Source organism: Oncorhynchus mykiss, chromosome 8, assembly GCF_057628025.1.
Source record: "Oncorhynchus mykiss isolate SJ-2025 chromosome 8, ASM5762802v1, whole genome shotgun sequence".
Taxonomy (NCBI): domain Eukaryota; kingdom Metazoa; phylum Chordata; class Actinopteri; order Salmoniformes; family Salmonidae; genus Oncorhynchus; species Oncorhynchus mykiss.
This window is the reverse complement of record NC_143029.1, coordinates 38,311,685-38,455,863: the sequence shown is the minus strand read 5'-3', so window position 1 is coordinate 38,455,863 and position 144,179 is coordinate 38,311,685. Positions and strand designations below refer to the sequence as shown.

Here is a 144,179-nt window from a genome sequence, read left to right as displayed (position 1 = left end):
CCAATGCCTCGCAAAGAAGGGCACCTATTGGTAGATGGGTAAAAAAAAAAGCTAACATTGAATATCCCTTTGAGCGTGGTGATGTTATTAAAACAATTGCAGAGTTTAATGGCTGTTATAGGAGAAAACTGAAGATGGATCAACAACATTATAGTTACTCCACAATACTAACCTAATTGACAGAGTGAAAAGAAGGAAGCCTGTACAGAATGAAATATTCCAAAACATGCATCCTGTTAGCAACAAGGCACTAAAGTAATCCTGCAAAAAATGTGGCAAAGCAATTCATTTTTTTGTCCTAAATACAAAGTTTTATGTTTGGGGCAAATCCAATACAACACATTACTGAGTACCACTCCTCATATTCTCAAGCACCCTGGTGGCTGCATCACCAGCATGCTTGTCATCATTAAGGATTGGGGAGTTCTTCAAGACAAAAAAAATAATGGAATTGAGCTAAGTAAGCACAGGCAAAATCGTAGAAAACCTGGTTCAGTCTGCTTAACACCAGACAATGAGAAATTAATTCAGCTTTCAGCAGGACAAGAACCTAAAACAGGCCAAATCTACAGTGGAGTTGCTTACCAAGAAGACAGTGAATATTCCTGCTTGGAAATCTATGGCAAGACCTGAAAATGGTTGTCTAGCAACCAATTTTATAGCGTTTTAAGAATTTTGAAAAGAATAATGGGCAAATGTTGCTCTTAGAGACTTACCCAGAAAGACTGACAGCAGTAATAGCTGCCAAAGGTGCTTATACAAAGTATTGACTCAGAGATGTGGATAGTTATGTAAATGAGATATTTCTGTATAATTTTTCAATAAATTTGCTAAACATTTTTTAAATATGTTTTCACTTTGTCATTATTTGGAATTGAATGTAGATGGGTGAGAAAAATATATTTAATCCATTTTGAATTCAGTCTGTAACACAACAAAATGTGGAATGAGTCAATGGGTATGAAAACTTTCTGAAGGCACTGTATCTCTAGCAGCTGATCTCTCATCAGCAGTAGCAATTTTAACATTATTGTGAACATGTGAATGGGGAAAGCTGATCTGAGAGTAGCGCAGCCTTTCTATCGATCTTGTCGATACACATGCTCCAATGTTGCACTTGTGAAAGTTCTCCCTACTTGGTGTTTTGGTCAAAAGCATGAGTTATTCGGTCGTTATAGCAACAATGCATTGCTTAAACACTCATAAGCTTAATCTCCATCGCTATCGGAAAACCGGGACCAGTTCAGTTGTATGGTTCAGTATAATAATCCAAAAGGAAAGAAGTCCACAGAACAAAACCACAACAGGACTTGTAAATAACCTTCCAAGCTTTGGTCTTTAGTAGCATTAGGCCCTAAATGATTGATACAGTGGCTTGCGAAAGTATTCACCCACCTTGAATTATATTACAAAATATCTTTATTTATAAAAAATTACAAAATATCTTTATTGTGAAACAAACAAGAAAAAGACAAAAAATCTTTCAACTTGAGCGTGAATAACTATTCACCCCCCTAAAGTCAATACTTTGTCGGGCCACCTTTTGCAGCAATTACAGCTGCAAGTCTCTTGAGTTATGTCTCTATAAGCTTGGCACATCGAGCCACTGGCATTTTTGCCCATTCTTCAAGGCAAAACTGCTCTAGCTTCTTCAAGTTGGTGTGCAGCAATCTTTAAGTCATAGCACAGATTCTCAATTGGATTGAGGTCTGGGCTTTGACTAGGCCATTCCAAGACATTTAAATGTTTCCCCTTAAACCACTCAAGTGTTGCTTGAGCAGTATGCTTAGGGTCATTGTCCTGCTGGAAGGTGAACCTCCGTCCCAGTCTCAAATCTCCAGAAGACTGAAACAGGTTTCCCTCAAGACTTTCCCTGTATTTAGCGCCATCCATCATTCCATCAATTCTGACCAGTTTCCCAGTTTCTGCTGATGAAAAACATCCTCACAGCATGATGCTGCCAACACCATAATTCATTGTGGGGATGGTGTACTCAGGGTGAAGGGTCCCAGTTACACAATAAATGTTTGTTTTGTTTGATAAAGTCCCTCTTTATATCCCAAGAACTCAGTTTTGTTGGCGCGTTTTGTTCAGTAATCCACTGGCTCAAAGGCAGTCAAAACATGCAGATGAATACATCCTAATAGTACCGGTAAAGTTCGTCTAAACATGTCAAACAATGTTTATAATTAATCCTCAGGTTGTGAATTGTCTAAATAATCGATAATATTTCAACCGGACAATAACGTATTCAATAGAAAGGAAAAACAACAAAGGGCACGCACTCGGTCATGCGCCCAAACGAGCACTGCATGATTCTACAGTCCACTGACAGAAAGGTCTCATTCGTCTTCATTTTTCAGAAAACAAGCCTGAAACAATGTCTAAAGACTATTGACATCTAGTGGAAGCCATAGGAACTTCAATATGGATCCCAACCTATTAGATACTCTATAGGTATTCAATTGAAAATACCCACATTAAAAACATCCCACTTCCTGGATGGATTTTCCTCAGGTTTTTGCCTGCCATATCAGTTCTGTTATATTCACAGACATTATTTTAACAGTTTCGGTAACTCTAAAGTGTTTTCTATCCATATCTACGAATTATATGCATATCCTAGTTTCTGAGCCTGAGTGACAGGCAGTTTACTTTGGGCACCCTTCTCATCCAGATGTCGAAATACTGCCCCCAAGCTATACAAAGTTTTAAACAATTTAAAGGCAATGCTACCAAATACTAATTGAGTGTATGCAAACTTCTGACCTACTGGGAATGTGATGAAAGAAATAAAAGCTGAAATAAATAATTCTCTCTACTATTTTTCTGACATTCTTAAAATAAAGTGGTGATCCTAACTGACCTAAGACATGGAATTTTTACTAGGATTAAATGTCAGGAGTTTTGAAAAACAGAGTTTACACCTTAGCCAAATACATTTAATCTTCCGACTTCAACTGTATATACTGAGATCATGTGACAGATCATGTGACACTCAGATTGCACACAGGTGGACTTTAACTAATTATGTGACTTGTGAAGGTAATTGGTTGCACCAGATCATATTTAGGGGCTTCATAGCAAACGGGTTGAAAACATACATACACGCACTACTTTTCCATGTTTTTTCTTTGTTGAATATTTTTGAGAAAGACAAATTAAAAGTGTCCACACATTTCCAGGATGTGTCAGTGCAGGTCTCTTTCCGAGGGCAGTCCTCTCAGTAGCTGTTAATTCTGTGAGTACAGGTCATCAGCACCAGTACATTACAACAATGGAAATAGATGGAGACCCACGGATTGGAACACAACTCATCTTGCCCATTTGCATGGTTCGGTGCTCTCTGTGATTATGTCATTATCAAAGACCTCTATGTGCATGTCTATGTGCAAGTGGGCAGGCTGACAGGTGGGGAAACAAACCTATTTACATCCAAGCAGTTCCAGTGTTCTCTTTTTCTCTCTCTGTCTGTCTGTCTGTCTGTCTGTCTCACGCTCTCACATTTTCTAGTACTGTCTGTGCCTCAGGATGACCCTCCAGCCCCAGCCCACCTCCTGGACACCTCCAGCCCCACTGCCCAGTGACCCTGCTGGGCTGCAGGTGGAAGGAGCCCCCTGGGCCAGATTTCCTTCATGTGATGGAGGGGTAGACAAAAAGAAGGAAAAGGAGTCAATGACAACCTCTTCCCTCCTTCCTCCTGTATCCCCTCCACCCATATAACGAGCGAGGGATAGCAGATGTAACAAGACCTCATTAGGTAGGCAGGACTTAAGACAACATGGCTGAGAGGAGAGAGCAGCGACCTCTGACACCAGCATGTATCCATCATGTTCCTCTTCAAGACAGACCACCTGTACAACCTCCCGCTGTCACCTGTGTGTGTGTACGTGTGTGTGTGCGCGCGTCTGTCTTATTTTAACAACAATATTTACATTAGACTTGATAATAAAACTGGCTGTAATGAATGTGAATAAGAATAACCTATTAATGCTATCACCACAGTCTCAAGCCTTCTGGAGTGTCAGAGCTTTTCTGAAACATTATCTCAGTAATTCCGGGCACTGTTGAGGAAAGGTGTGAGGAGTCATAATGTGTCTCATTCTATGCTAATTTCTGTGTTTTACACAGCAATCAGGTGACAGATGATGATTGCACGACGTGAGAGGTGTGTGTCTGTGTGAGACACCATTAGTGACATCCCAGGTCCTCTTCAGGAATACAATGGTTGGTGAAATTGCTAATGGAAAAGACTAATGTGAGACACAATTCACACAAACACACACACACACACACACACACATACCTCCTCAGCTACTCACTCAGGCTCAGAAGAGGACGGTAACTAGGAAATGTATTACTTATGCACAAAAATACTAAAGCAGCTACAGCAGTATACAGCTGCTTGTGAGAGTGGTCGTGTGGGGTGGAACCTGCAGTCTTAAACCACTGAATATTCCATCCATCTCAGTAAGCAATGCAGGGATCTCATTTCACATTCTGTGATAGCTTTGCCTCATTATTAGCTGAAGAACCCTTGGGGGGCAGGATATAAGTCTAAATCCTGCTATGCCCTCAGACGAATAATCAAACAGGCAAAGTGTAAATACAGGACTAAAATTGAATCCTACTACACCGGCTCTGACGCTTGTAAGATGTGGCAGTGCTTGCAAACTATTGCAGACCACAAAGGGAAACCCAGCCATGAGCTGCCCAGTGACACAAGCCTACCAGACGAGCTAAATGCTCTTTGAGGCAAGCAACACTGAAGCACCAGCTGTTCCAGATGATTGTGGGATCACGCTCTCCGTAGCCAATGTGAGCAAGACCTTTAAACAGGTCAACATCCACAAGGCCGCAGGGCTAGACAGATTACCAGGATGTGTACTCAGAGTATTCGTGGACCAAATGGCAAGTGTCTTCACTGACATTTTCAACCTCTCCCTGTCCGAGTCTAAGACCTACATGTTTCAAGCAGACCATCATTGTCCCTGTGCCAAAGAAAGTGAAGGTAACCTGCCTAAATCACTACAATCCAATTCACATACCTCCCCAACAGATCCCAATTACCTTCAGAAGTCACATAATTAGTTAAATAAATTACACCTGGGTGCAATCTAAGTGTCACATGATCTGTCACATGATCTCATTGTATATATACACCTGTTCTGAAAGGCCCTAGAGTCTGCAACACATCTAAGCAAGCGGTGAATAGTTATGCACGCTCAAATTTTCTTATTTTTTTTCTTATTTCTTGTTAGTTTCAAAATAAAAAATATTTTGCATCTTCAAAGTGGTAGGCATGTTGTGTAAATCAAATGATACAACCCCTCAAAAAATATATTTGAATTCCAGGTTTTAATGCAACAAAATAGGAAAAATGCCAAGGGGGTGAATTATTTCACAAGTCACTGTATGTGAGAATACTGTTCATTGATTACAGCTCAGAATTAAACACAATAGTACCCAGAAAGCAAAGCTTAGGACCCTGGTACTTAACACCTCCTTCTGCAACTGGATCCTGGACTTCCTGACTGGCCGCCTCCAGGTTAGGCAACAACACATTTGCCATGCTGATCCTCACCACTGAGACCCCTCAGGGGTGCGTGCTTAGTCCTCTCCTGTACTCCAACACCATCGTTAAGTTTGCTGACGAAACAACAGTGGTAGGCCTGATCACCAACAATGATGAGACAGCCTATAGGGAGGAGGTCAGAGACTTGTCAGTGTGGTGCCAGGACAATAAGCTCTCCCTCAATGTGAGCAAGACAAAGCAGGGCCAAACACGACCCCATTCACATGTATTTATTTAATTTATTTTTTATTTCACCTTTATTTAATCAGGTAGGCTAGTTGAGAACAAGTTCTCATTTGCAACTGCGACATGGCCAAGATAAAACAAAGCAGTGCAACACAAACAACAACACAGAGTTACACATGGAAATAACAAACATACAGTCAATAATACAATAGAAAAAGTCTATACACAGTGTGTGCAAATGAGGTAGGATAAGGGAGGTACGGCAATAAATAGGCCATAGAAATAATTACAATTTAGCAATTAAACACTGGAGTGATAGATGTGCAGAAGATGAATGTGCAAGTAGAGATATTGGGGTGAAAAGGAGCAAAAAATAATAATAATAACAGTATGGGGATGAGGTAGTTGGATGGGCTATTTACAGATGGGCTATGTACAGGTGCAGTAGTCTGTGAGCTGCTCTGACAGCTGGTGCTTAAAGCTAGTGAGGGATATATGAGTCTCCAGCTTCAGTGATTTTTGCAGTTCGTTCCAGGCATTGGCAGCAGAGAACTGGAAGGAAAGGCAGCCAAATTAGAAATTGGGTTTTGGGGTGACCAGTGAAATATACCTGCTGGAGAGTGTGCTACAGGTGGGTGCTTCTATGGTGACCAGTGAGCTGCGACAAGAAAGGGCTTTACCTAGCAAAGACTAATGGAGCCAGTGAGTTTAACGGCAAATATGAAGTGAGGGCATACAAGTCGCAGTGGTGGGTTGTATATGGGGATTTGGTGACAAAACATTTGGCACTGTGGTAGACTATATCCAATTTACTGAGTAGAGTGTTGGAGACTATTTTGAAAATTACATCGGTGAAGTCAAGAATCGGTAGGATAGTCCGTTTTACGAGGGTATGTTTGGCAGCATGAGTGAAGGATGCTATGTAGCGATATAGGAAGCCGATTCTCGATTGGAGATGCTTAATGTGAGTCTGGAAGGAGAGTTTACAGTCTAACCACCAGGTATTTGTGGTTGTCCACGTATTCTAAGTCAGAGCCGTCCAGAGTAGTGTCATGACGTTGCCCTCTTTGGGTACAGCAAGCCCCATCCCCCTCTCCCTGCCTCCCCCTTGCCTCCTTCAACTAGGCTGCTGTGGTAAAAGATAGGTCGTAAATTCCTGAGGAGAAGACCTTGCCTCATGGCCACACAGTATAGAGATAGAGTGAAGTTTCATAGAGAACAAAGGAATTTCTTCCACCTCACAGAACTTGAGGTCCGAACAACCTTTACGTTCCGGAGAAGGTAAAAAAGATCGGTGAAGAATCCATCTACAAACTGGTCCGTTTGTTACAACTTGGGGAAGCTCATGGGAGACGGTGCGGCCACATTACCATAACGCTGTTTATATAATAGCTTCAGATATGAGGTTTACATCTAATTGCTGTATAAGAAAAATTAGTGAGTATGATACTGTTTGTAAAATTGTGTCATGTGATTTTGGACTGTTTAATGAAGGAAACTCCAATTCCCTTTTGAGTTGAACTAAATCAGAGGACCGCCCATGAGCCCAGTTAGGGTCAGGCATCCTGGGACAGACCCTTTTCTGCAATTCCGAATAAAACCCAACTTTGAGAAATTCTCAGTAGACCATGTTTCTCTCAATCACGGGAGGACGAAGGTTGCAGACCATTGCTGAATCTTTTAACCATACCACGTGGTTAAACTCTTAGACTATCAATACCGACAGAATAAGAACAAGTCTTTGATATTAATTACTAGTCTGCAGCTAGGAATTCAGTATCATTGAACGCGAAGAACGACAACCGCCGAAACATCTATTCTATAACGAAACGAATGAATGTCACTCTGTACGACCCATCCTAACCACAGAGAGAGAGAGAGAGAGGACGGAAACTCTCCAACAGAAACTAACTTTTCAACAGCGATCAAGACGTCACACTGAGCGTAAATGTATATATTAATTTCAATTGTTCCCGAATGAGTGAGCGTTCATGTGCAAATGATTAGCATTTCAATTGTTATAATTATCACTCTGTAGTGACTTCTCAGCTGACTCCCCCTTTTGTCATTAATTCATTAATCAGAAGACTATTTGATCAGATATAAAATATCTGAAAAGTTATTTTAGGAAATTATAACTTTAATCTGAATATTTTCCTTGGTGCCCCGACTTCCTAGTTAATTACAGTTACAGTGCCTTGCGAAAGTATTCGGCCCCCTTGAACTTTGCGACCTTTTGCCACATTTCAGGCTTCAAACATAAAGATATAAAACTGTATTTTTTTGTGAAGAATCAACAACAAGTGGGACACAATCATGAAGTGGAACGACATTTCTTGGATATTTCAAAGTTTTTTAACAAATCAAAAACTGAAAAATTGGGCGTGCAAAATTATTCAGCCCCCTTAAGTTAACACTTTGTAGCGCCACCTTTTGCTGCGATTACAGCTGTAAGTCGCTTGGGGTATGTCTCTATCAGTTTTGCACATCGAGAGACTGAATTTTTTTCCCATTCCTCCTTGCAAAACAGCTCGAGCTCAGTGAGGTTGGATGGAGAGCATTTGTGAACAGCAGTTTTCAGTTCTTTCCACAGATTCTCGATTGGATTCAGGTCTGGACTTTGACTTGGCCATTCTAACACCTGGATATGTTTATTTTTGAACCATTCCATTGTAGATTTTGCTTTATGTTTTGGATCATTGTCTTGTTGGAAGACAAATCTCCGTCCCAGTCTCAGGTCTTTTGCAGACTCCATCAGGTTTCCTTCCAGAATGGTCCTGTATTTGGCTCCATCCATCTTCCCATCAATTTTAACCATCTTCCCTGTCCCTGCTGAAGAAAAGCAGGCCCAAACCATGATGCTGCCACCACCATGTTTGACAGTGGGGATGGTGTGTTCAGCTGTGTTGCTTTTACGCCAAACATAACGTTTTGCATTGTTGCCAAAAAGTTCAATTTTGGTTTCATCTGACCAGAGCACCTTCTTCCACATGTTTGGTGTGTCTCCCAGGTAGCTTGTGGCAAACTTTAAACGACACTTTTGATGGATATCTTTAAGAAATGGCTTTCTTCTTGCCACTCTTCCATAAAGGCCAGATTTGTGCAATATACGACTGATTGTTGTCCTATGGACAGAGTCTCCCACCTCAGCTGTAGATCTCTGCAGTTCATCCAGAGTGATCATGGGCCTCTTGGCTGCATCTCTGATCAGTCTTCTCCTTGTATGAGCTGAAAGTTTAGAGGGACGGCCAGGTCTTGGTAGATTTGCAGTGGTCTGATACTCCTTCCATTTCAATATTATCGCTTGCACAGTGCTCCTTGGGATGTTTAAAGCTTGGGAAATCTTTTTGTATCCAAATCCGGCTTTAAACTTCTTCACAACAGTATCTCGGACCTGCCTGGTGTTTTCCTTGTTCTTCATGATGCTCTCTGCGCTTTTAACGGACCTCTGAGACTATCACAGTGCAGGTGCATTTATACGGAGACTTGATTACACACAGGTGGATTGTATTTATCATCATTAGTCATTTAGGTCAACATTGGATCATTCAGAGATCCTCACTGAACTTCTGGAGAGAGTTTGCTGCACTGAAAGTAAAGGGGCTGAATAATTTTGCACGCCCAATTTTTCAGTTTTTGATTTGTTAAAAAAGTTTGAAATATCCAATAATTGTCGTTCCACTTCATGATTGTGTCCCACTTGTTGTTGATTCTTCACAAAAAAATACAGTTTTATATCTTTATGTTTGAAGCCTGAAATGTGGCAAAAGGTCGCAAAGTTCAAGGGGGCCGAATACTTTCGCAAGGCACTGTATGTGGACATCTACAAATACGTAGGTGTCTGGTTAGACTGTAAACTCTCCTTTCAGACTCACATTAATTAAGCATCTCCAATCCCAAATTAAATATAGAATCGGCTTCCTATTTCACAACAAAGCATCCTTCACTAATGCTGCCAAACATACCATCGTAAAAATGGACTATCCTACCTGTCCTTAACTTCGGTGATGTAATTTACAAAATAGCCTAAAACACTACTCAGCAAATTGGATGCAGTCTATCACAGTGCCATTAGTTTTGTCACCAAAGCCCTATATACCACCCATTATTGTGCCCTGTATGCTCTCCTTGGCTGGCCCTCGCCTCATATTCGTTGCCAGACCCACTGGCTCCAGGTCATCTACAAGTTCATGCTAGGTAAAGCTCCGCCTTATCTCAGTTCACTGGTCACGATGGCAACACCCACCCGTAGCACGAGCTCCAGCAGGTGTATCTCACTGACCATCCCTAAAGCCAACACCTCATTTGGCCGCCTTTCCTTCCAGTTCTCTGCTGCCTGTGACTGGAACGAATTGCAAAAATCGCTGAAGTTGGAGACCTTTATCTCCCTCGCCAACTTTAAACATCTGCTATCTGTGCAGCTAACCGATCACTGCAGCTGTACATAGTCTATCGGTAAATAGCCCACCCAATTCACCTACCTCATCCCCATACTGTTTTTATTTATTTACTTTTCTGCTCTTTTGCACACCAGTATCTCTACCTGCACATGACCATTTGATCATTTATCACTCCAGTGTTAATCTGCTAAATTGTAATTATTCGCCTACCTCCTCATGCCTTTTGCACACAATGTATATAGACTCTTTTTCTTTTTTCTACTATGTTATTGACTTGTTTATTGTTTACTCCATGTGTAACTTTGTGTTGTTGTCTGTTCACACTGCTATGCTTTATCTTGGCCAGGTCACAGTTGTAAATGATAACTTGTTCTCAACTAGCCTACCTGGTTAAATAAAGGTGAAATAAAATAAAATAAATAAAAAATGTTTACTCAATTACTGTTTTGCTTATTTTCTAATATGTATTCTCACTTTCTATGGGTGTATTTCTATAAATCGGTTATTATACTTAAATCTCACTGACCCCCTCCCGTTAGTCCTAGACTAACGTAACTTATTTTACTTTATTTCGCCTTCTATATCACGTTTTCAGGCTACTGTACTTCAACCAGTTTTACTTTTAGGTCGTACTGTTAGATACTGTACTTCGAAATGTCTTAATTAGATCTGTGACCGAGTGCCGTCAACACTAACATAGATACTTTTGTCTTAAATTTTCTCTACATTAGATTATTTGGACGGTATACCCGATACAAATCTTACTTACTGTTAGTTTTACAGTTAAAATCCTCCCTCACATTTATCTTGACCAATCCTTTATTTTTTGTAAGTTTAGAATTGAACCCCAAACTAATGAATAAAGATCACCGATCTTATCTTGCGGCTGGGAATTCAATGTTGGTTGAATTTCGTCACCGCTTTCTGTCGTGTACCAGTTTGCCACAAGCCTGAAATGGAACCTCAATTTCCAGAGGCCAGGTCTTTAACTTAGATCTCTGATCTCTGATCCGTCCGTACACGGTTTTCGGCGCTCCCATGGGACGTCAGAAAACAGGTGTTGAAAATCCGTCTCGAAGGACCAAGTTGTCAAGAGAATTTTCTATCCCAATGATAAAAACTGACAAACAATAGCTCTGGCCAATTTTCGAGGTTTGTAAGACCATGGGTATAATAATAATTAGTCAAAGACTAATTAAAAGTTTATTCAGAGAACGTTCTGGCGTGAATAGTACAAAGCAATTCATTTTATATTGACTTCTCATGCCCACACATTCACACAACCATACGCACACACATACACACAACCATACGCACACACTATCTGTCTAACTACCCTGCCGACAGAGATTAGTGGCCTTGTCCTTGAGACGTACTCCCCGTTCTCTCCCAAATCTCTAGTCAGGTCGGCACCAAGCTCAGACAGTCTGTGTTTAAAATACCATAAACACATATTACCCTAATTCTTACTAGGACAACACATTTATTGATTATGATTTTATACATTCTAATCAATTCCATACAATATATGTTTCAGGGCAGAATATTCTAATCATTCAATTAACAGACAATTCTCACCTATCAGAGCTTCTTCTGTTGGCACCCCAATATGTCCCATAAACATCACAAATGGTCCTTTTGTTCAATAAATTCCGTCGTTATATCTCCAAAATGTCAATTTATTTGGCGCGTTTGATTCTGAAAAACACAGGTTCCAACTCGCCCGACATGACTACACATTATCTAATAAGTTACCTGTAAACTTTGTCCAAACATTTCAAACAATATTCCTAATCCAACTTTAGGTTATTTTTTTACGTAAATAATTGATACAATTTAAGACGGGATAAACTGCGTTTAATAGCGGGAAAAAAAACAAAGTGAAGCGAGCTTTCAGGTCGCGCGCCCCAACCACAACAGTACAGTTGGCTATTCACCCAGATAGGAAATGGCTACTTCATCATTACTCAAAGGAAAAACATCAAGCAATTTCTAAAGACTTTTGACATCTAGTGGAAGCAATAGGAACTGCAACCTAGTGCCTTAGAAATCTAGATCCACATAGAAAACAATTGAAAACACTGTCACCTCAAAAAAAGAAATCCTGGATAGTTTGTCCTCGGGGTTTCACCTGCAAGATAAGTTATGTTATACTCACAGACATTATTCAAACAGTTTTAGAAACCTCAGAGTGTTGTCTATCCAAATATACTAATAATATGCATATCCTAGCTTCTGGGCTTGAGTAGCAGGCAGTTTACTTTGAGCATGCTTTTCATCCGGATGTGAAAATACAGCCCCCTAGCCTAGAGAGGTTGAAACTATTTTCAAAAGACACATACAGTACCATTTTGAAAAGACAAATGTTGCTCAGTCTTGCAGGTGTCCAGTCCAGCAGGCAAATCGATGAGGGCTATACTACAAAGTAGCATCAATGAGTTAGCCACCTAACTTTGATAAATAACCAGAAATAACTATTTATTTTCTGGTTCATGAAGAAAGCTAAACATAGATATGTGTTTTAGGTTGTTCAGTTAACCTCTCTGCGCATGGAACACGGTAGTGGGCTGAAATTCCACAACATACGGTGATCACTACATAAATAGTCATATTAAACATTCATGAAAATACAAGTGTATCGAAAGCCTAGAATCTTGCTAATCCAACTGCGTTGTCAGATTTAAAAAAGGATTTACTGCGAAAGAATACGATGCGATTATCTGAGCATAGAGCTCCATAAAAAACAACTATTTCAACCAGCACAGGCGTAACAAAATCACAAACTGCATTAAAATAAATAGTTTACCTTTGACAATATTTGTCTGTTTGCAATCTCAATGCTCATTGTTTCACAATGAATGATCTTCTGTTTGATAAAATACATTTTTATAGCCTAACACAAAACATTTTGTGAACCGTTTGTGTCATGAATTCCGTCTCATTCCATTTTCGACGACACATTCGAGGTAAATACCCACACAAAACATGACTTTTCCAGTCATGTTTGGTTTCATTGCAATCAACTGGTTTGTTTGTAACACAACCAAACATGATGGGCCATTTCGCAGGAGGTATTGACTGAAAGAAACCGATTTGAAGACAACAAGTAATGACATCACTGTGCACCAATGATATGACCACTGTTTCGTTGATTGACTGTATTTTAACCCAATGACCACTGATCGTCTTGAAATCTAGCTGGGTAGATAGCCAATGAGCTGAGGTAAGCGGCAATATGCAATGGTTATGTGTTGGAAGACCAACCCATGTAGTACACTCCGGCGTAGAGAGTCATTCGCTTTTGAAGTTTCATACCGGAAGGAGCAAAGCATTTTACGCACAGCGTTGTTTTGGTAAACGCGCAGATTCAGCTGTTTGTATATCAATCAGTATGGCGACTAAGTCGGGGAAAGCTAAATCTAAGTCTAGATATACAGATGTACACACAATTTTAGAATAAATTGATCGGGAAAGTGAGACAGAGATTGTTGTAGGACGATTCAGTTAGCGATTCCCAAGTGGAGGAATATTTTTTGAATGGAGAGGACATCGTTTTGGACTGGTAAGTTCTTCTCATGCTAATGCCCTTGTTTGAAATTAATAATATAAAATATTATTTGTGATTTTTTTTAATTTTAGAAGCAATATATAAAAATGTAATTAAACGAAATGTGAGATGCGTGTGTCTGCCGTCCCACCCCAACCCACATGAAATAGCCTATTTGAGCTTGTTGAGGGGAGGGCAGGCCCACAACAATGGCCAAAGTGAAATGGAGACAGTAGCTACAGCTGGTCTGCTGTAATATAATAAAGACAGTAGATCTAGCTGAAATGTCATAATATAAAACAGACAGTAGATCTAGCAGGTCTATAATAATATATTCAACCTTATGTTCCCTGTACTCTATATACAGTATATATATGTTTATTATACCTGTTGATACAGGGCTCATATGTGAAACTATTCTAACTGAACATTTTCTTTCACAGTGACACTGACTCCGAATGGGAGCCCCCAGTGCCAAGGTGTCCATCCCCCACTGAAGCTGGTCATCCAGCTCCTGCCACAAGTGGTGTTCATCTGCCCAAATTAATTTCTGCAGGCATGGATGTGCCTCAGGGCCAAAAGGGCACAGCATGGAGGCGTCGCTGTGTCCTTTGCAAAATTAAGTCCCCCATCACCTGCACCACATGCTTGGTGACCCTCTGCTTTACAGCAGAAAGAGACTGCTATGGCACCTGGCATCAGCAGCACAATATTGTGTAGAGCTTTGGCAAAGTGGGTGGGGTTATATCCTTCCTGTTTGGCCCTGTCCGAGGGTCTCATTGGATGGGGCCACAGTGTCTCCTGACCCCTCCTGTCTCAGCCTCCAGTATTTATGCTGCAGTAGTTTATGTGTTGGGGGGCTACGGTCAGTTTGTTATATCTGGAGTACTTCTTCTGTCTTATCCGGTGTCCTGTGTGGATTTAACCTGTCTACGATACTGGTTCCCAGTTGGGAATCAACCCTCCCACGTTCAGCTGAAACGGTGGCGCATGGAAAGCAAAAATATTCTTAAAAATATTTAACCTCCACACATTAACAAGTCCAATAGCTCAAATGAAAGATAAACACCTTGTTCATCTAGCCAGCAAGTCAGATTTCTAAAATGTTTTACGGCGAAAACATAGCACATATATATGTAAAACCACCACCAGACACAGCTCATTTGAATAGCCAAAACATGCAATCAACAAACGCAGGATTAAAAAATAAATCGCTCACTAACCTTTTGAAAATCTTCATCAGATGACAGTAATATGACATGTTACACAGTACATATTATTATTTTTTCAATAATATGCCATTTATATCCATAAATGTCCATTTACAGTGAGTTCACGTTCAGAAATTACTCAAAAATGCCCGCAGGAAATCTATGTAGCGCGGCAAGATAACGTAAATAGACATCATAAACTTTGACTAAATATACATGTTCTACATATAGTTAGAAAGATACACTGCTTCTTTATGCAACCGCTGTGTTAGATTTATTTTTAACGTTACAGAAATCGCACACTATTCCATATGCTGAGACAGCGCTCAGTTCCAAGCTACATTTCTACGTAATGTTGGAGTCAACAGAAACACAGATTTAAGCATAAATATTCCCTTACCTTCGATGGTCTTCGTTCAGAATGTTCTGAAAGGCTTCATACTTACCCAATACATCGTTTGGTTTCAAGTCTTGCGTCTTTGTATTAGCTACTGCTAATAACATCAGCTGAAATGCACCCAAAACGTCCTCTGGTCCGGAAAAGTTGCGCATCAAAACTTAAAAATGACATATTATATGTCGACTAAACAGGTCAAACTAAGTGCAGAAGCAAGCTTTATGATGTTTTAGACAAGCAAAAACAAACTTCAATTCAATCGGCCATCGTCTGCCCTTCTCTTGAGTGCTGGAACAAAGGAATGGCTGGGACCAATTCGCGCCCATACGCACAGCCTATTCTCTCGTGGCACGCACTAATTTCACTCCCATAGGGTCAATTCTCGCGGGATTTGAACGATTCAAAGCTCTACTGAAAGAGGACATCTAGCGGAAGAGATAGAAAGTGTCCCAGAATCATAACTGGTTGGGAAGGGTGGGGGCCATGACGTCAAAGTTGCTCCAACTTTCATGGCCACAGAAACTAGTTTGGAAGAATGCCTGCCCTGTGAGTTCTGCTATACTTACAGACATAATTCCAACGGTTTTAGAATCTTTAGAGTGTTTTCTATCCAATAATAATTTATTGCAATTTATTAGCAATTTTTGACAGATTTTTTTTCCAGTTTACTAGGGGTACCCAATCTCTCCAAAGGGGGCGTATGTCTGCCATATCCTTAACAGGTTTTAAGTATGCTCTCTCTAATTCTCTCTTTCTCTCTCGGAGGACCTGAGCCCTAGGACTACCTGGCATGATGACTCCTTGCTGTCCCCAGTCCACCTGGCCTTGCTGCTGTTCCAGTTTCAACTGTTCTGCCTGCGGCTATGGAACCCTAAACTGTTCATATTTACTCTTGAGGTGCTGTCCTGTTGCATCCTCTACAACTACTGTGATTACTATTATTTGACCCTGCTGGTCATCTATGAACGTTTGAAAATCTCGGCCATGTTCTGTTATAATCTCCACCCGGAACAGCCAGAAGTGGACTGGCCACCCCTCATAGCCTGGTTCCTCTCTAGGTTTCTTCCTAGGTTTTGGCCTTTCTAGGGAGTTTTTCCTAGCCACCGTGCTTCTACACCTGCATTGCTTGCTGTTTGGGGTTTTAGGCTGGGTTTCTGTACAGCACTTTGAGATATTAGCTGATGTACGAAGGGCTATATAAATACATTTGATTTGATAGAGGACTGAGGGTCTTCCAAATATTGAAAGTGTGTAAATAGTTACCTATGTTATTTTGTAAATGTATATATTTTTTGTCCATATTTTTTTCTCAATTTTTATTGGGGGGTGGGGGGGGTGTTAGAATACCATTTTGGCATTTTGTATATAGTTATTTGTTTCAAAATGTATACCTTCACCAATTTGGCCACTTGGGTACATTTGGGCTATTTGTGTGGGACACCTGGGTGACTTCATGATAAATGTCATGTAGCACACTCATTTTGGAAGTTATCATTCTGAAGCTTTGCACAAGTACTGTTGCCCTCTTATATTTTTCACTGAAATTGTCCCCATCATCCTATCTGAATGTGTTTTTTTCTTGATCATTTTAAAGATGATGATACAACAATAAAAAGAAAAAACATGTTTTTTTTCATTGTATTATCTACACCAGATCTATTGTGTTATATTCTCCTACATTCAATTCAGATTTACCCAAACTTCAGTGTTTTCTTTCAAATGGAACCAAGAATATGCATATCCTTGCTTCTGGGCCAGAGCTACAGGCAGTTAGATTTGGGTATGTCTTCAGGCAGAAATTGAAAAAAGTAGGGGGGTAGCTCTAAGAGGTTTTAATGTTAGTTTTTTACTAGTACCATCTTTAAATACACCCTGAAGTATGAGCAAAACACAGACGCCATCATAAAAAAAAACATACCAGCCATTACTTCCTCAGGAAACTGAACTCATTCAGTGTACACAAATCAATATGGCACATTTTTTATAGTTCTTTCATCGAGAGCGTTCTCTGTTTCTCCTTTGTGTGCTGGTTCACATCCCTCTGCTAAGAACAGGAACTGCCTCCAAGCCATTGTGAACACCTGTGCTAAGACCACCAGGGTACCTCTCGGAAGTCTGGCCTCATTCTTTGAGCAGCAGGCCAGGAGGAAGGTCTATGACATCCTGGGTTGCAGCACCCATGTCCTTAACCTGCAGTTCCAACTGCTTCCCCTTGGATGATGCCTGCACTGTCTCAAGTGCCACACCAATAGGCACAGTGCACAGGAGGTTGGTGGCACCTTAACTTGGTTGAACGGGCTCGTGGTATTGGCTGGAGTGGAATAAGTGGAATGGTATAAAATATACCAACCACATGGTTTCCATGTGTTTGACGCCATTCCATTGATCTCTGTTACAGCCATTATTATGAACCGTCCTTCCCTGAGCATCCTCGTTTGTGCTTGAGGCCATCCAACTGGGTAACAGGACAATTAAGGAAGGCCTAGGGACTATCCTTTAAATAGTTTAGCCCTGCCACATTTTAAGAACTGTGGCTACCAAGGAATGTTTGTTTCTTAAATTTCACTATGTACATTTAGCTAATGGCTTCATAAGTGTTTATTTTTTATACTGCCTGTCTGTTTGTCCACACACACACACACACACACACACGCACACGCACACGCACACACACACACTCTTTCCGTTGTCTTTCTTTTCTACCCCTTTAGACGAGCACCCAGGTCCCTACACTGGAAGACCCAGTCAAGGTGAACGTGGTGTGGGCCGTGCATCCTTCCCATAACTCCACCTCCCTTTCTCCCTCCATCCATTCTTCTTTCTTTCCATCCCTCCCTCCCTGGCCCCTCCAGGCCCCTGGCCCCTGGCATTCTCTCCCACACAGGAGGTTAGGGAAGCAGAGACACACAGCCAGAGTGACAGGCAGGTCAGCTGGGGGCCACTGGTGCGTGTGTGATGTGTGTTCCACTGGGCACCAGATGGCCCCTTGTGTCTCTCTCTGCTCCTCCCTCCAAAGGGTGCCTGGTAGCCCTTGGGCCGGGGCCTAGGGGTCAGAGAGCATTTACCCAGTGACCAGGCTCTTCGGATGCGGGAGGAGAGACAAAGCCCTGGCTCCTTCAGTAGGCTCCAGGGAACTGTGCAGCTCTCTTCCAGCCAAGGTTAGAGAGCCCCAGACAGGAGTATGATACTCCTCCCCTCTGGCCGCCCATTAGGAGCATCCAGCCTGTGAGCTCACACACACACACACACACACACACGCACACACACACACACACACACACACACACACACACACACACACACACACAGCCAACTGAGCAACAAGTCTTCAGGGCTCCAGATGACCACTGTTTTGACAGCCAAGGAGAAGAGATTGTCATTGAATAGACTAGTGATACCTGTGTGGTTATGAGCTTTGGGGGGGGGGGGGGGGGGGATACTGGACACAAACACACATGTCTCACAGCAAGGTCGATTGTCATCACAATGGATTAATGTCTGAGGAGCTGCAGGGAAAAGACAGCGGAGCTTGCTACACTTACCGCTCTGTCAGAGCAAGTCCGGAAGAGAGAGAGAAAATGGAAAAGAGAGCGAGAAAGACGGGGGAATGCACAGCACAGGACATGGGTGACTAACTAAACCCACTCATACAGTAAGCCTCCGTTTTACATGACGATAATACACATGTGAGTAAATTCAAAATGTTTATACATACTAAACTGTTTCTCTCCTTTCCTCCATGTATTTCTCATTCCATCTAGGAACGAGAACCTTGGCTGATCTTTACAAAAATCAGTGAGAGCAAGGGAATGCAAAGCCAGGTAGGGAACAGAGGAGCCACACAGTATTCTCAGCCCAGGTGTGATGTCTAACGTCAGACTCAGAACACAGCATAGCTTCCCTTTTCTCAATAGCTAACTAAAGGAGCTATAGGAGTTCCCTCTCCCTTGGTCAATTGTTTAAGAAAAGTATGATCTCTTCTCCTCTCTTAGGGCCAGGAGGAACCTTCTCTGTTCTCCTGTCTCTTCTCCACTTCCCCAAAAGTAACCGAGAGCCATGTTTCAAGGGGGAAATGATTAAGGAGGAAGTGAGAAGATGAGGTTTGGAGAGTCTGGAGATTCTCACGCTTCAGGTAGAAACTTCTACCTATTCTGATTGGCACAGTTGACGTTGGGTTTTGAGAACTTTAGCTCTGAATATAAATGGGGAAGCGACAGCCAAAAAAGAGGAATCTAAGGCATATTTTTAAGTGAATCAGGCGATACAAATTGTGACAATGCACATACTGTATTATCAACAGACAGAATGACAGTGAGGTAGATAGAATGAAAGGGAGTGAGTGAGATTGAAACAGAGAATGAAAAAGAGAGTAAGACGGAGTGAGTGAAAGTAAGATGAAGAGAAAGAAAGTGTTAAAGAGAGAGAGAGAGGTTGAAGAGAGTCAGAGAGAGAGACCAGTTATATGGACTTCAGACTCCCACAGGCATAGAATCACAACCAGACTCACCGACAGACTGACAGACAGAGACTGAAAGAGGCAGATACTCACAGGCAGAGACTCACAGGCAGAGACTCACAGACACACAGAGACTGAAAGAGACTCGCAGGCAAGAGACTCACAGGCAAGAGACTCACAGGCAAGGGACTCACAGACACACCGACAGACTCACAGACAGAGCATGAATCCCCCTGCTGGAACCTCATGGCTACTACACCTATCACAAGCTGCCCAATGAACAGTGCACAAACAGAACCAAACTAACCAGAAAGACATGTAGATTATACATGCTTTGACAATTAGTCATATATCTGGAGCTACATTTATTCAGAATCTAGACGTAGTCACCCCACCACATCAAAAGAATACCATATCTTCATATTTCCCAAATTAAAAGAAGTACAGCCAACACTCAATTCCATCTGGAATGAATGACCCCTATAAGAATGGTTCTATCTGACCTACAAAGTCCCCAACCTCTGCCTGCTTATCCCTCCCTCATCTGTCTTTAGTGCATCAACTCCTGCTGACCTCTGACCTCTGTGTTCCCATCTCCATTAGAGGGCTTTAATACATTGATGGTGCTTCTGCTGCTCTGGCCTTCCTGGGGCTTAGGCTACTGTGCATTTTGAATATTGTGTGTGGAGAGAGATGGTGCTTTGCTTTCAGACTTATTGTACTGCCATACATTGTGTTTGGACACAAGGATTGGGGGGGGGGGGGGGATTGGGGTGGGAGAGAGGGAGACAAGTAAAACACACACACACTTAAAAGTATATACATCTGTCATTTTTGTTTCTCGGGCAACGCATATGTTAACTATGTGCCCCCTGTCGTCTGGTGTTCGAGTACAGTATCGTGTGCAGTGTCGCAAATAAACATGCACACAGACACCCACAACCACCTAAAGGCATTAAGTTGCAAGGTGGTCCGGTGGAGTCTTGAGCATAACAGCAGTGTGTTTAGTCAGCCTTTAAACAATATGCCAGGCCACAGGAGAGGTCAGTCACACCAGCGCAATGCATGCTGGCGCAACACCGCCCTCCAAAGGACACTATGGGAACTACATCCAGCTTGTCCGCAAATGTATATTTTCTTCTGTCATTTTAAGCCTTTCAAAATATGTAAAAACAATGGATGACAGTAGTCATCTTTCATCAATAGTCACAAAAAAATGTTGGTCTTCTGTGCATCTGTTACTAAGTTTAATTCTGCGATAAGTGTGGGTTCAAATCTTGTTCATGTTATAAAGACATCAATGAAAGACAACTCTCAAGGCTCTTAGTGTGTGTAGATTGCCTTTTAACAGGCTAATAATAACTAAACATCTTTTAAATTAGCATGCCCTTGCAAAGCTTGACATTCAGATTAATTTGCCAGTGGCACATCAGGCCAGTGCCAACTGAAAGCTACTGGCCCGAATGAAAAGAATACTGGTCTAGGAAAACCTATATCCAATAATGACCTACAATCTATACACAAATAACTACATTTTAACTTGACAATATAATATTTACATTGGAGGGATAAAATGAAACAAAACAATCCATCTCAAAAATAGTGTTTTTGTTTCGAACAGTCAAGCTACAGTTGTAAGGCCCTGTAAAATCTGTTTTATCTTTGGGTAAATTCAGTTTTCACAAATACATTCTTTCCAATTTCCTCATTTTCCTCGTATTTCAGGTTTTCACTCTCAAAAAAATCCCACTTTTTGTAGAAAAACAACCATGCTTAAACCATGCCAGGAGACCACATTTGAGGCCTGGGAACAATAAAATAAAAAACATTTGGAGGGTGCAGTTATCCTTTAATTTAATTTAACCTAGCAAGAGACCAAGCTACATGTGATGGCAGAGTTTGCAAAACAAATGTCCCGCAATTGATACAAATCATCATCGTATAATTTTGCCAGGTAGGCCTACTTTGCAGTCAACATATAATTGGGAAGGCTTTTTGGGAAAGCCTTAATTAATGTTAATAGAAATTGATGATTGATTTGAATGGATGATTGAATTGCACCTCGCAAAGTTTCAACCAAGACTTCGGACCAAACTTTTTCAATACCTGGTCTACATGTAACAGTATAACTTTAGACCGTCCCCTCGCCCATACCCGGGCGCGAACCAGGGACCCTCTGCACACATCAACAACAGTCACCCACGAAGCATCGTTACTCATCGCTCCACAAAAGCCGCGGGGAACCACTACTTCAAGGTCTCAGAGCAAGTGACGTCACCGATTGAAACGCTATTTAGCGCGCACCACCGCTAACTAGCTAGCTATTTCACATCCGTTACATACATACCCATTGTTGCATACCCTTTGCTGTTTCAATAAATCTTGATAAACTAAAAAAAACGAATTATGAACCAAAAACAAACATGACCAGCAAAAAAAAACATTTCACTGGCACCTTAGCGACCAATTCAATATTGGTGTCACACTGCCAAGTCAAAGGGTTGCTAATGCGCTGACCCTCTCTCTCTCTCTCTCTCTCCACTCAGCTCACCTCTAGAACACCCCCCTTTTCCTTACTTCTTCCTCTCTTCCCTTTTAACAGAGGTTTTCCAGCAGTGCACGGCCCCAGTGATTACTCCTGTTTAGCTGCTAACGGCTAGTACTATCATTAGGACTAATGGTGTCATTAGCTAGCAGGGGCTATTAGCCTGAGCCTGGGCTAGCCAGACTGATGCACTACACTAGCCTGGGCTGGTGATGGCCATTTAGAACAATAATTACACACAGAGACACAGGGAGACAAACAGCCGCTCAGCTAATTAGACAAGTGGCTGTAATGAGGTGCAGAGAGATGATGGGACTGGAAACGGAAAAGGTGGGAAATATTTTCTAGCCTGGGTCGGTGTAAAACAAAGAGGGAATTCCCAAACTATTGGTATCGGTTCGAACTGAGAGACGGTCCTATCTCTTTGAACACATCTAGTAGAACTACCATAGAGTCTAAGCTTTGAACGATGGTAAGTTGCTGGTTGAAGATATCCCTCTAGTTGTGTGGGGGCTGTGCTTTGGCAAAGTGGGTGGGGTTATATCCTTCCTGTTTGGCCCTGTCCGGGGGTATCATCGGATGGGGCCACAGTGTCTCCTGGCCCCTCTTGTCTCGGCCTTCAGTATTTATTTTTAGTTATTTATTTATTTCACCACTATTTAACCAGGTAGGCAAGTTGAGAACAAGTTCTCATTTACAATTGCGACCTGGCCAAGATAAAGCAAAGCAGTTCGACACATACAATGACACAGAGTTACACATGGAGTAAAACAAACATAGAGTCAATAATACAGTATAAACAAGTCTATATACGATGTGAGCAAATGAGGTGAGATAAGGGAGGTAAAGGCAAAAAAAGGCCATGGTGGCAAAGTAAATACAATATAGCAAGTAAAACACTGGAATGGTAGATTTGCAATGGAAGAATGTGCAAAGTAGAAATAAAAATAATGGGGTGCAAAGGAGCAAAATAAATTAATTAATTAAATACAGTAGGGAAAGAGGTAGTTGTTTGGGCTAAATTATAGGTGGGCTATGTACAGGTGAAGTAATCTGTGAGCTGCTCTGACAGTTGGTGCTTAAAGCTAGTGAGGGAGATAAGTGTTTCCAGTTTCAGAGATTTTTGTAGTTCGTTCCAGTCATTGGCAGCAGAGAACTGGAAGGAGAGGCGGCCAAAGAAAGAATTGGTTTTGGGGGTGACTAGAGAGATATACCTGCTGGAGCGTGTGCTACAGGTGGGAGATGCTATGGTGACCAGCGAGCTGAGATAAGGGGGACTTTACCTAGCAGGGTCTTGTAGATGACATGGAGCCAGTGGGTTTGGCGACGAGTATGAAGCGAGGGCCAGCCAACGAGAGCGTACAGGTCGCAATGGTGGGTAGTATATGGGGCTTTGGTGACAAAACTTTGTGATAGACTGCACCCAATTTGTTGAGTAGGGTATTGGAGGCTATTTTGTAAATTACATCGCCAAAGTCGAGGATTGGTAGGATGGTCAGTTTTACAAGAGTATGTTTGGCAGCATGAGTGAAGGATGCTTTGTTGCGAAATAGGCAGCCAATTCTAGATTTAACTTTGGATTGGAGATGTTTGATATGGGTCTGGAAGGAGAGTTTACAGTCTAACCAGACACCTAAGTATTTGTAGTTGTCCACTTATTCTAAGTCAGAGCCGTCCAGAGTAGTGATGTTGGACAGGCGGGTAGGTGCAGGTAGCGATCGGTTGAAGAGCATGCATTTAGTTTTACTTGTATTTAAGAGCAATTAGAGGCCACGGAAGGAGAGTTGTATGGCATTGAAGCTTGCCTGGAGGGTTGTTAACACAGTGTCCAAAAAAGGGCCGGAAGTATACAGAATGGTGTCGTCTGCGTAGAGGTGGATCAGAGACTCACCAGCAGCAAGAGCGACCTCATTGATGTATACAGAGAAGAGAGTCGGTCCAAGAATTGAACCCTGTGGCACCCCCATAGAGACTGCCAGAGGTCCGGACAGCAGACCCTCCGATTTGACACACTGAACTCTATCAGAGAAGTAGTTGGTGAACCAGGCGAGGCAATAATTTGAGAAACAAAGGCTGTCGAGTCTGCCGATGAGGATGTGGTGATTGACAGAGTCGAAAGCCTTGGCCAGATCAATGAAAACGGCTGCACAGTAATGTTTCTTATCGATGGCGGTTAAGATATCGTTTAGGACCTTGAGCGTGGCTGAGGTGCACCCATGACCAGCTCTGAAACCAGATTGCATAGCAGAGAAGGTATGGTGAGATTCGAAATGGTCGGTAATCTGTTTGTTGACTTGGCTTTCGAAGACCTTAGAAAGGCATGGTAGGATAGATATAGGTCTGTAGCAGTCTGGGTCAAGAGTGTCCCCCCCCTTTGAAGAGGGGGATGACCACAGCTGCTTTCCAATCTTTGGGAATCTCAGACGACACGAAAGAGAGGTTGAACAGGCTAGTAATAGGGGTGGCAACAATTTCTGCAGATAATTTTAGAAAGAAAGGGTCCAGATTGTCTAGCCCAGCTGATTTGTAGGGGTCCAGATTTTGCAGCTCTTTCAGAACATCAGCTGAACGGATTTGTGAGAAGGAGAAATGGGGAAGGCTTGGGCGAGTTGCTGTGGGGGGTGCAGTGCTGTTGACCGGGGTAGGAGTAGCCAGGTGGAAAGTATGGCCAGCCGTAGAAAAATGCTTATTGAAATTCTCAATTATGGTGGATTTATCAGTGGTGACAGTGTTTCCTATCTTCAGTGCAGTGGGCAGCTGGGAGGAGGTGTTCTTATTCTCCATGGACGTTACAGTGTCCCAGAACTTTTTTGAGTTAGTGTTGCAGGATGCAAATTTCTGATTGAAAAAGCTAGCCTTGGCTTTTCTAACTGCCTGTGTATAATGGTTTCTAGCTTCCCTGAACAGCTGCATATCACGGGGGCTGTTCGATGCTAATGCAGAACGCCATAGGATGTTTTTGTGTTGGTTTTAAGGGCAGTCAGGTCTGGAGAGAACCAAGGGCTATATCTGTTCCTGGTTCTAAATTTCTTGAATGGGGTATATTTATTTAAGATGGTTAGGAAGGCATTTAAAAAAAATATCCAGGCATCCTCTACTGACGGGATGAGATCAATATCCTTCCAGGATACCCCGGCCAGGTCGATTAGAAAGGCCTGCTCGCTGAAGTGTTTCAGGGAGCGTTTTACAGTGATGAGTGGAGGTTGTTTGACCACTGACCCATTACGGATGCATGCAATGAGGCAGTGATCGCTGAGATCTTGGTTGAAGACAGCAGAGGTGTATTTAGAGGGCAAGTTGGTTGGGATGATATCTATGAGCGTGCCCGTGTTTAAGGCTTTGGGGAGGTACCTGGTAGGTTCATTGATAATTTGTGTGAGATTGAGGGCATCAAGTTTAGATTGTAGGATGGCTGGGGTGTTAAGCATGTTCCAGTTTAGGTCGCCTAGCAGCACGAGCTCTGAAGATAGATGGGGGGCAATCAGTTCACATATGGTGTCCAGAGCACAGCTGGGGGCAGAGGGTGGTCTATAGCAGGTGGCAACGGTGAGAGACTTGTTTTTAGAGAGGTGGATTTTTAAAAGTAGAAGTTCAAATTGTTTGGGTACAGACCTGGATAGTAGGACAGAACTCTGCAGGCTATCTTTGCAGTAGATTGCAACACCGCCCCCTTTGGCAGTTCTATCTTGTCTGAAAATGTTGTAGTTTGGAATTAAAATTTCAGAATTTTTGGTGATCTTCCTAAGCCAGGATTCAGACACAGCTAGAACATCCGGGTTGGCAGAGTGTGCTAAAGCAGTGAATAGAACAAACTTAGGGAGGAGGCTTCTAATGTTAACATGCATGAAACCAAGGCTATTACGGTTACAGAAGTCGTCAAAAGAGAGCGCTTGGGGAATAGGAGTGGAGCTAGGCACTGCAGGGCCTGGATTCACCTCTACATCGCCAGAGGAACAGAGGAGGAGTAGAATAAGGGTGCGGCTAAAAGCAATAAGAATTGGTCGTCTAGAACGTCTGGAACAGAGAGTAAAAGGAGGTTTCTGGGGGCGATAAAATAGCATCAAGGTATAATGTACAGACAAAGGTATGGTAGGATGTGAATACAGTGGAGGTTAACCTAGGTATTGAGTGATGAAGAGAGAGATATTGTCTCTAGAAACATCATTGAAACCAGGAGATGTCATTGCATGTGTGTGTGGTGGAACTAATAGGTTGGATAAGGTATAGTGAGCAGGACTAAAGGCTCTACAGTGAAATAAGCCAATAAACACTAACCAGAACAGCAATGGACAAGGCATATTGACATTAAGGAGAGGCATGCTTAGTCGAGTGATCAAAAGGGTCCGGTGAGTGGAGAGGTTGGTTGGGGGTCACGGCGATTTAGACAGCTAGCCAGGCCATCGGTAGCAAGCTAGCATAGGATGGAGGTCTGTTATTAGCCACCTCTTGCGTTCCGTCAATTGATTAGTGGGGTTCCGTGTGGTAGAGGGGATTAATCCAAATCACACAACAACAACAAAAATAAAAACAATAGATATAGTTATAGAGGCCCAAGAAGAAAAAAATAAAATAATAATAATACAAATAAATAGATAAATTGTCTGATTGTCTATTCAGATAGCAGCCGATAAGACAGCTAACGGTTAGCAGGCCGCAGATGGGCGTTCAGGTAACGTCGCGACGGAGGAGCCAGCCGGATAACTCCTTCGGGTAGATAACGTCGGCAGTCCAGTTGTGAAGGCCCGATGGGGCAGTAAAACGGGTCCGGATAGGTGACTGCAGCCCAGGAGTGATTGATGGAACACTTCAGCTGGCTAGCTCCGGAATAATTGATGTTTGCTCCGGAATCGACGAAAGCCGATAGTCACACGGATAGCAGCTAGCTAGCTGTGAGATCCAGGTATGAATGTCCAGAGTTAGCGGTTGAAATCCAGGGACATGGAGAGAAAAATTGGTCTGGTATGTTCCGTTCCGAGCCGCGCTGCGCTGCGCCGTACAAAACTGCCGATAGATTTTCGAGCTAAAGGATAGCTGATGACCACAAACCGTGGTTAGCTGAATACTAACGATTTGCCAGTAAAGAAGCTAACTAGCTTCTGAACTAGCTTCTGAACTAGCTTCTGATTAGCTTCTGGATTAGCTTCTGGCTAGCTCCTGGCTAGCTTCTGGCTAGTTTCTGGCTAGCTTCTTGGAGTTTCTGGCTAGCTTCTTGGAGGATTACAGATTTGAGGTAAATAATACTTTTTTTATAAATATAAATTGGTGAGGCGGGTTGCAGGAGAGTGTTTTGAAGATGAGTTTATGGAAAATTTAAAAAAATGTATGTGAAAAAAGTTGTAAAAAAAAAAGTTGTAAATATTTATATATATACGGGACACGACAAGACGAGGACAAAAGACGTCTGAACTGCTATGCCATCTTGCTGCAGTAGTTTATGTGTCGGGGGACTAGGGTCAGTTTGTTATATCTGGACTACTTCTCCTGTCTTATCCGGTGTCCTGTGTGAATTTAAGTATGCTCTCTCTAATTCTCTCTTTCTCTCTTTCTTTCTCTCTCTTGGAGGACCTGAGCCCTAGGACCATGCCTCAGGACTACCTGGCATGATGACTCCTTGCTGTCCTCAGTCCACCTGGCCGTGCTGCTGCTCCAGTTTCAACTGTTCTGCCTGCTGCTACGGAACCCTGACCTGTTCACCGGACGTGCTACCTGTCCCAGACCTGCTGTTTTCAACTCTCTAGAGACAGCAGGAGCGGTAGAGTGGCTCTTAACGATCGGCTATGAAAAGCCAACTGACATTTACTCCTGAGGTGCTGACTTGCTGCACCCTCGACAACTACTGTGATTATTATTATTTGACCATGCTGGTCATTTATGAACATTTGAACATCTTGGGCATGTTCTGTTATAATCTCCACCCGGCACAGCAGAAGAGGACTGGCCACCCCTCATAGCCTGGTTCCTCTCTAGGTTTCTTCCTAGGTTTTGGTCTTTCTAGGGAGTTTTTCCTAGCCACCGTGCTTCTACACCTGCATTGCTTGCTGTTTGGGGTTTTAGGCTGGGTTTCTGTACAGCACTTTGAGGTATCAGCTGATGTACGAAGGGCTATATAAATACATTTGATTTGGTGTCAAGTAGTGACCCAATCAGTTCTTTAAAATGGATTTTCAACTGTTCTGAGCTGCCCTTCATAATGTTATTGAATACCACATGAACTATGATATACTCAATTTCCTGATGCTGGTTTAAAATGTTTGGGAGCAGCTTATTGATGTCCTGTACTCTTGCTCCTGGCTAGCACAAAGTTTTTGACATTCCTCACTGTTGAACTGCCCAATACAACGGCCGGAGAAGGGAATTGAGAAAAAAATTACAGCAGGCCAGATTTACTAAATGAACTGGTGTCATTCAAACGCAAACGCTATGTAAATGGCTTTGCTTCTGAGTGTGCGCGCCTGTCACAAACGTATAGGTGGCAGGGAAGTCAGGCGCAGGAGAATAAACTTGGTAAATGGAGTAATTTAATAAAACAAAACATAACTCCAAAACCATAAATACAAATGAAACAAATTGGTTACGAGGACCTGTCGCGCACCAAATACAAACAACACGAAACTGAAACAAGAAACAATCTCTGATAAAGACATGATGGGAAACAGAGGGTTAAATACACAACAGGTAATGAATGGGATTGAAACCAGCTGTGTAGGAAGACAAAACCAGGAAGACAAAACCAATGGAAAATGGAAAATGGATCAATGATGGCTAGAAGACTGGTGACGTCGACCGCCGAGCACCACCCGATCAAGGAGAGGCATCGACTTCGGTAGAAGTCGTGACAGTACACCCCCTTTGATGCGCGGCTCCAGCAGCACGCCAACACCGGCCTCGGGGACGACCCGGAGGGCGAGGTGCAGGGCAATCCGGACAGAGACGGTGCAGCATAGAAGGGTCCAACACGTCCTCCTCTGGAACACAGCATCTCTCCTCCGTGCCGTACTGCTCCCAGTCCACGAGGTACTGAAGGCCCCTCGCCCGACGTCTCGAATCCAGGATGGATCGAACGGAGTACGCCGGGACCATCCCAACAGAACACAGAGGGTGTTCTTTAATGGAAGCCTGTCTAACATAATCCTGGTAGAATCAGGAATTCCCTGGGGCAGCTGTCCAGCCCCTTACTTTTTTCAATCTTTACTAATGACATGCCACTGCCATTAAGTAAAGCCAGTGTGTCTATGTATGCGGATGACTGAAATGATTGCAACACTTAACAAAGAGCTGCAGTTAGTATCAGCGTGGGTGGTAAGGAATAAGTTAGTCCTAAATATTTCAGAAACTAAAAGAATTGCATTTAGGACAAATCATTCAATAAACCCTAAACCTCAACTAAATATTGTAATGAATAATCTGGAAATTGAGCAAGTTGAGGTGACTAAACTGCTTGGAGTAACCCTGGGTTGTAATCTGTCATGGTCAAAACATATTGATTGATACAACAGTAGTTAAGATGGGGAGAAGTCTGTCCATAATAAAGCACTGTTCTGTCTTCTTATCAGCACTGTCAACAAGAATAACAATTATAGCACATTCCTCGGTGCGGTGGGTAATGATGGTGGTGCTGCAATTTCTCTCACTCACTGCTTGAAACAACCTAGAATGAGAACGAAACAGTCAGTGGGGGCAGGGGAAGTGACTCTTGTTCCAGCAGCGGAGGCCTTTTCTAAATAAAAGTCCCTCAACAAATCTAGAAGTCTTGCGCTTGTATTACACCTCTGGGGGGAGGTGGGCATTTCCCCCTGTCCACCCCAGCCTCCTAAACCCTTGTCATTGCATCTTTCGCAAGTGATACAATTGTGGGGAGAATCTTCTCATGTGAGTAACTGCTATTAGTCCTTTCTCTCTCTTTCACGCACGCATGCATGCATGCATGCATGCACGCACACACGCACGCACGCACACACACACACACACACACACACACACACACACACACACACACACACACACACACACACACACATACATACATACCCTTTGAGTGGAAAATAAGGAGGCCCAGGTGTTAGCACAGCTAATGAAGCGCTGCGCCACCGGGTATTCAGAATAATGACCTGTGACATAAACCAATCTCTATCAAACATCTGTTTACAACAAGGGCAGGGAGGAAATGGGATGGAGCGACATGGAGGGAGGGAGAGATTGTAGGGTAGGTGTGAGTGGGTATACATAGAAATGGAGAGGAGACAAGGAGAGAGAGAATACATAGGAAATATGAAGTTAGTGACAGAGGCAAAGGGAAGGAGTGCGTAGTGCACCCTCAGCATACTGCAGCAACAGAAACCGTGTCCTCTGAGAAGATGAACTTCCTCAATGCCCATTTGGGGGCACTAGTGAGGGAGGAATGATGGCACGCTTGGTCCTCCCACACTCACTGCTCTTCCTCAGACTCTGGTGAGGAGGCAGGGAGGGAAAAGGCCAGGGTTGAGGGGAAAAGTTAGAGAGGAGATGAGTGATGTTGTAGGGATGAGGGACAAAAGTTGAAAGGATGTGTATGTGAGAGAGAAACCATGTTTGTGTGTGTGTGTGTGTCGTCTGTGTCTGTGCCGTGATGTTCGTTGGCATCTGGCACACGTCTTGCCATAGAACAGGAGAGCTGACAGGGATACGCACAACATTACACTCAAAGCACATGGTGGCTTTCACACACACACATACACACCACTACAGTCTAGATACATAGGACTGACGCACACAAGAGTAAGACTAGTAGTTCACCATATAGTTACTTTCAAAATGAAGGCCTCCTGGGTTCTCATGTCCATAATCAGAAGAACCTGAGGGGGGAAACAAACAATAGAATACCCATTTAAAAATACAAAGCATAAACATTTCAGTCTCCCTCAATCTCCTCTCTTCCCTTCTTCCTTCCCTGCCTTTCCTCCCTCACTCTTAAATATTTTCCGTTGAACCTGCCTGGACCCCCTCCCTTCCTCTCTCCTTTCCTGACATCTTCATATATTTTCTCTTTCACTTCTCCTCCTCTCTCTGACATCTCCATTTCTCTCCTGCTCATCCCGTCAGGGGCGAGCTGGAGCATATGTGGCGGTTTGTGTGTTATTCTCGCTGTGACACTGGCTGGGCCCAAACAGGTGCACGCTAAATAGATATGAATGGAGTTGTGAGTAAACAGAGTGAAAGTGCTAGCCAGGGCGCTAATATAATTAACACACATCAGGGATGAGCGGAGAAAAGAGGGGAGGGGGGAGGAAACGCAGGGGTGACCAGCTCTTTCTATCTATCCAATTAAAAGTGAGCGAAGGAGAATGAGAGATGTTGTAGGGAGAAAGAGATAAATCTTGTCTTCTGTATGCCGTTGTGTTCGTTAGTTTAGAAACAATGACTTTCGTTATCTTTTGTTAGACACATTTTTTATTTTTTTATTTTATTTTACATTTTTTCCCCCTTTTCTCCCCAATTTTATGGTATCCAATTGTTAGTAATTACTATCTTGTCTCATTGTGCGTCGCCCCACAGACCACCCGGTCGTGGCCAGCTGCGACAGAGCCTGGGCGCAAACCCAGTCTCTGGTGGCAAAGCTAGAGCTGCGATGCAGTGCCATAGACCACTGCGCCACCCGGGAGGCCTCGTTAGTTGCATTTTGATTTGCACAGAGGAATGGAGAAAATGTCCTACTGTCATTTAGTAGTGTTGCTGAGTTGTGCGTAAACATAGTATGGATTTAGTTTTGTGTAGAACTACAACACTGTAGCACATGTTGTGTGTTGTAATGTGTCAATATTATTTGTGTGTTGGTTGTGTTCATAGAGCTGTGGCACTGGCCCGTGTTGAGCTCCATTGATTCTGTGTTGTGTAATGTCTGCTCTGCCAGCCAAGTCATTTCATGCTCCAGTGCTGGAGTCACTTTGCCAACAGCTGTTTGAGAGGACCAGTAATCTAAACTGACCTTGTGGCACCCCTAACAACACACACACTTCCTTCACTGACACACAGACACACTGCATTTCAACGGTTAGTATTACACACTGGCTTACATTCCCCTTCTCGTTGCCTTGAATCTAGCTGAATTTAAAGACCTGGATACAGTAGGTGAAAACAGGTAACACAAAAGTCTTTCTAGGAGATGAGATGAGTACAGGAAACCACAGGGTACATCTCAATAGTCTAAAGTGGCTTCCTTTCATTGACTTCTCGACTTCATCTGCACCGAGCTAAAAGAAACTCTCTTTGACTGATCTTTAACTCCTTCCTCCCCAGACTGACCTTATCAATGACCCTGTAGGCCCTGAGCTCCCCGGCTGGACTCTGCTGACCCCCTCTGCTGATGGGGGTGGAGCACTGTACCCCCAGGGCCTGAGATAGATGGACGTTTACAAAATATTTATTTTATATAACCTTTATGTAGCCAGGCAAGTCATTGAGAAGAAATGTATTTTACAATAATGACTATCAGGGTGCATCAGTAGCCAAAGAGATTGTCTATAGCCACTTACCGCTGCCTGTGTTGACCTTCGAACCATGTTTCTTCTCAGATGTTGATTGGATATCTGCTCAGCACGCATCAGATACTCAGCCATCCTTCTCTTCACCGCCTCCCGCGTTGTAGAGCTGGGCTCGCTTGGAGAGGGAGATTAGTCGCTCCAGCCCTGACACCCAACTTCTCAGATTCTTCTGAAATTATTTCTGTAGTTAGAAACAGGTACGATTGGCTTTCCTGAAACAGTATTTTGTTGAAATGTAATTGTATCTTGGAGATATTAAGCTAATTGTTTGCACCCAAATTGGCCATTTTAATTTATAGGATTCAGGCCACATTCTATAAATATAATACCCAACATCTGATGTGGACCAGACGTCCTCCTACCAATGAGTAAGACATGAGGAATACAAATTATAATAATCAAAAGCCACCCACGGACCCCCACACCCAATGCCAATCCCACCCCAACGACGGACACCCACACCCAATGCCAATCCCACCCCAACAACAGACCCCCACACCCAGTGCCAATCCCACCCCACCCACAGACCCCCACACCCAATGCCAATCCCACCCCAACGACGGACACCCACACCCAATGCCAATCCCACCCCAACAACAGACCCCCACACCCAGTGCCAATCCCACCCCACCCACAGACCCCCAAACCCAATGCCAATCCCACCCCACCGACGGACACCCACACCCAATGCCAATCCCACCCCACCGACGGACACCCACACCCAATGCCAATCCCACCCCAACAACAGACCCTCACACCCAGTGCCAATCCCACCCCACCCACAGACCCCCAAACCCAGTGCCAATCCCACCCCACCCACGGACCCCCACACTCAATGCCAATCCCACCCCAACAACGGACCCCCACACCCAATGCCAATCCCACCCCAACAACGGACCCCCACACCCAATGACAATCCCACCCCACCCACGGACCCCCACACCCAATGCCAATCCCACCCCAATAACCAGTAAACAGTATCAGTTCTCTATGTTTGACAAGTAGCATGAACCTGCAGCTTGGAGTATTGCTTCTCCACTCCTTGTAATGTATTCCCTGTGAATCTGGTGATGGATTTTTTTCCCATTACAGAGAAATTTGTAATGGAAGTTGCTTTCATTATTTAGTGTGAAAGTAGCAGGTTTTGACCACTGTCAAATGCTGTTGAAGTAATATGGCTACAGGTTCACCTGCCTCACCTAAACCCGATTCTGGTAGGAAGCTGCTATAGACCAACAAGTGCTAACAGTCAGTATCTGGATAATATGTGTGAAATACTTGGTAATGTATGTGATATCAACTGGGAGGTATATTTTCTGGGTGACCACATATTGACTGGCTTTCATCAAGCTGGCCACTCAAGAAAAAACTTCAACATCACTGTTAACAGTGGCTGCATCCTGGTTCAGCTTATCAGCCAACCTACAAGGGTATTTACAAACAGTACAGGAATAAAATCATCCACTTGTATTGACCACATCCTTACTAATGCTGCAGAAATCTGCTCTAAAGCAGTATCCAAATCCATCGGATGTAGTGATCACAATATAGTTGCCATACCTAGGAAAAACAGTTTCAAAGGCTGGGCCAAATATAGTGTATAAGCGGTCATACAACAAGTGTTGTAGTGATTCCTGTTTTCAAGATGAAAATAATATTTGCTGTTCAGTGGTGTGTAATAAGGAGCAACCAAATGCTGCACTTGACACATTTTTGAAATTGCTTATTCCAGTTACTTATTCCAGTTACTTCAGGAGGCTGAATACATTTGGCTTGGCACCTAAAACCCTTACAATATTTTACAGATGCACATTTGAGGGCATCCTGTCAGACAGTATCACTGCCTGGTAAGGCAACTGCACATCCCGCATCACCGGGGGCAAACTACTTGCCCTCCAGGACACCTACAGCACCCGATGTCACAGGAAGGCCAAAAACATAATCGACGACAACAACCAACCGAGCCACTGCCTGTTCACCCCGCTATTATCTAGAAGGCTTGGTCTGAACAGCTGCATCAAAGCTGGGACAGAGAGACTGAAAAAAAGCTTCTATCTCGAGACCATCAGACTGTTAATTAGCCACCACTAGCACATTAGAGGCAGCTGCCTTCATACATAGACTTGAAATCACTGGCTACTTTAACAAATGGAACGCTAGTCACTTTAATTATATTTACATATCTTGCATTACTCATCTCATATGTATATATTGTATTCTATACTATCTACTGTATCTTAGTCTATGCCGCTCTGACATTGCTTATCCACATATTTACACTACCGTTCAAAAGTTTGGGGTCACTTAGAAATGTCTTTGTTTTTGAAAGAAAAGAATAACATCAAATCGATCAGAAATACAGTGTAGACATTGTTAATGTTGTAAATTACTATTGTAGCTGGAAACGGCTGATTTGTGATTTAATATCTACATCGGTATACAGAGAGAGGCCCATTATCGGCAACCATCACTCCTGTGTTCCAATGGTACGTTATGTTAGCTAATCCAAGTTTATAATTTTAAAAGGCTAGTTGATCATTAGAAAACGCTTAAAGAAGCAATACAACTGTCCTTCTTTAGACTAGTTGAGTATCTGGAGCATCAGCATTTGTGGGTTCGATTACAGGCTCAAAATGGCCAGAAACGAATAACTTTCTTCTGAAACTCATCAGTCCATTCTTGTTCTGAGAAATTAAGGCTATTCCATGCGAGAAACTGCCAAGAAACTGAAGATCTCGTACTACGCTGTGTACTACTCCCTTCACAGAACAGCGCAAACAGTCTCAAACCAGAATAGAAAGAGGAGTGGAAGTTAGTCATTAAGATAGTGTCACGCCCTGACCTTAGTTATCTTTGTTTTCTTTATTATTTTGGTTAGGTCAGGGTGTGACGAGGGTGGTTTGTTTAGTTTTGTATTGTCTAGGGGTTTTTCTATGTCTAGGTGTTTATGTGTCTATGGTTACCTAGATTGGTTCTCAATCAGAGGCAGCTGTTTATCGTTGTCTCTGAATGGGGACCATATTTAGGTAGCCATATTCCTTGGGTAGTTTGTGGGTTCTTATTCTATGTTTAGTTGCCTGTTTGCACGAGCCATATTAGCGGCATGGTTCGGTTTTGTTGTTTTTTGGATAGTTTGTTCAGTGTTTGTTATTTCATTAGGGAGTGGGTATGAGAAAATAACTTTTTCAATGGGAATGCTATTTTTTCCACAATTTTTATTGAGATAAACGGTACCATATTGTAAATGTATCTATTAAAAGGATGCTGTTTAGTGGCAACCCAATTGTCTGCCTTTTTTGTACTGAGGTTTACCAAACGGGCAACTGAGATAAAAGGCAGTGGTGCTGTCGGCTGGTGAGTGATGCCAAATAATAAGAGTAAGAGAGGGCAGGTTTAAGAAGCATTGCTCTGATTTATAACCACATGACCCTGTGGAGACAGTCAAATAAAACTGCACATAGCGATCATTATATCTGCAGCCGAGACGTTTTTGGGCCACCAAGACTTAAAGGTAGAACTTTGAGGACTACTGTCGCCTAGAAATGTCCCGCCATCACAGGATCCTTCTGAGCCTGGGTAGGGACCTGATTAAAACAGATCAGCTGGCTGATTTAGCTTAATTAACATGTTGTTGCTGACAGTTTGTATGGAATTTGTCATTTGTTTTTTAGATTGATTTTTTTTTCCTACTTTTTGGATCCTTATCCACCTGTACAGTAAGTGGCAGGATATGCACATATAATTGGTGCGAACTACTTTATTTCAAAGAACTACCTTGTGATTGTGGCTACTGCTAGGAAAGTTTGAAGTAACGTCACAGTCAATCAACCTCATTCTAAATCAAAACAATACAGAAATGGCATATGCTCAAGACGACAAGCTTTACATGGCAAAAGTGGACATGCATCTTTGCAAGAAATGCCAAGAAACCATTGCAAAGGATTCGCTGCGAATGGCTGTCATGGTGCAGGTAATGTGGAGCATCTCTTTCATTCCGCGAAAACTGCAGAAATGTAACTGTATAAAACCCTTATATACGGTTATTATGTTGATTCTGCGCTAAACAGCCCATTATTGATATGTTGTGGATTTCCTTTACGAATAAAGACTGTTTTGTCGATAAGCCCTCAGTAGCTTTTAAATGGCTTCTGAACGATTTCATGTGAAAGCACGTTGATTCCTTAATGCATGTAGCGGCACTTTCCTTGCTGACGTTATTTACTTTACCGAAAATCACTCAATTAGTATTTCTTCAGATTGCCATCAATTGTGAAGTGATCTTGATGCATTAATTTGCTTTCCTATAGGCCCTTCCAAGGAATTTGACGTCAGGTGCCATTGTCACCTTGACCCATTTACAAATTAGCTAAGGGAGAATGTATTATACATTATTCTTTGTCATATTGACTTTTTAGTTAACCTATACAATTCCTGAGACTTGTGTGAATTGTGGCAAGAATTTTACATGGGCCAATGTTTACACTTCACAAGTGTAACGAGAAGCTAAAATTGCAAGTGTATGTTGCAGAGCTTCAAGTTCCTTGGTGTCCACATCACCAACAAATTCAAATGGTCCAAACACACCAAGACAGTCGTGAAGAGGGCACAACAAAGCCTATTCACCCTCAGGAAACTAAAAAGATTTGGCATGGGTCCTCAGATCCTCAAAAGGTTCTACAGCTGCAACAAAGAGAGCATTACTGGTTGCATTACTGCCTGGTATGGCAATTGCTCGACCTACGACCGCAAGGCACTACAGAGGGTAATGCGAACAGTCCAGTACATCACTGGGGCTAAGCTGCCTGCCATCCAGGACCTCTACACCAGGCGGTGTCAGAGGAAGGCCCTAAAAATTGTCAAAGACCCCAGTCACCCCAGTCACTCTACTACCGCATGGCAACAGTTTTTACCCCCAAGCCATAAGGCTACCCGGACTATTTGCATTGCCCCCCCAACCCCTCTAAAATGCTGCTGCTACTCTCTGTTTATCATATGCATAGTCACTTTAACTATACATTCATGTACATACTACCTCAATTAGCTTGACTAACCGGTGCCCCCGCACATTGGCTAACCGGACTATCTGCATTGTGTCCCGCCACCCGCCAACCCCTCTTTTATGCTACTGCTACTCTCTGTTCATCATATATGCATAGTTACTTTAACCATATCTACATGTACATACTACCTCAATCAGCCTGACTAACCGGTGCCTGTATATAGCCTCGCTACTGTTATTTTTTTAGGAAGAAGGCCATCGAGACTGGGGGAGCCACAGGAGGTCAGGCTTTAACTTCTAACCGTTAACCTTTCCCCCAGCATGAAGTCATCTGTGTATCCCTGTGACGCAATTGAAAAGGCACACCCAAAAAAAGTGAATGCTCATTGACTGGAAGTCAAAGGTCAAATAACACGTTGGCTTCCCTCTTCCTCACGGGAAAAGTTGACGCAAAGGGTGGGGCAAAAGGAGAGAAGACTCTGAATGACTTTGCAGTGGAGTATGCCAAGTTCAACAGCAGCACATGCAAAGAGTGTGAGGAAAAAATGGAAAAGTTTAGAAGCCATTATTTACATCTGTTCATTATCTGATATACACCTGGCTGCAAAATGAAGTTGCCCTACATCTATTCTAAAACATCTGTTCAATGTGAAAAAAGGTTTAAGAATAAAGAGATTGTTAATTTCCATAAATGCATGAATCCTACATAAACCCAAATTAACACTATCATAACAGCCCTAACACCTCTGTGCTCCAGGACTAAATCCGTGTGTTTAACAAGACCGTGGACCCAGAGAAGCCCCAGCTTGGGTTGATACACCGCTGGTACCATACGGCCTGCTTCGTGGGTCTTCAAAGCAGAGTACAGCGCTGCCCAGCTCAAAGGCTTCAACACACTCAGGGGAAGACAAGGAGCTCAAGATGAGGCTGCCTGCCATTAAATCTGAAGGGTAAGGCTTTGTTTAGTGATGTAATTAAAGATGGAGACTATTGTCTACGAACTTTAACTTTACTGGAATGTACATAATTCAGGAGCGGTGTCCCTGATATTCTAGCAATGCATACATGTTTCACGTAAAGAGAGCAAGGGTTGAGGGAATAGGGTATGTTCTTCCTAAACAACTGAGGGAGCAGAACTTTTCAGTCAGAAACATGTAAGAAACGAAATGGTTGAAATTATGTTGAAGCTTCAGCACGGACAGCGCAATGAACACTTGCTGTGGTGCCCTTTTGCTGCAGCAAGGAGGAGAGGGACAACGTGTGCCAGTCACACAGGCAATTGCTTTCTTTTTTTTCTTTACACAGCTTGGCATCGGGCTCCCTCGAGTCATTTGTCTTAATTGTTTAATAAAACATTGCGCTTAAAGCATCAGACAAGCTCAGTGCATATAGTTGATTTTATTAAAACACATAGGGTGTTTTGGAAGGACAGACAACTTTTTTTTTTCAGGGACAGCCCTTATTTCCAAATTTGACATCTTTGATCTCCTAGAGGAGATGGAAGGAGTCTGGCGTGCGTGTCGTCTCAGAGGACTTCCCTCACAGACATCAAGTCATCTGGCAAGGCTATGCAGGAGCTGGTCTCCCTGAACACCATCTACACCTGGAGGACAGAGGTCAAACTAGAGACCCATGCTACAGTAGTAGCCTCCAAGTCTGGAGCCATGGCTGCCAAGAGCACTAGGAAGGTAAGGAATCGGATGTAGCATTGATGAGTCATTTAACTGATTGGTATGGTAGAGTGTTATGTTGTTACAGGCTGCTATGGTAGAGTATATAGTAGTTGGGGTCAATTCTACTTTTTTCTATTTTTGCAGGTGGTAGCAAGGCCAGTAAAGAAGATGAAACTGACTGAAAGGAGGGGCAGCAGTGGACCCAGATTCTGGTCTAGAGAACAGTGCTCACGTCCTGGAGCAAAACGACAAGATCTTTAGCGCTATGCTGGGTCTGGTGGACATCGTCAGGGGAACCAACTACAAACTGCAGCTGCTGGAGGACGATGTTCAGAAACGGGTGCCACTTTCTCTCTTCCTCTCATCACTCTCTTTATCCTCCCCATTCACCACTCGTCTCCCCCTTTCCCTTGGCTACTCACTACTTTCCGTGAATTTATCTTCCTCTTCTGCCTTTGTCCTTTTCCGTTTCCCCTCATCTCACCCTTCTCTCTTTCCTCTCCCTCGGTCTCCTGGCTTCTGTCCCTCCTCACCTTCTCTCTTTCTCCTCTGTGTGTAGGTACTGGGTGCTCCTGGGGCAGAGTGGGCACCACCATCGGGGGGCAATACGCTGGATAAGTTCCATGAGAAGAACTCTACCATGGACAACTTCCTTGGTGTGTATGAAGAGAAGACAAGCAACACCTGGGGTTCTTCCCACTTCACCAAGTACCCCAACAAATTCTACCCTCTGGCAATCGACTATGGACAGGTACAGCTAGAACTTGCAGACACTGCTCAAGCTATGAAATCAGCTACAAGGATTGTTTGTGTTCATATTTAAGAAACATGTTGTGCATTTGACTTGACAGGACTACTTTTTAATAAGAAATGTTTGTGGACTACCATGACTGGCCCATCCTCATTGGTTGTTTCCTCCACCAGCATGAGAAGGCAGAAATTCCTTAGCATCCCCCCCCCCCCCCCCTTGTTGTTTTTTTAAACTATATTGTGTGTCTTCTGTGGTGTCTCGCTTCCGCCCTCTCATATCTTCAGAATCGTTAGGGAGGGAGAGTACCAGGGGTACTGCCCTTTCAAGGATCTGCCCAATCGTCAGCTACTGTTCTCGTGCCACCAACTATGCTGGTATCCTGTCTCGGGGTCTGCGCATCGCCCTGCCAGAGGCCCCCGTGGTAAGTGTCCACCTCACGTTACAGTGCTGTCTAATGCATGGGATGCATAGCCCAAGTTCCTTTGTTTGTTTTTTTAATTAGAAGGTCTATTGCATGTTGTTTTTTGTGCAGTCCATATTTATCAATATTTGACAACAGCTCCAGCTCAAATTCAGCTTTACTACATTGTGACATTTTGAAAAATGCTCACAATGTTTTGACACTTTCCAGATGGATTACATGTTTGGCAAAGGTGTGTACTTTGCAGACATAGTGTCCAAGTTCGCCAACTACTGCCACACCGCCCAGTACAACCCTACTGGCCTCATTCTACTGAGAAAAGTTGCCCTCTGAAACATATGCGTGACAGCTCAGGTTCTTAGAATGCTGTTAATATTCCATATTCTCTGCAGTCAACAACTATTGTCATTGATTATATATATTTTTTTGTACAGGCATGAACGTAAGAAGGCCCCGCACATCACAAAACTACCCAAGGGTAAACCAAGTGTGAAAGGTATGGCTTGATTTGAGGTAATATCAAAATGATTGAAAAGGCAGTATACAATCATGCACTATTTATACTAAAAAGTATATTGTAGTAACTTACTTGCCATTTAACTCATTATTTTCTTCCGTCTCTCCCTGTTAGGTTTGGGTAGAAATGCCCCAGATTCTAGTGCCATTGTCACTTTAGACGGGGTGCAAGTGCCTGTGGGAAAAGGAACCAACACCAACATTGAAGTCTGCTGTACAACGAGTATCCTTTGCTTCCTCTGAGGGCCTAACTTCTGACTGAGTCTCATACTTTCACATCCAATTGAGTTTGTGCATTGCACTTGTTATTGCAGCTCTACTACATTGTTATTACAAATGTATAAGGTTAGAACATTTTTATTTATTTATTTTTATTTATTTCACCATTATTTAACCAGGTAGGCAAGTTGAGAACAAGTTCTCATTTACAATTGCGACCTGGCCAAGATAAAGCAAAGCAGTTCGACACATACAATGACACAGAGTTACACATGGAGTAAAACAAACATACAGTCAATAATACAGTATAAACAAGTCTATATACGATGTGAGCAAATGAGGTGAGATAAGGGAGGTAAAGGCAAAAAGGCCATGGTGGCAAAGTAAATACAATATAGCAAGTAAAACACTGGAATGGTAGATTTGCAATGGAAGAATGTGCAAAGTAGAAATAAAAATAATGGGGTGCAAAGGAGCAAAATAAATAAATAAATTAAATACAGTAGGGGAAAGAGGTAGTTGTTTGGGCTAAATTATAGGTGGGCTATGTACAGGTGCAGTAATCTGTGAGCTGCTCTGACAGTTGGTGCTTAAAGCTAGTGAGGGAGATAAGTGTTTCCAGTTTCAGAGATTTTTGTAGTTCGTTCCAGTCATTGGCAGCAGAGAACTGGAAGGAGAGGCGGCCAAAGAAAGAATTGGTTTTGGGGGTGACTAGAGAGATATACCTGCTGGAGCGTGTGCTACAGGTGGGAGATGCTATGGTGACCAGCGAGCTGAGATAAGGGGGGACTTTACCTAGCAGGGTCTTGTAGATGACATGGAGCCAGTGGGTTTGGCGACAAGTATGAAGCGAGGGCCAGCCAACGAGAGCGTACAGGTCACAATGGTGGGTAGTATATGGGGCTTTGGTGACAAAACGGATTGCACTGTGATAGACTGCATCCAATTTGTTGAGTAGGGTATTGGAGGCTATTTTGTAAATGACATCGCCAAAGTCGAGGATTGGTAGGATGGTCAGTTTTACAAGGGTATGTTTGGCAGCATGAGTGAAGGATGCTTTGTTGCGAAATAGGAAGCCAATTCTAGATTTAACTTTGGATTGGAGATATTTGATATGGGTCTGGAAGGAGAGTTTACAGTCTAACCAGACACCTAAGTATTTGTAGTTGTCCACGTATTCTAAGTCAGAGCCGTCCAGAGTAGTAATGTTGGATAGGCGGGTAGGTACAGGTAGCGATCGGTTGAAGAGCATGCATTTAGTTTTACTTTTATTTAAGAGCAATTGGAGGCCACGGAAGGAGAGTTGTATGGCATTGAAGCTTGCCTGGAGGGTTGTTAACACAGTGTCCAAAGAAGGGCCAGAAGTATACAGAATGGTGTCGTCTGCGTAGAGGTGGATCAGAGACTCACCAGCAGCAAGAGCGACCTCATTGATGTATACAGAGAAGAGAGTCGGTCCAAGAATTGAACCCTGTGGCACCCCCATAGAGACTGCCAGAGGTCCGGACAGCAGACCCTCCGATTTGACACACTGAACTCTATCAGAGAAGTAGTTGGTGAACCAGGCGAGGCAATCATTTGAGAAACAAAGGCTGTCGAGTCTGCCGATGAGGATGTGGTGATTGACAGAGTCGAAAGCCTTGGCCAGATCAATGAATACGGCTGCACAGTAATGTTTCTTATCGATGGCGGTTAAGATATCATTTAGGACCTTGAGCGTGGCTGAGGTGCACCCATGACCAGCTCTGAAACCAGATTGCATAGCAGAGAAGGTATGGTGAGATTCGAAATGGTCGGTTATCTGTTTGTTGACTTGGCTTTCGAAGACCTTAGAAAGGCATGGTAGGATAGATATAGGTCTGTAGCAGTTTGGGTCAAGAGTGTCACCCCCTTTGAAGAGGGGAATGACCGCAGCTGCTTTCCAATCTTTGGGAATCTCAGACGACACGGAAGAGAGGTTGAACAGGCTAGTAATAGGGGTGGCAACAATTTTGGCAGATAATTTTAGAAAGAAAGGGTCCAGATTGTCTAGCCCGGCTGATTTGTAGGGGTCCAGATTTTGCAGCTCTTTCAGAACATCAGCTGAGCAGATTTGGGAGAAGGAGAAATGGGGAAGGCTTGGGCGAGTTGTTGTGGGGGGTGCAGTGCTGTTGACCGGGGTAGGAGTAGCCAGGTGGAAAGCATGGCCAGCCGTAGAAAAATGCTTATTGAAATTCTCAATTATGGTTGATTTATCAGTGGTGACAGTGTTTCCTATCTTCAGTGCAGTGGGCAGCTGGGAGGAGGTGTTCTTATTCTCCATGGACTTTACAGTGTCCCAGAACTTTTTTGAGTTAGTGTTGCAGGAAGCAAATTTCTGCTTGAAAAAGCTAGCCTTGGCTTTTCTAACTGCCTGTGTATAATGGTTTCTAGCTTCCCTGAACAGCTGCATATCACGGGGGCTGTTCGATGCTAATGCAGAATGCCATAGGATGTTTTTGTGTTGGTTAAGGGCAGTCAGGTCTGGGGAGAACCAAGGGAGAACCATTACGGATGCAGGCAATGAGGCAGTGATCGCTGAGATCTTGGTTGAAGACAGCAGAGGTGTATTTAGAGGGCAAGTTGGTTAGGATGATATCTATGAGCGTGCCCGTGTTTAAGGCTTTGGGGAGGTACCTGGTAGGTTCATTGATAATTTGTGTGAGGTTGAGGGCATCAAGTTTAGATTGTAGGATGGCTGGGGTGTTAAGCATGTTCCAGTTTAGGTCGCCTAGCAGCACAAGCTCTGAAGATAGATGGGGGGCAATCAGTTCACATATGGTGTCCAGAGCACAGCTGGGGGCAGAGGGTGGTCTATAGCAGGCGGCAACGGTGAGAGACTTGTTTTTAGAGAGGTGGATTTTTAAAAGTAGAAGTTCAAAAATGTTTGGGTACAGACCTGGATAGTAGGACAGAACTCTGCAGGCTATCTTTGCAGTAGATTGCAACACCGCCCCCTTTGGCAGTTCTATCTTGTCTGAAAATGTTGTAGTTTGGAATTAAAATGTCTGAATTTTTGGTGGTCTTCCTAAGCCAGGATTCAGACACAGCTAGAACATCCGGGTTGGCAGAGTGTGCTAAAGCAGTGAATAGAACAAACTTAGGGAGGAGGCTACATGGCTTATTGCAATAGCAGATGGCTATAAATTGGATTGATGTATTGGCCTTGGTTTTATGCAACTCAGTACGTACCTGTTTGTCTTTACTAAGTTACTAATAAGACTGTGGATCATGAGGTCAGAGTTTGCCTTTCAAAATGGCTGAATTGAGGTACCTGTGGAAAGAGATTCTCATTAGATAACAATATAAAATTACTTGTCTGTAAAATTGTACCTGTGTACCCATAGTCCTAGGTAGTATTTGAGGTAAAAGCAACCTCTGGGGTTGCATGTACAGTATGTCTGGAGAATTAATGTCTACACCTAATATGTCAAACATCCCCAGGTGGCCCACTTACTGCATGTCTGTCATTTGGGGGTATCCTTTGAATCCTGTGTGAAACAAGGGTAGATTCTCTGCGTGGTAAGGCAATTTAAACAGCATTCTCATTACTGTATTTTTGTCTTATTTGTGTGGATGAATTATACAACAGGGATCATTGGAGTGTATCCCCCCCCCCCCCTCAGACAGGACGTTTGAGGTCTGTGCCAGTCTTCTCAAAGTTTTATACAACTATAGCTAAATACATGAATTTCATTGTAACCCAATTTGAACAGCCCTTTCCATAAATTATATATCTGAAAATAATAATGTACTGGTTTATTATAAAGATGACCGCTGAATTAGTTGTATGCTCCAGACACCCTCTGTCCCAGAATGCATCTTAACAATACATCTTTGAAAAAAACGGCGCGGCTAATTCAAGATGGCGGAGATGGACCAGCTGTTTGATGAGAGTAAGTAATAACACAAATTTTACAACACGTTTAAGCTACCAATGCCATTCTGAGGTAATTTGTTGTTTAAAACCTGACATGTTATTATTCACTGAATACTTGTCGCACCCTCCCCCAATGAAGTGTTTATAAGCTCACGATTTCTAGACTCAAAAGCTAGTGAGCTAATAATGCTTGTTAGTTACTAAGGTTAGCTAGCTAGTTATTTGCAAACGTTAGCCAGCTACACTAAACATAATTAGGCGATGGTCATAATGGCTAGCGAAATTATAGCAACCTTGTAGTCGGTTAGCTAAAGACTAAACTAGCTCATGCTAGCTGAGTTTTGTTTGTTTCTGAATCTTTTTATCCACTCATTTTTGAGCCAAGGGTGTAACTAACGCTAATTTATGGTATAATAATTACCCAACAACGATGAGCGGTCTAACTTACTGTTGTAATAACACATTTAGTTAGCTATTTGCTTACATTATCCACTGTTCCCTGAAATATATAGTTAGGTTTCTTTCTTCTATCTAAAAACAAACCGCCTATTCAGCAGCTGAAGACACTGACAGCTGTCTAGTGGGTGATGTGAGGCGTCATACTAAGTTGGCTTGCTGTATGACATATTTTTCTGTATGGGGTGGACTGTATCAACTGTATTTTGTGGGCTCCCGATTGGCTCAGTGGTCTAAGGCACTGCATCTCAGTGCATCACTACAGTCCCTGGTTCGAATCCAGACTATCACATCAGGTTGTGATTGGGAGTCCCTAGGGCGGCCACAATTTGGCCCAGCGTTTGCCCGGGGTAGGCCGTCATTATAAATAATTTGTTAAATAAAGGTAAAATAAATAAATCTCAAATTCATAGAGCTAGCTATTTCAATTAATTCTCCACTCCAATACCTTGACTTTCGAAGTATGCTTGGGGTCATAGTCCATTTGGAAGCTTTAACTTCCTGACTGATGTTGCTTCAATATATGCACGTACTTTTCCTCCTCACAATGTCATCTATTTTGTGAAGTGCACCAGTCCCTCCTACCGCACCCTCCCACAACATGATGCAGCCACCCCCGTGCTTCACAGTTGGGATGATGTTTTTCGGCTTGCAAGCCTCCCCCTTTTTCCTCCAAACATAACGATGGTCATTATGCTGAACAGTTCTATTTTTGTGTCATCAGACCAGAGAACATTTCTCCAACAAGTACGATCTTTGTCCCCATGTGCAGTTGCAAACCGTAGTCTGGCTTTTTTATGGTGGTTTTGGAGCAGTGGCTTCTTCCTTGCTTAGCGGCCTTTCAGGTTATGTTGATATAGGACTCGTTTTACTGTAGATATAGATACTTTTTTACCTGTTTCCTCCAGCATCTTCACAAGGTTCTTTGCTGCTGTTCACTTCGCAACAAAGTACGTTCATCTCTAAGAGACAGAACACGTCTCCTTCCTGAGTGGTATGACGGCTATGTGGTTTCATGACATGACATAATTTTCTGGAAATTTCCAAACTGTTTAAAGGCACAGTCACCTTAGTGTATGTACACTTCTGACCTACTGGAATTGTGATAGTGAATTATAAGTTAAATAATCTGTCTGTAAACAATTGTTGGAAAAATGACTTGTCATGCACAAAGTAGATGTCCTAACCGATTTGCCAAAACTATAGTTTGTAACAAGAAAAATTTGTGGAGTGGTTGAAAAACAAACAAGTTTTAATGACTCCAACCTAAGTATGTAAACTTCCGACTTCAACTGTATTCACTCTCACACATAAAACCCACCTACATTCACATAAGCTTCATTCACACACACGCATACCAACACAACACACATACACTTACACATAATTTGCTGCTACTACTCTGTTCATATTTATCTGATCTGTTCTGATGCCTAGTCACTTTACCCTTCCTTCGTGTACAGTGCATTCGGAAAGTATTTAGACCCTTCCACTTTTTTCAAGTTTTCATAATCGGTAATCTGCATTTTTGGATGCCGATTATGGCCGATTACATTGCAATCTAAGGGGAGACTGCGTGGCAGACTGACCACCTGTTATGCGAGTGCAGCAAGGAGCCAAGGTAAGTTGCTAGCTAGAATTAAACTTAACTAGTGACTATATTAAGATTGATTGTTAACTTCACATGGTTGATGATATGACTAGTTTAACTAGCTTGTCCTGCGTTGCATATAATCAATGTAGTGCCTTTTAATTTATCATTGAATCACAGCCTACTTCGCCGAACGGGTGATGATTTAACAAAAGCGCATTCGCGTCAGGGTTTGTTTCTCTTAAAGTTTCTCTTAAAGTCCTTTCGATGCCTTTTGGCAAACTCCAAGCGGGCTGTCATGTGCATTTTTTACTGAGTGTCTTCTGTCTGGCCACTACCATTATGGCCTGATTGGTGGAGTGCTGCAGAGATGGTTGTCCTTCTGGAAGGTTCTCCCATCTCCACAGAAGAACTCTGGAGCTCTGTCTGAGTGACCAACGAGTTCTTGGTCACTTCCCTGTCAAATCAAATGTGTTTATATAGCCCTTCGTACATCAGCTGATATCTCAAAGTGCTGTACAGAAACCCAGCCTAAAACCCCAAACAGCAAGCAATGCAGGTGTAGAAGCACGGTGGCTAGGAAAAACTCCCTAGGAAGAAACCTAGAGAGGAACCAGGCTATGTGGGGTGGCCAGTCCTCTTCTGGCTGTGCCGGGTGGAGATTGTAACAGAACATGGCCAAGATGTTCAAATGTTCATAAATGACCAGCATGGTCAAATAATAATAATCACAGGCAGAACATTTGAAACTGGAGCAGCAGCACAGCCAGGTGGACTGGGGACAGCAAGGAGTCATCATGTCAGGTAGTCCTGAGGCATGGTCCTAGGGCTCAGGTCCTCCGAGAAAGAAAGAGAGAATTAGAGAGAGCATACTTAAATTCACACAGGACACCGGATAGGACAGGAGAAGTACTCCAGATATAACAAACTGACCTAGCCCTCCGACACACAAACTACTGCAGCATAAATACTGGAGGCTGAGACAGGAGGGGTCAGGAGACACTGTGGCTCCATCCGAGGACAGCCCCGGACAGGGCCAAACAGGAAGGATATAACCCCACCCACTTTGCCAAAGCACAGCCCCCACACCACTAGAGGGATATCTTCAACCACCAACTTACCATCCTGAGACAAGGCCGAGTATAGCCCACAAAGTTCTCCGCCACGGCACAACCCAAGGGGGGGTGCCAACCCAGACAGGAAGATCACATCAGTGACTCAACCCACTCAAGTGACGCACCCCTCCTAGGGACGGTATGAAAGAGCCCTAGTAAGCCAGTGACTCAGCCCCTGTAATAGGGTTAGAGGCAGAGAATCCCAGTGGAAAGAGGGGAACCGTCCAGGCAGAGACAGCAAGGGTGGTTCGTTGCTCCAGAGCCTTTCCGTTCACCTTCGCACTCCTGGGCCAGACTACACTCAATCATATGACCTACTGAAGAGATGAGTCTTCAGTAAAGACTTAAAGGTTGAGACCGAGTTTGCGTCTCTCACATGGGTAGGCAGACCATTCCATAAAAATGGAGCTCTATAGGAGAAAGCCCTGCCTCCAGCTGTTTGCTTAGAAATTCTAGGGACAATTAGGAGGCCTGCGTCTTGTGACCGTAGCGTACGTGTAGGTATGTACGGCAGGACCAAATCAGAGCGATAGGTAGGAGCAAGCCCATGTAATGCTTTGTAGGTTAGCAGTAAAACCTTGAAATCAGCCCTTGCCTTGACAGGAAGCCAGTGTAGGGAGGCTAGCACTGGAGTAATATGATACATTTTTTTTGGTTCTAGTCAGGATTCTAGCAGCCGTATTTAGCACTAACTGAAGTTTATTTCGTGCTTTACCCGGGTAGCTGGAAAGTAGAGCATTGCAGTAGTCTAATCTAGAAGTGACAAAAACATGGATTCATTTTTTTGCATTTTTGGACAAAGTTTCTGATTTTTGCAGTGTTACGTAGATGGAAAAAAGCTGTCCTTGAAACAGTCTTGATATGTTCTTCAAAAGAGAGATCAGGGTCCAGAGTAACGTCGAGGTCCTTCACAGTTTTATTTGAGACGACTGTAAAACCATTAAGATTAATTGTCAGATTCAACAGAAGATCTCTTTTTAATTTTTTTTTAATATAAGATGTTTATTATTTTACAATAAAAAATCAAATAAAAAAGACAGCAATACTAACAATGACATTCATTGTACTGTTGAATGGGATGGCCAATTTAGAGGACAAAACAAAACTTTAGAGGACAAAAAAACTCACACATACACAAAATAAAACAAAATCCTATTAGGTGGTACATGTATAGGAAGACAGCATATAGTCATTACAAGCAGTGTAGTTAAGCCAAAAATAAATATTGAGGAGTACAGCACAGAGTAGCAGCAGATCGTCAACCAGGTTATGAAGCGGGACTAGACCATTTATCCAGTATCGGCTGCCATATTTTGTAAAACATTGGACTTCTATTGGAGGTATTGTATCGAATCTTTTCCATATGTATTACATTTCCTAAATCCCGTAACCACATTTCAAAGGTAGGTACAGTCTCCAGTTTCCAAAATTGCAATATGAGCCTTTTGGCTAAAGAGTACAAAGAGAGACAGCTTTCCCTTCGTGATTATTCCCATCAACTGTGCCAAACAGAGCGGTCAATGGGTCTGGGGCTAGAACTCTATCAAAGGCTCTAGATAAATAATCAAAAATGAGAGACCAGTAAACATGTAACTTAGGACATGTCCAGAATAAGTGGGTCAACGTCCCCTCATCCTGCTTGCACCTCTCACACAGTGGTGAGGTGTCCGGGAATATTTTATGCAGTTTTACTTTTGAGTAATGTAACCTGTGTATCACCTTAAACTGTACAAGGTTGTGTCTGGCATTCACTGAACTGTGGTTTATATTCCTGAGAGTTTCTACCCAGTCCTCATCTGAGATTTCTGAGCCAAGTTCTTGTTCCCAATCCCTTTTAATGGTGTCTGTGGATACCTCTATGTGGGCTTGTAGCACATCATACAGTCTAGAGACCGACCCTTTTGAATGGGGTTTGACAAGGATCAAGCTATCTAATGTAGGACTATTTGGCTTCATGCCATACTGTGGGATATGTGTCCTTACGAAATTCCTGATTTGGAGGTATCTGAAAAAATGTGTTGTTGGCATGTTGAACTTTCCCTGTAATTGTTGAAATGAAGCTAACTGACCATCTATGTATATGTCATGTATTGTCATGTTGTGTCCTGTTCCTGTTCTTTCTCTTCACCCTGTCTCCCTCTGCTGGTCGTATTAGGTTACCTTTTCTTCCCCTCTTTCCCCCAGTTGTTCCTTGTTTTCTCTAACTACCTCGTTCACCCCTTTTCCCACCTGTTCCCTTTTTCCCTCTGATTAGGTCTCTATATCTCTCTCTGTTTCTGCTTCTGTCTTTGTCGGATTCTCGTTTGTGTTACTCATGCCTGAACCAGACTATCGTCGTGTTTGCTGCAACCTTGTCCTGTCCTGTCGGAATCTGCCTGTTCATCTAACCTTGTCCTGTCCTGTCGGAATCTGCCTGTCCATCTGAGCCTACGTGTGTTTCGTCATTAAAGAAACTCTGTTTTGTTAATTCGCTTTTGGGTCCTCATTCACGCACCTGACAGTATAGATGACCAATTGTTGTGAGCCCATTCTCCCTCCACTGTGAAAACACCACATCATCCAATGTGGGGTGGAAAACATGATTCAGGCAAATCGGGCTGTCAATGTATACAGTGGGTATGTTAAGGAAATACCTAATCTGTTTCCAGATCCTAAGCGTATGACAAATGACTGGGTTAGAGTCATAAGTGGATTTTTTTCACATATGATGGGCTATTAACAAGTGCAGGGAGTGAGGAACGTTGACAGGAGGCCTGCTCAATCAAAAGCCATGCAGGCATATCCTTCTGTCTCATCGCAGGTAAGCTTTCCCTCCAGAAAGACACAATGTTCAGATTAGTAGCCCAATAATACAGTTTAAAGTGAGGAAGGCCAAAGCCCCCCTCTATTTTGTACTTGCATAAATGCAAAAATGGAGTTACTATTGAAACCAGTTTCTTAAAATAGCTTTGTGGTATGAAATTGGGTAGACATTGGAAGAGGTAGAGAAACCTGGGTAGGAGAAGATCTCTTTGTTTCTTAGGACCTAGAACAAGTATCTCTGTTTTGTCCGAGTTTAAAAGTAGAAAGTTTGCAGCCATCCACTTCCTTATGTCTGAAACACATGCTTCTAGCGAGGGCAATTTTGGGGCTTCACCATGTTTCATTGAAATGTACAGCTGTGTGTCATCCGCATAGCAGTGAAAGTTAACATTATGTTTTCGAATGACATCCCAAAGAGGTCAAATATATAGTGAAAACAGTAGTAGTCCTAAAACGGAACCTTGAGGAACACTGACATTTACAGTTGATTTGTCAGAGGACAAACCATTCACAGAGACAAACTGATATCTTTCCGACATATAAGATCTAAACCAGGCCAGAACTTGTCCGTTTATACCAATTTGTGTTTCCAATCTCTCCAAAAGAATGTGGTGATCGATGGTATCAAAAGCAGCACTAAGGTCTAGTATGCCATTAAAAGGTAATTTACCACCTTCACAAGTGCCGTCTCAGTGCTATGATGGGGTCTAAAACCAGACTGAAGCATTTCGTATACATTGTTTGTCTTCAGGAAGGCAGTGAGTTGCTGCGCAACAGCCTTTTCTAAAAATTTGGAGAGGAATGGAAGATTCGATATAGGCCAATTTTAGTTTTTTATATTTTCTGGGTCAAGGTTTGGCTTTTTTTTCTATTCCCCCCCCCCCCCCCCCCCCCAAAGGCCCTTCTCCCCATATTGCTCTGTTTGGCCAGGCAGCCAGCTCTAGGAAGAGTCTTGGTGGTTCCAAACTTCTTCCATTTAAGAATGATGGAGGGAACTGTGTTCTTACGGACCTTCAATGCAGCAGAGATTTTTTTGGTACCCTTCCCCAGACCTACCTTTCCCCTCAACACAATCATTTATTGGAGCGCTAATGACAATTCCTTCAAACTCATGGCTTGGTTTTTGCTCTGACATGCACTGGCATCTGTGGGATCGTATATAGATAGGTGTGGGCCTTTCCAAATCATGTCCAATCAGCTGAATTTACCAAAGGTGGACGCCGATCAAGTTGTAGAAACTTCTCAAGGATGGTCAATGTAAACAGGAAGCACCTGAGCTCAATTGTGTGTAAATTATAAGGCTCTAAATGTAACCATGTGGAAAAAGTCAACGTCTGAATGTTTATTTATTTAACTAGGCAAGTCAGTTAAGAACAAATTCTTATTTATAATGACGGCCTACACCGGCCGAACCCTAACCAGGACGATGCTGGGCCAATTGTGCGCCGCCCTATGGGACTCCGGATCACGGCCGGTTGTGATACAGCCTGGGATCGAACCAGGGTCTGTAGTGCCTTAGAATGCTGAGCCACTCGAGCCAATACTTTCCAAATGCATTGTATCTACCTCAAATGTCTCATACTTATGCTCACTGATTTGGTACTGGTACTCTTTATACAGTTCATACCCTTTATTAGTATTCATACCTCTTATTCAAGATGTTATTTCAGCCTCAATTCAAAATGGATTAAATAGATTTACACAAAATACCCCATAATGACAAGGTGAAAACAGGTTTTTACAATTAGTTAGCAAATGTATTGAAAATGTAAATACAGGTATCTCATTTACATTAGTATTCACACCCCTGAGTCAGTACTTTGTAGAATAACCTTTTTGGCAGCCATTACAGTTGAGTCATTCTGGGTAAGACTAAGTGCTTTACACACCTGGATAATGCAACATTTGCCCATTTTTATTTTTTTTTTACTTCCAAAATTCTACAGGGTTGGTTGTTGATTCATTTTCAGGTATTGTCATACATTTTCATGTAGATTTAAGTCAAAACTGTAACTTGGCCACTCAAACATTCACTGTCTTTTTGTTAAGCAACCCCAGTGTAGATTTGGCCATGTGTTTTAGGTTATTGTCGTTCTCAAAGGTGAATTCATCTCCCAGTGTCAGGTGGAAGCAGACTGAACCAGTTTTTCCTCTAAGATTTTGCTTAGCTCCCTTCGATTTCTTTTCTTATGATATGGCTATGCTTGAAATTATGGAGTGGTACTCAGTAATGTATTGTATTTGCCCCAAACATATTCAGGACAAAAAATATTGCTTTGCCACTTTTTTATTTTTTTTGCAATATTACTTTAATGCCTTGTTGCAAACAGGATGCATGTTTTGGAATATTTGTTTGTTCTGTACACGCTTCCATCTTTTCACTGTCTTTTAGGTTAGTATTTTGGAGTAACTACAATGTTGTTGATCTGCCCTCAGTTTTCTCCTATCACAGCCATTAAACTATATTAAACTCTGCAATTGTTTTAAAGTCACCATTGGCCTCATGTTTAAATCCCTGAGCGGTTTCCTTATTTTCCGGTAACTGAGTTAGGAAGGACACCTGTGTCTTTGTGGTGACTGGGTGTATTGACACAAACTGTAATTAAGAACTTCACCATGCTCAAAGTGATATTCATTGTCGGCTTTTTAAACATTTTTTTTACACATCTACCAACATATGCCCTAATTTATGAGGCATTGGAAAACCTCCCTGATCTTTGTGGTTGAATCAGTGTTTGAAATGCACTTCTCTACTGGGGGACCTTACAGATGATTGTATATGTGGGGTACAGAAATGAGGTAAACATGAAAAACAATGTTAAACACTATTAGATTCCTTATGTGAGTTTTTAAAATGTTTATTTAACTAGGCAAGTCAGTTACGATCAAATTATTTGCAATGACAGCCTACCCCGGCCAAACCCTCACCTAACTTGTTAAGCACATTTTTACTCCAGAATGTATTGTAGCTTGCCGTAAGAAAGGGTTTGAATACTTTTTATTACTTAAAAAAAATATATATATATATATATATATAATTCCACTTTGACATTATGGGGTATTGTGTGTAGACCAGTGATACAAACATCTTAATTTATACTTTTTAATTCGGGCTGCAACACAATAATGTGGAAAAAGTCAATGTGTGTGTGAACTTTCTGAATAGCTCCATTCTTGTGTATTTTATTTTTTTCCTGTTCTTACTATTTTTATCTTTAAACTCTGCAATGTTGGGAAGGGCTCGTAAGCAAGCGTTTACTGTGAAGTCTACACCAGTTGTAAATCACTATTTAATAGAACATCCAATTTAGTTGTTTTTCTAAGTGAACAACAATGCTTAAACCACATTGAGGTCTTTTTTGTGTTACCTTTTTAGTTCAGGTTTGCACCATCCAGACTTGTGGCTAGTGGTGTTGTAGCATACTTGTGATGGAGTTTTCTACTCAAATGGCCACTGGATTAATGCAAGTATGTGATTCTGCCAGGTAGGCATAGGTTACATTGTTGATACCTTTCAATTGCCCGAAAAGGGTTAAGCCAGTGGTCACCAACCTTTTCTGGGTCAAGATCACTTTTGCAGTTTTACCTTAACCTCACACAAACAGTTTTGTAGGAATGAGGTTTGGGCAGTAGGCCTAATACATTATCACAGCATATTGGGTTTATGATTGGCCTGCCAATATTGTAAATCAGACCATATTATTTTTCAAAACTCGAGCTTTGATGAAATGGATCAGTTGGTTGAGCACTTGTAGAGCATGAATTTAAATAATTTGCTTTTTTATTTTACTGTACTGATGGTACCTGCATCTGATGGTCAATGAGGTCAAATCACAAAGTCGGTGATCTTCATGTCGGCGCTCTAGAAAGATGCCCGAGTTTCCGACTTGGTATTCCAATTTGGATGACTGTTCAAAACAAATTTTCCCAACCGCCTCTCACGGTCCCTGCTCTCTCCTTCCTTCAGTGAGATAGACCAGAGAGCGGGGATACCGTCTTCCACCTGATGGTGAAACTCGAGTCGAACCGCATGTCTCATCCACAAATTCATGTTGTTCCTATGACCAGAGAATGTTAAATGTTCCTTAATATTAAAATCAACACGACGAGCTGTTAATAATAATAAAACGCTGGGCTTTCGATACTTGGCTACTCATTCATTGCAGCTGCAGCCCGAGCAGAAGTACGGAGAAGTGTTTTGTAATAGTGTTGAATTAAAAACAGTGATAGTGCTGAATATAAACTTTAACATGAATTCATAAAAACAGCAGCTCTTTGCTGTATTTGTTGACAGTCTCTCTGTGGTCAAAGTTTTAAAAGTTATTAAATCTTACGTAGGCTAGTAACTATTTAAATTTGGCTATGGTCATGGAAGCTCATGGGAACACTGCTTACCCGGTGTGCAGGACTTTTGAATCAAGTGCACCTACCAGCAACACGATTTTAAAAAAGGAGCGCAAGCCTTTGTCGTTCGTTGGTTTTTCTACAGAAATATTTGTTGATCGACTAGGAATGCGATCGACCAGTTGGCGACCACTGGGTTAGGTTATTGTAAGGATCGCTAACGGCTAGACATTGGTATAGGCCCTACGCGCACCACACACAGCAGGGCTCGACATTCAGGTAAATTTGCCAGTATCACACCGGGCTAGTGCCAACTGAAAGATCCTGGCATGAATGGGGAGAGAAATACTGGCCCGGGTCAAAATGTAACCGGAAAGTGAATGAAGTGTGCATAATTTCAATAGCAGGTGATTTAATGCTTCGTTTGCGGGCTGAGCAAGGGTTTATACAGACATTGGCAAATCAAATTCAAGTTTTTCCACCACTTAATTGTAATTTTCAAGGACCTACATTTCATTCAATTGTTGTAATAGCCTATACAAAAAATGCACCCACAAATGTATGCATTACCACTTTAAGTATAATGCATTTTTAATCTCATTATGTGTTGACATTCACATAATTTGTACATTCTAAAATGTGTCAGAAGAATGTGGGCCTTGCCTGACTAAATAGACTGCATGCTTCCGACACAAACACACTAATGAAGTCTGTCCATATGGTAGCTACTGCAGTCTCGCCATTTGAGATGTTTTAGAGTTATTTAGGAGTAACTGTATCATGTTTTTAAAACTAGAAAGCAACCAAAAACTGGGTTCGCTCATAATAACTGCACATGGTTTTACTGCAACAAGCGCAACAGACAAGCGCAATTGAAGCCGTGGGAAACAAAAGAAAGCGCCTACATCCGTAATAAAAACTGATCATGGTTCGAGTGGCGCAATGGTCTAAGACATTGCATCTCAGTGCATCACTGAAGTACCTGGTTCGAATCCAGGCTACATCACATCTGGCCGTGACTGTCCCATAGGGCGGTGCACAATTGGCCCAACAAAGACTGGGTTTGGCCGTGGTAGGCCGCCATTGTAAATAAGAATTTGTTCTTAACTGACTTGCCTAGTTACATTTAAAAAAAAAATATATATGTTTATTTTTAAAATATTTAAATATATTTTTATTTTATTTAGAAAGCTTAAGTCATTTCAAGCCTTATTCATACAGTTTTGTTGAATAGGAAATGGATCATATGAAATCTTTTATCATATTTGTACTGTGTACTTGAGCTTGTCCTCAAGTGAGAACACCTCAGCAATTCTATAACTATTCTTACCAGAAAGGTGAGATTTGAACCTTTCTTGGAGCATGCACATTACTAGGCATTGTTTATGGGCCTCTCATGATAAATCATTTAAAGTGTGCCTTCCCTCACCTAAAAAAAGAATACTACACCGCTAATCATAACATGGAACATCTTTCCTACCCCTACTACTGTCGGTCTTTGCCTCACGCTACAAGCAGCTGTTTGAGAGCTGCACGATATCTCTGCCTGACAGATTATCTATAGGCTGTATGTGTGCACCCAACGTGTGATAAATAATCGACAGCTTCGGGTATCAGTCTGTTATTTAAACAAAAAATCTAGCCTAGATTCAAAATGGCATGATTACAATATTTTTTTCTCACTGGCCCAAACGGGCCACTGACAGGAATGATTGACTGGCCCTGAAGGTTTCCACAACCTCCTCAGTATGTCAATCCCTGACACACACAGGCTGGGGCATTTCTGTGGTGTTGTTGCCCCTTCAGAAAATGTTTGCCAAATTGCACATTTTGATGTGGATAAATTATTAAAAAATCTAATTATAAACAAAAAACTAACTTGACCAACAACACACAAATTCTGCTGGCACTCTTGCGACCAATAAAAAAACTTGTCACACTACCAAGTCAAATGGTATATAAAATTAAGCTACTGGAAACAACTCATCTGGCTATAGCCTACCTGCTGATTGGGTATGGAGCAGTTTTGTACTTCAAACAATCAGTGTATATGGACATTTTTAGGTATACCGGGTGAAGTTGATCATTTCCTAGGCGCACTACATGGCAAAAGCCCAAGAGATCACTGTAAAAAATTCCAAATGGTGAAAATCATTGGATTTTGAGAATGGTGAAGGTAGCCAACAACACCTCCGCCACACTGATCCTCAACACGGGGCCCCACATATGTTCTTAAGGTTTTGTACAAAACACTCTGAAGTTTCTAAAACTGTTTGAATCATGTCTGTGAGTATAACAAAACTTATTTAGCAAGCAAAACCCCGAGGACAAACCATTGAGATTTTTTTTTTAGGTCACTCTCTTTTCAATGGGTTTTCATTGGGAATCCAGATTTCTAAGGGACCTTCTTGCAGTTCCTATCTCTTCCACTGGATGTCAACAGTCTTTAGAAATTGGTTGAGGTTATTCCTTTGTGTAATGAAGAACGGCTATCTTGAACGAGGGTCACTTGAAGTGTACTGTTAGAGGCGTGTGACCAGAAAGCATGCTACAGTTTGTTTTACTCCTGTATTTTTTAAATTTTATTTCACCTTTATTTAACCAGGTAGGCTAGTTGAGAACAAGTTCTCATTAGCAACTGCGACCTGGCCAAGATAAAGCATAGCAGTGTAAACAGACAACAGAGTTACACATGGAGTAAACAATTAACAAGTCAATAACACAGTAGAAAAAAAGAGAGTCTATATACATTGTGTGCAAAAGGCATGAGGAGGTAGGCGAATAATTACAATTTTGCAGATTAACACTGGAGTGATAAATGATCAGATGGTCATGTACATATTGGTGTGCAAAAGAGCAGAAAAGTAAATAAATATAAACAGTATGGGGATGAGGTAGGTAAAATTGGGTGGGCTATTTACCGATAGACTATGTACAGCTGCAGTGATCGGTTAGCTGCTCAGATAGCAGATGTTTAAAGTTGGTGAGGGAGATAAAAGTATCCAACTTCAGCGATTTTTGCAATTCGTTCCAGTCACTGGCAGCAGAGAACTGGAACGAAAGGCGGCCAAATGAGGTGTTGGCTTTAGGGATGATCAGTGAGATGCACGTGCTACGGGTGGGTGTTGCCATCGTGACCAGTGAACTGAGATAAGGCGGAGCTTTACCTAGCATGGACTTGTAGATGACCTGGCGCCAGTGGGTCTGGCGACGAATATGTAGCGAGGGCCAGCCGACTAGAGCATACAGGTCGCAGTGGTGGGTGGTATAAGGTGCTTTAGTAACAAAACGGATGGCACTGTGATAAACTGCATCCAGTTTGCTGAGTAGAGTATTGGAAGCTATTTTGTAGATGACATCGCCGAAGTCGAGGATCGGTAGGATAGTCAGTTTTACTAGGCTAAGTTTGGCGGCGTGAGTGAAGGAGGCTTTGTTGTGGAATAGAAAGCCGACTCTAGATTTGATTTTAGATTGGAGATGTTTGATATGAGTCTGGAAGGAGAGTTTACAGTCTAGCCAGACACCATGTACTTATAGCTGTCCACATATTCTAGGTCGGAACCATCCAGGGTGGTGCTGCTAGTCGGGCGTGCGGGTGCAGGCAGCGAACGGTTGAAAAGCATGCATTTGGTTTTACTAGCGTTTAAGAGCAGTTGGAGGCCACGGAAGGAGTGTTGTATGGCATTGAAGCTTGTTTGGAGGTTAGATAGCACAGTGTCCAAGGACGGGACGGAAGTATACAGAATGGTGTTGTCTGCGTAGAGGTGGATCAGGGAATCGCCCGCAGCAAGAGCAACATCATTGATATATACAGAGAAAAGAGCCGAGAATTTAACCCTGTGGCACCCCCATAGAGACTGCCAGAGGACCGGACAACATGCCCTCCGATTTGACACACTGAACTCTGTCTGCAAAGTAGTTGGTGAACCAGGCAAGGCAGTCATCCGAAAAACCGAGGCTACTGAGTCTGCCGATAAGAATATGGTGATTGACAGAGTCGAAATCCTTGGCAAGGTCGATGAAGACGGCTGCACAGTACTGTCTTTTATCGATGGTGGTTATGATATCGTTTAGTACCTTGAGCGTCGCTGAGGTGCACCCGTGACCGGCTCGGAAACCAGATTGCACAGCGGAGAAGGTACGGTGGGATTCGAGATGGTCAGTGACCTGTTTGTTGACTTGGCTTTCGAAGACCTTAGATAGGCAGGGCAGGATGGATATAGGTCTGTAACAGTTTGGGTCCAGGGTGTCTCCCCCTTTGAAGAGGGGGATGACTGTGGCAGCTTTCCAATCCTTGGGGATCTCAGAATATATGAAAGAGAGGTTGAACAGGCTGATAATAGGAGTTGCGACAATGGCGGCGGATAGTTTCAGAAATCGAGGGTCCAGATTGTCAAGTCCAGATTGTCAAGCCCAGCTGATTTGTATGGGTCCAGGTTTTGCAGCTCTTTCAGAACATCTGCTATCTGGATTTGGGTAAAGGAGAACCTGGAGCGACTTGGGCGAGTAGCTGCGGGGGGGGGGGGGGGGGGGTAGTGTGTGAGCTGTTGGCCGAGGTTGGAGTAGCCAGGAGGAAGGCATGGCCAGCCGTTGAGAAATGCTTGTTGAAGTTTTCGATAATCATGGATTTATCGGTGTTGACCGTGTTACCTAGCCTCAGTGCAGTGGGCAGCTGGGAGGAGGTGCTCTTGTTCTCCATGGACTTTACAGTGTCCCAGAACTTTTTTGAGTTAGAGCTACAGGATGCAAATTTCTGCCTGAAGAAGCTGGCCTTTGCTTTCCTGACTGACTGCGTGTATGGGTTTCTGACTTCCCTGAACAGTTGCATATCGTGGGGACTATTCGATGCTATTGCAGTCCGCCACAGGATGTTTTTGTGCTGGTCGAGGGCAGTCAGGTCTGGAGTGAACCAAGGGCTATATCTGTTCTTAGTTCTGCATTTTTTGAACGGAGCATGCTTATCTAAAATGGTGAGGACGTAACTTTTAAAGAATGACCAGGCATCCTCAACTGACGGGATGAGGTCAATATTCTTCCAGGATACCCGGGCCAGGTCGATTAGAAATGCCTGCTCACCGAAGTGTTTTAGGGAGCGTTTGACAGTGATGAGGGGTGGTCGTTTGACTGCGGATCCGTAGCGGATACAGGCAATGAGGCAGTGATCGCTGAGATCCTGATTGAAGACAGCGGAAGTGTATTTGGAGGGCCAGTTGGTCAGGATGACGTCTGAGGGTGCCCTTGTTTACAGATTTAGGGTTGTACCTGGTGGGTTGCTTGATGATTTGTGTGAGATTGAGGGCATCAAGCTTAGATTGTAGGACTGCCGGGGTGTTAAGCATATCCCAGTTTAGGTCATCTAACAGAACAAACTCTGAAGCTAGATGGGGGGCGATCAATTCACAAATGGTGTCCAGGGCACAGCTGGGAGCTGAGGGGGTCGGTAGCAGGCGGCAACAGTGAGAGACTTATTTCTGGAGAGAGAAATTTTTAAAATTAGTAGTTCGAACTGTTTGGGTATGGACCTGGAAAGTATGACATTACTTTGCAGGCTATCTCTGCAGTAGACTGCAACTCCTCCCCCTTTGGCAGTTCTATCTTGTCTGAAAATGTTATAGTTGGGTATGGAAATCTCAGAATTTTGTTGTGGCCTTCCAGAGCCAGGATTCAGACACGGCAAGGACATCAGGGTTAGCAGAGTGTGCTAAAGCAGTGAGTAAAACAAACTTAGGGAGGAGGCTTCTGATGTTGACATGCATGAAACCAAGGCTTTTTCAATCACAGAAGTCAACAAATGAGGGTGCCTGGGTTTACCTCCACATCACCCGCGGAACAGAGGAGGAGTAGTATGAGGGTGCGGCTAAAGGCTATCAAAACTGGTCGCCTAGAGCGTTTCTGGGCATGGTAGAATATATTCAGGGCATAATGCGCAGACAGGGGTATGGTGGGGTGCGGGTACAGCGGAGGTAAGCCCAGGCACTGGGTGATGATAAGAGAGGTATCTCTGGACATGCTGGTTGTAATAGGTGAGGTCACCGCATGTGTGGGAGGTGGGACAAAGGAGGTATCAGGGGTATGAAGAGTGGAACTAGGGGCTCCATTGTAAACTAAAACAATAACTAACCTGAACAACCGTATACAAGGCATATTGACATTTGAGAGAGACATACAGCGAGGCATACAGTAATCGCAGGTGTTGATTGGGAGAGCTAGCTAAAACAGTAGGTGAGACAACAGCTAATCAGCTAGCACAACAACAGCAGGTAAAATGGCGTTGACTAGGCAGAGAGGGTCGGATTAACTACACACAGAGCCTGAGTGCGGCTGGGGCCGACAGATAAAAACATAAACAAACAGAATGGAGTACTGTGATTAATGGACAGTCCAGCAGGCATCAGCTATGTAGCCAAGTGATCAGTGTCCAGCAGGCATCAGCTATGTTGCCAAGTGATCACAGTGTCCAGGGGGCAGCGGTAGACGGGACAGGGAAGCTAGACTGGCGAGTATTATCCAGGCTAAAAAAAACTGTCTGGCTGTGCAGAAGGTAAAAGCCGCTAGCAGTGGCTAACAATGACTAAATAGCTTGTAGCTAGTTAGCTGGTTAGCTTCTGGAGGTTCTTGAATGTGTTCTAAAAATGTAAAATAATAGCGATTCCATATCACATTGGGTGAGGCAGGTTACCGGAAGGTATAATCAAATAAAAAATCAAAAAGAGATTGAAAATAAATATAGGTCCAGTGAGTGGTTGGGCTGGCTGGGGACGCGGCGATTCAGACAGTTAGCAGGCCTGTGCTAACAAGCTAACAGTTAGTAGGCTGGGGCTAAACAAGCTAGCAGTTAGCAGACCGGGGCTAAACAAGCTAGCAGTTAGTAGACCGGGGCAGGCTAGCAGTTAGCAAGCCGAATTAGCAAGCAAGCAGATAGCAATGGCTAGAAAGTTAGCCTTTGGGGGATGTCGAGATGGGGTTATATTTACTTCGGATCCGGAACCGCTCAACTGAAGCTAGCCAACTACCAGCTATCAGTCAGCAAACCATTGCTAGCGGTCATCAGCTAACCTTTAGCTCGGAAAGCTCTCGCCAGTTCGAACAACGCGACTAACCAGAGCATAACGGACCTATTATTTTTCCCACCGCAAACGGAACATTTTCTGCTGGATCTTCACAACTAGCTAACCGCAACCCCGGATGACTACTCCTGGCTAGCGTTTCCATCCACTTAGTTTGAAGCTAGCCCGGCCAGAGCTCCTGTGCTACCACCGAAGCATACTCCTGGGCTACAATATCCGGACCCACGACCGGTCTATCGATGTCATCGCATGAAGAGGCATAAACAGACTTAAGAATGCTGCTCATTAACTACAGCTCAGCATTCAACAACGTAGTGCCCGCAAAGCTCATCACCAAGCTTAGGACCCTGGGACTTAACACCTCCCTCTGCAACTGGATCCTGGACTTCCTGACTGGCCACCCCCAGTTGGTAAAGGTAGGCAACAGCACACCTGCCACGCTGATCCTCAACATGGGGCCTCACTGGGGCGCATCCTTAGTCCCCTTCTGTACTCTGTTCACCGATGACTGCGTAGCCAAGCAGGACTCGTTCTCTGATCGCACCGAATAGTTTCAAACTGAAATAGTTTTTCTTGTACTTATCGGAGCCCATATGCGTAATGCATCGTCTTGAAAGGGAAAGATACACATCCCTACTGCATTTAAAAAAAAAATGTTTCGTTCCATGGTAAAGTCTAGCCTAATTCCCTCTTCTCTTGATTGTAGGCTCTTCAGCCGAGGCACTTGTCAGTCTGAAAGGTACTGTATCTTAACACATTGCATTGATTATCCTTGTGTGTAAGTATACAGTGCATTCAGAAAGAATTCATACCACTTGACTATTCCGCATTTTGTTGTTGCAGCCTGAATTCAAAATGGATACACAAAAATCTTCACCTATCTACACGTAATGCCCCATAATGACAAAGAGAAAACAACATATTTTAAAAAGTGCAATTTTATTGATGATTAAATACAAATCTAATTTACATATGTTTTCACACCCCTAAGTCAATACAGAATCACCTTTGGCAGTGATTACAGCTGAGTCTTTCTGGGTAAGTCTAAGATCTTTGTTTACCTCGATTGTACAATATTTGCTCATTATTTTTTAAATTCTTCAAGCTCTGTCAAGTTCATTGTTGAGCATTGCTAGACAGACATTTTTCTTGCTATTGATTTTCAAGCACATTTAAGTGAACTGTAACTCTGTCATTCAGCAAGTGTCTTCTTGGTAACCAAATCCGGTGTAGATTTGGCCTTGTGTTTTAGGTTAGTTTCTTGCTGAAAGGTGAATTTGGCTCCCAGTGGCTGTTGTAAAGCAGACTGAACCAGTTTTCCTCAAGGATTTTACCTGTGCTTAGCTCTATTCTTTTTATCCTAAAATAACTCCCTAGTCCTTGCCGATGACAAGTATACCCATAACATGATGCAGAAACTACCATGCTTTAAAATATGTGGTAATTAGTGATGTGTTGTTGGATTTTCCCCAGACATTTTTCCGTCACATTTTTGTCCGTTTTACTTTAGTGCCTATTGCAATATTTTTTGGAATATTTTTATTCTGTTCAGGCTTCCTTCTTTTAACTCACTTTTAGGTTAGTATTGTGGAGTAACTACAATGTTGTTGATCCATCCTCAGGAGAACTGCTTTTAAAGTCACAATTGATTGACCTAGTGAAATCCATGAGCGGTTTCCTTCCTGAGTTAGGAAGGACGTCTGTCTTTTTAATGACTGGGTGTATTGATGCACCATCCAAAGTGTAATTAGTAACTTCACCATGCTCAAAGGAATATAACATTTCAGCTTTTTTTTGTTTTTTACCCATCTACCAATAGGTACCCTTTGAGAGGCATTGCATAACCTCCCTGGTCTTTGTGGTTGTATCTGTGTTTGAAATTCTCTGCTCGACTGAGGGACCTTACAATTATCTGTATGTGTGCGGTACAGAGATGAGTTAGTCATAAAAAAGTAATGTTAAACTCTATTATTGCACAGGGAGTCCATGCAACTTATGGGACTTTTTTGCCATAAAAGGGGTTGAATGCTTATTGACTCAAGACATTTAAGCTTTTCATTTCTCATTAATTGCAAAAATATTCTAAACATAATTCCACTTTGACATTATGGGATATTTGGTGTTGACCAGTGAGACACAATTTAAATGTAATCCATTTTAAATTCGGCTTTAACAAAATGTGAAATAAGTCAAGGGATGTGAATACTTTCTGAAAGCTGTGTATGTATTGCATATGTGTTTGAACTGAGGTTGCCAACCTCTTCACGAGGGAAACAAACGTAGCAGGTGTAAAACAACACCTGCTACGTTTGTTGTGGAGTTCCCACATCCGTTTTTCAGGAGAAATGGAAGTTAGGTTGAAAATACTCTATCCCTGAGAACCGGAAACATCCACTTTCTGTGACCCCACTGAGATTGAGAGGTTGGAGATGTCAGTACCTCATTGGATTAGGCGTCTTTAGTAGATTCACGAATGACTGGCTTAAAAATGCAACACGCAAGGGATGTGTCGTAGACCCGTAACTAAGCCAATCTGAAGTCTTAACTTGTCAATTGTTTTACCGTAGTCATCAAATAGTCTGAGTCGAAGGACTTTATTAACTTATGTCATCCTCAATGTATGATGTGGTAAAAATCTGTTAGGTAGTTTTACTCTTCTTGACTCCTTTCCTGTATGACCAATGATCACAGGAGACTTGATAAAGCAATAGTGTGGAAACTAGTCCTGTCACCGACGGTGCCTTGCAAAAGTAACTTTGTTTAAAAAAATGTAAAACTGAAAAGTGGTGTGTGCATATGTATTCACCCCCTTCACTATGAAGCCCCTAAATAAGATCTGGTGCGACCAATTACCTTCAGAAGTCACATAATTAGTTAGATTGCACACAGGTGGACTTTATTTAAGTGTCACATGATCTCGGTGTATATATACACCTGTTCTGAAAGGCCCCAGAGTCTGCAACACCACTAAGCAAGGGGCACCAACAAGCAAACGGCACCATGAAGACCAAGGAGCTCTCCAAACAAGGAGCTCTCCAAAGTTGTGTAGAAGTACAGATCAGGGTTGAGTTGTAAAAAAGTATCCGAAACTTTGAACATCCCACGGAGCACCATTTAAATCCATTATTAAAAAATTTAAAGAATATGGCACCACAACAAACCTACCAAGAGAGGGCTGCCCACCAAAACTCACAGTCCAGGCAAGGGGGGGATTAATCAGAGAGGCAACAAAGAGACCAAAGATGACCCTGAAGGAGCTGCAAAGCTCCACAGTGGAGATTGTAGTATCTGTCCATAGGACCACTTTAAGCCGTACACTCCACAGAGCTGGGCTTTACGGAAGAGTGGCCAGAAAAAAAGCCATTACTTAAAGAAAAAATAAGCAAACACGTTTGGTGTTCACCAAAAGGCAGTTGGGAGACTCCCCAAACATATGGAAGAAGGTACTCTGGTCAGATGAGATTGAAATTGAGCTTTTTGGCCATCGAGGAAAACGCTGTCTGGCACAAACCCAACACCTCTCATCACCCCGAGAACACAATCCCCACAGTGAATTGTTGTGGCAGCATCATGCTGTGGGGATGTTTTTCATCGGTGGGGACTGGGAAACTGGTCAGAATTGAAGGAATGATGGATGGCGCTAAATACAGGGAAATTCTTGAGGGAAACTTGTTTTAGTCTTCCAGATTTGAGACTGGGACCGAGGTTCACCTTCCAGCAGGACAATGACCCCAAGCATACTGCTAAAGCAACACTTGAGTGGTTTAAGGGGAAACATTTAAATCTATTCGAATGGCCTAGTCAAAGCCCAGACCTCAATCCAATTGAGATTCTGTTATATGACTTAAAGATTGCTGTACACCAGCGGAACCCATCCAACTTGAAGGAGCTGGAGCAGTTTTACCTTGAATGGTCAAAAATCCCAATGGCTTGATGTGTCAAGCTTATAGAGTCATACCCCAAGAGGCTTGCAGCTGTAATTGCTGCAAAAGGTGGCTCTGCAAAGTATTGACTTTGGTGGGTGAATAGTTATGCATGCTCATGTTCTTATTTTTTTTCTTATTTCTTGCTTGTTTCACAAAAATATTTTGCATCTTCAAAGTGTTAGACATGTTGTGTAAATCAAGTGATACAATCCCCCCCCCCAAAAAAAGAAAAAAAAAATATTCCAGGTTGTAAGGCAACACAATAGTTAAAATGCCAAGGGGGTGAATACTTTCGCAAGCCACTGTATCAATGGTCATGAAGGAAGGAGACTGGGAAAGGAGGACACTTCAAAGTTTGGGAAAATATACTGTCTAAACAATGAGGGAGCAGTTGTGACTTGTCAGGGTATTGTGAGTTTAATCTATTTTTGATAATGCCCTATGTTGTACATTTCCAGAGGGCAGTCTGTCAAATACTTTGAATGAGAAGCAAACAAAAGCTCACAACACGAGAGGACGACACACCCTGGTGTCCATGGAAACGGTGAGATGACCAATGTAGCCCTTCCTCCCGTCTATGCCTTGGAACTCTTTAGGGCTCATATGGATTTTATCTCTGGTAATTCAACCATTATTGATTAAGTCGGCGCTGACACTCTTATCAGCACTTCACATGAGTTGGGCTGGGGATTGCCACGGCCCTCACGATGCGATATTATCACAATACTTTGCTGGTATGATATGTATTGCGATTCTCACGATTTATATACAGTTCTAGTAAAAAGTTTGGACACCTGTTCATTCAAGGGTTTTTCTTTATTTGTACTATTTTCTACATTGTAGAATAATAGTGAAGACATCAACACTTTGAAATAACACACATGGAATCATGTAGTAACCAAAAAAGTGTTAAACAAATCAAAATATATTTTACATTTTGAGTTTCTTCAAATAGCCACGCTTTGCCTTGATGACAGCTTTGCACAGTTTTGGCATTCTCTCAACCAATTTCATGAGGTATGCACCTGGAATGCATTTCAATTAACAGGTGTGTCTTGTTAATTTGTAGATTCTATTTCCTCAATGCGTTTGAGCCAATCAGTTGTGTTGTGACAAGGTAAAAGACCAAGTCCATATTATGGCAAGAACAGCTCAAACGTAATGATGGACTGTCGTTTCTCTTTGCTTAACCTCTCTGGGATATGTGGGATGGTAGTGTCCCACCTGGCCAAAAGCCAGAGAAAATGCATAGCGCCAAATTCAAATAAATTACTATAAAAATCTAACTTTCATGAAATCACACATGCAAGATCGCAAATTAAAGCTACACTTGTTGTGAATTCAGCCAACATGTCAGATTTCAAGAAGGCTTTTCGGCGAAAGCAAACAATGCTATTATCTGAGGATAGCACCATAGTAAACAAAGAGAGAAGCATATTTCAACCCTGCAGGCTCTACACAACTCTGATATAAAAATATAATTCATGCCTTACCTTTGACGAGCGTCTTTTGTTGGCACTCCAATATTTCCCATAAACACCACAAAATGGTCGTTTGTTTGATTAAATCCGTTGATATATATCCAAAATGTCCATTTATTTGGCGCGTTTGATCCAGAAAAACACCGGTTCCGACTTGCGCAACGTGACTACAAAATATCTCAAAAGTTACGTGTAAACTTTGCCAAAACATTTCAAACTACTTTTGTAATACAACTTTAGTTATTTTTTTAAGTAAATAATCGATAAAATTGAAGACTGGATGCTCTGTGTTCAATACAAGAGGAAAACAAACTGTATCTAGCATTCTGGTCGCGCCTCTATCTAACAGTTAACTTCAAGTTATCCTTGTTCAAGATGGCCATACTCCTTCATTACACAAAGGAAAAACAGCAAAAAGGTCCCTTAGAAATCTGGATTCCCAATGAAAACGCATTGAAAAGTGACCTACTATGATGAAACGGGCTCTCATGAGAACCTCCACAGGAAAGGAAGACCCAGAGTTACCTCTGCTGCACAGGATAAGTCCATTAGTTACAGAGTTCAAGTATAGACGCATCTCAACATCAACTGTCCAGAGGAGACTGCGTGAATCAGGCCTTCATGTTTGAATTGCTGCAAAGAAACCACTACTAAAAGACACCAATAAGAAAGAGACTTGCTCGGGCCAAGAAACACAAGCAATTAATTTTTTGTACATTTAACCTTCATTTAACTAGGCATGTCAGTTAAGAACAAATTCTTATTTACTGTGATGGCCTACCGGGGAACAGTGGGCTAACTGCCTTGTTCAGGGGCAGAACGACAAATTTTTACCTTGTCAGCTTAGTGATTCTATCCAGCAACCTTTTAATTACTGGCCCAATGCTCTAACCACTAGGCTACCTGCAATGGACGTTAGACCAGTGGAAATGTCTCTTTTCTGATGCGATATGCCATTCCATCTGCTTTGCACTTAGTCCCACTATCATTTGTTTTTCAACAGGACAATGGCCCAACACACATCTAGGCTGTGTAATGGCTATTTGACCAAGAAGGAGAGCGATGGAGTGCTGTATCAGATGAGCTGGCCTCCCCAATCACCCGACCTCAACCCAATTGAGATGGTTTTGGATGAGTTGGACTGCAAAGTGAAGGAAAAGCAGCCAACAAGTGCCCAGCATATCTGGGAACTCCTTCAAGACTGTTGGAAAAGCATTCCAGGTGAAGCTGGTTGAGAGAATGCCAAAAGTGTGGAACTCTGTCAAGACTAAGGGTGGCTTCTTTGAAGAATCTAAAATATATTTAAGATTTTTTTGGTTACCTGATGATTCCATATGTTATTTCATAGTTTTGATGTCTTCACTATTATTCTACAATGTAGGAAATAGTTTTAAAAAATAAAAATGTAAACCCTTGAATGAGTAGGCGTGTCTGAACTTTTGACTGGTATTGTATGTATTGCAATTTGATGCTGTGATTTTATTGCGATTCAATGTTCCAAACATATTGCTCACCATATCTCTGCTGCAGAGGGACAAGATAGCCATGAGAACACTTTTTTTATCAGTCATGGAAATAAAAGTTCTGAAAACAAATTGGCTACCTTTTTTTAAAAAGGATGGGGAACAAGCTATGAAGGAAAAATAGCCAACTAGGGCATGAATGTGATATTGTCTATATAATCGTCAAATAATATTACTATGTAACTCACTTTTTTTTTTTTTTTTTTACTACCCATGAGCAGTTTGTCTTTCTGTTCAAATAACCATCATTGGTCTGATTTGCACAATCAATTCTACCATGTTGACACTTCATTTGTATTATCAACAAATCAGTGCCCCAGTTTCATCTTAGATGGAGTAGGAATGTTTAATAAGCAAAACTATCTGCACATTTTAAAAACATGTTAAAACATTAACATTATCACCCATATGCTGACCCTGCCCTCCCTGTGTCCAGCCGACGCGGAGCTCCAAGAGTAGCAGACTGTTCGGGGAAGAGGAGGAACAGCGCCTCCCATCCAGATCCCCTAGAAGGAGCCAAAGGGTCACCTCTGTGCCCCAGGTAAGGGCTCCAGCTCACACAGATGGGCAATGCAGTCTCTCTTCTTGAGGTCGACCGATTAATTATGGCCGATTTCAAGTTTTCATAACAATCGTAAATCGGTATTTTTGGACACCGATTTTTATTTCATAAATAAAAAATTAAAAAATATTTATTTATTTTACACCTTTATTTAAATATTGTTGTTACATTGTACAACCGTCAATGTTATTTCATAATTATGTACAATTCTGGCAAATTAATTACGGTCTTTGTTAGGAATGAATGGACTTCACACAGTTCGCAACGAGCCAGGCGGACCAAACTGCTGCATATACCTTGACTGCTTGCACGGAACGCAAGAGTAGTGACACAATTTCCCTAATTCTAAGAAATGCATGTTAGCAGGCAATATTAACTAAATATGCAGGTTTAAAAAATATATACTTGTGTATTGATTTTAAAGAAAGGCATTGATATTTATGGTTAGGTTTGGTGCAACGACAGTGCTAAATCATCACCCGTTTGGTGAAGTAGGCTATGATTCGGTGAGAAATTAACAGGCACCGCACCGATTTTATATGCAATGCAGGACACGCTAGATTAACTAGTAATATCATCAACCATGTGTACTTAACTAGTGATTATGTGAAGATGGATTGTTTTTTTTATAAGTTTAATGCTAGCTAGCAACTTAGCTTGGCTTCTTGCTGCCCTCGCGTAACAGGTAGTCAGCCTGCCACGCAGGCTCCTCGTGGAGTGCAATGTAAGGCAGGTGGTTAGAGCGTTGGACTAGTAACCGGAAGGTTGCAAAAACGAATCCCCGAGCTGACAAGGTAAAAATCTGTCGTTCTGCCCCTGAACAAGGCAGTTAACTCACCGTTCCTAGGCCGTCATTGAAGATAAGAATGTGTTCTTAACTGACTTGCCAAGTTAGACTTAGGGATGCCACCCGTTAGATAAAATACGGAACGGTTCCGTATTTCACTGAAAGAATAAACGTTTTGTTTTCGAAATGATAGTTTCCTGATTCGACCATATTAATGACCAAAGGCTCGTATTTCTGTGTTTTATTATGTTATAATTAAGTCTATTATTTGATAGAGCAGTCTGACTGAGCGATGGTAGGCAGCAGCAGACTCGTTAGCATTCGTTCAAACAGCACTTTCGTGAGTTTGACAGCAGCTCTTCGCTGTGCTTCAAGCATTGAGCTGTTTGACTTCAAGCCTATCAACTCCCGAGGTTAGGCTGGTGTAACCGATGTGAAATGGCTAGCTAGTTAGCGGGGTGCGCACTAATAGCTTTTCAATCGGTGACGTCACTCGCTCTGAGACTTGGAGTAGTTGTTCCTGCTCTTGATGATGCAGCTGTAGAACCATTTGAGGATCTCAGGACTCATGCCAAATCTTTTTAGTTTCCTGAGGTGGAATAGGTTTTGTCATGCCCTCTTCACGAATGTTGGTGTGCTTGGACCATGTTAGTTTGTTGGCGATGTAGACACCAAGGAACTTAAAGCTCTCAACCTGCTTCACTGCAGCCCAGTCGATTAGAATGGGGGCGTGCTCAGTCCTCTTTTTCCTTTAGTCCACAATCATCTCCTTTGTCTTGATCACGTTGAGGGAGAGGTTGTTGTCCTGGCACCACGCAGCCAGGTCTCTGACCTCCCTATAGGCTCTCGTCATTGTCGGTGCTCAGGCCTACCATTGTTGTGTCATCGGCAAACTTAATGATGGTATTGGAGTTGTGCCTGGCCGTGCAGTCGTGAGTGAACAGGGAGAAACGGGGGGACCGAGCACGCATCCCTGAGGGGCCCCTGTTTTGAGGAGCAGTGTGGCGGATGTGTTGCTGTCTACCCTCACCACCTGGGAGAGGCCCATCAGGAAGTCCAGGATTCAGTTGCAGAGGATGGTGTTTAGTCTCAGGGTCCTTATCTTAGTGATGAGCTTTTAGGGCACTATGGTGTTGAACGCTGAGCTGTAGTCAATAAATAGCATTCTCACGTAGGTGTTCCTTTTGTCTAGGTGTGAAAGGGCAGTGTGGAGTGCAATAGAGATTGCATCATCTGTGGATCTGTTGGGTCGGTATGCAAATTGGAGTGGGTCTAGGGTTTCTGGAATAATGGTGTTAATGTGAGCCATGATTAGCCTTTCAAAGCACTTCGGCGAGATGGGACGAGTGTCAGTCGGTGTAGTACGATTTGATCTTAGTCCTGTATTGATTCTTTGCCAGTTCGATGGTTTGTCGGAGGGCATAGCAAGAGTTCTTATTATCTTCCTTGTTAGAGTCCCGCTCCTTGAAAGCGGCAGCTCTAGCCTTTAGCTCAGTGCGGATGTTGCATGTAATACATGGCTTCTGGTTGGAGTATGTACGTACGTTGACTGTGGGGAGGACGTCATCGATGCACTTATTGATGAAGCCAGTGACTGTTGTGTACTCCTCAATACCATCGAAGGAATCCCAGCACATATTCCAGTCTGTGCTAGCAAAACAGTCCTGTACCTTAGCATCTGCTTCATCTGACCACTTTTTTTATTGATCTAGTCACTGGTGATTCCTGCTTTAATTTTTGCTTGTAATCAGGGTGATATAATTATTTTCAGATTTGCCAAATGGAGGGACGAGGGAGAGCTTTGTATGTGTCTCTGTGTTTAGAGTGAAGGTTGTCCAGAATTGTTTTTTTTCTCTGGTTGCACTTTTGACATGCTGGTAGAAATTTGGTAATACAGATTTAAGTTTCCCTGCGTTTAAAGTCCCTGGCTTCTAGGAGTGCCGTCTCCTGGGTGAGCATTTTCTTGTTACAGCTCATTCAATGCTGTCTTAGTGCCAGCCTTTGACTGTGGGTGGTATGTAAACAGCTATGAAAAATACAGATAGTGTGGTCTACAGCTTATCATGAGATACTCTACCTCAGGCGGGCAAAATACGTAGTCCGCCGCCCCTTGTCTTACCAAATGCCGCTGTTCTATCCCGCCGGTACAGCGTATAACCAGCCAGCTGTATGTTGATAATGTCGGCGTTCAGCCACGACTCCGTGAAGCATAAGATATTATTGTTTTTAATGTCCCGTTAGTATTTTAATCTTGTGCGTAGGTCATTGATTTTATTCTCCAAAGATTGCACGTTTGCTAGAAAAATGGAAGGAAGTGGAGGTTTTTCGATCGCCTACAATTTCTCAGAAGGCAGCCAACCCTTTGACCCCTATTTCTCCACCTACTCTTCACGCAAATCATGGGGATCTGTGCCTGTTCAGAGAAAGCAGAATATCATTCGCGTCGGGCTCTTTAAAGGGAAAAAGGGGTTTTGCCAGTCCGTGGTGAGTAATCGCAATCCTGATGTCCAGAAGTTATTTTTGGTCATAAGAGACGGTAGCGGCAACATTATGTACAGTTGGAGTGATTGAAACTCGGTTTTTCAACCACTCCACAAATTTCTTGTTAACAAACTATAGTTTTGGCAAGTTGGTTAGGACATCTACTTTGTTTATGACACAAGACATTTTTGCTACAATTGTTTCCAGACAGATTATTTCACTTATTCACTGTATCACAATTCCAGTGGGTCAGAAGTTTACATACACTAAGTTGACTGTGCCTTTAACTTCTTACTGCTGGGGGGCAGTATTGAGTAGCTTGGATGAATACGGTGCCCAGAGTTAACTGCCTGCTACTGAGGCCCAGAAGCTAAGATATGCATATTATTAGTATATTTGGATAGAAAACACTCTGACGTTTCTAAAACTGTTTGAATGATGTCTGTGAGTATAACAGAACTCATATGGCAGGCAAAAACCTGAGAAAAAATCTGAGGTTTGTAGTTTTTCAACTCATCCCGTATTGAAGGTATAGTGGGATATTGGTCATCTTGCACTTCCTAAGGCTTCCACTAGATGTCAACAGTCTTTAGAACGTTGTTTGATGCTTCTACTATGAAGGGAGCTGAATGAAAGGGGAATGACTCAGAGGTCTGGCAGAGAGCCACGGGCTCGTGACGCGCAGTCATGAGAAACACCATGGGACCCTGCAGCCGTCATACCGCTCAGGAAGGAGACGCATTCGGTATCCTAGAGATGAACATACCTTGGTGCGAAAAGTGCAAATCAATCCCAGAACAGCAAAGGACCTTGTGAAGATGCTAGAGGAAACGGGTACCAAAGTATTTATATCCACAGTAAAACGAGTCCTATATGGACATAACCTGAAAAGCTGCTTAGCATGGAAGAAGCCACTGCTCCAAAACCGCCGTAAAAAAAGCCAGACTACAATTTGCAACTGCACATGGGGACAAAGATTGTACTTTTTGGAGAAATGTCCTCTGGTCTGATGAAACAAAAATAGAACTGTTTGGCATAATGACCATCGTTATGTTTGAAGGAAAAAGGGGGATGCTTGCAAACCAAAGAACACCATCCCAACCGTGAAGCACAGGGGTGCCAGCATCATGAGGCATGAAACAAAATAGATAGCATCATGAGGCAGGACAATTATGTGGATATATTGAAGCAACATCTCAAGCAATCAGTTAAAGCTTGGTCGCAAATGGGTCTTCCAAATGGACAATGACCCCAAGCATACTTCCAAAGTTGTGGCAAAATGGCTTAAGGACAACAAAGTAAAGGTATTGGAGTGGCCGTCACAAAGCCCTGACCTCAATCTTATAGAAAATTTGTGGGGAGAACTGAAAAAGCTTGTGTGAGCAAGGAGGCCTACAAACCTGACTCAGTTACACCAGCTCTGTCAGGAGGAATGGGCCAAAATTCACCCAACTTATTGTGGGAAGCTTGTGGAAGGCTACCTGAAATGTTTGACCCAAGTTAAACCATTTAAATGCAATGCTACCAAATACTAATTGAGTGTATGTGAACTTTTGACCCACTGGGAATGTGATAAATGCTGAAATAAATCACTCTTCTATTATTCTGATATTTTCACATTCTTAAAATAAAATGGTGATCCTAACTGACCTAAGACAGGACATTTCTACAAGGATTAAATGTCAGGAATTGTGAAAAACTGAGTTTAAATGTATTTGGCTAAGGTGTATGTAAACTACCGACTTCAACTGTACAAAATAAGTTGTAAAAAATGTTACAGAAAATGCTAATAAAACACAAAAAAACAATCGGTTGGACACGTAAAACGTCTGCCTTCTCCACCACCATTTTAGTATATTTGCATATATCCTTTTTTAATCCATGAGGAAGTAATGTGAATCATTGCCTATCATTTATCAACCTGTCAGGATCTGATTAACCTAGATGTCTCTAACTTAATTCTTGTTCATTTGTTTTGGTATGTTTTCTTGTAGAAGTTTACTAATGTGACAACCCCAGATAAGAAAGTGTCTCAGAGAATTGGTCTGCGATTGAGAAACCTCCTCAAACTGCCAAAAGCACACAAATGGTGCATCTACGAGTGGTTTTACTCTAACATAGACAGGTAAGCTGTATTACATACTTTCACAGTGAGTTCTTTATTCCATTGAGTGCTGCCAACTTTTTCTCCTTCCAGACCTTTATTTGAAGGGGACAATGACTTCTGCCTGTGTTTGAAAGAGTCCTTTCCTAACCTGAAGACCAGGAAGTTGATCCGTGTGGAGTGGGGGACAATCAGGAGACTGATGGGAAAACCCAGACGGTATTGTTCATTATTATAGCATATTCTCTTTTCAAAGCTTGGCCCTCCAAATCAGATTTGTATTTCAAAGCTCTCTTACATAGAACATTGTCCTGATCATATAGGCCTAGACCATGTCCAAAACAACAAAAAATACACTAAGTTCGTACATTTTCTGTAATTTAAATTGTGAAGTCATGTCTTTCTACACAATACCACTACTAATATATCCAATCTGGGAGGTAAACTTGATAAAGTATTCAATCATTTTGCTGTGTATTTCGGATGGAATCAAGGCATTAGAATGTCCAGAGGCCACCAAAATAGAGCTCCTTCTGCTAAAAATGTTTAACCCGGGGTGGCCTGGCTGGTTATGTACTTGTGGAAAACACTGATCCCTAGCCACCAATGATACTTCACGCAGAAACATGTTTAACCATTTATTGAATAATGCATGTCTTGGCGATATAGGATCTGCTCCTTCAGCATCAATATATACAATTAACTACAAGCAGTGAATGTGGTAGCTATACCAATCCCCCAAAACAGCAAAGCCAGAATACTGTGTAGCTACGGCAGAAAGCACTATTTAGATATTATCAAATGATCAAGCTAAGTCATTCTACCATATCAAGGTTGTGGCCTATGAGGATCAGGTTACAGTGGATCATGGTTCTACAGAGAGATCTCTTCCTCCCGCACAGGTGGAGAGGTATAGAGGGATTGGTTGAGGGGTTTATGATCTCACACCCATCGTAAATTTTAAGGCAGCAGCCCAACCCTTCTGGTCTGTAATGTAAGAGGCTTGAATGTCTGTGTGCCTTAGGAAGAGTTTACAGCCCAAAATGCCAGAACATTGAACACATAAATTGACCTTTGGACATTTATATTTCAGCCAAAATGGTGGTAAAACAATGATAGATGGAATATGAAAATTAATGTCGATTTTTGTGCTGTCATTAAAACTTAAATGAAGACGTTATAACAAAAACGTTACTTGAAAAGTTATTATTTGTATATGATGTTTACATCCTTTTTGTTGTGTAGAAAATATCCAGATCAAAGAGAACTGTGATTTTAGTAGTCTAAATGAGATCATAATAAGTTCTAATACCTTGCCTTGTAACTAGCTACAACCCAGGGAACCCAGAGAGCATGTCATAAAGACGGAAACGGCCCTTTTGACCCGAGGGTATAAAACGTGCTCTAAGAATTTACATATCAGACTAAGTTGACCATGCGCTGCAGCCGCGAAATGCAACCCGAGTTTGAGGAAGACAAAGGAACCTTTTAACAATCAATGCTATGGTTGATTACTGTATCTAGGAAGGTGAATTCAAGCAGGGCCACCCAGTTATTCTTTTCAAGTCACCGGTTGTCTACACGGCCCTCCTACCCACGTTGGGCGTGTCGACACGGCTGATTAGCCTCGCCTCCTCAGAAGCTCACTCACAGAACGAGTGCAAGGAAACAGACAACTAAGAGAAAGGACATGGCTCTCCCGAGTGGCGCAGTGGTCTAAGGCTAGCTGTGCAACTAGAGATTCTGGGTTTTTAGAAAAAGTGCAACTAGGCCTATTTGTTTTTAGAAAAAGTTTCAAACTATATTGCTGTTCATTGTCTATATATACACTACTCGTTTAAAAGCTAAAGAGAGGCCAGTGGAGATTCAGTACGTGAATTGTGCATAAAGCGAACAGTGAAGAAAACCAAGATGTGTAAATTAGAAGTTAATATATTAATGCAATAAATACCAGTAAGTGTTTGCACAGATTTAGATAAAGCACTCACTTAAATTAAAATGTAGTGTCATCATAGCCACCCACTGCTTCACTAAAATTGATCATTAGGCTATGGACAGGTTGTGTGCATTTGTCTATGTTCTAATAGTTGTCAATTACATCTTCATGCCTATCACAACTGTTTCAAAACTCAGCAAAAAAAGAAACGTCTTCTCACTGTCAACTGCGTTTATTTTCAGCAAACTTAACGTGTAAATATTTGTATGAACATAAGATTTAACAACTGAGACATAAACTGAACAAGTTCCACATACATGTGAATAACAGAAATTGAATAATGTGTCCCTGAACAAAAGGGAGGGTCAAAATCAAAAGTCAGAATCTGGTGTGGCCACCAGCTGCATTAAGTACTGCAGTGCATCTCCTCATGGACTGCACCAGATTTGCCCTATTATTTCTGTGAGATGTTACCTCACTCTTCCACCAAGGCAGCAAGTTCCCGGACATTTCCGGGGGGAATGGCCCGAGCCTTCACCCTCCGATCCAATAGGTCCCAGATGTGCTCAATGGGATTGAGATCCGGGCTCTTCGCTAGCCATGGTAGATCACTGACATTCCTGTCTTGCAGGAAATCATGCCCAGATCGAGCAGTATGACTGGTGGCATTGTCATGCTGGAGGGTCATGTCAGGATGAGCCTGCAGAAAGGGTACCACATGAAGGGGGAGGATGTCTTCCCTGTAACGCACAGCGTTGAGATTGCATGCAATGACAAGAAGCTCAGTCTGATGATGCTGTGACACACCGCCCCAGACCATGACGGGCCCTCCACCTCCAAATCGATCCTGCTCCAGAGTACAGGCCTCGGTGTAACGCTCATTCCTTTGACGATAAATGCATATCCGACCATCACCCCTGATGAGACAAAACCGTGACTCGTCAGTGAAGAGCACTTTTTGCCAGTCCTGTCTGGTTCAGCGACGGTGGGTTTGTGTCCATGGGCGACGTTGTTGCCGGTGATGTCTGGTGAGGACCTGCCTTACAACTGTCCACAATAGGGCTTGTATGCCTGTCTGAGCACTGATGGAGGGATTGTGCATTCCTGGTGTAACTCAGGCAGTTGTTGTTGCCATCCTGTACCTGTCCCGCAGTTGTGATGTTCAGATGTATCGATCCTGTGCGGGTGTTGTTACATGTGGTCTGCCACTGCGAGGACGATCAGCTGTCCGTCCTGTCTCCCTGTAGCGCCGTCTTAGGCGTCTCACAGTACGGACATTGCAATGTATTGCCCTGGCCACATCTGTAGTCCTCATGCCTCCTTGCAGCATGCCTAAGGCACGTTCACGCAGATGAGCAGGGACACTAGGCATCTTTCTTTTGGTGTTTTTCAGAGTCAGTAGAAAGGCCTCTTCAGTGTCCCAAGTTTTCATTACTGTGACCTTACTTGCCTACTGTCTGTAAGCTGTTAGTGTCTTAACGACCGTTCCACAGGTGCATGTTCATTAATTGTTTATGGTTCCTTGAACAAGCATGTGAAACAGTGTTTGAACCCTTTACAATGAAGATTTGTGAAGTTATTTGGATTTTCACGAATTATCTTTGAAAGACAGGGTCCTGAAAAGGGGATGTTTTTTTTGCTGAGTTTATATATCTCCCTTAACATTTCCTTGTCAATTTATATTATAAGCTACATTGATTTAGCGTTATCCTATAATGTAGACAAAAAAATAATTATCCTGCAGAAAGGATTTGAAGGTAAGGCACCGTTCTTGAGTGTGATGCACTGCAGGTGACTTTCAAATGAGTCCTTTTAGGTGGGTCGGTGTGCATGTATACAGTGCCTTGCGAAAGTATTCGGCCCCCTTGAACTTTGCGACCTTTTGCCACATTTCAGGCTTCAAACATAAAGATATAAAACTGTATTTTTTTGTGAAGAATCAACAACAAGTGGGACACAATCATGAAGTGGAACGACATTTATTGGATATTTCAAACTTTTTTAACAAATCAAAAACTGAAAAATTGGGCGTGCAAAATTATTCAGCCCCCTTAAGTTAATACTTTGTAGCGCCACCTTTTGCTGCGATTACAGCTGTAAGTCGCTTGGGGTATGTCTCTATCAGTTTTGCACATCGAGAGACTGACATTTTTTCCCATTCCTCCTTGCAAAACAGCTCGAGCTCAGTGAGGTTGGATGGAGAGCATTTGTGAACAGCAGTTTTCAGTTCTTTCCACAGATTCTCGATTGGATTCAGGTCTGGACTTTGACTTGGCCATTCTAACACCTGGATATGTTTATTTTTGAACCATTCCATTGTAGATTTTGCTTTATGTTTTGGATCATTGTCTTGTTGGAAGACAAATCTCCGTCCCAGTCTCAGGTCTTTTGCAGAATCCATCAGGTTTTCTTCCAGAATGGTCCTGTATTTGGCTCCATCCATCTTCCCATCAATTTTAACCATCTTCCCTGTCCCTGCTGAAGAAAAGCAGGCCCAAACCATGATGCTGCCACCTCCATGTTTGACAGTGGGGATGGTGTGTTCAGCTGTGTTGCTTTTACGCCAAACATAACGTTTTGCATTGTTGCCAAAAAGTTCAATTTTGGTTTCATCTGACCAGAGCACCTTCTTCCACATGTTTGGTGTGTCTCCCAGGTGGCTTGTGGCAAACTTTAAACGACACTTTTTTATGGATATCTTTAAGAAATGGCTTTCTTCTTGCCACTCTTCCATAAAGGCCAGATTTGTGCAATATACAACTGATTGTTGTCCTATGGACAGAGTCTCCCACCTCAGCTGTAGATCTCTGCAGTTCATCCAGAGTGATCATGGGCCTCTTGGCTGCATCTCTGATCAGTCTTCTCCTTGTATGAGCTGAAAGTTTAGAGGGATGGCCAGGTCTTGGTAGATTTGCAGTGGTCTGATACTCCTTCCATTTCAATATTATCTCTTGCACAGTACTCCTTGGGATGTTTAAAGCTTGGGAAATCTTTTTGTATCCAAATCCGGCTTTAAACTTCTTCACAACAGTATCTCGGACCTGCCTGGTGTGTTCCTTGTTCTTCATGATGCTCTCTGCGCTTTTAACGGACCTCTGAGACTATCACAGTGCAGGTGCATTTATACGGAGACTTGATTACACACAGGTGGATTGTATTTATCATCATTAGTCATTTAGGTCAACATTGGATCATTCAGAGATCCTCACTGAACTTCTGGAGAGAGTTTGCTGCACTGAAAGTAAAGAGGCTGAATAATTTTGCACGCCCAATTTTTCAGTTTTTGATTTGTTAAAGAAGTTTGAAATATCCAATAAATGTTCCACTTCATGATTGTGTCCCACTTGTTGTTGATTCTTCACAAAAAAATACAGTGTTATATCTTTATGTTTGAAGCCTGAAATGTGGCAAAAGGTCGCAAAGTTCAAGGGGGCCGAAATACTTTCGCAAGGCACTGTAAGTTCACTAATTCTCTATGTCCAGTCATAAAGTTTTCTAAAATAGCTTAGACTGTCTGGACTTCGTCTCTTTTTGCAGGGTCAGCATATATGCGAGGAATGACAACAGGTGCCAGTTTTGCATTGGCTCTCTTATTAAATGGGATGCAATTGAATGAAACGTAGCCAAGCTTACATCCTAATATTTTCAGTAGCATATTTTTCCGGAAGTATATAATTTTATCTCATTAGTGTCCCCTCTTACCACTTTTAACAACATATTGCCTTATGGAATAACCACAGCAGCATTAGTGACATTATGCGAAATGCTCTGAAAAGTGGAGGGAAAAACACATTGAACTTAGTATGAATGGTTTAGTGCGTCAAAATTTGAATTCCTCTCCAATCTGACATTTTATTCATTTGTATATTAAAATAATATTTAGAGGTTATAACTTGAATATTAATAAAATGCTACTGATAATAACGAAGTGTCATGGTTATAGTGAAGTTGCAATGAAAAGCCACGTGTTTCTTTTGAACTGTTATGTTGGTTACTGTGTACATTGGCCTGGCCAATTACCATGATTTCAAATTCCATACTCTCACAGCATATTGCTTGATCGCTAACAGCTAATCTCCATAAGGGTGTTTAGCAAGCCAACCGCATGCTTGGTAATGCTAGTATCAACTGCTCATCCAACACAGCTGAAACTATAGCAAGCCTTAATTGGTCATCTCACAGCTATAAAGCGTCAGCTTCCCCACTAAGGTATACGGTGATAACTTGAAATCTGAGGAAGAAAGCTTATGGTTTGAGTTAGGCAGTAGTAACTATTTCAAATGAAGCTGTACCTCTGTGAAAATATTCTTAATGATGGAAAGACCCAGAAAAGTTTAGCTGACGACAGCCTTACTCCATCCGAGTAGCACAAGATATCACGCTGCTCGACTGCTGAACAGTGTGTGTAGCGGCCAGCAGCATTTGGGCCAGCACAACGGTGGTAGATATGAGTCATGTTCCACTACAATGACTGTAGCAGTGTGAGCGGCATCAGGGTATTAGATGCCTTGCATACGCACCATGTACAAGCATGCATGATAATGCACGTAAACTTGTTTACCACTATCCTAAAATGATGTGCCATCGTACTGCGATTCTCCAAGCAGATGCTATTGAAGGGGTAGACAGTGTTGGCATCTGTCACCACAACATCATGTGCTATTGGCAATAGCAATAATAGCAACCATGCCTTAACGACTATGTGCAGATCATACAAGACGTAACAAGAAATGCATGAATTAGCACAAGATCATGGATACGGAGCCAAACCATGCACATGCTCCCATGAATGCAATATCGGCAGCCATTCCAATTATGCAGTACTGTGTGCAGATAATGAAGCAAAGAATATCAGCTACAACCTGTTATCATTCCCCACAGCATAAGAGTTGAAGCCTAAAACGCTTGATAGAACTAAATGAATTAATAACAGTAGCTAATGCATGATTACTAGAATGAAACGATCACTAAAATTAGCATACAATATCATATGATAGAATTAGAATAGAGTCACAAAACTGTCACTCGAAAAATACTAATAGAATGCAAAGATGAACCGACAGGAAGGACTACATATGTAAAATGCATGATTAAACCTGGCTAATAAATCAGCCTAAACCTACTGCTGCAGATAAGGATGAAGTAAATGTAACTACTTTGTCTGAAACTATGCTGTAAAATGTATGCCAATAGTGTGACTCGTGAAACAGTATGCACAAATGTCCTAGCAGACACTCCTGATTTGATCAAATCAAACTTTGTCACATGCTCCAAATACAACAAGTGTAGACCTTACTGTGAAATGCTTACTTACAAGCCCAACAGTGCAGTTCAAGAAAGAGTTAAGAAAATATTTACGCAAAATATTTACGCAATAAAATAATAACGAAACTATACAGGGGGTACAGGTTAGTCGAGGTAATGTGTCCATGTAGGTAGGGGTGAAGTGACTATGCATGGAGCAGAAGTGTAGCTATACAAGTACACTAATCCAGACCAGTCTGCAAGTTCATTTGAATGCATTTCTAGCTTTAAAATGTAACAGGGAAAAAGGTTCCAAAGAATAATAACCATAGTTAGAAATAATTTGTACAACATTTACAATGTGAATGCCGGCGCAAGTCACAATAACTAATGTGATTGGGATGATCCCTAAAATGTAGAATATTGCTGGAAGGCACCGTATCAGCAGTCTCGTGAGGTGCACGACATGCAGTGATAGTTAGGCTACTTTCGATAATGATGCTACACTAAACAAATTACTGACTGCATAGAGACTGAGATACTTGATTTGATTTGGATTTGACTATCGAATCGCCATAAGTACCATCTCCTGCTCCTGATCAGAAAGCATTGCTCCTCACTCATGGAATATCAACGCCTAGGCCTCTATAGCTATCCTAGCATTGGCTACTTTCTAATTGTATGGACGAGGGATGATTCTCCATGATGGGGTGTGAGTTCACCGAGCGCACAGACTTCCTGAAATCATTGGGAACAAAGTAGGCTATACGATAGGCTACTCTTGAGACAACTAATTATACTAAGCTAGCTAGTTTGTAGCTGGCTATTGATGGACAACATTCATGCAGCAACATAGTTGATCCTCACAATCAATGACATCCCCGCAGCAGCCATACATTTTATCATGAGCATATTGAACCATGCTTGTGAGGTTAAAACACAGCTAGCGAGCATTCACTAAGAAAATGTATCATAAAGCGGTAGCATGGCGATGAACCGCTAGCTGCAGCATACTAGCAGTAGCAGCAAGCGGCAGCAGGATGTGTGAGCAGAACCGGTCAGCTTAAGTGGGCCGCCAAGTAAGGTAGGTGTGATTGCACCAATTAGACGTTAGTAATAATCTCAGTTGAGGTGGGCACTCAGGTTCCCTTTCTGAACTGGCTTCTCTTTATGGACACCATGGAATCTCTGGGAAATATCAATGGAATCGAATGAAACATTTTGGGGGGTTTTCTTTTTCATGCACACCAAGTGTACCAGTTATTTGTGTCTGTAATTAACTCAAATGTTCCCCTCTAGGTGTTCATCTGCATTCTTTTCAGAGGAGCGGACTGCACTGGGGCAGAAGAGGCAGAAGATGCGTCTGCTGCAGCAGAGGAAGCTTGCCGACGTGTCACACTGCAAAGACCTCCCTGATGAGATTCCCCTGCCGCTTGTCATAGGAACCGGTCACTGGTACAACACTGTTGTCATGGCAACCAAAGTGACTTGTTAAATATCAGCAGCCCTTACCCTAAAAGTAACTATCATAGTCACCTGTAAAATATCCACAAACCTGTAGCCATAGCAACCAAAGTCACCTGCAAATATCTCCAGATTAGATTTCCTTGTTTTTGTATGTGCAGCCAGCTTTGAGTATTGATGATGTCTGTGTGTATTCCAGCTCGTCTCAGGGGAGTCCATGACGGCCTGTTCACTGGGCAGATTGATGCTGTGGATACAGGCGCTGCCACTTACCGTGTGACCTTTGACCGGAATGGGCTGGGCACACACACTGTGCCTGACTACGAAGTGTTGGTATGCCTGCCTAGCCTTCATAACACTCATTCAGCATTATGTTAGAACCGGGATTCTAACCTCATCAGACATCACAGACACAAACACATAAGTCTTTGGCCATCACTAGCAGTTTTGTCCAAGCCCCAAGAAAGCATTACCAACCTAGAAGACGATACATTTTTCTTCCTCGATCACGCTCATAGGCTTTCGGAAAATCAGCAGCAAGGGAGGGAACATGTACAAGATATTGCCAATACCATTGTGATTTATTGCATTACCAGCTAGAGTTGATTTAAAATATCTGTTGTGTTTCTTCCCTCTCCAGAGTAACGAGCCTAACGAGACCATGCCCATCTCAGCCTTTGCCCAGAAACAGAGACCCTCCCGCTTCCAGAACTTCATGACCCCACCTAGGGAAACTTACCCCTCTGCCACCACACCCGTCCTCATGGTAAGCATGAAACAAGGGCTTCAGTGCACATTATAGTTGCCTTTCCAGTTTTATTTGTGATCATTTGAGATTACGGGGAATGCTTCATGTACTTCTATTGCTATAAGATGAATATGACGGACCCTTAAATTGAATATTGTTTTCTTTATTTGGAATTGACACGTCAATTCCTGTGACAGGACAATGACCCCCTCATCAGCCAGTCTCCATGGAAAAGCAAACTCTCCGGAGCTGAAGGGGATACACTCGGCGGATTCCCTGTCAAGTTCCTCGTTCAAGTGGTGAGTGTTCCTGTCTTTGCTTTGCCTCTAGGATCATATATCATGTAAATATGTCCCACTAAAATCTCTCCCTCTCCTCTATCTCCTAGACGAGGCTTTCCAAGATCCTTATGATCAAGAAGGAACACATCAAGCACTTGAAAGATATGAACTCAGAGGCTGAAAAACTGGTATGGTCATAGATAGTTCTATAACAATAGTATAACAGAATATTTTCAAGACAGTATATTCAGTCAAAGAAATTTGGAAATAAGTGACAAAAAGTACATGTATACCACTTAACATTGATATGTGTGTTGTTTGTCTTTGTAGAAGTCGTACTCAATGCCTATAGGCCTGGAGTTCCAGAAGCGGTATGCCACCACAGTCCTGGAGCTGGAGCAGCTCAATAAGGATCTGAACAAGGTGCTGCATGAGGTCCAGCAGTTCTGCTGCGAGGTGAGAACTTATTTCGGGCTCATCAAATAAATGGGCTATATTTGATAGTTTTGCAGTTAAATGTGTAGCATGTAGCCAAGCCTCTTGTGAGGGTACTTAGTGAGAAGACATACCGAAGACTAGCAAAACATCAGCAATAGTTGTTTTAGATTGTCATCAGCGAAAGGGCGGCTTAATAATAATGTAAATAAAATGCGTTTGTGTTTCCAAAACTTATATGAACTTCTTTCTCTTCAGCTGCTCCCAGAACAGTTTTGCAACAACATGAATCTAAGTATCTATGTCCCTGCGCCCTCTATAGCTGGCCCCAGATCAGGGCATGGCGCCTGCAGACCGGCCCACAGAGCTGCGTCAGCACTGTGAGGAAGAGGCCAAGGAGATAGTGCAGCAGACCAACTCCCTCCGCGACGACCAGCAGTGTGTTTCTAACTCCAGCCTCACACACCTCATCTCAGGCCTCACCGCCTTGTTGCTTCAGATCAAGGTTAGTGTAAGGTACACACACACAGCCTCACAGCCCTACTCAAGTTATTTGTTTGCCTGATCATGTATTTGTTTGTGCTCCAGTGTCTGGCTGAGGGAGGAGACCTGAACTCCTTTGAATTTAAATCACTGATGGACTCTCTGAATGACATAAAGAGCTCAATAGACCCCTCCAACCTCAGGTGAGTGCCTCTACATATCACACTCATTCTCTGCCCCAATGTTTTGTCCTATTTAGAGTTATGCAGGGAGATGGATGGCGGTGATAGAAGTCTTCAGAGAAAGGTCTATAAATATGGCCAAGATGACGGGTGCATGTTCACATGGTCAAAATGTGTGTGTCTTGTCTGTGCAGTTGCTTCCAGAACAACGTCGAGATCCACGTAGCACACATCCAGAGTGGCCTGAGTCAGCTGGGAAACCTGCATGCCTTTGCAGCCAACAACACCAACACGGTCTGAAGCCGGCATCATTACCACACAGAGAGCAGCCTGGTCAGCACCAACTAAGTGGAACATACACACACACACCATCTCGAATGACTGAAAGAAAATATGTCCTTTGTGGATCCCCTAACTTCCCTCCAAGAAAGGCCCCACTGAAATGATCTGGTTCAACATGTATTTTTTAGGTTGTGGGGAAATATCCAGATTTGTATCAGTCTGTCGTCCACTTTTATTGTGGATGTCTTTTGAAAATGATTTGTTTACTATAATGAAAACTGACATTTTAATGTAAAAAAATTGCCCTGGTCTCTCAACTAGATTTTGGTCATTGCGGGAATTCACATACATTTCCTGTTGTAGATGATTCTATAGTCTCATGGGCCAGACAGTACGTTAAACAGTTTCTATAATAATCTATATTTATTTATTTTTGAGTGATATAACAATTTACCATTTGGAGCTTCCCTTTGAGTCAATGTTTTGTGTTCCTTTACTCAACTGGTAGTAAGCACAGGGGAGGCTAAAGAATGTTTTGTACATTTTCTTTATTGTGGATATATGTAGAATGCCTTTATGATTACTAGGATTTATCATCAACATTTCTGTAACATACTCAAAGATGGCTTTTGTAATTTTGTGTGCACTGAAGAGATTTTTGTAAAAAGAGATTTGACAGTCTCGAACAGGGCATTGCTGTTGCTGAAAGCTCACATCAGGCCTACATCACTGATGTAACCAAATTTCAAACACAAAACTGAGTTGGTAAAGTTTGTTACCGGAATTTCTCCATTTCACAATTGGTTTTGTAAATCTGTATATGGAAATGCCCCAGGGCAATTGTAAATATTCCTTGCTGTCATTTTGTATTAAACATATAGCAAAGCAAACTGATTACATGCATTTGTACACAGTGCTGGTACATTAAATGTCGTATATATATTATTTTGCATGTTTGCAAACAAAGGTAAATAAAATATTTATTTAAATATACTAGTGTTTCTTTATAACAAACTGGCATCATTTCATTTTGAAGTTAAGAACCCACCACTTTTTGTTGTTGCTGTGACAGAAAATGTACATAAAATTTCAAAAGCCAGACATGGCACTATTTTCCTACTCTGAATCTCATCAGAATACTCTTGCTCCTCACTGGCACAAATAGGAAAGGAGTGGCCAAAGGTGTCTGGTCTTCACTTGAGGATGCTGGACTTAACATGCTTTGGAGAGGACCTGCCGAAGTTGTTCTGTGTTTGAATTGGAGGGATTACCACTCATCTCTGGACCAATGGTTTCATTTGAGGGAAATTTGTCATATTCAACCAGGACATGTTTTGGCCCTGTGCTAACGCTTATGTTGTTTAAAGACTTGATGTAATGTCCATTTTCTTTGTGATACAGATGAGTGTTGTTGCACGGAACCGCAATGCTCAACTCGTCGAGTCTCATTTGCTCAACTTTGCTCCTATTCACCTCCCTGGCATCATACACTCGACTATCATTTGTGTTTATGTGGTTGCCCGTTTTCCTGGGTAGTGTTGCCTTCACATGCGTTTCTTCCACCCGGGTGTGAAGTGGTGGTCTGAATTAGTTCCTGACTGAATCTCTTGGGGCATTAGGTTATAGGGTTGTGTGAACGGGGCCACGGGGGTGTTGGCAGCAACACCGTTGAGATTCATGGACAAAGGCAACCCTTCCTGGTGATGGGATTTGGCTCGTCGGTTCTGTAACCACACCTTATTGCATTTTAAAGTTGTGGTTTAGTGGCTAGTAGTCCAAGACCAATTTGTTGTCATGGAAACTGTTTTGTGTCTTAACCGACTTGAAATGTGGTGCCTTACCTGAATTCTGGGTTCTGGTAGGCCAGTGAGAGCCTCAAGTCTCTCGCGGCGGTAGATGTCAGGGTATTTGGTGTCAGAGTACACTTTCTCCGGCACCCCTATTTACTGCTGGTTGATGGGTCAGCAAAGCCATGCTATCCGCTCTTGGCCCCGTGGGGTTTGTAGAGTTGAAATTGCTTATCCTATCGGCAGAACCATAAATGGTTCAAACCAAGAATGATGGCATGAGTATAACAACGTAACCAATGTAGACCGTGTTAAAACTTACACAGTAACCAACCTGAATGCAGCATGCTATTCCCCTCCATGTGTCCTCGGTACATCTGGAATTGATTTAGGTAACAGCAGTGAGCTGCTGGCTGGTCAGGGCATCATGCACACGCCAGTGATCAGCTGAGCTGTTTTATAGCAGGCACTGGCAGCTATTGGAGAGACAAATCATGTCAACCATCATATGATGTTCTGTTGTCTATTCTATTTAGGCCTGTAACCTGTGGGTGATGATACAAAGGATCACAATACAATTGTATTTGTCACATGCTTCGTAATCAACAGGTGAAGGCTAACTGAAATGTTTACTTAGGTGCGTTTCCAACAATGCAGAGTTAAAGTTAAAATAGAAATAGTGACACGAGGAATAAATACACTGTGAATAAGAACGAGTAAAAAATAACATGGCTATATACAGGAAGTACCAATACCAAGTCGATGCGCAGGGGTAGCAGGTAATTGAGGTAGCTATGTACATATACGTAGGGGTAAAGTGACTAGGCAACAGGATAGATAATAGACTGAGCTGTAGCAGCAGCGTATGTGAAAGTATGTGTGCACATGTGGTGTGTGTGTGTGGGTGTGAGCGTGCGGTTAGAGTCCAGTGTGTGTGTGCATGGTCAGTGCAAGAAATGTAGTAAAAAAAGGTCAATGCAGGAAGTCCGGCGTGCCATTTTATTAGCTATTTAGCAGCATTGTTTAGCAGTCTTATTGTTTGGGGGTAGAAGCTGTTCAGGGTCCTGCTGGTTACAAACTTGGTGCACTGGTACTGCTTGCCATACATTAGCAGAGAGAACGGTTATTTTTTCAGCCTCCCTGAGGTGGAAGAGACAATGTCGTGCCCTCTTCAAAACTGTGTGGACCGTGTTAATTCCTTAGTGATGTGGACACCGAGGAATATATATATATATCCACTGCAGCACCATCTTTTCTTTTTGTTATTAATCTAAAACTGTAAAACCCTATTAGCCAAGTAATTGATTTTTTTTTTTTAAATTGAACGAGTTTCGTATTTGATGCATATTGCATTGGAGGGTCTGTTTCATTGGTATGGTTGAGGGAAAATAGAACTCATAGCCCCATAAAAATTATGCATGAAGATCTTTCTATAAACTAGGCTACCAGTGAGGATTTCCTACGCTGGACAACTTCTTACTTGACAATAATCTACCAATTTCTTTAATGTCATTACATTAAGCTATAAGGGGGAAAATAGCTCTATTCAATCAAATTCACAAGTCCTTTTCTGTCCTTGCATTTATGACAGTGTAAGTTGTTATCATATAGGCCTATTAAATTATAGGCCTCAGTTAAATTAGACACTGAACTTGAACCCTTTAAGAATCCTGGATCTAACTGTCGGACAGTACTTTGTATAGAAATCTCAGACATGCAGTGTATCTAGGTAACATTTTGCGTCTCCTTATGTTACGGGTGAAAGCTGTTTTCATGGGCACACCAAGACGCAGCCGGTGTAGAAGAGGTATTTGGAGTGGACTTCTGGTCTGACTCAGGAGGCGTGCACACCATCCACCACTTCTAAGTATTTTACTCACAAATGTTCAGTCCTTGGACAAAAAAGTAGACGAGCTCAGGGCGAGGATCTCCTTCCAGAGAGACATTAGGGACTGTAACATACTCTGTTTCACGGAACCATGGCTCTCCCCGGATACACTGCCCTCCTCCATACAGCCAGCTGGGTTCTCAGTACATTGCACAGACAGCAATAAAGAACTCTCCTGGCAGAAGAAAGGCTGTGGTGTATATTTCATAGTTAACTACTCATGTTTCTTGGTAATTTCTCTGCCTAGAAGGCCAGCATCCCGGAGTCGCCTCTTCACTGTTGATGCTGAGACTGGTGTTTTGCGGGTGCTATTTAATGAAGCTACCAGTTGAGGACTTGTGAGGCGTCTGTTTCTCAAACTAGACATGTACTTGTCCTCTTGCTCAGTTGTGCACTGGGGCCTCCCACTCCTCTTTCTATTCTGGTTAGAGCCAGTTTGCGCTGTTCTTTGAAGGGATAGGCACCGCGTTGTACCAGATCTTCAGTTTCTTGGCAATTTCTCTCATGGAATAGCCTTCATTTCTCAGAACAAGAATAGACTGATGAGTTTTAGAAGAAAGGTATTCCTTTCTGGACATTTTTAGCCTGTAATCGAACCCACAAATGCTGATGCTCCAAATAGTCTAAAGAAGGCCAGTCTTATTGCTTCATTAATCAGGACATCAGTTTTCAGCTGTGCTAACATAATTGCAGAAGTGTTTTCTAATGATCAATTAGCCTTTTCAAATTATTAACTTGGATTAGCTAAAACAACGTGCCATTGGAACACAGGAGTAATGGCTGCTGATATTGGGCCTCTGTACGCCTATGTAGATATTCCATAAAAATCTGCCATTTCCAGCTACAATACTCACCTACTCATTCAAGGATTCTTCTTTATTTTTACTATTTTCTACATTGTAAAATAATAGTGAAGACATCACAAGTATGAAATAACACATATGGAATCATGTAGTAAGCAAAAAAGTGTTAAACAAATCAAATATATAAGTAGCCAGCCTTTGTCTTGATGACAGCTTTGCATTCTCTCAACCAGCTTCATGAGTCACCTGGAATGCTTTTCCAACAGTCTTGAAGGAGTTCCCACATATGCTGAGCACTTGTTGGCTGCTTTTCCTTCACTCTGCGATCCAACTCATCCCAAACCATCTCAATTGGGTTGAGGTCGGGTGATTGTGGAGGCCAGGTCATCTGATACAGCACTCCATTGCTCTCCTTCTTGGTCAAATAGCCCGTACACAGCCTGGATGTGTGTTTTGCGTCATTGTCCTGTTGAAAAACAAATGATAGTCCCACTAAGTGCAAACCAGATGGGATGGTGTATCGCTGCAGAATGCTGTGGTAGCCATGCTGGTTAAGTGTGCCTTGAATTCTAAATAAATCACAGAATTATCACCAGCAAAGTACCCCCACACCATTACACCTCCTCCATGCTTCGCAGTGGGATCTATACATGCAGAGATAATTTGCTCACCTACTCTGAGTCTCACAAAAACACGGTGGTTGGACTCATAAGACCAAAGGACAAATTTCCACTGGTCTAATGTTCATTGCTCGTGTTTCTTGGCCAAAGCAAGTCTCTTATTATTGGTATCCTTTAGTGGTAGTTTCTTTGCAGCAATTCGACCATGAAGTTCTGATTCCCGGTCTCCTCTGGACAATTGATGTTGTGATGTTACTTGAACTCTGTGAGGTGCAATCTGAGTCTGGTAATTCTAATGAACTCTGCAGCAGAGGTAACTCTGGGTCTTCCAGGCCTGTGGTGGTCCTCATGAGAGCCAGTTTCATCATAGCGCTTGATGGTTTTTGCGACTGCACTTGATTTTTTATTTTATTTTTAAGTTCTTGACATTTTACGTATTGACTGACCTTCATGTCTTAAAGTAAAGATGGACTGTCATTTATCTTTGCTTATTTGAGCTTTTCTTGCCATAATAATGAACTTGGTCTTATACCAAATTGGGCTATCTTCTGTATTCCACCCCTACCTTGTCATAACACAACTGAATGGCTCAAATGCATTAAGAAGGAAAGAAATTCCACAAATTCACTTTTAACAAGGTACACCTGTTAATTGAAATGCATTCCAGGTGAATATGACATAAAGCTGGTGGAGAAAATACAAAGAGTGTACAAAGCTGTCATTAAGGCAAAGGGTGGCTTCTTTGAAGAATCTCAAATACAGTATAAAATCTATTTTGATTTGTTTAACACTTTTTTGGTTATTGATAATTCCATATGTGTTATTGCATAGTTTTGATGTCTTCACTATTATTCTACAATGTAGAAAATAGTACAAATAAAGAAAAACTATTGAATGAGTAGGTGTGTCCAAATTTTTGACTGTTACTGTACGTGTATGTGACCAATAAAATTTGATTTATTCTGAATATAATGACAAAACATTACATAGCCTAGTGGGCTTATTCACATTATCATCTAGTAATGAAATAACATGACAAATAAATTTAGTTTTCCATGTTACAACTGCAATTTCAGACAATACAAGGGTTCTACTTGGATTTGGAGCTCAGAAATTCAAGTACTGTAATTTGTATTGGTATTTATTATGGGTTCTTGTTAGCTGCTGCCAAGGCATCAGCTACTCTTCCTGAGTTCTGGCAAAAATTAAGGCAGTTATACAATTTTAAAACATTACAATACATTCATAACAGATTTCACAGAACACTAAGTGTGTGCCCTCAGGCCCCTACTCCATTATCACATATCTACAACACCAAATCCATCTGTATGTGTGTGTATAGTGTGTATGTTACCGTGTGTGTTTGTATGCTTGTGCTTGTGTCTGTGCCTGTGCCTATGTTTGTGTTGCTTCACAGTTTCCGGCTGTACCATTAGATGTATTTTTATGTTTTTTAAATCTGATTCTACTGCTTGCATTAGTTACATGATGTGGAATAGAGTTCCATGTACTCATGGCTCTATGTAGTACTGTGCATCTCCCATAGTCTCTTCTGGATTTAGGGACTGTGAAAAGACCTCTGGTGGCATGTCTTGTTGGGTATGCATGGGTGTCTGAGCTGTGTGCTGGTCGTTTAAACAGACAGCTCAGTGCTTTGAACATGTCAATACATCTCACAAATACAAATAGTAATGAAGTCAATCTCTCCTCCACTTGGAGCCAGGAGAGATTGACATGCATATTATTAATGTTAGCTCTCTGTGTACATCTAAGGGCAAGTCGTGCTGCCTTGTTCTGAGCCAATTGCAATTTTCCTAAGTCCCTCTTTGTGGCACCTGACCACACGACTGAACAATAGTCTGGGTGCGACAAAACTAGGGACATGCCTTGTTGATAGTTCTGTTAATAAGGTATTATGGACAGACTTCTCCCCATCTTTGCTACTGTTGTATCAATATGTTTTGACCATGACCTCAACTTGCTCAATTTCCACATGAATTAGTACAAGATTTAGTAGAGGTTAGGGTTTAGTGAATTATTTGTCCCAAATACAATGCTTTTAGTTTTAGAAATATTTAGGACTAACTTATTCCTTGCAACCCACTCTGAAACTAACTGCAGCTCTTTGTTAAGTGTTGCGGTCATTTCAGTCGCTGTAGTAGCTGACGTGTATAGTGTTGAGTCATCCACATACATAGACACACTGGCTTTACTCAAAGCATGTCATTAGTAAAGATTGAAAAAAAAGTAAGGGGCCAAGACAGCTGCCCTGGGGAATTTCTGATTCTATGTTGGAGAGGCTTCCATTAAAGAACACCCTCTGTGTTCTGATAGACAGGTAACTCTTTATCCACAATATAGCAGGGGATGTAAAGTCTAACAAAACAGCCCCCGCAATCTTTTTATCATCAATTTCTCTCAGCCAATCATATGTCATTTATGTAAGTGTTGTGCTTGTTGAATGTCCTTCCCTATAAACGTGCTGAAAGTCTGTTTTCAATTTCTTTACTGTAAAATAGCATTGTATCTGGTCAAACACAATTTTTTCCAAAACTTTACTAAGGGTTGGTAACAGGCTGATTAGTTGGCTGTTAGAAACAGTAAAGGGGGCCTTACTATTCTTAGGAAGTGGAATGACTTGTTCTTTGTTCCAGTCCTGAACACACACTTTCTAGTAGGCTTAAGTTGAAGAGATGGCAAATAGGAGTGGCAATATCATCCCCTATTATCCTCAGTAAATTTCCATCCAAGTTATTAGACCCCTTTGGCGTGTCATTGTTGATACACAACAATAATTTTTACACTGAGCAGCTACATGTCCCATTCTTTGGCATTTAAAATTCCGCAGTGCAAATGCGACAAATTCTCTAACATTGAAACTAAGGAATCCTATCTGTACTTTTACCTGCAAGACTTTCTCAAACCTCAGCATCATCTTCACCTGACTCACTAGCAGTTTCAAACACAACCTCAGTTTCTGCTTTCTTCTTCACCTGACTCAGAGAAACTGGCCAATGTTCTCCCAACCCCATGTGCCCTGTTGCTTATGGTGCTTTCATGTCAATTGGGAAGTAAAAAATAAAAAATAACAGGTCAAATCACGACATCAGTGATCTTCAGGTCGGTTTTTTTTTCGGGTTCCCAGTTGTTTTGAATGTTCTGTAGTCTGAGATTTCTGAGTTCCGATTTCCCAGTTGTTTTGAACGCAGCATTGGTACGTCATTATTTACATCTTGTAACAGTATCTACCGGAACTTCCGCTAAAAACGGAAGTAGGTACGTGGCCGCTTCAGGCAGCTGACATTCTGCATGATGGCGACAGAGGTTCAGAGCGCCGACCTCAACAATGGCAGTTCTAGCCGGCTCGAAGTCTCCATCGACGGCCTCACCCTCAGCCCCGACCCCGAGGGCGAGCAAGTCGCTGAACCTGACCATGATACCGGGGACCAGAGCGCCACCGACGATAGGGAAGAAGGCGAGTCTTCCAAAACCACGATAGAGAGGAAATGGGGCTTTGGTTTGCTGGAGCTATACAGACTAGCCTTGAAATTCTTCAAAGGTATTTTATATTCGTATTTGATAGTAAAATGTATAATAGCCTTTATTCACGATTTGACTAGGTAACGTTAGACAGCTTTTCATTCCTGTGTTCATTGTTTTCTTGCGGTGCACTAGCTAACATTTAGCTCAACGTTAGCTAGCTAGCCATTTGCTAATGATGCTTGGCTAACTGACAAAATGAAGCAAATTGAAGCTTTTTCATCCATCAGAATCTCTGAATTCCAAATGTACCTGCATGATTGCTGGATGGTGTCTCTTGTTGTTCAGACAACGCAAGAATAAAGGGCTAACTGTAATGTTTATAGTCCAGATTAAAGATGAGGCGACAGTTAACTTGACATGTAAATGTGTCTATATGGTCATGTGGATCCTCCACGTAGCTAGCTAGCTGTCAGTCTCTAGAGTCTAGTGAATGAGAATCCAGTTAGTTTGACTGGTATGTGGCAGGCACACACCCTCCACTAACCCATGATCATGTCTCGGTTCCATTACACATTGGACGAAGGGTCTTCTGTATGGGGGAGTTTTGTTACGAGCCCCACTGCCATATCTCCATGTTACTGCCAGTGTTTACAGTCGACTACCTGTGCTAATTAGCGATCTGCATCTCATTACACCTGTGTATAAACGGACGATGGACGCCACAAACGTGTTACTGAAAAATAAGGTTCGCTGCAACTGTGTTAAAACTGTACAGTGTGTATTTTGCATATGAAACTAGAGGTATTTATGTTTCTAGAACAATACCGCAATTGACAACCGATACATTTTAGATGGAGTATTTGGCTGTTTTGGCGTCCAGAGCCAATTCACCTTTATCCATAGCCTCTACGAATCCGAGATTAGAAGACTCCTTCCTCTCTTATCTAACCTGTAGGCTCACTTTCAGTGAACAGTCCCATTACAAGTCAGAACGTTGAATTAGCTTCATTTGAACATAATTTTCCTGTTGTCTGCAGTTTTTGTCCTTATGTAGGAGGTAATCTGAGACAAAGTATACTTTATCGGTTTTCTATTTCCGGTTTGTGTTTTCAATACCGATGCAATTCGCTCGCGACTTGCACAATATGTCAATAATGGCTGAGGTTGATTTACAATTTATTAGGAGTTATTTTAGTCCAAGGGCTAGTCTTCCAAGAGTCCTTAAGAAATGTAAAAAAAAAACAGACAGAACATTATCCCACACAAACAGCTGGCAAATTTAACAAGCACTAGCAGCTTATTGCGAGGTAACTTCCTTCGGTCGACATTGTTTGGTTACATGCGTTACGAGATACAAGCGATAGAATATACGATAGAATATACCTCAAGAAGTCGAATAAACATTACTTTACTGTGGACATTTGATCTCCACTACCTTCCGGCAAAAGGACCAACAGCACGGACAACCAGTAAAGTAAACTCAAAAGCCCTACGTCTTTTTACGGTGACTTCTTTCAGACTGACAAAGCATGTGAACACCTGCTTGTCGAACATCTAATTTCATGGGCATAAAATCATGGGCATTAATATGGAGTTGGTCGCCCTTTGCTACAATAACAGCTTCCAATCGTACGGGAAGGCTTTCCACTAGATGTTGGAATATTGCTGTTGGGACTTTCTTTCCATTCAGCCACGAGAGCAATAGTGAGGTCCAGCACTGATGTTGGGCAATTAGGTCTGGCTCGCAGTCAGCGTTACAATTCATCCCAAAGGTGTTCAATGTGGTGGTCAGGACTCTGTGCAGGTCAGTCAATTTCTTCCACGCCGATCTCGACGAACCATTTTTACGGTGAATTTCGCTTTGTGCACGGGGGCATTGTCATGCTGAAACAGGAAAGGGACTTTCCAAAAAGTTTGAAGCACAAAATCGTCAAGTGTCATTGAATGCTGTTGCATTAAGATTTCCCTTCACTGGAACTAATTCCTCCTCCACTAAACTTTACAGTTGGCACTATGCATTGGGGCAAGTAGCGTTGTCCTGCCATCTGCCAAACTCTGATTCGTTCGTCAGACGGCCAGAAGGTGAAGCGTGATTCATCGCTCAGGAGAGCATGTTTCCAATGATCCAGAGTACGGCGGCGAGCTTTACATCATTCCAGCCTACACTTGGCATTGTGCATGGTGATCTTAGGATTGTATGTTGCTGCTCGGCCATGGAAACCCATTTCACAAAGCTCCCTTTGAACAGTTCTTGTGCTGACGTTGCTTCCAGAGGCAATTTGGAATATGGTAGTGAGTATTGCAACTGACGATAGCCCTTAAAAATTGTCTAAGCGCTTCAGCACTCGGCGGCCCCGTTCTGTGAGCTTGTGTGGCTTACCACTTCGCAGCTGAGCTGTTGTTGCGCTTAGACGTTTCCACATCACAATAACAGCACTTACAGTTGACCCGAGGCAGCTCTAGCAGGGCAGAAATTTGACGAACTGACTTGTACTGTCGTGGCCAAAAGTTAAGAATGACACATTCATTTTCACAAAGTCTGCGGCCTCAGTTTGTATGATGGTAATTTGCATATACTCCACAATGTTATGAAGAGTGATCAGATGAATTGCAATTAATTGCAAAGTCCCTCTTTGCCATGCAAATGAATTGAATCCCCCAAAAACATTTCCACTGCATTTCAGCCCTGCCACAAAAGGATGAGCTGACATGTCAGTGATTCTCTCGTTAACACAGGTGTGAGTGTTGACGAGGACAGCATCACTCTGTCATGCTGATTGAGTTCAAATAACAGACTGGAAGCTTCAAAAGGAGGGGGGTGGTGCTTGTAATCATTGTTCTTCCTCTGTCAAACATGGTTACCTGCAAGGAAACACGTGCTGTCATCATTGCTTTGCACAAAAAGGGCTTCACAGGCAAGGATATTGCTGCCAGTAAGATTGCACCTAAATCAACCATTTCTCAGATCATCAAGAACTTCAAGGAGAGCGGCACAATTGTTGTGAAGAAGGCTTCAGTGCGCCCAAGAAAGTCCAGCAAGCGCCAGGACCGTCTCCTAAAGTTGATTCAGCTGCGGGATCGGGGCACCAACAGTACAGAGCTTACTCAGCAGGCAGGTGTGAGTGAGTGCATCTGCATGCACAGTGAGGCGAAGACTTTAAGGATGGCCTGGTGTCAAGAAGGGCAGCAAAGAAGCCACTTCTCTCCAGGAACATGTCAGGGACAGACTGATATTCTGCAAAAGGTCTGGGGTAAAATCCTTTTCTCTGATGAATCCCCTTTCCGATTGTTTGGGGCATCCGGAAAAAAGCTTGTCCGCAGAAGACAAGGTGAGCGCTACCATCAGTCCTGTGTCATGCCAACACTAAAGCATCCTGAGACCATTCATGTGTGGGGTTGCTTCTCAGCCAAGAGAGTGAGCTCACTCACAATTTTGCCTAAAACATAGCCATGAATAAAGAATGGTACCAACATATCCTCCGAGAGCAACTTCTCCCAACCATCCAGGAACAGTTTGGTGATGAACAATGCCTTTTCCAGCATGATGGAGCACCTTGTCACAAGGCAAAAGTGATAACTAAGTGGCTTGGGGAACAAAACATATTTTGGGTCCATGGCCAGGAAAATTCCCAGAACTTAATCCCATTGAGAACGTTTTGGCACCTTTTTTGCAAGATTTCAAATGATATCAAGCTAAGCCTTTAATCTAACTGCACTGTCTGATTTACAGTAGCTATTACATCAAACATGCCATGCGATTGTTTGAGGACGGTGCCCCACAAAATATTTTTTCACCGGCACAGGTTTCATAAATTCTCAATTGGCGATTTACATATTCACTTTTTGAGTCTTCCTCTGATTTGTCATCCAAAGGGTCCCAGCTATAATATGTAGTGTTGTTTTGTTAGATAAAAAAACGTGTTTATATCCCAAAAAGTCAGTAGCTGTTGCCATCGATTTGAGTAATCCACTCTTTCAACATGCAAAGAAAGGAATCCAAAAATCTACCCCTAAACTTTGTTTCAACAAGTCAAAATATGTTTCTATTTACTCCTCAGATACCCTAAAATGTAATCAAACTATAATATTTCTTACGGAAATAAGTATATTCAATAGGAAACCAATTTTAGCAGGTGAGTCCTGTCTTCATGGCGCGTGCAAACATGAATTTCCAAGACTGTCCCTGTACTAAAACTGATTTTTCTTATTCGTTTTTGAAGTTACAAGCCTGAAACCTTGAACCTAGACTGCTGACACCCTGTGGAAGCCATAGGAATTGCATCCAGGGAGATATTTTTAGTGTGCCCTTAGACTGGCCATTTTAAGAGGATGGTCTCTCAAAAAATATTCTGGTTGGTTTTTCTTTGGATTTTCTCCTACCATATCTATTGTGTTATTCTCCTACATTATTTTAACATTTCTACAAACTTCAGTGTTTTCTTTCCAATGGTACCAATTATATGCATATCCTGGCTTCAGGGCCTGAGCAACAGGCAGTTTACTTTGGGCACGTCATTGAGGCGGAAATTTAGAAAAAAGGGGCCTAGCCCTTTAACCTTTTCCAGTGATGAAAACTTGGATGTCTAATCCAGGGTAGGCCGTCATTGTAAATAAGAATTTGTTCTTAACTGACTTGCCTAGTTAAATTTAAAAAAATATATATATATGATATGAAGTATGCAAAATGGGTCAACTTTGATTATCTCTATGTCCTGAATGTTTTTGTCATTCATGATTCAAAAAGTAACTTCTACCAACAAAAATATTAACGCTCCATGTGAAGTTCTAGTCCCATGTTTCACGAGCTGAAATTCAATAAGATGGCACCAATAGACATGGCAGCTCTGATTTTAGCTCCTAAGCAACTTTGCAGTATTTTTTGTGTGTATTTTATTACATTAGGGAAAGGGGGATACCTAGTCAATTGTACAACTGAATGCATTCAATTAGCCCATAACGTTTTGTGTTATTATATACACCCGGAAATAACTTTTGGATATCAGTGCGGTGGTAATTTACCAGCATTATGACCAGAAATACAACTTTCCCGAGTTCCATCCTTTATTCTTAACCCCCAGGGCAATTGAACTTATCCCAGAAGCTGTTCCAAGATGCCACAGATGGAGAAAATGTATATTTTTATACAAAAACTCTCTACCGTTGTTACTCTCCCTCCCGGGATGGCTACATGGCCCTCTCCCGTCCTCCCTTTGGCAAATCAGATCACGACTCCATTCTGCAGAAACTCAAACAGGAAGTGCCTGTGCTAAGGTCGATTCAATGCTGGTCTGACCAGTCAGAATCCATGCTTCAAGATTGTTTTGATCACGCGTACTGGGATATGTACCGGGTTGTCTCTGAGAATAACATTGACACGGACACGGTGACATACTTCATCAGGAAGTGTATAGGAGATGTATGCACTGTGACTGTTAACCTACCCAAACCAAAAATCGTGGATCGATTGATTGCGGATTTTGCGTAAAACTGAAAGTGCCAACCACCACATTTAACCACGGCAAGGTGACTGGGAATATGGTGTATACAAACTGACCTGCTCGATTCGGTCTTATGTAGCAACATTTGAAATTGTGTTTTTTACATAGAATTTTCTAGCTCTGAGTCTACTTTTATCCTATTATCATACACTACAATTAAGGAACAATGAGAAAGTAATTCTGCTTTGATGGTTGATAAACTTTTAACCTCACTTTGAAGAAAATGACCATTGAATGTTTTGGTACACCTACTGGAGAGCTTTTCTTTGTTTATACCATTCAGCATTGTTCTCAGCCTCTTAAACTTAAGCCCCACCCAGCTCTTTAAGGTTTGTGAGGCCATGTACTAAACAACCAAAGATTTCAAGAATAATGGCTGGTTTATACTATGGGTGTGTTCGTAAATTTAATCTGGAGTGCCAGAGTGAGCTCTGGGCTTTCGTAAACTGAGCGTTGTCAGATTGTCCGTTCGTAAATTCAGAGCTTTTCTCTCGGAGCGCACACTGAGCGCTCTGGCCGAGGAGTAGGGTTGATCCGAGCGTTCTGACCTAACAGCAGTCAAGTACCTAAGCGAACTTGCTGACGTTGGCTAGCTTGCTAGCTACTTCTAGACAGAAATGAGGGAATAGCTCATTCTGACCATTTTACTTGTCCTCGCAGAGCTGGTTAGGCTGTTTTTATGTCATCCAGATCGTTGGTGAAGGCAACTGTGCTGCTGGCAACAATTTTAATTACACTTTTTGGCAAACGTTTACTGACACCGGCCATATTCAACGGGTATTGAGCATTCGTAAATTTGTAGTTATAGATGAGTGATCTGAATGCGGAGTAGATTGAATTTACCAGCTACGTCTATCGACAGGTGTCGCAGTGACCTCATTAACATTGTAATGAAATGGTTACTTGCATAGTGGGTAGACATGTAGTTAGCTAGCTAAACAATGAACCATAATCCCAACTCATAACATTACCACCCTGCATGAATCTGCAGGTAGCTAACCAAGCAGGTTCAATGTTAGCTAGCTAGCGAACATTAGGCTATAACTAGCAATGCTAGCAATGCGAATGGCTCCTTCCAGTTCTCTGCTGCCAATGACTGGAACGAACTACAAAAATCTCTGAAACTGGAAACACTTATCTCCCTCACTAGCTTTAAGCACCAGCTGTCAGAGCAGCTCACAGATTACTGCACCTGTACATAGCCCACCTATAATTTAGCCCAAACAACTACCTCTTTCCCTACTGTATTTAATTTATTTATTTATTTTGCTCCTTTGCACCCCATGATTTTTATTTCTACTTTGCACATTCTTCCATTGCAAATCTACCATTCCAGTGTTTTACTTGCTATTTGTATTTACTTTGCCACCATGGCCTTTTTTTGCCTTTACCTCCCTTATCTCACCTCATTTGCTCACATCGTATATAGACTTGTTTATACTGTATTATTGACTGTATGCTTGTTTTACAACGACAGAGTTACACATGGAGTAAGTGTCGAACTGCTTTGCTTTATCTTGGCCAGGTCGCAATTGTAAATGAGAACTTGTTCTCAACTTGCCTACCTGGTTAAATAAAGGTGAAATAAATAAATAAATAAATAAAAAGGGTTAGGGTTAGCGTACAGCGTCAGAGGGGTCTGTTTAAAAATTAAACTTTTCTCCAATACGATCAGCCCATTACCATGTCAATCAACTCTTGAATTGAAATGTAGTTCACACCCCAGATTGATGCTGTTAGGTTCCAAATTAATCTCATAAAATTTAATGGACAATTTAGTAAAGCTTAAACCAAGTTTATTTACTTATTGGGTCACACAGCTGCATAAGACACAGACAGGCATACAGTGCCTTGCGAAAGTATTCGGCCCCCTTGAACTTTGCGACCTTTTGCCACATTTCAGGCTTCAAACATAAAGATATAAAACTGTATTTTTTTGTGAAGAATCAACAACAATTGGGACACAATCATGAAGAGGAACGACATTTATTGGATATTTCAAACTTTTTTAACAAATCAAAAACTGAAAAATTGGACGTGCAAAATTATTCAGCCCCTTTACTTTCAGTGCAGCAAACTCTCTCCAGAAGTTCAGTGAGGATCTCTGAATGATCCAATGTTGACCTAAATGACTAATGATGATAAATACAATCCACCTGTGTGTAATCAAGTCTGTATAAATGCACCTGCACTGTGATAGTCTCAGAGGTCCGTCAAATACGCAGAGAGCATCATGAAGAACAAGGAACACACCAGGCAGGTCCGAGATACTGTTGTGAAGAAGTTTAAAGCCGGATTTGGATACAAAAAGATTTCCCAAGCTTTAAACATCCCAAGGAGCACTGTGCAAGCGATAATATTGAAATGGAAGGAGTATCAGACCACTGCAAATCTACCAAGACCTGGCCGTCCCTCTAAACTTTCAGCTCATACAAGGAGAAGACTGATCAGAGATGCAGCCAAGAGGCCCATGATCACTCTGGATGAACTGCAGAGATCTACAGCTGAGGTGGGAGACTCTGTCCATAGGACAACAATCAGTCATATATTGCACAAATCTGGCCTTTATGGAAGACTGGCAAGAAGAAAGCCATTTCTTAAAGATATCCATAAAAAGTGTTGTTTAAAGTTTACCACAAGCCACCTGGGAGACACACCAAACATGCGGAAGAAGGTGCTCTGGTCAGATGAAACCAAAATTGAACTTTTTGGCAACAATGCAAAATGTTATGTTTGGCGTAAAAGCAACACAGCTCATCACCCTGAACACACCATGCCCACTGTCAAACATGGTGGTGGCAGCATCATGGTTTGGGCCTGCTTTTCTTCAGCAGGGACAGGGAAGATGGTTAAAATTGATGGGAAGATGGATGGAGCCAAATACAGGACCATTCTGGAAGAAAACCTGATGGAGTCTGCAAAAGACCTGAGACTGGGACGGAGATTTGTCTTCCAACAAGACAATGATCCAAAACATAAAGCAAAATCTACAATGGAATGGTTCAAAAATAAACATATCCAGGTGTTAGAATGGCCAATTTAAAGTCCAGACCTGAATCCAATTGAGAATCTGTGGAAAGAACTGAAAACTGCTGTTCACAAATGCTCTCCATCCAACCTCACTGAGCTCGAGCTGTTTTGCAAGGAGGAATGGGAAAAAATGTCAGTCTCTCGATGTGCAAAACTGATAGAGACACACCCCAAGCGACTTACAGCTGTAATCGCAGCAAAAGGTGGCGCTACAAAGTATTAACTTAAGGGGGCTGAATAATTTTGCACGTCCAATTTTTCAGTTTTTGATTGTTAAAAAAGTTTGAAATATCCAATAAATGTCGTTCCACTTCATGATTGTGTCCCACTTGATGTTGATTCTTCACAAAAAAATACAGTTTTATATCTTTGTTTGAAGCCTGAAATGTGGAAAAAGGTCGCAAAGTTCAAGGGGGCCGAATACTTTCGCAAGGCACTGTATTTCCACCAGTGGTAGTGTGTGTATAATTAATCGCTCTCGTGCTCTCCCTCTCATACATATATAAAAATGACATCTTTGTTACTAGGCAGGAAGTTAAGTGATACAAGCTGTTCTTTCATAAGATGACCTGACCTCTACCCCCTTCCTCACTACTCCACAGCTCTCCATCCTTATAAGTGCCTGCCACATGATTATGTTTCCTTCACTCTGTACATTCCAAGCTTAATTGCGCCCACCATGTACATTCCTCCTACAGATAACCATTAACTTCTGGTGTAAACCCTAGACTATGGCACCCCTCATGTCTCTAGTGTAACTGATGATTAACAATATTTAATGCCAACAGTCGATACAGTCCCATTACTTTTCATTGCAGCCTCGTTTGAATGCCACGGTTGCGCAAATTTGTACAAAATGGGGTTAGCCAACAGTAGACTCTGGCCCGTATACGTGGATGAATGCTTCTCCCTCTGTCATGGTTGCCTTAGTTAGATTTAATCTGGAGACGGTGTTTTATACAACAGCCTTCTGTGTGTTCTCTTTATGACTCCGTCTGCATATTTGCAATAAAATACCAGAGTTCTCTCCATCTCCTTAACTTCTGCAGTTCTACTACGTGATATCTTTCAAAAAAAGATGTTAGAAAGTGTAACCTACACATACTGAACAGCTCACGTTATAGACAGAAGCATGCTACATGGCAGACCAATCTGAACTCATCCCTCGCCATGTCCAGCCCACCCATTCTGAGGCAATCATGGTCTGAGGTCCACCGATTATGATTTTTCAACGGCGATAACGATTATTGGAGGACCAAAAACACCGATACCTATTTAATTGGCCGATTTTTATCTATTTGTAGTCATAAACATTGAAGTCATTAACAGCGCAATGCTTGACGCACAAGGAAGAGCTGCTGGCAAAACGCACGAAAGCGCTGTTTGAATGAATGTTTACGCTTCTGCCTACCACCGCTCAGTCAGATTATATGCAACGCAGGACACGCTAGATAATATCTAGTAATATCATCAACTATGTGTAGTTAACTAGTGATTATGATTGTTTTTTATAAGAAGTTTAATGCTAGCTAGCAACTTACCATGGCTTACTGCATTCGCGTAACAGGCAGTCTCCTTGTGGAGTGCAACGAGAGGCAGGCCGTTATTGAGTTGGACTAGTTAACTGTAAGGTTGCAAGATTGGATCCCCCGAGCTGACAAGATGAAAATCTGTCGTTCTGCCCCTGAATGAGACCGTTAACCCATCGTTCCTAGGCCGTCATTGAAAATAAGAATGTGTGCTTAACTGACTAGTTAAATAAAGGTATAAAATTTGTAAAAATCGGCGCCCAAAAATACCGATTTCCGATTGTTATGAAAACTTGAAATCGGCCCCGATTTAATCGGTTGACCTCTAGTCTCAATCATGGACACCTTGTCTTTTTCTGAGGCTAAACCAATTCGGCTCGTAATTTAAATTTTGTATTCATATTTGCAGATGGCATACAAGTATGTTAACTTCTTATGGGCAGGTGGGACGGTAGCATCCAGCGTTACAGCGAAATGCTTACTTACAGGTTCTAACCAATAGTGCAAAAAAGGTTTAAGGTGAACAATAAGTAAGTAAAGAAAATAAAAAACAACAGTGAAATAACAGTAGCAAGGGTATAAAAGTAGCGAGGCTACATACAGACACCGGTTAGTCGGACTGATTGAGGTAGTATGTATATGAAGATATGGTTAAAGTGACTATGCCTATATGATGAACAGTGTAATAGCGCAGTAGCGCAAAAAGTGGGTGGCGGGACACAATGCAGATAACCCGGTTAGCCAATGTAATGTGCGGGAGCACTGGTTGGTCAGGCCAATTGAGGTAGTATGTACATGAATGTGTGGTTAAAGTGACTATGCATATATGATAAACAGAGTAGCAGCAGTGTAAAAGAGGGGTTGGTTGGGGGGGGGGGGGGGGTACAATGCAAATAGTCCAGGTAGCCATTTGATTACCTGTTCAGGAGTCTTATGGCTTGGGGGTAAAAACTGTTGAGAAGCCTTTTTGTCCTAGACTTGGCACTCCGGTACCGGTTTTCTCTACTCCGGTGGAGAGAACAGTCTATGGCTGGGGTCTTTGACAATTTTTAGGGCCTTCCTCTGACACCGCCTGGTGTAAAGGTCGAGCATTTGCCGTACCAGGCATGCTCCATGTTGCAGCTGTAGAACCTTTTGAGGATCTCCAGACCTATGCCAAATCTTTTCAGTCTCCTGGGGGGGAATAGGCTTAGTTGTGCCCTCTTCACAAATGACTTGGTGTGTTTGGACCATTCTAATTTGTTGGTGATGTTAACACCAAGGAACTTGACGCTCTCAACCTGCTCCACTACAGCCCCGTCGATGAGAATGGGGGCGTGCTCGGTCCTCCTTTTCCTGTAGTCCACAATCATCTCCTTTAGTCTTGGTGACGTTGAGGGATAGGTTGTTATTCTGGCACCACCCGACCAGGTCTCTGACCTCCTCCCTATACGCTGTCCCGTTGTTATCGGTGATCAGGCCTACTGTTGTCGTCTGCAAACTTAATGATGGTGTTGGAGTCATGCCTGGCTATGCAGTCGTGGGTGAACAGGGAGTACAGGAGGGGACTGAGCACGCACCCCTGGGGTGGGCTCCAGTTGAAGATCAGCGTGACAGATGTGTTGCTACCTACCCTCACCACCTGGGGGTGACCCGTCAGGAAGTCCAGGATCCAGTTGCAGAGGGAGGTGTTCAGTCCCAGGATCCTTAGCTTACTGATGAGCTTTGAGGGTGCTATGGTGTTGAATGCTGAGCTTCAGTCAATGAATAGCATTCTCACATAGGTGTTCCTTTTGTCCAGGTGGGAAAGGGCAGTGTGGAGTGCAATGGAGAAACTATTGATGCTTTGTCTGTTTGACGGTTTGTCGTAGGACTTCTTATAAGCTTCCGGGTTAGAGTCCCGCACCTTGAAAGCGGCAGCTCTACCCTTTAGCTCAGTGCTAATGATGCCTGTAATCCATGGCTTCTGGTTGGGGTATGTACGGGCAGTCACTGTGGGGCAAGTCCTCGATGCACTTATTGTAAATGCCAGTGACTGATGTGGTGTATTCCTCAATGCCGTCAGAAGAATCTTGGAACATGTTGCAGTCTGTGATAGCAAAACAGTCCTGTAGTTTAGCATCTGCTTCATCTGACCACTTTTTTGTAGACCGAGTCACTGGTGCTTCCTGCTTTAATTTTTGCTTGTAAGCAGGAATCAGGAGGATAGAGTTGTGGTCGGATTTACCAAATGGAGGGCGAGGGAGAGCTTTGTACGAGTTTCTGTGTGTGGAGTACAGGTGATCTAGATTTTTTTTCCCTTCTGGTTGCACATTTAACATGTTAATAAAAATTAGGTTGAACTGATTTAAGTTTCCCTGCATTAAAGTCTCCGGCCACTAGGATCGCTGCCTCTGGGTGAGTGATTTCCTGTTTGTACTCAGTCAGCTGTATAAGGAAATAAGCAATCTTAGTGTCAGCATCTGTCTGTGGTGGTAAATAAACAGTCATGAAAAGTATAGCTGAAAACTCTCTAGGTAAGTAGTGTGGCCTGCAATTTATCACAATATAATGCAACACTTGGGAAAGTGTTGCATTAAGTGAGTAAGGAAATGGTTGCATATCCCAGAACCAATGTGTGTCGGTGAGCAGGGGTTGAGAGAGCGCGTTCAATTTTGTGCAGATGAGGGATACACTTTTTTATTGTCCCTATCATGACGGAACGGTCCCCAACCCTATACCCTAGACACCCATCTGAACGACGCTAATGCGAAGTCCTTATCTGTTTTATGGGCCTCCTGTGAGCTGCCTATATGTAGCCAAAACAGAAAGATAAATGTGGTCAGAGACGGACTAGAGCAGCACCGTCCCCTCAAGACTCTGAGCTTGCTTTGCAGGGTTGTTCCTCCAAATCCAGAGCCCCCTGATGGAGAGCATAATATACAAGGAAATTCTCAAAGCTGCTAATGAGAACCTTGATGACCTTGTACCTAGCCGGTGGGGTACCCCCACCCTGGTAGTGGCAGTGCAGGCAACACTGGCTGCAGTAACCCATGGGGGACACACACACACACACACACACACACAATCAGAGAGGGTCGCACTCGGACAATCAGAGAGGGGGCATATTATTGTGGCACAAAATCATCAAAGGTCTGACTGCACAGAGATGCTTGCGAAAATGGTCACAAGGGGGACCAGTGTGTGTGTTGCAGGGGAACGGGGTGGATCTGATCTCCACCTAGGACTTGACATTGGTTAATCAAATCTCAAATTTGTGCAAATTTTTGCTCAATCTTGCATGCTTTCTCAAACAGCTGTAACTGTATATGCATTCATAAATCAGGTCCTTGAGTTGGGCTCTGGGATGTAACAACCGTTGAGCATCCGAGCTTATGGTTGATTCTGGGTCAAAGGGGTTTTGTGTGTGTGCGTATCCCACGTTTGTTGCAAGGGGTGTAAGGATTTTAGGGACAATTATAGGATGAATCACAATTATTCTTTGGTAGAATAATTGCTTGACAAAAATGCAATGTAATGGCAATCCAGGTTATAGGTAACAATCCTTTGCACATTATTACGCATATTAATTGTTAATGTTGGCAATTAAGATACATATATACATACGTGTGTGTACATATATTTAAAGCAAATTGAGGTGAGTGTATTGGAAATCCTTTTAGCGGTTGATCTGCTTCTGTTCTGTGCATTTTTCGAAGAATGGGTCCTGGCCTCGTGGGGCCTAGGGATGTGGGGGGAACTGGGGTGGTCTGCCAGTCACTGGGATGGCAACCCAACTTGGGTTGGGGAGGGGCTTTAGCGTGTGGAATAGTGGAGAACAATTGGAGGGTTACTTGGTAGCAAAGCAAATATGGTACAGCTATATGGACACTCAATCGCTATGGTATTTTTTAATGGTAAATTGTGGATATTTGGAGGTTTAAATATCATGACCTAGTGAGATATACAGTTGAAGTCTGAAGTTTACATATACTTAGGTATGAGTCATTAAAACACATCTACTTTGTGCATGACACAAGCAATTTTTCCAACAATTGTTTACAGACAGATTATTTCACTTATCGTTCACTGTATTACAATTCCAGTGGGTCAGAAGTTTACATACACTAAGTTGACTGTGCCTTTAACACCAGATCCAACAACAATATCAAGGGATTAGAAATACAGGGCTTAAAAACAAAGGTGTCATAGTATGCTGATTCATGTTTTCTTAAATCCACAACTTGGATCCTTCCACAGCCTCAGGGTCAAGGTAAATTTTCTAACATCTGGATTACAACCAAATTATGATATGTGTACTATATTATGCAGTGGCTCACTAACAAACTCAGCAAGAAAATAATTGTCCTCTCACTGTCAACTGCATTTATTTTCAGCGAACTTAACTTGTAAATATTTGAATGAACATGGCAAGATTCAACAACTGAGACAAACTGAACAAGTTCCACAGACATGTGACTAACAGAAATGGAATAATGTTTCCCTGAATAAAGGGGGGGAATCAAATGCTGTCAGTATTCGGTGTGGCCACCAGCTGCATTAAGTACTGCAGTGCGTCTCCTCATGGACTGCACCAGATTTGCCAGTTCTTGCTGTGAGATGTTACCCCACTCTTCCACCAAGGCACCTGCAGGTTCCTGGACATTCCTGGGGGGGATGGATCTAGCCCTCACCCTCCGATCCAACAGGTCCCAGACGTGCTCAATGGAATTGAGCTCCGGGCTCTTCGCTGGCCATGGCAGAACACTGACATTCCTGTCTTGCAGGAAATCACGCACAGAATGAGCAGTATGACTGGTGGCATTGTCATGCTGGAGTTTCATGTCAGGATGAGCCTGCATGAAGGGTACCACATGAGGGAGGAGGATGTTTTCCCTGTAATGCACAGTGTTAAGATTGCCTGCAATGACAACAAGCTCAGTCCGATGATGCTGTGACACAGCGCCCCAGAACATGACGGACCCTTCACCTCCAAATCGATCCCGCTCCAGAGTACAGGCCTCGGTGCAACGCTCATTCCTTCTACGATAAACGCGAATGCGACCATCACCCCTGGTGAGACAAAACCGCGACTCGTCAGTGAAGAGCACTTTTTGCCAGTCCTGTCTGGTCCAGCGACGGTGTGTTTGTGGCCATAGGTGACGTTGCTGCCTGTGATGTTTGGTGAGCACCTGCCTTGCAACAGGCCTACAAGACCTCAGTCCAGCCTCTGTCCGCAATAGGCTGAGAGTCTGAGCACTGATGGATGGATTGTGCGTTCCTGGTGTAACTCGGGCAGTTGTTTCCATCCTGTACTTGTCCCGCAGGTGTGATGTTCGAATGTACTGATCCTGTGCAGGTGTTGTTACACGTGGTCTGCCACTGCGAGGATGGTCAGCAGTCCGTCCTGTCTCCCTGTAGCGCTGTCTTAGGTGTCTCACAGGACGGAAATTACAATTTATTGCCCTGGCCACATCTGCAGTCCTCATGCCTCCTTGCAGCATGCCTAATGCACGTTCACGCATCTTTCTTTTGGTGTTTTTCAGAGTCAGTAGAAAGGCCTTTTTAGTGTACCAAGTTTTCATAACTGTGACCTTAATTGCCTACTGTCTGTAAGCTGTTAGTGTCTTAACAACCTTTCCACAGGTGCATGTTCATTAATTGTTTATTGTTGATTGAACAAGCATGGGAAATAGTGTTTATGCCCTTTATAATGAAGATAAGTGAAGTTTTTGGGATTTTTACGAATTATCTTTGAAAGACAGGGTCCTATAAAGGGATGTTTCTTTTTTTGCTGAGTTTACAACTTTTACATTATCCACATCACCACCAGACCATTAGCATTCTCAGTGAACATATCCTGAAAGAAATTCTCACTCTGACAAATTTTAATAGGAAGTTAGCAAAAATTGGTAAGATCTTGCTTCCATGAAAAGGCAAATACCTGTTTGTTTGTTTTTTTTAAATCCCCCTGATTAGCTCTTTAGTCATATCCCAGTATACCTATGTGTTTTAGATTATATGATAAATAAATATTCTATTTGATTTGGAACAGCAAGCCAGACAATATTGAACAGGCCTTTTGTATATAATGAATATGAATTTAGAGGGCAGAAATTATTAAATATTAAAGCATTAGACCTCTCACTAAAGGGTTCAGTCATACAAAAGTTATACTTAAATCCAAACTGGTTCTCTAGCAAATTAGTAAGAATGTCTCACCCTATGTTCAAGAAAGACCTTTTTCGCTTTTCAGATTACACCCTCTCACTTTCAGTTATTTGAAAAGGAAATCATCTGCTTACTATTGCTATTTTTATAACAAGCCATGAAGTTGTTTGCAATTTCAATTTAATCCACCAGAAAATACAGAACAAATAATACATATTTGTAAAAAAATATATATATATATTTGCAAATTATATCCTAAATATGACTGGTGGAGGTATGCCACTCAGACATTGCTCATCCTTTATATTTATATATTTATTCCTTTCTTTTACTTTTACATTCATGTGTATTGTTGTGAATTGTTACTACTGCACTTTTGGAGCTAGGAACACAAGCATTTCGCTACACCCGCGATAACATCTGCTAAATATGTGTATGTGACCAATGAGAACATAAAGTCAAATGTTCCATACGCACAAACATTTTGTGCACAAAATGGTTTACATCCCTGTCAGTGAGCATTTTATCCTTTTGTCAAGGTAATCCTGCCACCTGACAGGTGTGGCATATCAAGAAGCAAACAATGCCACAGAGCATGCAATTGGCATGCTGACTGCACGAATGTCCACCAGAGTTGTTGCCACAGAATTGAATGTTAATTTCTCTACCATAAGCCGCCAACCTCTTTTTAGACAATTTGGCAATATGTCCAACCAGTCTCACAACCGCAGACCACGTATAACCATGCCAGCCCAGAACCTCCATCTGGCTTCTTCACCTGCAGGATTGTCGGAGGGGTGGTGCGGAGTTGTATTTCTGTCTGTAATAAAGCCCTTTTCTGGGGAAAAACTCATTCTGATTGGCTGGGCCTGGCTCCCAAGTGGGTAGGCCTGGCTCCCAAGTCTGTGGGTCTATGCCAACCCATGGCTGCGCACCTGCCCAGTCATGGGAAATCCGTAGATTAGGGCCTAATGAATTTATTTCAATTGACTGATTTCTTAATATGAGCTGTAACTCAGCAAAATCTTTTAAATTGTTGCATTTAACAAATTAAAAAAGTATATATGGAAAGTTTCGTTCAAATTAAAAAGGGGTGCGGTCAAAAAGTGATATCAAATAGAACAACCTTTTAAATAAGTGGTATGCAAGCCAGATTCGAGACACGGACAGTCTTTCAGCCCATTGACAAGCAGTGTGTAGTTTCCAGAGGTCAGCCTTTGGAGATCCTTCTGTGCCTTAGTGACTTGACTTTTACTGCTTAATTGTAGGCTGACTGCCTTCCAATCTTCATAATTAAATGCACTTGGCTTCACATCAAAAAAGTCCCAGTTTCCTTTGAAGGGCCATTAAATGTAGATCACATATACATTTCATAGCCAATGGATAAGCATGGAAATACATTTGAGCCAATGCCATTACCATCGCTTCCGATATACACCTTTTTAAAGCAGAAATCTGCAGGTTGTGGGCGACCCTGTTCCACCCCACTTCTTGTTGTGTTTTCACTTTGAACGAAAACAAGGGGGTTGAGTTCTGAGCCTCCTTGGGCTGGCCTTCTGGGCTAGGTGTGTCTTTGCGCTAATCCTGCCTACTCAAATGACCCTGCTCCCCCAGAGCTGGAGAGGAAATGAAAGTCACTAGCAACCTAACGCTTCAGCCGCCAGAAACAAAAAGAGCAGAAGAAGTCAACAAGCATCATTCTCTGTTCTTGGATCAGAATCAACTTGATCCCAAAGGGGAAAAAGAAGCGAGAGACTGCTCATGACCAATCCATAAACTGGATAAACAATGGAATTAATTTTAACAAGTGGAAACGTGACTGACATGGCCCCCGTTCTCATGGACTGGTAACATTAGGTAAGTGTTGGGTTGCGTGTTTAGCCTGCTAGTTATGTTAGCTGCTAACCTCCGTGTGTTCAATGTTCATGCTAGCTGAGACAGCTAGCTAGCTTAGCTAGCTAACATATTTGGTATTCAGACTGTTTTGTACTCGAAGGAATCTAACAATAGCATCATGTAGCTACACTGCATAAACCCCACAAGATGCTCAATGCCTTTATTTCAACTAGCTAGCTGAAGCTAGGTGTGATAATTGTTGACATGATAGTGTTTCGTTTGTAGATGATAATGCTAGCTAGGTGGTCGACAGCATTTCCAGCCCCGGACCAATCCAAAAAAAAGTATCTAGCTATAAAATTTGGTACAGTAACATCACACGAACATGTATTTCCCAGGGAGATACAGGTGAACACGGTCTGATTTCAAGGGAACCTGAGACTCCAACACTGAAAGAGGTAAGAAAGGTATGCAATGTATGTTATGCTTTGTAACCCAATAATTATTTAGTTGGTTATTGGCCAAAATAGTTTGTTTGCCTGTTCAGCACATTCCCTGCCTATATACAGCATTGGTTCTTACCTAGAGTTAAGCCAACTGAATGAATACCCATCATGGCCAGTAAAGTAAACAATGGCTCATCTGCATGACATATTGGTGGAATTATGGGATAATGAAGTCTTAGGATGGTACATTAGCATGACACATCTAACATGGTTATAGCACGTCGCCACATTCTATGTACAGTGTATTCCGACCCCTTTACTTTTTCCACATTTTGCGGACTGTCAGGTGCCTTTTACTGTGGAGTGGATTCCATCTGGCCACTCTACCATAAAAGCCTGATTGGTGGAGTGCTGCAGAGATCGTTGTTCTTCTGGAAGATTGTCCCATCTCCATAGATGAACCATCGGCTTATTCGTCACATCCCTGACCAAGACCCTTCTCCCCTGATTGCTCAGTGTGGCCGGGCGGACAGCTCAAGGAAGAGTCTTGGTGGTTCCAAACTTCTTCCATTTAATGTTCTTGGACGTTCAGTGCTGCAGAAATGTTTTGGTACCCTTCCCAGATCTGTGCCTCTCGGAGCTCTACGGACAATTCCTTCGACCTCCTGGCTTGGTTTTTGCTCTGACATACACTGTCAACTGAGGGACCTTATATAGACAGGTGTGTGCCTTTCCAAATCATAGCCAATCAATTGAATTTACCACAGGTGGAATTCAATCAAGTTGTAGAAACATCTCATGGATGATCAATGGAAACAGGATGCACCTGAGCTCAATTTCGAGTCCCATTGCAAAGAGTCTGAATACTTATTGTTAGGTTCTAATTTTCAGTGTAAATAACTCACGGACAATAGAGAAGCTTAACTAAGTTTAATTCTATCCAAAGGGTTGATACAGCTGGATTCAAACAAATGACATTTCACACAAGCACTTGTGTTTAACCCTTTCTCTGAGACTGAGTCTCCTCCACAACTGAACAGCCAATGCATCTCTGTTACAAGACAGAACCTTCGTGATATCTGTTCTTCCTCATCTAACCTGACCTTTACCCCAAAGTTCTCACTCCTCCCCAACTCAAGGCTGTCATGGTTATTGATACCAGACTCTCTTCTCCTCCCATAGGATGCCTGATGTATATCAATAACATATCCTGACATAATGTAAACTTACACATTCCCCCCTCTCCTGTGGTTCTAAGATCTCCACCTGTCTCCCCTACACATTCCAAAGCCATCTGACTCCTACAGATAACCATTAACTTCTGATATAACAACCATTCTCTATTATCCCTCAGATACTATAGTATTACTTCTGATCTATCATGTCTCTAGTATAGCAATGGGTATTTTTGTAAAAAAAAAAAAAAAAATTACTACAAACCTATTTTCGCTTTGTCGTTATGGGGTATTGTGGGTAGATTGAGGATTTGTATTTATTTAATCCATTTTAGAATAAGGCTGTAACGTAATAATGTGGAGAAAGTCAAGGGGTCTTAATACTTACAGATGTCAAGTGGTCTTAATACATACAGATGCACTGTATGTCCTGCCTTGTGTGTGTTTATTTAAGTTCAGTTGTCATGTAATTGTCCCAATTTTGGGTGGAAGAGTCACTTTTACTTGTCAAGTTTAATTGTGAATTACAGTTGAAGTCTGAAGTTTACATACACTTAGGTTGGAGTCATTATAACTCATTTTTCAACCACTCCACAAATTTCTTGTAAACAAACTATAGTTTTGGCAAGTCTGTTAGGACATCTACTTTGTGCATGACACAAGTAATTTTTCTAACAATTGTTTACACACAGATTATTTCACTTATAATTCACTATCTCGATTCCAGTGGGTCAGAAGTTTACATGCACTAAGTTTTAAACAGCTTGGAAAATTCCAGAAAATTATGTCATGGCTTAGTAAGCTTCTGATAGGCTAATTGACATCAGTTGAATCAGTTGGAGTTGAACCTGTGGATGTATTTCAAAGCCTACCTTCAAACTCCATGCCTCTTTGCCTGACATCATGGGAAAATCAAAAGAAATCAGCCAAGACCTCCAAAGATTGGAATTTTGGGAGAAATGTCCTCTGGTCTGATGAAACAAAAATAGAACCGTTTGGAGGAAAAGGGGGGATGCTTGCAAACCAAAGAACACCATCCCAACTGTGATGCACGGGGGTGGCAGCATCATGAGGCACTAAACAAAATAGATGGCATCATGAGGCATGAAAATGATGTGGCTATTTTGAAGCAACATCTCAAGAAATCAGTGAGGAAGTTAAAGCTTGGTCGCAAATGGGTCTTCCAAATGGACAATGACCCCAAACATACTTCCAGAGTTGTGACAAAATGGCTTAAAGACAACAAAGTCAAGGTATTGGAGTGGCCATCACAAAGCCCTGACCTCAATCCTATAGAAGATGTGTGAGCAGAACTGAAAAAGTGTGTGGGAGCAAAGAGGCCTACAAACCTGATTCTTACTCCAGCTCTGTCAGTAGGAATGGGCCAAAATGCACCCAACTTATTGGGAAAGCTTGTGGAAGGCTACCCAAAACATTTTACCCATGTTAAACTATTTAAATACAATGCTACCAAATACTAATTGAGTGCATGTAAACTTCTGACCCACTGGGAATGTGATAATGGGATACATAAATCATTCTCTCTACTATTATTCTGATGTTTCACTTTCTTAAAATAAAGACAGGGAATTTGAACTAGGATTGAATTGTGAAACTGAGTTTAAATGTATTTGGCTAAGGTGTATGTAAAGTTCCGACTTTAACTGTATGTGGATTTTTACATGAGTCAAGTCTTTTGTTATGCAGCAAGTAGTCCCAATCATCCGTGGATCTGTTACTACAGCAGTGTTAATGCTGATGCGAGAGAGAGAAATCACATCACTGAAATTATTAGCCCAAGTGTCAATGGCCTTTCCAAGTTTTCATAGTATTGATTCTAACGCAATGTAATTGTATTTTAATTTCAGTTTCACCAGGAAAAGGTTAAATGTTGATACAGAATGGCTGCCGTTCTGTATCAACAAAAGTTTCCTACCAAGCCCCTTGCACTGATGTTCTTGCCTGGTTGGTAATGGTACAGAATGGCAGACACTGTATACACACCACTCTGTCCTATGCATATGCTGAAAAATAAACATTGATTTTGATAACTTAATATTGATGGAATATTAGTAAATTATAGTGTGAACATACGCACTGTTTTGAGAGAGAATTAATACATTTCATAACTATACTCAAAGTACTTGTATGAACAAAAAATTCCTACCATCATATTCCCTTTATACACCCCCACTGTATCCTGTGCATATGCCAAATAAACATTGATTTTGATAACATAGATGGTAAACTCAGCAAAAAATAAAATAAACGTCCCCTTTTCAGGACCCTGTCTTTCAAAGATAATTCGTATAAATGCAAATAACGTTACAGATCTTTATCATAAAGGGTTTAAACACTGTTTCTCGGGCTTGGTCAATGAATCAAACAATTAATGAACATGCATCTGTGGAACGGTCGTCAAGACACTAACAGCTTACATATGGTAGGCAATTAAGGTCACAGTTATGAAAACTTGGGACACTAAAGAGGCCTTTCTACTGACTCTGAAAAACAAAGAAATATGCCTAGTGTCCCTGCTCATCTGTGTGAACGTGCCTTAGGCACACTGCAAGGAGTCATGAAGACTGCAGATGTGGCCAGGGCAATAAATTGCAATGTCCGTCCTGTGAGACACCTAAGACGGCGCTACAGGGAGACAGGACGGACAGCTAATCGTCCTCGCAGTGGCAGACCACGTGTAACAACACCTGCACAGGATCGGTACATCCGAACATCACACCTGCAAGATAGGTACAGGATGGCAACAACTGCCTGAGTTTAACCCAGGAACGCACAATCGCTGAGGCTGGACTGAGGGCTTGTAGGCCTGTTTTTAGGCAGGTCCTCACCAGACATCACTGGCAAACAATGTTGTCTATGGGCACAAACCCACCAGACAGGACTGGCAAAAAGTGCTCTTCATTGACGAGTCGCGGTTTTGTCTCACCAGGGGTGATGGTCGGATTCGCATTTATCGTCGAAGGAATGAGCGTTGCAACGAGGCCTGTACTCTGGAGCGGGATCGAGTTGGAGGTGGAGGGTCCGTCATGGTCTGGGGCGCTGTGTCACAGCATCATCGGACTGAGCTTGTTGTCATTGCAGGCAATCTCAATGCCATGCCTTACAGGTTAGACATCCTCCTCCCTCATGTGGTACCCTTCCTGCTGGCTCATCCTGACATGACCCTCAGCATGACAATGCCACCAGCCATACTGCTCGTTCTGCGCGTGAATTTCCTGCAAGACAGGAATGTCAGTGTTCTGCCATAGCCAGCTAAGAGCCCAGATCTCAGTCCATGAGGAGGAGATGCACTGCAGTATTTAATGCAGGTGTCTCACCAGATACTGAAAAAAAAATTGGACCCCCCCCTTTGTTCAGGGAAACATTATTCCATTTCTGTTAGTCACATGTCTGTGGAACTTGTTCAGTTTGTCTGTTGAATCTTATGTTCATACAAATATTTACACATGTTAAGTTTGCTGAAAATAAACTCAGGTGACAGAGGACTTTCTTTTTTTTTTGCTGAGTTTATATGTAGTGTTTTGCTCTTACCAGTGTAAGAAGCTAATGTCCTATGACTTCATGGCCCATGGTCCACCAATATGTCATGCAGATGAGCCATTGTTTACTTGACTGACTAGGCTGGATATTTATTTTAAGTCCGTTACGAACAAATTCTTAATTACAATGACAGTCTAACCCGGACAGCGCTGGGCCAATTATGCGCCACCCTATGGGACTCCCAATCACGGCCGGTTCTGGTGGGTAGTTCACACTAGGTAGGAATCAATGCTGTTTATTTACAGGCGATGTGCTGAACAGGCAAACATGGCTAACGATTTTGGTATATTACCAACAAAATAATTATTGAATCACAAATTAAAACAGAATATGTATACAGCATTTCTTAATTCTTCAGTGTTGGTGTTTGCACAACCACAACTTGCGCAGTCTTAGGTTAACTTGAAATCAGACTGTCTCCACCAGTATCTTCCTGAGAAATGTTGTATTTTGTGTTTATTAATGATCCCCATCTAGCTGCTGACAAGGCAGCAGCTACTCTTCCTGTGGTCCAGCTACATTAATACAGTTATATACAGTTAAAAATATAACATTACATTTCATAACACTTTACCCAATACATTTAGTGTGTTCCCTCAGGCCACTTCTCCACTATCACATATTTACAATACAACATCCATGTGTACGTGTGTGTCTGCACAGTCCCCAGTCCCCCTGTTCAATATGGTATATTTGTATCGTTTAAAAAAAATCCTATTCTACTGCTTGCATCAGTTACCTGATGTAGAAAATAGTTCAATGTAGCCATGTAGTACTGTGCACCTCCCATAGTCTGTTCTTGACTTGAGGATTTTGAAGAAACCTTTGGTGGCATGTCTTGTGGGGTATGCATGGTTGTCCGAGCTGTGTGCTAGTAATGATGAAGTCAGTCTCTCCTCAAATTTGAGCCATGAGAATGGCTCAAGAAATGCATATTATTGTTAGTGTACTTTTAAGGGCCAGCCATGCTGCCCTGTTCTGAGCCAATTGTATTTTTCCGAGGTCCCTCTTGGTGGCACCTGACCACATGACTGAACAGTAGTCCAGGTGCGACAAAACTACAGCCTGTAGGACCTGCCTTATTGATACTGTTGTTAAGAAGGCAGAGCTTTATTTTGGAAAGACTCCTCCCCATCTTAGCTACTGTTGTATCAACATGTTTTGGCCATGACCGTTTACAATCAAGGGTTACTCCAAGCAGTTTAGTCACCTCAACTTGCCCAATATCCACATTTATTTATTACAAGATTCAGTTGCTGTTTAGGTTTTAGTGAATCATTTGTCCCAACTACAATGCTTTTAGTTTTTGAAATGTTTAGGAATGTATTCCTTGCCACCATTCTGAAACTGCAGCTCTTTAAGCGTTGCAGTGATTTCACTGCAACACTTGTGTATAGTGTTGCGTCATCCTCATACATAGGCACACTGGCTTTACTCAAGGCCAGTGAAATTTCAAGGCAAGTAAAATTGATAATAGTAAGGGCCTAGACAGCTGCCCTGGGGAATTCCTGATTCTACCTGGATTATGTTGGAAAGTCTTCCATTGAAGAACACTCTTCTGTTAGACAGGTAATGCTTTATCCACAACATAGCAGGGGATCTAAAGCCATGACACATACATTTTTCCATCAACAGACTGTGATCAATAATGTCAAAAGCCGCAAAGAAAAAAACAACACAGCTCCCACAATCTTTTTATCATGAATTTCTCAGCCAATCATCAGTCATTTGTGTAATTGCTGTGCTTGTTGAATGTCCTTCCCTACAAGCATGGTGAAAGTCTGCTGTCAATTTGTATACTGTAAAATAGCATTGTATCTGGTCATGTTTTTTCCCCCCAAAAGTTTGAGCCAGTAAAGGGGGCTTTACTATTCTTGGGTAGCGGAATTACTTTAGCTTCCCTCCAGGCCTGAGGGCACACACTTTCTAGTAGGCTTAGTTTGAAGATATGGCAAATAGGAGTGGCAATATCAGCACTGTTATCCTCAGTAATTTTGCATCCAAGTTAAACACCAGTGGCTTGTCATTGTTGATAGACAATGCTTTTTAAATTTTTTTTACACATCTTCCACACCCTATGGAATTCAAAATTACAATGCTTGTCTTTCATAATTTAATCATTTATACTTGGAATTGTTGTGTCAGCGTTTGTTGCTGGCATGTCGTACCTACATTTGCTAATCTTGCCAATTAAAAAATAAAGTAATTGGCAATGTACAGAAACATCTCTGACCAAATGGTATAGCTATAAGCATTTTTTGGGGGGTGGTCCTGGACAGAAACTGCTGTCTTACCTAGCTAGTTAGCATTATCATCTACAAACGATAGACACTACCATGTAAACAATCTGCATATCTAGCTTCAGCTAGCTAACTGTACCTAGTTGAAATAAAGGCATTGAGCATCTTGTTGGGGTTTATGCAGTGTCGCCACATGATGGTATCGTTAGATTCCTTCGAGTACAAAACAGTCCAAATTCAGATGTTAGGTAGCCTTGTTAGCTGCTATCATGAACATTGAACACACTAAGGTTAGTAGCTAGCAGGCTAAAAACGCAACCCAACATTTACCTAACACTTACCTAACGTTACCAGTCCATGAGAACGGTGGCCATGTCCGTCACTCTTCCATCGGTTAAAATTAATCCAGTTTATCATGTTTATGGATTGGTCATTAGCAGTCTTTCTCGCTGCTTTTTATCTTTTGGGGTTGAGTTGATTCCGATCCAAGAACAGAGAATGATGCTTGTTGGCTCCGTCTGCTCTTTGTTTCTGGTTTTAAGTGACTTTCACTTCCTCTCCAGCTCTGGGGCAGTAGGGTCATTCGAGTAGGCGGATTAGCACAGAGACACACCTAGTATAAAAGTCCAGCCCAAGGTGGCTCAGGGCTCAACTGCCTCGTTTTCGTTCAAAGTGAAAACACTACGCAAGAAGTGGGGAGGCATAGGTTCACCCACAATCTGCGGATTTCTGCTTTAATATAGTCACAACATTGTGTAAACAGGTTCTAAAGCTGGACTTCTCCTATTCTTCAGTGAAGCTGTGCATTGCAGTCATTGTTAATTTCTCCCAAAGGGCATTGGCAATATAAGGAGTGCACATTTAGAGAGCATGTCTTTCATCATTTGATCTGGTCTAAATTGAGGCTTTTCTACGACAAAGGTCCGACATGGCTAACTTTTTCCCTGACTGTATACACTGTAAAAGGGACATGTCAGTCACCATTCGCTAGCAACACGCTTAGCAACAAGATGTTCTGTATGCCATTTCCAATATAGGCCTGTCTAGCCCATTAGCTGGTTTGTCTTGTCCTCAGATAAGGATGGCAAGGCCTTCCACCCCACCTATGAAGAGAAGCTTCGTCTGGTGGCCCTCCACAAGCAGGTGTTACTGGGGCCATACAACCTCGACGCCTCTCCAGAGGTGGGCTTCTTTGACGTCCTGGGAAATGACCGCAGGTAAACCACCCCCACGCCAGTGTGTGGGACTTTAACTCCAGCTGATGCTCCAGCACTAGTGCTGCTGCTGTGTTTCAGGAAACGTGAGGAAACCGTTTGGAATCCAGGTTTTTCACAGCTCAGTGTGAAAAAGTTGTCCCCCATCTCTATCTCCCACTCTAATTTAAATTCAAAGGGGCTTTATTGCCATGGGAACATATGTTTATATTGCCAAAGAAAGTAAAATAAACAAAAGTGAGAAAAAATTGAACATCTACAGTATAAAAAAACTATACTATCCCTCTTTCCCCTTTAGGAAAGAGTGGGCTGCTCTGGGTAACATGGAGAAGGAGGAGGCTATGGTGGAGTTTGTCAAGCTGTTGAACAAATGCTGTAATTTATTTGCACCCTATGTCACCTCCCACCAAATAGAGAAGGATGAGCAGGAGAGGAAACGGTAAGTTGTCCAGGAGGACAGACATTTCTTACCATGACAGCAACATGGTGGAAACTACCCTAGGACTTAGGGAGTTTACTCAAGTTTGTTGTGTTTTTGTCTTACCTCAGGAGGGAGGAGGAGGAACGACAGCGCCGGGAGGATGAAGAGAGGGAGCGAAAGAGGCAGGAGGAGGAGAGACAGATGATCGAAGAGGAGGAGAGGCTGAAGAGGGAGGAGGAGGAGAGGAGGCAGTTGGAGGAGGAGAGGCTACGGGTAGAGCAGCAGAAGTGAGTACTGTGTCTGTGTGTGTATGATAGATTATCAGTTTCTTTAGCTTCAGCTTTACCTCTCTACAGTAGTCCAGTGTTTGTTGAAGGAAGGGTGCTGAGTTGACTCTCTCCTCCATCCTCCCCCTCCCTGTGTGCAGACAGCAGATCATGGCAGCACTGAATGCCCAGACGGCAGTGCAGTTCCAGCAGTATGCTGCCCAGCAGTACCCAGAGAGCCCTGAGCAGCAGCTGGGTCTCATACACCAGCTACAGGAACAACACTACCAACAGTACATGCAGCAGCTCTACCAGGTCCAGCTGGCACAACAACAGGTACACACAACACCATTCTATGCACTCCACATCTTCCACAAGCAAGTGAGTAGGACAATGACATCACATCAGACCAACTCCTTGAATGCAATACTTCTTGAAGTTTGCTGTTGTCAAAAAAGCACTGTTTTGCGCAAAAGTGTGTGCACATTACTATAGGGGAGAGTGGGGTAAGTTATGCAAATTTATTTTTATTTTTTTACATTCAGCATCACTCCAAGGAAAATATAGTATTCTTTCTAACAAAGATATCTATATATATTTCAGGATGATGTTTATCCCCAGAAATAATCAGAATTCATGTAAAAATGTGTTTTGAAAACCATAGCTTGTCCAAAAACAGTGGTCTCTTGGCACAACTTACCACGGTCATGGGGTCTGTTGAGCTGCAGGACAGGCTAAGTTAAAGGACCATTCTACCCCAAAACTATCTTTTGGTATTTGTTTCATTAGTCCTTTGTTGATGTAGTCACAAAATGTTTTGCATGTCTGCAATCAAGTTGCTGACATGCACAACATGCAAAACATGTTGGGACTATATCAACAATGGACTAATGAAACAAATACCAAAATATTGTTTTTTTGGTGGAGTTTTCTTTTAAGCCACCTACAAATGTCTGTACTGAATAAAATATTACCACTACCTTTTTAAAACCAAACACAATTTAACACCATCACAATCGCTTTTGTCTTCTTAAACACCAACACCAGTAGGAATCCACCAGAGCTTACCCATGTCAATAAGTCATGGTTTTAGTCAAAGTATGACATATGTTAGGTGTTCCAGTGGCATGCATTGAAATGTGTGGCTTTCTTTTGCAAAATCACTATGAATTAACGGACATGTTTTCAAATAATTGTCAACCTACAGTACCTTCAGGAAGTGTTCATACCCCTTGACTTTTTCCACATTTTTGTTTTACAGCCTGAATTCAAGTGTTTAAATATTATTTATTTTTTCACCCATCTAAACACAATACCCCACAATGATGAAGTGAAAACATGTTTTTATAAATGTTTGCAAATATCTAATTTTACATAAGTATTCACACCCCCTGAGTCAATATTTGTAGAAACACTTTTGGCAGCGTTTGCAGCTATGAGTCTTTTTGGGTAAGCCTTTAAGAGCTTTCCACACCTGGATTGTGAAACATTTGCCTTTTATTCTTTTAAAAAAATTCTTCAAGCTCTGTCAAATTGGCTGTTGAATGGCACACACACACAATCCATCACTCAATTGTCTCGAGGCTTGAAAATCCTTCTTTAGCATGTCTCATCCCCTTCATCTCCACTGATTTGAAGTGGATTTAACAAGTGACATGAGTAAGGGATCATAGCTTTCACCTGGCTTCACCAGACTGTCATGGAAAGAGCAGGTGTTCTTAATGTTTTGTACACTCAGGGAATTAGCCCACACAGCTACAAGGATGCACTTTCATGCTATGTTTAGGACCTCATATTGAACCTAATAGAGACCCCAACTGATGTATAGAACCTTAGAATCTTTAAAGTATATACTTTGGTTTAGATACAAGCATCATGAAACCTCTAACACAAGTTAACTTGACTTAGTCCAAAAAAATGATTTTCACCAACTTCCTTACCACTTTTCCCATGTAGTTTCTTCCTTCAGTGTCCATGGAAATGATGACCTCTTCCTAAATATTTGGTGATTGATTAATTTTGTGTATGGTTTCCTAGAAACAAGGGTGGCTCAATTTTCCCCTTTGGCTCAACTTACCACACTCTCCCCTATTTATACTTGGGATATCGCTTTTCAACAGGAAAAGTTCAGAAATAGCTGGAGGACATCTTTAAACACTGATACTAAAACATTTCCCTAATTAGTTATTATCAACTTGTGTTGTCTTTCATCTTTAATGAAGAGATTTTTTTGTGATCATTAAGGGAAAAAGTTTGAGATTGTACAGAAATGTCTTAATTCTGCTGCCCTCCCAGGCATTGACCCTCCGTTCCCCCTCCCTCACCCTTCCAGGCAGCCTTACAGAAGCAGCAGGAGGATGCGGTGGTGAAGGCCACCCTGGAGGCCACTAGTGAGCCTGTAGCTGCAGCGCTCCCGGCTAGAGAGAAAGTCCCCTTGCTCAATGGCCAGTCAGACTCCCACTCTGAGGGCACGGACAGAGAGCCAGAGCGCTTAGAGCCTGCTGAGGAGGCCACTGAGAATGGGCCAATAGGTACACACACGCAAAGGCCAGGTACAAACACACATGCATGCACGCACACACACCGGCCAGGTAGTAGACATACATGCATGCATCCACAAGCGTGCACACATTCCAAATTGTAATGTAATGCCTTACTCTCTACACTTGGTGATGCGACTTTGGGGATCAGAAATGGATGAATAGGTGTAAGGGATATGTGAATGACTCCTCCCTAACCCTTCGATTGGCTAAGAAGTTGCTGGCCAGGACAGAGGATGCCTATTCCTGGTTTGTAATCAAACCATGGAATTCATTCATCGGTTACAGCAGAGTATCTCTGCCTACTTTGTTATCCTGCATAGAACAAGGAGACAGTGTGCCTGTATAGCCCTAAAGCCAGTACTGCCTCATCTAGTGAAAATGAAAGTCACTTTTACTACTCAAAAGCATACATTTGTTTGTATCCTGTATTTTTCTGAAATGTTGTACCAGAGAAATGGATGTACATTGTGCATAATCTGCCACTGTTATATTTACACGCCCCTCTCATTCCGTCCTCTCCCCCAGCAGACTCTCCCCCAGTCATAGCAGCCCCCTCCATGTGGACGCGACCCCAGATCAAGGACTTCAAGGAGAAGATTCGGCAGGACGTGGACAGTGTGATCACGGTGGGGCGTGGCGAGGTAGTGACAGTGCGAGTGCCCACCCATGAGGAGGGCTCCTACCTCTTCTGGGAGTTTGCCACGGACCACTACGATATTGGCTTCGGAGTCTTCTTTGAGTGGACAGATTCCGCCAATGCCTCGGTCAGTGTGCACGTCAGCGAGTCCAGCGACGAAGATGAGGATGAGGAAGGTGAGGAGAGGAAGATGAGATGCCTGCTGGATTTCTAATGGGATGTTATGGGGTTCTTTCGTGAGACCCAGGATACAGCTCTATTGAGAGGGCCTATACCTGCTTGTTTGTCATAGTTAATATTTGTTCATGTCTTTAACATAGCCCCTTATTGTTAATGTGTATGGTCCTTTCATACTGCTAGAAAAACACTAGGCATTCACTGAAAGCCACCTCAGACCAGATGATAATAATCTTGTAGTGTGATCCAGTAGTTACTGACCAGCCCCCCTGATGGTCTGCGTTCCCTCTATTTCCAGGTGAGCCCCCTAGTGAGGAGGAGAAGGCTAAGAAAGAGGCAGGGAAGCCGCAGGTGGATGAGATAGTGCCGGTGTATCGGCGGGACTGTCACGAGGAGGTCTATGCCGGCAGTCACCAATACCCTGGCCGTGGGGTCTACCTTCTCAAGTTCGACAACTCTTACTCTCTTTGGAGGTCAAAAAGTGTCTACTACAGAGTCTACTACACCAGATAAGCCTGGAGGGACTACAGGAGACGGGGAGTGTGTGTTTGAAGAGAGGAAGGGGGGATGAGATGATCTGTTCTGGACTAGATCTCCAGAGGGCGATGGAGTTGCGTTGGACTCCCGTTGGAGATGGGACTCCTGTCTCTGTGTGTGTGTGTGACTCCTGTCTGTGTGTGTGTGTGTGTGTGTGTGTGCTTACACCTCATTGGAGCCTGTGGAGTCCGGGAGGTAGTTAACCCTGTAGTGTGTTCACCACCTGTCGTCTTCTCGCTCTTAGAGATCAACTCTAGGACTTTCTTGTATTTAATGGCCATCTTTCCTGCCCAAACATCATCTAACCCTAGTCTGCCCTGTCATGTCATTGTTATGGCTGTGCTTCTCTCTGAGTGAGACACTCCTTAACCTGAGTTCAAATTTAACACAACTGAAGTCCATACAGGGTTGGGGCTTTGTCCAATGAGAGAAGTCATTGGTCAAACGGAGTCCAAACATAGTGACACACTACACTACAGCACCATGCCTTTGTACTCCAGAAGGAGTCCCTCATAGACCACCACGGAGTAACACTAAAACACACGCAGTCAGTTACTCCTCAAGTGGCAACGCTTCTATTGCAAGAGCTACACCCAAATCCACATCAACCCCTAGCTCCTACCAGCTACATACTTCTTGAGGTCTGAAAGGGTTGGATTTAAGGCATAAGCAATATTGCAGAATTTCTAGTATAGCTTGTCCTAGGCCATGGTGGAGCTATTATCATATTGATATTATCTAAGCAATCCTTTCAGATCGCCACAAGTGCAAACCGGGGAGGGGCTAGGGATTCATTTGGGATTGTACACTGTTCTACTGAGCGAAGGATGATGAAGAGCAAGGGGTTAGAAGGGGTATAGGGTTGGAAGAGGGATATGACATGTACATGGAAAAGTTCGGTATCTCAAAATGGAATGCTGAAAAAAGTGAGATTGTGTCTAAAAAGCATTTAATTCATATTTATTATTCACCCTTTCTTGTAGTGTAGGATCATTTTTGTGTCTGTATAATATTTGGGTGTATTTCATCTCCAAACAGTGGCCTCCCTGCTTCAGGAGACATGTCTTTTGGATGCTTCCTTTCCTTCATGGCCACTGATCTCAAAGGACATGAGAGGTGAAAATTATAGGGATGGAAACTTACCCATCTTTCCCTATCAGTGGCTATGAAGGACAGGAGACAAGGAAAGGAATCCAGTAAGGCGTATTGGGACACCCCCATGTCTGTTCTGAAGGAGACTGGACATTGTCATCTATTGATCACTCCTGTGTGTGTGTTGAGTTTGTCCATGGGACTGGAGATGCTAATCCTTTTTCATACATACGAACTGCCGGCTAATAACTTAGAGGGAATCATCAGTTGAAACAATAACAAATTGAAATCCCCACCCCTGTTTCAGTAAAAAGCTGAGGGATAGGGCTGGAGAAAGGTAACCACTCTCAAATTCATTGACAGAGCTATGGTTGCAAGGACTGACCATCCATGATTACAATTATAGTTTTAACCATATATAGTGCTTGTTTACATTTACTTTGTTTACCAACATTGGAGTGAAACAAGCTTATATTTGAAGCTCTGATGGGTTATGACAGTTGAACTGAAGTCATGAAGAATTTAACTTGGAAATGCCTCAAGAATCAATGGGAATATTTCATTCGTTCAGAAGTCCGAAGAGGGATGATGCAACTGCACATTCCCCTTTAAGATGAGTTTTACTGTGACCTCTCTCGAGCATTTGATCTTTCTGTCCTAATTGATGGATTGATTCCGATTTTATTTTTTTCTCTCAAATAGGACTGTCTGCCATCGCTAATAAACTGAGATGATCACGTCTAGCTCTCTAGTCATCCATGTCTCTTTGTTGAGAGTAATCAGTTACTAACTGAACTCAGACTGAGCTCTGAAGGTGTGTTTTTCTTTAACTCTTACTGTATGATCTCTTAGTTGTTTATCTTGTTGCCATTATTTGGTATTGTCCAGTCAGATGTTCCTCCACATTGCATCTGCATGCTTTGTGTTTCACTTGAAGTCAAAGTCAGCCACCAGGGTTTGTTTATTTAAAGAAAAACATTTATTTAACTAGGCAAGTCAGTTAAGATCAAATTCTTATTTACAATGACGGCCTACTCCGGCCGAACCGTAACCCGGACACCGCTGGGCCAATTGTGCGCCGCCCTATGGGACTCCCAATCACGGCCGGTTGTGATACAGGCTGGAATCAAATTCGGGAGCTGATCATTCTGTATGAATTGTTCTTCTTTTGAATTACTTTTTCGATGAATCATACCATTGTTTGGTTTCTGATGGGTTTTCAAGTCTCCTTTCCATTCAAAGATGCCTGACATTACCTTAACACTTAATAACGTCCACTGTGCCGAGGTTGGTTGCACATCAACAGGGGTCAGAAAGAGATTGAAATAGAATAAGGCCTACCGGTTAGCCAATCACCAACTCCGTCTCCTAGTTGTAGTTTGTACTGGTTGACTTGTGGCAATGGTTTTGACCCAGAAATGGAGAAATACATCATGCAAGGCACTATTGATGGTAAAGCTAGTTAGGAGCCACAAAGTTCAAGAAAGTCCCCATTGTTGAGATCTTTCATTGTGTTCTGTTCATTTGTCTGAACTACTTTTGCTCACCAACTTTAAGCCTAATGATACAGATTGTTCTAGCCTTGTAAGTATATCATTATATAAATGGGGGGGGGGGGGGGGCGGCATGAGTTGAGAGTTGATGCACTGCAAAGTATGGAGAAGTGGATATTATGTACATTGTTCCCAAAAAAGTCAAACTCTAAAGTGTAAACTGAAAGACTGGATGAAATGTGGACGGGAAAGCTCATCCATTTTTGTATTGCTTTTACTTTTTTTGATCGTTATGCGTTTAAAGAAGAATCTGGCCTATTTAATATTGATTAAACTTATGTTCATCTCTATTACCTGAATGTCATTTTATTCTCACATTTAAAACATGTAAATGTAAAACATCTACAATTACAGTTTGGGTTCAACTCTATTACAGTCAAGGGGTTACGCCAAGGTTTTATTTAAATTACTGTCTCACTATGGTAATGCCTGAGGGTGGAGTCAGTCTAGGAAGATACAATCACACATCTAGACAGGAGAAACTGCCATTCCACTTCCCATATAAGGGGCTGCAGTCCGCTCCTTCATTTTATTTTACCCTCACATGCCCTAAGGATGCCCCCAGACTCCTTCGGGAGGGTTTTTATATGGACAACTTACACGACAGAATCAAGAAAGCCCACACTCCTGTACATTTTGAAGTGTTTTAAATGTCAGCATTTTAACCAAACCGTACAACATTGCACAGAAGACACCTGGTGTGGAGGGGGACACTGCCACAACCTGCACTGAGGAGAAACATGACGCACAGTGTGCCAACTGTGGAGTGATCTAGAGTGCCCACATAGAGCTCCAGGAGGAGAGAGGGAGGGAAGGAAGCGCCTGAACCACCTGAGGGTACTTTGCAGAAGAAAAGGTGGAGCCAAGACCAGAACAGCCATCAGAGCTACATCTGGCCGCTCTGAGTATGGACTTGGGGAGGTATCATGTCAGAACTTCAGACCATTTTAAAACCTTGCAATCAAGATGGCATATAGACACACCAAGTACACAAACGCACTACATACATTAACTTTCAGGACTGAGAGGAGGAGAGGATGGCTGTTCTGGGGTGCAGGTTTACCCTCAAACTCATGATTCGGGAGTAACAAGCTGACCCGCCTAGATTTTTATTTAGCACTCCCCTCTGTGCTTAACTATTGGGCATATTTATCACTTTTAAAACCATCTTAGAGTGGATATCTGATGCATTTTATTGTGATATTATCCACTCTTACTCCCTCTGATAGGCACCACAGTAGAAGCTGACATTTTAACAACCTAAATGGCAGTTTTACTTCATTGTAAATAGATTTTTTTTCTTTGACTCCGACACATCCACGGCACGACAGCCCTGAACACATGCAGTACTGACAATCTAGAGCGAGGTAACCTGTAAAACCAATCCTCTCTCCACCCATACACATTATGTTTTTTATTCCAGGGTCGTTGCTCTGTCACCTCTGCTGTTTTACACCTATGCCTATATCATTAGGATCAAGAATATAAAAGGTAGCATAAATAACTTTTATATAGAAATATATAATATACCTCTCTCACTTACAGAAGTGCTTGCATAAGCCAATTCTTGTATTTGTTCTACCGTTAACTTTAATCACTATCCCAGTGTTAACCAGCCAGCACACACTAGAAACAACAACCCCGTTGACAATACCTAATCCATCCATTTGCCGGTGTGTATCGGAAGAATAATCATCCTTTAAAAATTTTTTATATTCAGATGTATTTTTTTAAATGTAAAAGGGTAATACCAATTATTTTAGGATCGTATAGGCCTATTCCAATAGAGAACCTATGCCGTTTAAAAAAATTATATAATCCTTTATCCTAACCCTATAATACACCTATTCATATAAAGTTTTATCTTAAAAGCTAATCATGCCGATTCACATCGGCGAACAAGGGCCGCACTATATAACAGCTTTAAAGTCTAAATATACCCGACCACTACAATTAGGACAGATTTAAACAAACAAAAAAAACTACCTTGGTATTTCTAATGTACAATCTTCAAATTAAATAAATAAAAATTCATAAAGAAAAAAAAATAGTTCAGCCATTCTCGCCTTCCCCTAAATCAAAGCCTGATACTACGTCTATATAGTCCCAAGTTCCATATATACTCACGGCCACGTTGTAATCATCGAGTCCTTAAACATTTAATTTTTTACATATAATTTATCCACCGCTAGACGAACATTATGCTTTTATGCTCGGAGCCCTTTGAAAGTGGGGTACAGGGCACGACGTCTCTCCACTATTTCATGAGGAAATTGTTCATTAAATCCCTACCCTGTTGTGAAACAAGCCAAATTTCATTTTGTTGTGGGTTAGCATTTTTTTATTTTTTTATTTACCTTTATTTTACTAGGCAAGTCAGTTAAGAACAAATTCTTATTTTCAATGACGGCCTAGGAACAGGGGCAGAACGACAGATTTGTACCTTGTCAGCTCGGGGATTCGAACTTGCAACCTTTCGGTTACTAGTCCAACGCTCTAACCACTAGGCTACCCTGCCCTGATCAGACAGTGCCTTCCCTCTACTCTGCCACAAAAAAAAGGTGAGCTCTTTGAAAATCAATTGTTTCCACCTGTTCGTCTTGTCATTTTGAGATTAATTCATGGGACAAGCCGTGTTTACCACGCTGCCACCTGCCACGTCATCATCTCCATTTCAGTCCAAGTAGACTTTGGGGCGTCAAGCACTCCTCCAGCATCATTTCATTTTTTCTGCATCTCACGAATGTTGTTCTTTGTGATCCGAACACCTCAAACTTAGATTTGTCTGTCCATAACACCTTTTATCCTGTCTAGTGTCTGTGTTCTTTGGGACATCTTAATCTTTTCTTTTTATTGGATAGTCTGAGATATGGCTTTTTCTTTGCAACTCTGCCTATAAGGCCATCATCCCAGAGTCACCTCTTCACTGTTGACATTGAGACTGGTGTTTTGCGGGTACTATTTAATGAAGCTGCCAGTTGAGGACTTGTGATGCGTCTGTTTCTCAAACTAGACACTCTCTAATGAACTTGTCCTCTTACTCAGTTGTGCACCGGGGCCTCCCACTCCACTCTCTATTTTGGTTAGTGCCAGTTTGTGCTGTCCTGTGAAGGGAGTAGTACACAACGCTGTACATGATCTTCAGTTTCTTGGCAATTTCTCGCATTTCTCAGAACAAGAATAGACTGACGAGTTTCAGAAGAAAGGTCTTTGTTGCTGGCCATTTTGAGCCTGTAATCGAACCCAAAAATGCAGATGCTCCAAGTACTCAACTAGTCTAAAGAAGGCCAGTTTTATTGCTTCTTTAATTAGGACAACAGTTTTCAGCTGTGCTAACGTAATTGCAAAAGGGTTTCCTAATGATCAAATATTGTTAATGTTGTAAATGACTATTGTAGCTGTAAACGGCTGATTTTTAATGGAATATCTACATAGGCGTACAGAGGCCCATTATCAGCAACCATCACTCCTGCGTTCCAATGGCACGTTGTGTTAGCTAATCCAAGGTTATCATTTTAAAAGGCGATCTTTTATGTTTTAACTTTTTACACTTTGTTTGTAAACCGTCTGTCAAAGATAGCTTTACAGTGGTAGGTTGTTGGATTGATCTTGTTGATCGTGTTCATACCCGGTACAAACGGACTAAGTGGAAAACGGGATCAGTGGTGTAAATCGATCATGGTGAGAGAGAGACTTTGTACCCCCAACATTGAACCGGTTTCTGTGTCACTGTAACCCTACTACCAGCCCTGTAAATTCCCCCAACTGTTTGTTGGTAACTGTTTGTTACCGTTGTGTACATTCAACCAAAAGCTAATATAGCAAAAACATCAGAGATTATTTATAATCTGTCACAGAAACTGGAATCCATCTCACCCGACAACCAAATGTATTTTAGGAGATTTTAACAACTGCACTTTGCTCAAAGTCCTGCTCACGCACCACCTGTATGTGAAATGCCATACTGGGAAAAATAAGACTTGATTTGTGCTTTGGGACATTACCTAATGCTTTCTCTGGCACCCCCAGACCTTCCTGGGGACATCAGACCACAATGTGGTCTACCTCAGGCCAACCTACTGTCGGCTACTGGAGAGGGAGAAACCCACAGATAAAATTACCTCAGGCCAACCTACTGTCGGCTCCTGGAGAGGGAGAAACCCACAGATAAAACTACCTCAGGCCAACCTACTGTCGGCTCCTGGAGAGGGAGAAACCCACAGATAAAACTACCTCAGGCCAACCTACTGTCGGCTCCTGGAGAGGGAGAAACCCACAGATAAAACTACCTCAGGCCAACCTACTGTCGGCTCCTGGAGAGGGAGAAACACACAGATAAAACTACCTCAGGCCAACCTACTGTCGGCTCTTAGAGAGGGAGAAACCCACAGTTATAACTGTCCAGATCTGGAACGACAACAGTATCACTTGTCTCCAAGGATGTTTTGACTGTACAATGTGGGAGGTATTTGGTCTCCAGTGATATTTTGACTGTACTATGTGGGAGGTATTTGGTCTCCAGGGGTGTTTTGACATCTATGTGGGAGGTATTTTGTATCCAGGGGTGTTTTGACTGTACTATATGGGAGGTATTTGGTCTCCAGGGGTGTTTTGGCTGTACTATATGAGAGGTATTTGGTCTCCAGGGGGTGTTTTGACTGTACTATGTGGGAGGTATTTGGTCTCCAGGGGTGTTTTGACTGTACTATATGGGAGGTATTTGGTCTCCAGGGGTGTTTTGACTGTACTATATGGGAGGTATTTGGTCTCCAGGGGTGTTTTGACTGTACTATATGGGAGGTATTTGGTCTCCAGGGGTGTTTTGACTGTACTATATGGGAGGTATTTGGTCTCCAGGGGTGTTTTGACTGTACTATGTGGGAGGTATTTGGTCTCCAGGGCTGTTTTGACTGTACTATGTGGGAGGTATTTGGTCTCCAGGGGTGTTTTGACTGTACTATGTGGGAGGTATTTGGTCTCCAGGGGTGTTTTGACTGTACTATATGGGAGGTATTTGGTCTCCAGGGGTGTTTTGACTGTACTATGTGGGAGGCATATGGTCTCCAGGGGTGTTTTGACTGTACTATATGGGAGGTATTTGAGGACAAACTATGTAAATCTCTGAGTCAGGTAGTGCCTAATAAGACTGTAAAATCGTCCATACCAATAATACCAGTAAAATCGTCCATACCAATAAAACATTTAAAATCACTACTTAAAACCTGTTAAGTCTACCCTCTCCTTTTTCGAACATTCTGTTAAAAATCGCGCAACATTTCAGCGTCCTGCTACTCATGCCAGGAATATAGTATATGCATATGATTAGTATGTGTGGATAGAAAACACTCTAAAGTTTCTAAAACTGGTTAAATCACGGCTGTGACTATAACAGGGTGTGTGTTTCATCGAAAAGCGCAAGAAAAACTGGTCACTGAAAAATATATCCATGCGCCACTTGCATGTATTGTTTAAGGGGCACCAAATTAAATAGGGCCAAGGATGCAATTCCTACAGCTTCCACACGATGTAGCCAAAAACGTCATTTTCATTGACAAAAATCCTTTGTGTCATGACAAATAGATCCTTCATTCCATCCAGCCTACAGCAATCAATTTTGGAAGAGAGAAAAATGGACATTGTTTTCTTGAGTAGCTGCTATTGAATACAGATCGCCCAGTGATCAATTTGATCGCTTATTAACGTTCACAAATACCTAAAGTTGGGTTACAAAAGTAGGTTGAAGTGTTTTGCCAAAGAATATAGGCAACTTATATAATTTTTAAAAATGACGTTGCGTGTTTTAAGAGAGCTTTTTTCCTGAACCAGACAGGCTATACAAATGGATATTTTGGGCATACATGGACGGATTTAATCGGGAAAAATAACCAATTGTGATGTTTATGGAACATATAGGAGTGCCAACAAAGAATATCATCAAAGGTAATGAATGTTTTATATTTTATTTCTGCGTTTTTGTGTAGCGCCGGCTACGCTAATTCTTTTGTTTACGTCCCCTTCAGGTATATTGGGGTGTTGCATGCTATCAGATAATAGCTTCTCATGCTTTCGCCGAAAAGCATTTTAAAAATCTGACTTGTTGGCTAGATTCACAACGAGTGTAGCTTTAATTCAATACCCTGTATGTGTGTTTTAATGAACGTTTGAGTTTTAACGAGTACATTTAGCATTTAGCGTAGCGCATTTGCATTTCCAGGTGCCTACTTGAGACGTCTGCGTCTCAAGTAGGATCAACAGGTTAATAGGAAGAAGGCAGTTTATGCTGAGGGTAATTGACAGGCTTTAAGAGATGTACAACATGAGATCATAAGACAGATACTGGTGGGCAAGGAGGCATACAAGCAAAGGGTGGAGAGGACCCTCTCCTCAGGATTCTCAAGGGTGGCCTGGCAAGGGATAAAAACCAGTGCTGACTTTGTGTTGAAGGAATTTAATTCCTCTGTTTTAATTCCCAATTAAAATTAAACACTCTGTCAATTCATAAGAATTTGTAGGACCCTTATTTTATAGGAATGGACAGAGCCCTGGTCTTAAAGTCAAGTAACAGCCTTTATTCAAGAGAGTACTGAGTACACACACATTTTACCACAGGTTATAAACTGAAAATGACGTCAGCGTTTTCTAAATGTTCCGTCTCTTCTTGACACTGGTAGAAAGGCTTTATAGCTCTCAAGCCTTCCCTCCTCGCCTAGAGCCAAGGTCAGTCAGTGTAGATAAGCATTCTAGTCAGTCTGGAGATATAGTTCATTCATTTGTACCAAGGAACAGACCACCATTGTTCTAAACTCTTGACCACATTCACACACACATTATTTTCAGTACTGGGATCAAGAAAGAAAACTCATACATATATAGAATAGTATTCTGATTAGTACATATACAGTAACATAATAGTATTTGGATTAGTCAGTCCTGATTGAAATGTATACATAATTAGTCATCATTGATAAAAATTCCCTTAACACTTTGGGAGACACGAGGGCCAGAACATGGCTAATGAATTGAATGTTTTCTTCTCTCGATTTGAATCAGACAACTTTGTGTCAGAGGTTAAACAAATGGAAGCATCATTACAAATGTTGAAGAGGGTTGTTGTTGAACAGGCTTATGTTTTGAAATTGTTCAGGGGATGTAATGCACACATCCTATGGTTTGAGAAAATTGTGAAAAGTCATATTCTCAGCGCCACCCAGAAGTTCAGCCCAGCAGAGGAGTTGATGATGCCATTCTTACTCTTCTCAACATGGTCTATAGACATCTACAGGGCACTAAATTCCATGTCAGGGTTCTGTTTGTTGACTTTTCTTCTGCCTTCAACACAATCCAACCTAACATTCTGGCACAGAGACTCATAAGGGACTTCTCCTTAGATGGGGGGCTAGTTTTGTGGCTGTTGGACTTCCTGAGCCAGAGGTCACAGCGGGTCGAGGTGGGTCCCCACGTGTCAGACATAAGCACCACCAACATAGGCTCCCCAACGCGATGTGGTTTGTCCCCACTCCTGTACATCTTGTACACTAATAGTAATACTAGTTCCCATCCTGACAGACACCTCGTTAAGTTCGCTGATGACACTGCCTCGATCAGCCCGTTGCATAATGACGAGGAACACCATGGCCCGGTCCTAGATGACTTGGTAGAGTGGTGTGATGAATCTCACATGGTACTCAATACCAACAAGACCTAAGAGATGTGCATAGACTTCAGGAAGCGTACAACACCTTCCTCTGCAACATCTATCAGAGGTCAGAACGTAGAGATTGTAGAGGAATAGAGATATCTGGGTGTCCTCTTGGACAATAAGCTTCAGTGGAGTAAATGTTCAGACCTGATCTACAAAGAGAGTGAGCAGAGATTGTACTTTATCAAAAAGCTGGGATCTTTTAATGTTGACTATACTATATTGACTCTGTTTTACAATTCTTTCATTGAGAGATTTTTTTGCTTGGTTTGGAAATTACACTGTCTGCCAGAAAAATATGCTGAGAAGGATTACACCACAGCAAGCAAAGTACTTGGAATCAAACAGACAGGCTTGGATGAGATCTTGAAGGTCAGGGCCCTCAGCAAGGCTCACACAATCATTTTAGGCCCAAGCCACCCCCTGTACCCTGACTTTGAACTACTCCCCTCTGGGTGCAAATAGAGCACCCCCTGCAGGAAATACATAATAGTATAATAATTTGTGCCAGGTGTGATATCCCTCCTAAACAGCTCGGATTAATGTTCTAAATGAACCTAATAAGCCTCACGGACGCTTAATAAAGCTCACACCACAGCTGCATAAGACAAGGAACATATTCACACAAGTACTGGTATTTAACCCTTTCCCCTATACTGAGCCCCTCCTTACCCATCTGAACAGCCAATACATTTCTGTTGCTATCCAGAAGATGAATGATATATGTTCTTCCTCACTTCATCTAACCTGACCCCAAATTGCTCACTCCTCCCTAACTCACGGCTGTCATGTTGACTTGTACCAGACTGTGTCTCTTCTCCTCCCATAGGATCCCTGGTGGCTAACAATAACATATTCTGACAAAATGTATAGGTTATACATTCCCCTCTCTCCCCCAGTGACATGAATAAGTATATTTCATATCTAAAAGTCAGAACCCATCAGTTCCTATCCACCCAGTAAGGCCAGCAGGCTTGTCTATTATATTGGCCTGTACTACCTGGAACATACCTGCCAAGGAAGTCGTCTCTATCTGTAGTGGAGCAGACGGAGAAAAGCAAGCATTGTTCTGTCCTCATTACTATCATTAATGTGTTAATTACATACCACGTTCAATTATTACGCAATTAAATTAATCATATAACTATTAATTAAGTAGTAATCTGGGGCACCACGGGAAAAGTTATTTGACAAGCTACTATCTCCCTTCTAAACTCTAAGATATTTATCTCTTACATCAGTCACAGGTCAAATCATTCATTCTTATTACCTCATCAGTCTCATTCTGAATGTTGCAAAACACTTGAATATCTGCACGAACCCTAGCATAAATGATGAATCAGCAATCTACAAATTGGCTTCATTAATTATTTACTAACTAACTAACTAATCACACAGAATTACTTAAGAAGTTAAGCTTTATTTTGATGTATTACACACATTTATATTTCTGTAGTTTGAATTTCGCTCTCTGCAATTTCACCGGATATTGTCGAGGTGAGTCGCTAGTGGAACGCCTGCGCTAGAAAGGATAAACTAGCCACGGTTGGTTGAATGAGCCCTGGTTGGATAAAACAGACACGGCTGGATGAATGGTAGATGTTTGGATAAACCAGCCACGGTTGGATAAATGAGCCCCCTTTTTATGCAACATGCTAATCCTGACCGTTTGGGTGAAATGAGCGAGCTGACAATATTAATGATAGTTGTACTGTCATGAATAAAAAGAAAACATCTCTGAAATTACTGGTCATTAACTTTATTTATTGATGTCAAGTCATAACAGGGTTACATATGGTACACTTCAATTACACTTATACGGACTGACATATTCATTAAGATGCGCAGGAGTTCCATGGGCATGTCCTCCATCTCTTTGCATATGGTCTGGCCTGTATGAAGCCTTTGAGATATGTTGGAATTTCCATCTCCCATCGTCTCCTCCTGCTCCATCCTTCTCCATCTTGCTCCTGCAGAGCTCTTGCATCGTAGGAAAGGCTCTTGTCACAAAGGTCACCTTTTCAACCGTGCTCATGTAGTGCAGCAAACCTCTCATGGTGGTGAAGTGTATACCGGTCTCAAGCTCAAACCCAGACTTATCAAACGTTACCTTGTATGTCTTTCCTTTTGCGGTTACAATTTCTAAGAGGTATCCATGGTCGTCTTCATAACCCAGGGAATGTTGAATCCATACCCAAAATGCACACAGTCCACAACTCAGAGAATGTGTGTTGTTTCTGAATCATGTTATTTCAATTGTCACCGCTAGGGGGTGCTAACATGCCATGGAACTGAAATAGCCAAAAGGCCACTGTGTGACCCAAGGACAGCGGGAGGGTCAACACTGTGTGGTCAAAATGACCCGAGGACAACACAGTGTCGGGTTGGGTCAAAGTGACCCAAGGACAGCGGGAGGGTTAAGCCCTATCCGGCTTACCGCTAATTCGGCATGATGGGAGACACCGTTTCTGGATCACGAATTTTAGACATATTTTTCACCACTTTTTCATGAACATGGCCCAATCTCTTTGTTTAAGCCCTATCCGGCTTGCCGCTAGTTCGGCATGATGGGAGACACCGTTTCTGGATCACGAATTTTAAACATATTTTTCACCACTTTTTCATGAACTTGGCCCAATCTCTTTGTTTAAGCCCTATCCGGCTTGCCGCTAGTTCGGGATGATGTGAGATACCGTCTCTGGGTCACGAAGTTGAAACATATTTGTCAGCTCTTTTTCATGGCCATGGCCAAACATTTTTTTAAGACCTATTCGGCTTAACGTTAATTCGGGTTGACGTGAGACACTGTTTCTGGGTCACGAATTTGAAACATATTTTTCACCACTTTTTTATGAACATTGAAGAAAGTATTTTTTGGGGCCTTATCCGCATGCACCTTGTTCAGCATGACGGGAGACACCATTTCTGGGTCAAGAATTTGAAACATTTTTTTCACCACTTTTCCATGAACCTCGTGTGAGTCCTGCTTGTTGTTGTTGAAGAACAATATTCTCCAAGCACCCCACAGGGCAGACGTCCCAATTATTCGCAAAAGGAAGCGACGCAGAGGACGAAGAGCCGGATGCCTCGTCCGGACCCGAAGAAGACAACTAGGAAAGCTGCCGTTACCGTCAATATTACTCATCATTGGACAATAAACTAAACGAGGTACGATCACGAATATCCTACCAACGGGGACATCAAAAACGGTAATATTCTATGCTTCACGGAATTGTGGCTGAATGACGATATGGATATTCAGCTAGCGGGATACACGCCGCACCGACAGGATAGAACAGCACACGGTAAGAGCAGGGGGGGCGGTCTGTGCATATTTGTAAACAACAGCTGGTGCACGAAATCTAAGGAAGTCTTTGCCTGAAGTAGAGTATATTGTGATAAACTGCAGGCCACACTACTTGCCTAGAGAGTTCTCAGCTATACTTTTCGTGGCTGTTTATTTACCACCACAGACTGTTCCGGACGGCTGTGTGATCACGCTCTCCGTAGCTGACGTGAGTAAGACCTTTAAACAGGTCAACATACGCAAGGCTGCGGGGCCAGACGGATTACCAGGACGTGTGCTCCGGGCATGACCAACTGGCAGGTGTCTTCACTGACATTTTCAACATGTCCCTGAATGAGTCTGTAATACCAACATGCTTCAAGCAGACCACCATAGTCCCTGTGCCCAATAACACAAAGGCAACCTGCCTAAATGACTACAGACCCAGGGCACTCACGTCCGTAGCCATGAAGTGATTTGAAAGGCTGGTAATGGCTCACATCAACACCATTATCCCAGAAACCCTAGACCCACTCCAATTTGCATACCGCCCAAACAGATCCACAGATGATGCAATCTCTATTGCACTCCACACTGCCCTTTCCCACCTGGACAAAAGGAACACCTATGTGAAAATGCTGTTCATTGACTACAGCTACAGTGTTGGTGTTGACTACAGTTCAACACCAACACATATTTTTCAGCATATTTTCATAAATATGGACAAAAATATTTGTGTAGGCCATGTCCGGCATGCAGCGAGTTCGGCATGACTGGAGAAACCTTTTCTAGGTCATGAATTTGAAACATATTTTTCAGCACTTTTTTTTCTTTTTGTTACTTCTAGTTCGGCATGACGGGAGACACCGTTTCTGCATCACGAATTTGAAACTTATTTTTCAGCACTTTTTCATGAACATTGCCAAAAATATTTTTCTTTGCTTCTACAGAAGCACCCCTCGAAGCAAGGCTTGGGCACTGAGCTCTTCATCACACCTTCCACCTCACTTAAATCTCCCTCATTCACATCCATTTGACCTCCAGAGCTCGGTCTAGCTGATATTTTACTCTGTTTGAACTTGACCCCAGTCTTCTTTGACTCACCATCTCCCGTTTTATCACCATCTTCATCAAACTTAGATTCAACCTCTGCTTTCCTCATTCTCTACAACCCCTTCTTCCTCTTATTCCTTCCAGTTTGGTGTGGCGCCATTTCCGTTCCAATTCTCTGGAAGCTTGCTTCAGAGCTCGGGTATTTTCTGTATACCAGGGAGCTAGTTTCTTATGAGAAATGTTTTTAGTTTTTAGGGGTGCAACTGCATCTAGGGTATTGCGCAAGGTTAAATTGAGTTCCTCAGTTAGGTGGTTAACTGATTTTTGTCCTCTGGTGTCCTTGGGTAGACAGAGGGAGTCTGGAAGGACATCAAGGAATCTTTGTGTTGTCTGTGAATTTATAGCACGACTTTTGATGTTCCTTGGTTGGGGTCTGAGCAGATTATTTGTTGTAATTGCAAAAGTAATAAAATGGTGGTCCGATCGTCCAGGATTATGAGGAAAAATATTAAGATCCACAACATTTATTCCATGGGACAAAACTAGGTCCAGAGTATGACTGTGACAGTGAGTAGGTCCAGAGACATGTTGGACAAAACCCACTGAGTCGATGATGGCTCCGAAAGCCTTTTGGAGTGGGTCTGTGGACTTTTCCATGTGAATATTAAAGTCACCAAAGATTAGAATATTATCTGCTATGACTACAAGGTCCGATAGGAATTCAGGGAACTCAATGAGGAACGCTGTATATGGACCAGGAGGCCTGTAAACAGTAGCTATAAAAAGTGATTGAGTAGGCTGCATAGATTTCATGACTAGAAGCTCAAAAGACGAAAACGTCATTTTGTTTCGTAAATTGAAATTTGCTATCGTAAATGTTAGCAACACCTCCGCCTTTGCGGGATGCACGGGGATATGGTCACTAGTGTAGCCAGGAGGTGAGGCCTCATTTAACACAGTAAATTCATCAGGCTTGAGCCATGTTTCAGTCAGGCCAATCACATCAAGATTATGATCAGTGATTAGTTCATTGACTATAATTGCCTTTGAAGTAAGAGATCTAACATTAAGTATCCCTATTTTGAGATGTGAGGTATCATGATCTCTTTCAATAATGACAGGAATGGAGGAGGTCTTTATCCTAGTGAGATTGCTAAGGCGAACACCGCCATGTTTAGTTTTGCCCAACCTAGGTTGAGGCACAGACACGGTCTCAATGGGGATAGCTGTGCTGACTACACTGACTGTGCTAGTGGCAGACTCCACTATGCTGGCAGGCTGGCTAACAGCCTGCTGCCTGGCCTGCACCCTATTTCATTGAGGAGTTAGAGCCCTGTCTATGTTGGTAGATAAGATGAGAGCACCCCTCCAGCTAGGATGGAGTCCGTCACTCCTCAGCAGGTCAGGCTTGGTCCTTGGTCCCAGAAAGAGGGCCAATTATCTACAAATTCTATCTTTTGGGAGGGGCAGAAAACAGTTTTCAACCAGCGATTGAGTTGTGAGACACTGCTGTAGAGCTCATCACTCCCCCTAACTGGGAGGGGGCCAGAGACAATTACTCGATGCCGACACATCTTTCTAGATGATTTACACGCTGAAGCTTGGTGATCTCTGACTGTTTCATCCTAACATCGTTGGTGCAGACGTGGATAACAATATCTCTATACTCTCTACACTCGCCAGTTTTAGCTTTAGCCAGCACCATCTTCAGATTAGCCTTAACGTCGGTAGCCCTGCCCCCTGGTAAACAGTGTATGATCGCTGGATGATTCGTAACAATTTTTTCAGAATGGCACAAATTCCACGATATCAGGGTACTCATGGAGTCGCCAAAGACTAGAGTTTTCATTTTGTCAGAGCTAATGGTGGGAAGCTTCGGCGTCTCAGACCAGACCAGATCAGACCAGACATCAAGATGCTGACGACAGTACATTACTGTTGTAGGCCTGATAACTGACAACGAAGAGTCAGCCTACAGGGAGGAGGTCAGAGATCTGGCAGTGTTGTGGCAAGACAACAACCCTTCCCTCAACGTCAGCAAAACAAAGGAATTGATTGTCGACTTCAGGAAGCAGTGAGGAGGACACGCCCTAATCCACATCAACGAGAGTGCAGTGGAAAGAGTCAGCAGCTTCAGGTTCCTCAGCGTCGCCATCACCGAGATCCTCACATAGACAGACAACACCACTGGCCTGGTCAAGAAAGCACCACAGGCACCCCCACTTTCTCAGGCAGCTGAATAAATTTGGCATGCCTCCCTGGGTCCTCTTCAAATTCTACTGCAGCACCATTGAGAGCGCCCCGACCAGTTGCATCACAGCCTAACTGCTCCTTCCATCTGACAGATGGTACCGGAGCATCAGGTCCCAGACATCCAGGCTCAGAGACATCGAGGCATACCCGCAAGCCACCAGACCACTGAACTCTTGAACTGGGACAGGTCTCTTGCACACGCTACTGAACACTTGAACTGGGACAGGTCTCTTGCACACGCTACTGAACTCTTGAACCAGGACTGACCGCCGGCACTAGTCTCTTGCGCTGGCTCCCTGCACCTTGCCACACATGTACACAAACACTCACAAGCTACACACACTCCATGACTGATGCTACTGGACTCCTATTTATATTATTGCACAATGCCTATTTCTTATTGCACAATCTATCGCACAATTCAACAGCATCTGTAAATATCCCACTTTAATTCATTCGAGTGCATTCTTGTATTAAATGTTTTGCAAAAATTAATTCAGCTTTTATTTTTTAGTACCCTTTTATTCATTTTTCTATTGTTGTTGCATTGTCGAGTGGTGAACCTGCAAGTAAGTGTTTTGTTGCACTGTGTACTCCACACATATATTACATGTTCAGTGTCTTCGGAAAGTCTGACTTTTTCCACATTTTGTTTGGATACAGCCTTATTCTAAAATGTATTAAAACGTTTTTTTTTTCCCCTCATCAATCTACATACAATACCCTGTAATGATAAAGCAAAAACAGGTTGCTTTATCATTACAGGGTGGTTTGGTTTCATCAGAACAGAGAATCTTGTTTCTTATGGTCTGAGAGCA

The 144,179-nt window shown here is 42.4% G+C and overlaps 2 protein-coding genes and 2 pseudogenes across 5 annotated transcripts; 3 read left to right on the top strand and 1 right to left on the bottom strand.

Moving 5' to 3' along the window:
• The first annotated feature begins 33,209 nt into the window (after nt 1–33,209).
• LOC110530911 (poly [ADP-ribose] polymerase 1-like) lies at nt 33,210–41,437 on the top strand (annotated as a pseudogene).
• Nucleotides 41,438–63,718: 22,281 nt separating this feature from the next.
• LOC110530910 (protein lin-9 homolog) lies at nt 63,719–87,509 on the top strand. Its single transcript, XM_090243410.1, has 14 exons — nt 63,719–63,724; nt 67,071–67,156; nt 70,053–70,157; nt 75,441–75,571; nt 75,644–75,769; nt 84,030–84,220; nt 84,394–84,527; nt 84,835–84,960; nt 85,140–85,241; nt 85,331–85,411; nt 85,554–85,679; nt 85,981–86,163; nt 86,247–86,344; nt 86,518–87,509. Exons 2-14 carry the CDS (start codon nt 67,148–67,150, stop codon nt 86,621–86,623), a joined length of 1,518 nt encoding a protein of 505 aa, XP_090099536.1. The 5' UTR covers nt 63,719–63,724; nt 67,071–67,147; the 3' UTR covers nt 86,624–87,509.
• A 289-nt stretch (nt 87,510–87,798) lies between these two features.
• LOC149981644 (uncharacterized) lies at nt 87,799–89,500 on the bottom strand (annotated as a pseudogene).
• A 5,444-nt stretch (nt 89,501–94,944) lies between these two features.
• On the top strand, nt 94,945–129,360 carry acbd3 (acyl-Coenzyme A binding domain containing 3). 4 transcript variants are annotated; one of them, XM_021612543.3, is made up of 8 exons: nt 94,945–95,262; nt 121,706–121,847; nt 122,143–122,283; nt 122,394–122,552; nt 122,693–122,867; nt 124,864–125,083; nt 125,603–125,887; nt 126,187–129,360. In XM_021612543.3, exons 1-8 carry the CDS (start codon nt 95,013–95,015, stop codon nt 126,399–126,401), a joined length of 1,587 nt encoding a protein of 528 aa, XP_021468218.1. In that variant the 5' UTR covers nt 94,945–95,012; the 3' UTR covers nt 126,402–129,360. The 4 variants fall into 4 exon arrangements, with proteins under 4 accessions (XP_021468218.1, XP_021468220.1, XP_021468219.1 ...); XM_021612545.3 differs by having other exon boundaries at nt 94,951–95,262; nt 124,864–125,062; XM_021612544.3 differs by having other exon boundaries at nt 94,951–95,262; nt 124,864–125,062; nt 125,600–125,887.
• Nucleotides 129,361–144,179: the final 14,819 nt, after the last annotated feature.

Bases quoted from the DNA above. Each gene is read 5' to 3' on its own strand.
- LOC110530910 (XM_090243410.1), top strand. The intron at 84,961-85,139 runs GTAAGCATGAAA...TTCCTGTGACAG, and splicing joins CCACCACACCCGTCCTCATG to GACAATGACCCCCTCATCAG. The intron at 86,345-86,517 runs GTGAGTGCCTCT...TTGTCTGTGCAG, and splicing joins ATAGACCCCTCCAACCTCAG to TTGCTTCCAGAACAACGTCG.
- acbd3 (XM_021612541.3), top strand. From the start codon at position 95,013: ATGATGGCGACAGAGGTTCAGAGCGCCGACCTCAACAATGGCAGTTCT. The intron at 122,868-124,863 runs GTACACACAACA...TCACCCTTCCAG, and splicing joins TCCAGCTGGCACAACAACAG to GCAGCCTTACAGAAGCAGCA. The intron at 125,888-126,186 runs GTGAGGAGAGGA...CTCTATTTCCAG, and splicing joins CGAAGATGAGGATGAGGAAG to GTGAGCCCCCTAGTGAGGAG.